Source organism: Pseudonaja textilis, chromosome 1, assembly GCF_049901715.1.
Source record: "Pseudonaja textilis isolate UNSWEBS1 chromosome 1, rPseTex1.2, whole genome shotgun sequence".
NCBI lineage: Eukaryota > Metazoa > Chordata > Lepidosauria > Squamata > Elapidae > Pseudonaja > Pseudonaja textilis.
Window position 1 is genome coordinate 24,034,201 of NC_141990.1, and position 121,896 is coordinate 24,156,096.

Genomic DNA, 121,896 nt, shown 5'->3' on the forward strand with positions numbered 1-121,896 from the left:
CATCAGAAGTACCGTTGTATATATGTACAAATAGATACTCACCATGGGATTATACTTGTCTGACATAGTGAGCTCATACTTGTACTAAGCCAATCTGTGATTTGGTGGTCTTAGTATGCCACATTATGCAAACCCACCCCTTGTGCTTTATAAACCATCGTTTATACTCAGTGGTTAAGGCACTAGGCTAGAAACTGGGACATTGTGAGTTATAGTCTTGTCTTTGGCACAATGCCAGCTGGGTGACTTTGCTGACTTTGGGTTAATCACTTTCACTCAATCTTACAAAAGGGGAAATGGGAAACCACTTCCAAAATCTTGCCAAAACTGCATGGCCTTGTCCAGGAAGTTGCCAGAATTCAACACTGACTTGAAGGCTCAATCAACCAATCAATCAATTTCAAACTCATCTAATTGCAGTTTAGTCAACATACCATGCAAATCATAATGTGGTGTGTGAATCATGTAACAAAGTTTTCACCTGCTTTGTTTTTAGTTGACTAGCTTTCTGTCAGGAAGTTATCTGTGCTCACACTCATCAACTTAAAAACTTAGACCTATAAAATCTAGTCATGAACTCAAGATCTGTATTTGAAAAGCTGTATCTTATATGAGAACTATTTGAACTTTCGCATATTTTGTTTGGGCCTTAGGCATATACAAAGTGCAAGAATTTTCATATTGTTCTTTGGAACAATAGCATCTAAGATACTGAAAAGTAATAAGAACAAACAGAGTATAAATTACAAATGGGATGCCAGATATCATGGAAAGATTCAAGGAAGAAAAGTAGCTTTATCAGAATTATGTGTAATACTGTAGGTCATGAAGCTGAAGTGAAAAGCAAAGGAGTAAGTCCTTAGGGGATCTATAAGGGATAGGACATTGGGAAAGGAGTTGTTCAGCTGGGTCCTTGCCAGCTTTTGAGGAGGCTGCAGTCTGTCTTCCCACTAGACACTCAAATGCCTTCCATATTTCATATTTATTAACTACTGGTCAAAATAGAAAAATCCTGCAGAGTTGCCACTGCCCATGTATTTTCCTGTTCCTTGGCATCATACAAAGCAGCCATATTGCAAAGGGAGTTTGGGGTTCATTTGTTTTTTCTTAGGCAATTCCAGGTGATGTATGAAGGTTCTGGAGGAATATAAATACCCACAAAGAAGCAGGGAGTATTCCTTGCACTGATACCCACTTTCCTAGCTCTGGGACCAACCTGCACCTTGGTAAGGGAATACAAACAAAGCCAGCAACTGGATTAGGCCAAAGACCCATCTTGCCCGATAACTTGCTTCCCATTACAATTTCCAGCTAGGAAACCACAAGCCTTTGAAACAAACAGACAGATGATAAAGCGGTGGCCTTTTACTTTTTGCATCAAATTAAATGGATGTTTGGGGTCATAGAATTCTGCCTAAATCAGGCAGGCAAGGAAGAACCATCATAACCATGTTCAGGTTAAGGATGATGCCTTTTGACAATCTCCGGTTCCACTATAGATACAAAATAGGGTCATCTCCTCAAGCTACTGGATCTGCTCGGGTTGTTCTATGATTTCTGTCTCTTTATGTTTATTCCCACAATTTTTCAGGAAGTCATGTGTAATTGTACATAAGAGGTGGGAAAAGTCCTTTGCCAGCCAGACCTGTTCAGCCCTTACTACCTCGTCTCAGCAGACATTAGCCAGAGGTATTGCACTGGAGCAGCAGGACTTATTGCCTTCATATCCTGCAGGTGTGTTTCTGACCAGACTTGAGTTCTGCCCTGCAGGAAACTTCCATTGTTCTCTCCCCTAGAAAAAGAAGGACTTTGATGAGGGCAGATGGGATTATGCAGGGGGTGAAAAAAGGAGGTAGAAGGAAGATGGTTATGCCCCTCAGACAACAGAAGCCAGATAAAATTGATGATCAGAGAATTCAGGATAGCAAACCAAACAAGGCATAAATTTGCCCAAATAATTAATTCAGTGATGGAGCTCACTAACTTTGGAAAGGATGATGACAACTAGCTTGGATAACTAGTCATTAGAGGCAAGGGTTTTTTGTTGTTGTTGTTGTTTACAGGCAATGGACCTTTGAATTACCAATAGCTGGATAGTAACAACAGAAGAGGGCATTTCTCAAGCTGTGAAAGGTGTGTGTGTAGGATCACAAGGGAGAAGGAGACTGTATCATGTGGATCTTTGATACAATGCAGCTCTCATGTTAACATGATATGATAGGGAGGAGGGAGCTAGAATAACAGCAGATAGATTGAGAAAGTGCAAATTGCCTGCCATTGAAGCCAGATAAGGTTTTTTTTAAAAGAATATCTCTTCATGATTTAGGACAGTTTATACCCAGCCTAGTACAGTACCTGAGTTGGTAGTTCACAAAGCCTGTCAGCCTTCCAGATAGACCGGATAAGAACCATGACCAGATGAGCTAATTCTACTTTATCATAAGTCTACATTAACAGTATCTTGCAAGTCTGAGAGTATAAGCCTCCCACACTCCCTCCCTTTTACTGAAAAGTTAGGACAATTCTTTTCTGAACCTCTTTCGCTGCCCATTATGCAGCTATGGGCCGTGCCCTCTCTTATCTGATGGTTACCTAGGCAGCATCTTCCCCCGTTCCTGCTCCCAAGGTCAGTCCCACATATCATTACATCACCTTAGATACCAGCTTCTTTAACAAGTTAGCAGTCCAGAAATAATGCAACCACCTCAGACACCTTTTTTTTTAAATTTAAAAGTCAACTTTACAAAAACAGCCTGTTTATATCAAAAGCCCACCCATCCAATTTCCATTGAGCCCTAATATACTTTTCAGGCCGTTTCTTGTCTGTCAGCCTCTTCACCAAGTCCAGGGAATGGTGCAGGCAGGGCATCCTTTCTGGAAGGCAGGCTACTGCTCCAGTGAACCTTTGGGGTTCACCTTGTGGCTATAGCAGCACAAGCAGGGTGGGGTGCACCATTTGGACCACCTGATACAGGTAGTCCTCCACTTACAATCATAATTGAGCCCATGTTGCTAAGTGAGAAATTTGTTAAGGGAGTTTTGCCCCATTTTACAGCTTTTCTTGCCATGTTTGTTAAGCGAATCACTGCAGTTGTTCAATTAGGAACACGGTTGTAAAGGGAATCTGATTTCCCCATTGACTTAGCTTGTCAGAAGGTCGCAAAAGGCAATCACATGCAACCGTCATAAATATGAACCAATTGCCAAAGCATCCGAATGTAAATCACGTGACCGTGGGGGATGCTGCAATGGTCATAAGTGTGAAAAACTTTTTTCAGTGGCGTAACTTTGAACGGTCACTAAATGAACTTTGGTAAATTGAAGACTGCCTGTAGTCCTCAAGGAGGCGACAAGGACATGATCAAATGCAAAGTACGGAGTAGAGTCTATCATGTTGTAACTTATTTTTTAGCTGCTCAAACTTTCCCCCAAATGGTAGGAATATGGACTAAAAGCTGGCTCAGCATTGCTTCTTTTACCTGTGTGGCTGACACCCTGCAGAGCAACTTCGGCAGCACTTTGACCCCAAAGCAGTAGCAAAATCTTCTCAGATTAGCACCACACTCCCCTTTGACCTCTTATTTGCTGATGTACAGAATGTCTACTGGCTTCTAGCCCCACCATCTAGGCAGACATAGGAATGTAACCTGTTTCCCAGGGTTGCTAGTGGCAATTAAACAGCCTTTGAGGCCTCACTCATTAGCAAAGCTGCACTGGCAGGACTCCTTAGCCCAGACAGACTTTGCAGAATGAAGGTAATCCACAACCTCCTTATCTGCATCGACAGAGGTACTTTTGACTGACCCAAAGGTGTTTTTTCAAGAGGCAATTGGACCTTCTGGTTTTTTTTTCTTTGAAGACGTTTCGCTTCTCATTCAAGAAGCTCATCCAAGAGTTGAAGAAGCTTCTTGGATGAGAAGTGAAATGTCTTCAAAGAAAAAAACCAGAAAGTCCAGTTGCCTTTTGAAAAAAGCACCCTTGGGACAACCATGACCTGGATGACTGAGAATCTCCATAGACATGACTTCTGACTGCTTTCCCAGGGCAAATTGTTAAGTCCTCGCTTACTGATTGTTTCATTTAGTGACTAGTTGAACTTACAACAGTGTAAAAATAGCTTTGTAACCAATCGTCACCATCAAAGCATCTGCAGTTACATGATCGTCATTTGAATGCTTTGTAACATGCAAAGTCACAAAGTAATGCAATGGAGAAGACAGAAATAAAATCCTAAATTGCAGTCATGTGATATTTCCCTTAACAATCATGTGCTTAGTGATGAAGTTGCTGCTGCTAATTGTGGTTGTTAATTAAGGACTACCTGTAGCGGGGAATGGACTGAAACCCTCAGACCAACTCAGCTTTTACGGGGATAGCACCAACATCCCCAATGCAGGGCGCCTGTTCTAAAATGGGTCCAACACAGAGGTGGTATTCAGCAGGTTCTGACCAGTTCTGAAGAACTGGTAGCGGAAATTTTGAGTAGTTCGGAGAACCGGCAAATACCACCTCTGACTGGCCCCGCCCCCATCTGCCTCCCAAATCCCAACTGATTAGCTGGGTCTTCTTCTGCACAGGAGAATGGAGCTGGAAATCAGGTTAGTGGAGTGGGGAGGGAAAGGGATTTTGCAGTAATCTTCCCTCAGAAGTGGGGAGGGAATGGGGTTTTGTAGTGTCCTTCCCCTGCCACACCTGCCACGCCACCAAGCCACGCCCATAGAACTAGTAGTAAAAATTGTTGAATCCCACCACTGGTCCAACAGCAAACGGAGATTCTGATTTGCACAATGTGTTAACTATCATGTGGTTTTCTTGCCTCTGATTTGGGAAGTTGTATGAAATCAAACATTATAGGTTGTCACCACCATCTGTAGTTTACTGTGTTGTGTGAACCAGGCCTCCATAGTTTGTTCCAAGAACCCCAAAGATTACACAAATTATGGCATAAGGCAATGTGTCAGATCTAGTCACTACTAGGCCCGTAGTCTGGTTGACTCAGCTTCTTTGGGGCTTACATCTGAGACACTTGAACTTGGGGATGCAAATTTTTCAAAGATGCAGAGAATGCCCATAGAATGCTAAGGCAAAGTACACCTTTATACTTTAGGCCACATTTGCATCCTGGTTAATAAAAGAACCTTATTTTCCTACTTTGAATGCTTCAGAATCCACTGGCTGCATTCAGAATTGCAACTTCAAATGCAAAACTCTGTGCTCATGCCACTCAACTGTCTGTGCCACAGGTGAGCTGAATGACATGTCTTGTGGGTATCAGGTTATTTCCACCAGCACCCCCCACATACCCCCTCCACTGTCCTCATCCCCCGCGTGACTAAGCCATTTCCAAGGAGAATCAAATTATCTTCCCTTGCAAAGGCAAAGACTGGTGAGTTGTGTGAAAGTGGGGTGGGCAGCGGAAAAGAGCCCCACGGTGCCCTCTAGTAGGTAAGAGACTATTTACAAAGACCTAGGTCTCTGCCCTACCTGACATCAGTGTTCTTCTGTTAAGGGAACTTGATGAGGGAAGAGAGAGCAGAAAAGGCTTGGAATGGCCTCTGCAGTCACACACCCTGCCAATCCTGGGAAGTAGACAAAACATTTTTGGCTTCAGCCTGCTGCTGCTGCTAAAGCCAATGCAAACACACAGCAAGAGGAAAAGACAGCCTGACTTTCTCTCTTTGTTCCTGTCCCTCCCAAACAGGGCTCCAGGAATTAACTGCACCCCACTACACACACACACACACACACACAGGACTTGAGCAGCAGCAGCAGCAGCAGCATGACCCTTCACCTCTCCTGGCCACCACTGACCTCCCCACTGTCCAGACTGGTTGGTGCTTCCTGGCTGCTCTGTGCCTGTCTCTCATTAGGCAGGGACACACGCTCAATGACACTGCAGGAGCCCTTTGTGGAGTTCCCTAATTATCCAGCAAGGACAATAAAGGCTCAGGAGCTGAGCCAGGCAATACTTCCTGCAACCAGAGAGGAACAGAGCAGTCAGGTCTCCAGCCAGCAAAGCTCCACAGGTTGCCCTGGAGAAACAACAAGAGCATGTAACACCCATAACTCGGGCAATCCCCCAGATAGTTTTGCGTGGCATATGAGCCTGGTCTCCGTCCCAAGGCCTTGTTACCAATCATCTCCTCCCCTGTTTGCTGCTACTAAAGAGTCACAACTGCCTACAGAGGACCAAGGGGAGCAGGAAAAAAAAATTTCTTGCCTATTTTAAGTGGTTTCTTAGAAGTCTGGAAAAGTAGGTTGGTTTGTGCTTAGAGTTAGTTTGGCATTTGGGGATAATACTCCGCTTGTGTAGCTCTTGCTCCATCATAAAGATTTCTGCTTGAGTGGGCAAACTTGAGAAAGAAAAAGAAATATTGGTTTTTCAAACAGACGCATCTGAGCTCTCCTTAGACAGGACAGAAATTCTGGGCTCCCAGCACCCTATGCTTTTCCTCCTCTTGCAGTCAGCAGCCAGAGAGAGAAAGGAACAAACATCATTTTTATGCTCTGGTTGCAGCTGTTTCTGATAATTATTTAAGAGCATAATGTAAAAGAATTCACCTTTTGTTTGCAAATTTAATTAACCTGGGACATATAACATTTTCATCACTGTCCATGGGGGGCAATTTAGTATTACATAGCACTAGGGTCCTGTCAATTATTAACTCAGCTGTTGGAGCCTGCAAAGTAAGAAGCTGGCAATGTAATCCACTTCCAGCTTCAATTCTCCTTTCTCTATCTAAAATGGAGGAAATGGTGCCCCTACCCTTCAGGCAAAAGGTAACAGCAAAATTCTGCTCAGAGTCACTTTTGCGTGAGATGGCTGGCTATACAAATAGGATGAAGAATGCCAGATATTTCTTAATCAAAATTCATCATTAAACCAATGGCCAACACAGGAAATCCCACATCAGTTCTCTATTTAGCTGTGGACAAAATAAGTGTGCATTTTCCTCCTACTACTTCTCATTCAATTTAATGAAAGAGATTTTGTTCAAAGAGAAATATGTCAACATTCTTGTTGGTGGACTATGGCTTCCTTGCCCATTGAGGTACAAAATGGTCAAATAATATGTAAATAGTCTGTTTTCCATTAGATATTAATCTTTTTGTCGGTCTGCAGCCTCCCTGCATCCCCAAGGGAATACATAAGAGAAATAAGAAAAACCATCTACTCAACATCTTTCTCATGAATTTGATGGAGAATTTTGAAAAGCATTTTGTACTTGGCAAGTCTGGTCTTATCTCTGATTCTTTTCCTTTGAAAACTGCCAGCTGTTGTCATGTCTGGTATACTCATATTTAGGCTGTAGAGTCATGTCAGAGAAGACACCTCTTTTCCATTCCAAACGATCTCCTCCATCACCTCCAGACAGTCCTTCACACATGGAAATTCCCACACATTCCAGAGGGAACTCTATGGGGATGGGACAGCTGATTTATGGCTATGTTGCCCCAAACAGCTGCTCTACCTCCAGGACATTTCACACACCTGCCATTTGAAGGGCTGTTTGTACTCTTCTTCTTCTGTCCCAGCCTCTTTGTGTTCTTCCCCAACCCATAGGGAAGCTGTGGAGTTTGACCTTTAGATGATGCAATCTTGAGCCATGGTGAGTGCATATACTGGACATGTAGAGATTCTGCTCTTCTATTTATTCGTCCAGTGCTGAAGGCAGTTTTATTTTCTTGCCTTTTGTTGTGCAAGACAAAGGGATTGTTTATTGTACTGGCAGAGGAAATATAAGCAAGGGAGCACATTCTTTAGTCTTTAAGATTATACAGACATCATGGCAGCATGATGCCACATGAATTGAAGAAAACAGGGTAATCTTGCTGCTAATGCTTCTCTGTACAATATATTTGTGAGTTTCAGCAGAATCCACTCCACAGTATGGATTATTCCAGACTTTTGGCAAATTATTGCAATATGTTCTGTGCATGACTACCTTCGAGACTGATCCTGAAGCTAAAAGTGGTGCAGAATGCCACAATTTCGTTTCTGACAAATGTGCAGTATCATCACACACATGCATTACGACTATGCTGAAGAATCTGTATTGGTTGCCAGTCTACCTACACAGAGCCAACCTGTTGATGTAGCATTTAAAAGTCTAAACCACGGGTGTCAAACTGGCCACATCACATATCGTGACTTTTCCCTTCGCAGAGCTAGGGTGGGCGTGGCCGGTGTGTGATGCATCTGGTCCATAGGCCACCAGTTTGACACCCATGGTCTAAACCATAGGGACAAAGTTACCTGCAACTTTAGTTGGCTCACTTTCCCAGAGCCTCTGTTACTTGAGGAGGTTGTGTTCTCTGCTCTGCTCAGTTTGCTCCTTGATGGCAATACAGCAGTAACTTTCCTGCAATGTCACCTATATTACTGAATAACCTCTACTCTGCAGTATGCCAGGCTGCCACAGCAATGGGTTTTAAATAATTGAAAAGCAGGGGGTTTTTTTTAGTTTGGCCTTCTTCAGCTATTAGCTCTCTTTTATTTGACTAGAAAGGTTGTTCTTTAATTTTCATCTTAGTTTTCATTGTAAAATATTATTAGGATGGGGGCAGGGAGAAAGGAGATTCTTTGCAATTAAAAGAAGTTTGGAAATACTGTTAGAAAATCAAATTAGGAAAGCTTTACCTGTCCTAGGCTAATCTTGACACTCTGCAGCTCTTGTCCTCACTCTTCAGATTACAATTGCCTTCTCAGGTTTTACACACACACACACACACACACACACACACATGTAAGTACCCACAAAAACTTAACACACACACACGCACACACACACACACATACACACATATGTGTGTGTGTGTGTGTGTGTTTTCTTAAGTTTTCGCGGGTACTTACATGTGTGGCATTCAGCTTTGCTCGGGTATTTTCCCACATCATTGTAGTTGTGCTTTTAAAGTTGTAGCAACGTTTCGGCATATCTATACAGAAGCCTGATGATGGCAGATGAGATTCTGCCGAAACGTTGCTACAACTTTAAAAGCACAACTACAATGACGTGGGAAAATACTTAAGTTTACGCAGGTATCTATATGTATGGTATTCAGCTTTGTTCAGGTATTTTCCCACGTCATTATAGTTGTGCTTTTAAAGTTGTAGCAACGTTTGGCAGAATCTCACAAACACAATGCAGAAGTCTGATGATGGCAGATGAGATTCTGCCGAAACATTGCTACAACTTTAAAAGCACAACTATAATGACATGAGAAAATGCCCGAACAAAGCTGAATACCATACACACACACACACACACACACACACACACAAAAACAGAGCCAGCACACCACATCTCCCCACCAGTATTTATAGAGAGACGGCAGCTCCGATCATGCTTTGCTCGCATAAGCATGAAGCCAAAAGCACCAGCCTGAAGATGGCGAGTGGGACCTCGTCGAAACATCACCAAGATACTCTCAATCTTACATGGGAAAAGACCTGAATACGCCAAAACCTGCATACCTGTACCCATGAAAATCTACGAAAACATATATACCAAAAATAGATATTAAAAGTAAATGGTAAAAATCATGTCTTAAATAAATGTCAGTCTCTTGTCGAAGAGTAATATTTCTGAAAATAGTATCAATTTAATTTTGGAACACATCCTCTTTTTAGATTTTGTTTCTTGGTACTTGAGTTGAGCTTATGTCTATAGCCACCCTGAATTTCATCAGATATTCAAGTGCATACAAGAAGAGATTAATAGGACTCATTTATTAAATATTTGGCAGATGAGAAAACATGGCTTCTGGTTTACAGCTTTCTATTAGACTTGTTCCCAACATGTACAGAATCTCCCATATATTTTTAACAAACTTTAGTGAAAACATTTGCATTCACATATTCAGGAATTCTCTCACACATATACACATTCACCCATGCACGAGTGGTAAAACAGTTGTAAACTGGAATTATTACATTCATCCTCACATTGGTTCTCATTGTACCTAGCTTAGCTTTTGGCGGGCTGCGTAGTAGACAAGAAAGTATTAATTGACAGTTGTAGAGCTAGTATGGTTAGAGATCCAGGTTGTATCAAAAAGAAAATGCATTCTTACATTCACACATACACAGTGCATAATTTCCTTGCTCTCCACATAATTTCTAGATAAATTCTGCTTCCTCTTTTCTCTCTCTCAACAGGAAAACACAATCCTCCACTGCATCTTGGTAACAATCAGCATATTTGCCTTGCCTTCCATATCTTTGTACAGTATCATACCTACCCCAGTGATAACGTGGTCACACTGTAGCATTGGCAAGCCATAAATCAGCACAGGCCAAACCAATTGAAAGCATCCAGAAATAATGAGGGGAGGGAAACTTTGCTCCATTACCTTCTTTGCTTCTCAGGGAGAATATTGGCTGACTTGCCTTTGGTTTCCATGCGGAAGAATGGATCTGTTTTGCCTCCTGTTTGGTCTAGCTGCTAGCATGTCTGATCTCAATCACAGCTTCACTTAAGATGCCTAGACACATCATGGCTGTATTCACACACCAGATCAAAGACCCAGCAGCTGCATTTGTACATGTGAAGCCACATTATGTTAGTTTTGTTTATATGGTTTAGCATGGTGTTAGTCTAGGGTCAACATATTGAATGGAACTTAGAAAATGAGGCTGGGTGAACTATCAAAAATTCAGTAATCAAACTGAGTTGAAGGATCACAGCCAATCTTTAATCCCTGCCGGCTGATGCTGATTCCCAGACATGTGCCAACAGCTGATGGTTCTTCCCTATCCCTTCCAGAATGTCCTGAAGAAGAGAATTGGTCCTTTTGAAGAACACTAAAGAGTTGCTTTCCCAAACAAACTTCATTTCTGTATGCAGAGCAAAATCTGTCTGAACTATGAGTCTATGTGGCTGGCCAGAAGTCTGTTTCATTTTAATCTGGGTTGGCATATCCACTGCCCTCTCCCACTGCTGCAAGTCAAGTCATCCAGAAAATAGGAACAGCAAAGCCCTCAGTTGGACCCCCATGTTGTCCCAGAGCTCTATTAAAGCCAATGCCTCCAGAATCCTGCTGGGTCTGCTCCTCTTTTCTGGTCGCTCACATTTGTTCATACCTACCAAAGTGCCCTCTACTTACACACCAAATTACTTGGACATGGAGGAATGAGGATGATGGAGAGCTCATCAAGAATTCACACCTGCTGTTCTGTGATCCTGATAAACAAAACCAAATTCTCAGTTGCCTTCTCCAAGGAGCTGGTTTTGAGGGACTAACTGTGGACCAATCAAAGCAATAAAACTTTGCCATTTGTGTGTGTGTGTGTGTGTGTGTGTGTGTGTGTGTGAATGAGAGACAGAGAGGAGGGAGAGAGAAGGTGAATAAGAGCAGACACGCTGGCCCATTTTGTTACCAAAATATTTTAAATACACATCTATTTCGAGGAAGGTTCATTTAATCTATGTTAACAATCCTTTCCCATGTTTAACATCTTTATGCAAACTCTTGTTTGCATCTGTACCTTTACAATATCTTGGAATGCTCTAGTCCCTTACGTCAAAACTCCCTCTTTTTGGTTATCTTTTGCTTCATTCAGTGCTCTGTTTTCCCTTTCCCCCAATACTGTAATACCCCATACTAACACCAATTAACATGACAAAAACAGAAGGCATCCTGGAAAGCAGGGACTCCTGAAAACCTCATGTCCTCTGCTCCTGCTCTGTCCTTTCTCTATTGGGATCAAATTAACTTCTGTTCCAAATGCTAGCCATCCAAATGCTAGCTGAAACTAGAGAGAAGCTTTACTGTAGAGATGGTATTCAGCAGGTTCTGACCAGTTCTGGAGAACCGGTAGCAGAAATTTTGAGTAGTTTGGAGAACTGGCAAATACCAACTCTGATGGGCGATTTTACGGTATCCTTCCCCTGCCACACCCACCAAGCCACGCTTGCAGAACCGGTAGTAAAAAAATTTGAATGCCACCACTGCTTTACTGCTCCCTTTTTGGAGGCAATTTATTTTACCACACGGATGCCACCATATGTGAAGAAGCTACTGCCTCAGCATTGTGAGCCAGATGTGCACAATGGATCTGAAATGTTGGTCTTCCCCAATAGCAGAAGCACCACTGTAACTTCTGAAGGAGGCTCACCTTAATTACATTTACATGCCACTCACCTTCCTGTCATGTGACTCAGTGCCTGCATTGTTCCTGCTTCCGGTGCCATACTGCACCGAGTAGACAAAAGATGGATGCCTCCCTGTTCCTTCCCATTCACAAGCCATCTTTGGATCTGACTCCAGCCCCACAATCCTGCCTGACTCTACTCATAAACCAATAGCCATATATTGTAGGTTTTTCTTGGCCACATATTTCGAACCCATAAGGTAGATTCAAAGGATATGTCTTTGGATACAGTGAAAAAGTTCCACCCTTACATTAACACACTTTGGCTACAGAATGTTAGCTGAAACATAGTTTACTCAATTACCCATTTTTCCGGGCTCACACAATACCCTGAAATATAAATTAATCACAAAGCCTGGATTAGCTTCTTTGTGATTAGTATGTCATGCGAACATAGTCTAAATATAGCTAAGTTCTCAACTTAATTGGATCTCTCCGAAAACAGCAACTGAATGCATTTTGAAAAACAGATGACTGGGTTTCGTCTTCCAGCCAAAAATATGAGACGGCACTAAGCCCTGCACATCAGCCCTGGGAGCAGCTCTTTTTCAACTGCAGTTGGGAGATCTTTCTGTCTCCTGGCTTTCAAAGGCACATTCACCATATTGAAAAGCATATTTGCAAAATGCTTTGGAACAGGTTCCTCTCCTTGCCAAATCCCAGCAGCCAAAAATGTTTTGCCTGAATTGCAAGACTTCACACCTAGAGAAGAGGGTGAGCCAGAAGGTTCGGCAGGCAAATATTCATGGGGCAGCTGGAGCAGCAAAGCCAAATTCTCTGGGGACCAGCTAGGTAAACCAGTAGTCTTGGGCACATCTTCAGCTTCAGTAATATAATTGCCAAGGTGTTCCTTAGCAATGGATGGCAGAGAAAGAGCTTGACCCCTTATTTTGTCTCTTCCTTGCCAAATAACCCCCCCCCCACACACACACACAACACACACACTATTTCTCTTTTCAACTAGGTCGGAGATGCAATTCAAAGCCATGCAGGATCCTCAGATGAACTTTATGTGTTCGGGGGACATTCTTCATTGTACAAGAGAGGAAACTCCATTCCAGTGGACGCTGCTTCCCTCAGGACTTTGTGGCTGTTGAACTTTGGCCAACAGCTTAGTGATATACCTGTCTCTCAAGCCCAAGTGTTACAGTGAAGGGCAGTTTGGAGAAAGGAAGTACTTCCTTAGCTCTTGGGGAATACAGATGGAAGGATGAGTTATTAGCTCCTCTCTGTACCTCAGCCTCTCAGGAAAGCTTAGAAGCTGCCTTAAAGTATACCCAAAAGCCCTTCCATTCCAGTAATATGAAGCATATGTTAATTACTTTGTAGGCTAAAAAATATATTGTGTTGCAGATGAAGTGATCCAGGCACATGGCATGGACACAAGCACAGGGTAGGAACCTCTCATTTGTCTTATCATGGCCTGAACCGCCAATCCTGGAATTTCATGCAGAAATTAGCTTTTGTGTTATAATCTCCTCCTAGATTGGATTGCAAGAAAGAGCAGAGATACAACTGCATGAGCGTTGGTCTCTGGAGGTCTTTTCAGCTGCAAAAGACATGCAGGGCAATTTGAAGCTGGCTGAAAGCTGCTGTTCCTATTCCTGAAGTCGGCACATCTGTGCATAGAGGATCTACTATGAAATCAAGCAAACCATCTCATCCAGCATATCTCATGGTTCTAGAATGGCAGGAGAGGGAAATAATGTTTTAAGAAAGATTATATGCCTCAGGGTTGGGCAGAAGACAGAACAAGATCTAAACGGCAGATTTTTGATTCTGACAAGTAGACCAAATACATTGATTATGGTGATGATTTTGTACTTTCAACAAGGTAAACAGCCTTTGGAATTGACTCCATTCTTGGTGACTATGTAGACTTCTAGTTTTCTTGCAACTCTATGTAAATGGCATTTACTAGGCATCTACTAGGTTTAGCTAAGTTTTTCTGCTCATCTACTATACATGATGGAGGCAAGTCATGAGAGAGGAACCTAAATATGATCGCTGAATTGGAGAACTTCTGTTCCAATCAGGTATGCCTTGCATTGGTAAAATGGTTAAACAAAATGGTTAAAGGTCCTCCAATTTCTGATTGTAGGTTTTGCCGTGGCCACAATAATCCAAGCTTTGGATATTTGTCTGTGTGTATTTTTATAGCTACAGCCAACTATTACAAAAGCTAAGGAGCACTTCATTTACCTAATCTGAACCAACAAAATAGGACAGATGTAGAACATCCTATATAACTGTACAAATTGGGTTTTTAGAAAAGTGAAGCTCTTGGTCCTACAACTGGCGTTTCAGATCTTCAAAAACAATCAGCTGAATATTTGTGCATGACTTTCTCTTACCCCTAAAAGGCAATATGGAAATTGTAAGCCTACTCCCTGGAGAACCAGTACACCTAACCAGCTCAGTCAGAGTTCACTCCAAGACTACTCCACATTTCCCTCAGAACGAGCTTCTGAAAGAAAAAGGGAATCACTTATGGATAGAAAGGAAGGAAGGGTTTCTCAGCCACCAGAGCAGCAGACTGGCTGGCATTTGATGTTGGAAAGGGCATTAGGTGATAGCAGTACTTGCTTAAAACAGCTTTCTTCCATCAAGCCAAGGGTGTCAAACTCACGGCCCACGGTCCAGGTGCGTCATGCGCTGGCCACCCCCACCCCCAGTTTAGCAAAAGTCATGATATGTCACATGACAATGTGATACCTGTTTGACCTGCAAGTTTGACACCTGTGCACTAAGCCATCATGTAAGGCAACAACCACCAAGCCACCTGTTCTGAGAATTTCTAAAGATAGCTGCCAGATGCTGGACCTCAGGACTGGTGTAAGACCCACTAGATTGCTCACGGTGAAAATTCTCATTTTAATGCCCATTTCATAAATTGAAATTGAGCGCACAATCTACCAACTCTATACCATTCTCACTGAAACAAGCCAGCTGCACAGGGCATGGTGGTGATAATGCTCTAGTGGTGCTCTCGTTCATTTTGATAGAGCTGACAGAGAGAAACCTCCAGCTGGATTGACCTTGTGGGTCAGACATATCCATTTACCACTAAACTATCTTTAATGGAACCCACGTCAGTTGCCTCCTGGAAGCACCACCATCTGTCTCACCGGCACTGTGTGACATGCATTCACAAACAACCCAAGCAACCTGCCATTCACAGACAAAGACAGCATTCCGAAAAGGCAAGAGGGGCTGCCTCCACATCAGAATCCACAGCCAGCATTCATCTCCGTTACTTGGTGAAGAAATTCAGCTGGTTGCAGGTCTGCTCCTGGGGGACTTGAAGATCACAAATGTAACTGCCAGAGCATGATAAGGTGTGAACAATGAAGCCCAGGTAGAGAATGGGGACAATTCACAGGAAGGCGGCTTGCATTTTCAGAAGCCATTATTCAGAAAGCTTTCTCATTGAAACAGAGATGAGGCTCTGTCCAGTTAGCACTGAACACCTACAGAAATAGGACATGCAAATTTAAGGAGATGCCCCTGCCCTGCCCTGCCCTCCCCCCCCCCAGAAAAGCCACTGTGTCTGTTGGAAGAAGACTGCTCCCCTGCAATTGTTGTGTTAGTCACAGCTTCACAATGGTGGATGTGTCAGTTGGATCATGCCTCTTCTGAAGGATGTGGAGACGTCTTTAGAATAGGAGCTCACACCTTGTTACCTGTATCAAGACATAGAGAACCTCATAGGACGCCTGTCCTATAAGAGATACACACAGAGCATTTTAAATCTGACTAAAAATTAATTTAGCCAACAGTCAATCAACTCGCTCTTTTTTGGGTCTCTCTGCTACTGCCAATGTTCTTTTATAGAGAGCCAAAAACACTAAATGAGGCTTCAAACAATTTTCTGTTTGCTGCATACACATGTCACGTGCATCTCCTTAAAAAGCTACAGGCATTTCAAATTGTTTCCAGATCATGGTCCCAGTAGGTGATTCCTTGAGGGCTCCAGGACCCACATGAAAGAAAAATTCCTTTTGAATCAGCACTTCACTGGAAGCGCAGTGGGATCTCTTAGCTGACTGCAAGAGTAGAGCACAAAGCATTTTAAGCAAGATGGGCATAATTCTACTAAGTGCTAGTAGACCTGTAATAGTGAGAGTATAGAACTCATCACAGTGAGGCCTCCAAAATTAGGATTTGTTACATTCCCAATCCCTCTCCCATCCCATCCCCTTTGAGGTAGCTGCCAAACAGGATTTCTATCTGACTATAAAAAAGAAATGCTGAAAGAGGCGTCTGATTCTTCTGAATGAATTCTGTCAGGCTACGCCTAAACCACACTAGCTTTCTTGGCAGCAGAAAAAAACTTCTGGGTTCTGTGAAATCCAAAGCTTGCTACAAAAGGTAACAATTTGAACTATGTGTCACCTGTACTATGTGGGACAGTTATCACTAAGATTGTCCACATTCATTACATAGCTCTGGCGCAGAACATATGTTTAATGTCCACATGAGTTTGCTATTGTTAGTGGAGTACACAGCCTCCAAATCTGCCCCTGCATTGACAGTATTCTATCTTCCTAAACAATATTTAAAATATGAAACCTAGTAAGCAGTACTCACTGGAAACAAATATTGTTGACTTTTAGATCATCGGCCAGGACCAAAGATCGTAAGTTATGAACATTGCTGGATTCTTAGCTAGACTGAGAACAGTGTTAAACCTGGGATGGTATGGGTAATTTATGTCTACAGTTCATTCTGCAATGAAGAAAAGTGACTCAACTTTCTTTTTAGCCTAAATGGGGCTAAAAAGGCTCAGAAGTGACCTCCAGTTAGAATGTCCACATGAAGTGGGCAATAAACATTGCAAGATCCAATCTGAGTTGATCACCGGGAACAGTGGTTTATTCTTCCGAGCTTTTGGACTTGTGCTGGAGCCCATCTTCAGGGAACTTCTCTCTACTGGAATATGTGCTTTGGGCTATTCTGTGAGTCATATTTATGAGGAGCCTTCCTATTGGGTGATTGGTGTATTGATGGCTGGTGATTGGTTGCTGTTTCCTTGTGCTGCCAAGCCCTTGGGCTGATTTACCACCAACTTATCAGGTACGTAGGAGCCGAGGGCTTGGCAGCATAAGGAAACAGCAACCAATCACCAGCCATCAATACACCAATCAACCAATAGGAAGGCACATAAATACTCTATGGCAGGATATTTGCCCCACCCCACCTACATTAACTATTCTGCTATTATCTTATTCTCTGTCTATCTATGAAGAAAAAATGGTGGCCAATGTAAGAATTCCTACATAGCTGTAAGAATTAAAATGGCTTCTGCTTGTTTGGAACAAAATAGCCATACACTTACCTAAACCTCTGGCTGGTCCAGATTTTTTTTAATTTAACCTGCAAGAAACAAAAGAAAATTTGGTAAAGCCAAATATCATTTGTAGAGTTGTAATTGCAGGAATGTTCCAATCTTGGATGGCAAACCTCAGATAAAGAATGTTTCCAAGCAAATACAACTCAGGTAAACAAAGTCACTAATCTAAAGGAGGATTAGAGAGAGGAAGTAAACATATGTTAGACTTTAACTAGTGATAATTAATTGTATGGATTACTGTGCAAAACAGTAACAAAAGTTAAGCAGTAACCAAAGTTAATCCAATGATGGAGGATAACTAAAAATGTGCATAAATGCAAGACTAGACTCCAATAAAGATCATCATGATTCAGTTGTTCATGATCAAACAACTCGACTGCCTCGTCATTACAACTAGTGGTGCATGAACAGGGACCCTCTCACTTCGTCTGGCAAGGATTTGGTGCACCTTCAACCCTTTGTGGTTTCTTCAACGTTTTGGTTTCTGTAAGTATGGGGTCTTCGCTTTCTGAGGAACAAAGGAAGCATGTAGATGAATTAGGCTATTTGTTGAAGAAAAATAATACCAAGGTACCACAGAGAAATCTCTTAAGGCTGGTCCAGGAGATTGCAGCTCAGTGTCTATGGTACCCAGAAAAGAGGTCTTTAAAATTAACTGATCGGGAACGTATTGGGAAAACATTGCATACTGAACCACAAGCAAAAATAGAAGTTTTGCATGTGTGGCATTTATGTAGGCATGCAATTGAAACATTTGGTCACAATGAACTTTCTCTTTTAACATCTCCACCTTCACGTGGAGAATACTAATGCTGTCATTTGTCCCCCTTCTTCACCTGAATATATGTCTTCAATTCCCTCAGCTCCTGCAGATACAAGGCAAAGGCCTCCTGACTCTATTGTTCAGTCTTCTTTTCAGAAAATGGTAGAGACTTGTAAAAGGGATGCCTCTGTCTCAGGAACAGAACTTGCAGAATTAGTGTCTGTTTGTCCAGTACAATATCGTCCTGGACAGGGGCCACAGCTTGGACTGCAAGTAGCAGAATGGGAGGGTCTGCCTTATCAGATCTTAAGAGAGTTTAAAAAAGGCAGTTACAGACTATGGGATTAGTGGTAATTTTACAAGAGGACTTGTAGAAGGAATAAAAAATGGTTATACAATGATCCCTGAAGATTGGAAGCAAATATTTCGCATGATTTTAACATCCATGCAATATATGGTTTGGGAGAGTGAATATATGAGACATGCTCAAGCTGCTGCTTTAGGAGTGGGAGGAGCATATACAGTTGAGCAGCTATTTGGTTCTGGACCATTTGGTACAATTCCTACTCAAGTTGTTCTTCCTCCAGCTACGTTAACTATTGTTTCTGAATGTGCCTTTTGTGCTTTTCTTAAGGTACCCCAAGCTGGAGAACCTGGAGCAAATTTTTCAAACATTCGACAGAATGCCAATGAGCCTTATGCTGACAGCAGTTTGATCATCAGGAAGCTGCTGGTGAACTTCTTCGCCAGTTAGCTATTGAAAATGCTAATGCGGATTGTAAAAGAGCTTTACAGCCGTTAAAGGCTACTGCTCATTACACTCTGGCAGATATGCTGCGAATCTGCCAAGATATTGGATCACAAACTTATAAAATGCATATGTTAGCAGCTGCTATTCAGAAAGGACAGCAACCAATTGGTAATTGTTTTAAGTGTAAGAAGCCTGGCTACTTTCAGGACTGTCGTTCTACACCTTCTATGCTTCAGAATCGTCCTTCTAAGAAGTGCCCTATTTGCAAAAAGGATTACATTGGGCCAATCAATGTCGGTTTCGGTTGGGAAACTTGCCAATGGGTGTGGCACCCACCCAGAATCCAAAGTGTGCCTTTCCCATCACTCTGACTCCTCCAGCAGTCTCTCTCACTCCTCCCCAGCCACAGCCGGTAGCGCTGGGATCAATTTAATCACTCAAGAGGAAATTGAGTTTAAATTTCCCATGGAAGTTAAAATAGTTCCATCTCAATTTAGAGGTCCTCTTCCTTCGGGATTAGTTGGCTTAATTTTGCCTTGTTCTTCTGCACACAAAAAGGGCTGTTTTGTTGTGCCTGGGGTAATAGATTCAGATTACACTGGTATCCTCATGATTCAGATTTGGGTGAATCTTCCTCAAGTTCTTCCTTGTAATTCTTCTGTTGCTCAATTGCTTCTTCTTCCATATGAAAATCCATCTCCTGGTATAGGTAGTCGTGGGGATGCAAGATTTGGATCAACTTCTTTATCTGTAGGCTTACTTCATCAGCTGAACTCCTCTCGTTCTTTGTTAACACTCTTCCTTAATAAACAACCATTTCAAGGGTTATTGGATACTGGAGCCGATGTTACTGTCATCTCCTCTTTACAGTGGCCAGTACAGTGGCAAAAAATGGCAGTTTCTTCATTGTGGGGAACAGGAGGTTCTACAGCTACTTGGCAGAGTGTTCAAGAAATTAATGTTACAACATCTGCTGGTAAGTCCTTTTTCCTACAACCATACATTCTAGATATTCATACTAATATTTGGGGCCGTGATATCCTTTTTCTTCTTAATGCCCATTCGATTCTTGATGATGGCTCTTCCTCTTAAATGGCTCTGTTCTATGCTGGTTTGGGTGGAACAATGGCCATTATCAAGGGAAAAACTCGCTGCTTTACAACAATTGGTTCAAGAACAATTGGCTGCTGGTCATACAGAACCTTCTATTAGTCCTTGGAATACTCCTGTTTTTGTTATAAAAAAGAAAAATGGGAAACATAGAATGTTGCACAATTCCTCCATTCCAATTCTTCCTGAATTACAAGTACAGAAATCATATACATTAGTACAATGGCAAAAATTACTTGGCATTATTAATTGGGCACGCCCATTCTTCTACATTAAAACTGGTGATACGTTGCTCTTATTTCAGTCTTTGAAGGGAGCACAATCATCAGGAGATCTAGTTGTATTAACTGATCTTCAAAGAACATGCCTTCAAGAAATATTGAATAAGTTTAAGCATCGATATGTGGACAGGATAACATCCTTAACAATAGGACTTTGCTTAGCTATTCTTCCCACTACACCCTTACCCACGGGATGTCTTTATTCTAATGCGTCCCCACAAGCGGTCAACATTCATGAATGGATTAATTTGTCAGCTACTCCGCCTAGAAACATTTATCCTTATCAATCAGCATTAGAGGATTTGATTATTAAAGGTCGTAAACGAGCCTTACATCTTACAGGACAGGATCTCATTAGCATAGTTTTCACTCGTACAAAAGTTGAACATGAGCATTTGATGATGATTTCAGAATCATATCAGATAGCCTTTTCTCAATATGTGGGAAACTTGTATTCTTTACCCAAGGATCCTAGAATAGTGGTTACTACTACTTTAAATCCGGCCTTTTCTTCCATTTTTGTGCGAAATCCTATTTCTAAAGCTCTTACAGTCTTTACATTTATTGTCTCACAACTACAATCTATTTCACACTCCTGGCTATTTTCTATACCCGCTATGCAATTGAATTCTGTCTGTTGGCATTACTTGAAAGTTAGTCAATTTACAAGGGGTCTGTGTTTCTGTTGTCACGCTAAACACACTTGGCTTCATAATTGGTCTGATTATGATGCTGCTCAGCACATATTAAAAAGGCTAGGGAATTATAGTTATTGTTCTGACTACTATTGGTTGTCAGGTACCTTTAATTCTTCTTTGCATGAAATTAATATAGCTCCTGATATGTATCCTGACAATTTTCCTATTTTTAATGCCTCTGATCAATCTAATATAGGATCGATATGCGCTGATTGGCAGCTTAAGGATGTGGTTCTTTTTTGATACATATGCTACTAATGTTCATCCTCAGAATTATCAATGTGCAACTATAGGTTATTTTACTCTACCTGTTCAAATAGGTACGCTCCCATCAACTCGACAGCGGCATTCCTCTCTTGGGCCTACATGTAATGATGAAGTCATTATTGACACACAATTGTTTTCTGGTTCTACATTTGGCCGTGCATTGGCAGGGGCCGTTACAGGAGGCTCTTATCCTGGCACAATTGCTCAAGAAAACAGATGATCTATTCTTGGTCTCACCTGCAGACTTGAAAAATCCATCAGTGCTACCGCTGCTATTATTTGTGATTTGCAGCATGAAATAGAAGACTTAAATCAAGATGTCTTACAGCAGCGTTTTGCCACAGACTATCTTTTAGCCCGTCAGGGAGGGTTCTGTACATTAGTTGGACACCGTGGATATGCTGTGCATTTTCATTCTTTGAATAAAACTACTGAGGATGAGCTTGCCAATTTACAATCATACATTCAAAATAATATCTATGCTCATTACTCACCTTTTGAGTGGCTAACCAATTGGCTCCCTGATTGGTCTTGGCTCAGACAGTTTTTCTTTTATGCTATAATTATTATTATTGTACTAATTGCAACCTGTTGTTTTATTCAATGTATTCCAAATTTATTCGCATTGTTTCATCCTGCTTCCCCCTCTCTTAATCCTCTACAATTGCGATACATTTATAAATCTTTGAATCCTCCATTTAAAATAAAAAACGATATGTAGAGTTGTAATTGCAGGAATGTTCCAATCTTGGATGGCAAACCTCAGATAAAGAATGTTTCCAAGCAAATACAACTCAGGTAAACAAAGTCACTAATCTAAAGGAGGATTAGAGGGAGGAAGTAAACATATGTTAGACTTTAACTAGAGATAATTAATTGTATGGATTACTGTGCAAAACAGTAACGAAAGTTAAGCAGTAACCAAAGTTAACCAATGATGGAGGATAATTAAAAATGTGTATAAATGCAAGACTAGACTCCAATAAAGATCATCATGATTCAGTTGTTCATGATCAAACAACTCGACTGCCTCGTCATTACGACAATCATTTTTATTTTCATGTTTTTATTTTCATGTTTAAAATGTGAACATTATATGTCTCTGGAAGAAGCATATGTATTAAGTAATACAAACTTAAAAATAATTAGTAATCCAAAGACAAATCAGGCAAGCTAAATTAGTAGTGCACTGTTCAGTAAATTCCACTAATAATGTGTAGTGAAAGAATTGTGCCAATAGGTGAGCAAAATGGTGGGCACAAACATATGAAAGTCAACCACATCTGTGACATCCTTGGTGTCCCAGATACTTTTGTTGGTCCAGATTCATCACAGATGAAAAGAGTTTGAACTAACATTGTAAATGCTTCCTTTTCCATGCCATGTGGTCTCCATCCATATTGGGCTTTGTGAAGCTATTTTTGTACCTTACATCTATTAAGGTTGATTAAACCAAAATGTAAGGAGTTAAAATGGCAATCCATCTAGCTGATCAATACAAACTAGATGCTAAAAGAGTCGTTTGTGGGGCCCTCTGCTGCAGCTGGCAAATATACATCCCCTAGCAACAGGACCAACTCATACCTATGGCAATGTTGGGAACAAGGCAAAGTGTGTCATGTGCTCTTAAATTCAGTTTTCTGATTAATCATTGACATGTTTTAAATTTGAAGTGTGTTAGGATTTTTTTAGCACATTTCAAAACTTGCTGTATACTTGTTTAAAGGAGTCATGACAGCTTTGCTTTTACCTCGGTCCTTCCCATTCTGCATCTTGTCCTCCTCTTCCTCCTCCTCACCTCCTTCCTCTCCCCCTACGACACAAAAAAGCCAGCGGCAATGAGAAAAAGTGAGGGGCCAGCAAGGGAGCAGGGAGCTGTAATGGCAGGAGACTTAAGAAACTCTGCTACTCTTTCCATGGGTGACTCAAGGTGCAATGCCTTCTTCAAGATGGCATGACCAACAGACAGAGAGGGTCTGGATCTCAGGTTCTATCTGGGGCCCAGAAGCAAAGAACTTTCAACCAGATTGGGAGAATCAAACATCATTTTAACAGAAAACAGAATCCTGAAATTAAAAGAACTGAATGGTACATTCTACAAAGGATACATTACAGACCTCTTAAGCGTCCTGAGCAAAGGTTGCATCAAATAAATTAAACAAGATTCTGAAGATTGAGTGGATTCATCCGATAGGGAATGCCCCTCCCTCTGTATATACCATGTATGCTGGTTCAAGTTATATTGTAAAATTTATTTCTTAAAATGTGCACTATGTAGACACTTTCTTAAGTACAGGGCAGAAAGGAGTTGGGTGATGAGCTGGAATATACGTAGAATTTGGTGGACATAAAGTTGGAAAGAACAAGAAAGAGGAAATATCTCACAAAAGGGGAACAAGACTGTTATAAAGAAAAGAGAGGCTGTTTTTTCAGAGTAATAAGAGGAATGTACAAGTGCAACTTTATTGCCTTAAATTGTGGACTATATTCCAAAAATGAGTATGGCTATTTTAGGCTTCAGGATTTTAAGAGGTTCCTTAAACCTGTATAAGTTTTAAACAGCTGACTTTGTAACTTGAATTGTCTGTAACTTTTAAAAATGAAAAAAAGGGGGCTAGATTTTAGTTCCACCTATTCTTGGGGGCTCTGGGGGCATTATAAAAAGAGGGCTACCTTTATTTGCACTGCTGCTGTACATCCAGCATAGGGCATGGAATTGACACTTATCTGGCTTTCTGAAGTGGGCAGAGGTGTAGATTACTTGCTTTCAAGGCTAATCAACTATGTTTGCTTAGGAGCATGGAAGATGTCATTTAGAATGACCTATTAAAATAAAAAGACCTATGGCTTTTATGCAAAATCCTTGAGGCAAAATTGTAACTAATCTGCTTTTTATTTTGTAGTGATAGAAGGGCTGGATTTAAATCGTATCTCCTATTGGCTTCCTTGGCTGAGTCTAATGAATCTACTTTTTGATTCTCATATGGGCTTGACTTCTTTCAACAGTCACTCAGGATGCTATAGATCAGGAAAAAAAATCAGATTATACAGATGGAAGGTTTCGAAACCAGGCTCAACAAAGTTACAGAGAGTTGGGAAGCATGCTGTTGTATCACGGCTACTTTAGTCATAAAATGCCCAGCTCAACATTAGCTGTTGGGGAGTCTTAACTCCAACTGTTTCTCTTGATTTACACAAATGAGAAGGGGTTAGATACTTTCCAGGATATCCTTGTCTGCCTCTCATCAAAGTGGGTGCCTGCAGTTTGTTTCATCTGTCATTTGCCTGAACTGAAAAGAACTCAGCACAACACACAAAACTTGGATGCCGGTGGAAGAACAAATTCCACTTTTTACAATTCATATGCATCTTTTCATTTCCAAAATAGAGAAAAACAGTCTGGCCAATTCAGTTCAGAGCCTCGGGATTCTATACTGTTGGAACCAATGGCTGCAGTTCTGGAGTCCACAGAGAGTAAATGTGCCTGGATTGGTTCTGCAAAAACATTCAGCAATTTTCCAACTAAACAAAAAGACCTGAAGGATATCATGAAAATATTAGCATATGATCTACAAAGACCATGTAGTTGCAAGTGTGAGGAGCAGTTATTGGTTTGCTGCAATCCTTGTTTTAGTTATCATACAAAACTGCTTTTTATGAATAAATCAAAATATTGGAAGATCCTATAGGCTGCTGCAGTTGTGTCACATTCTACCTATACACAAGACCATGGATATATCACTAGCATGATATCTTAGAGCGCCTTTGGACCCTTCTGAGACTGATATCACAGAAAAAAATTAGTCAAAAGCAAGCATCCAATTGACAGCAAACCTAGTTTCTTCTTCAGGAACCCTCCCTAGTTGTATTCATCACATGTAAGTCACGTGGCCATTTTGGCTAGGAGGACAGGGTGTCACCAGTACTAAATTATTTGGGGGCCTGCTATTATTACCCACTGGAATTCTATTATGGAATCTGAGCCTTTTGTACAGAGTTGACAGCACTCTCTATGTCTTTCCTGGCCTCCCTATGGAGTTTGCATGCTGATCAGGTTCTAGCATCTGGTTTCTCCAGTGCATTTTTGTGACCTTTTTGTGACCTGTTTAGCCTGACTTATTCCCTTGCTTGGCTATGACTCAAGGAGAACTAGATCAAAATCTACATGCACAAGTACCCCAGATGATTTCTTGTATGACTCAAGCTACAGAGCTATAGCTACAGAAGGAACTGCCTAGTGGCCAGGTCATCCAGGGAACAAATTATTTCCCTCTTTAGAAGTTACTCCAAAAAAGTAAAATAAATACAATTATTTTGTTTTCAACCAGCTGGTAAATGAAAATGTCTTGATTTTGTAAAGCTCCAGGAATCTCTCCTGTAACATGAGTTTGTAAAGTAAAAATTCAGATTCTTCCTAAACTTACTTAACAAATCTAAGTATGGCTTGATTTTAAAATGGAATTTAGCATTTCTGATTCTAGCCTGTTTAATTTTTAAATATTCTAGTGGAAATTGATGATTAGCCTTTTGGTCTTCCACTTGTTCGATTGTTTGGGTAGTTAAAGAGGAACCAAGGAATAGGGCTTCAATCTTGTCTAAGTTGCAATTGTTAGGCCTATATAACAATGTTTTTCAAATGCCGGAAACATGCTGGCTAGGGAATCCTGGGAGTTGAAGTCTTGACACCGTCAAGTTTGAAAAACACTGGTCTAGATTCTCACTTATTTAGCTGTAGAATATGAATGATTAGTCATTAAAAAAAGGACAGCTGCAAAACTGTCTCTAAAATATATTACACTGAAGCATCCAGTCCTTTTCTCCTTATGCTGGAGGATACATTTCAATTTGTCAATGAATTATGTCTATGTTGTCCTTTAAAGCTAACCTCTCTTGATATATGCATGTACCTTTTGGGCCTCTGTTCTCCAAACTACGGCTGCCTTCCAGATTTGTTTGACTACCGTTCCAAGAACCCCAAACATGGAGTGGGCCTTGTGCCTTTGGAAATTATAGGCAACTCATCTGGAGGAAAATCAAGAATCTAAATATTTAGCGACCTGCATATCATCACCTACAACTATCTAAATTTCTGCAGGAAAAATGTATTTCACATCCTCCATTAGCCCATTTGGGCAATTACTATATTTTCACCTCTATCTTTAAAACTGATTAATTCCTCTGGCTGGCCTTCCATTCTGCCAAAAATTGTTCTATGTTTTGATAGGAAGTGTTGGATTATGGAATATATATGCCTTGAACCAAACCATAGAGTTTATCTTATTTATAAAATAAATGCTCAGATAAGCAGGAAACAAAATTATTGTTATTAGCACAAAGATAAAATATAAATAAAATAAATATAAATTTTAATTTATTTCCTAAATTTTCCTGCTTTATTATTTACTTTATTTAAGTTTATTTTCTCTAAAGTAGGGAATACTGTATTAAATAAATAAAAGTAAATAAATTACTTACTTAATTTACCACTTATATCAAAAAGAACATCCTAGACTAGCATTTCTCAATCTTAGTGCCTTTTAGATGTGTGGGTTTCAGTTGGAGTTGAACAGTTGAAGTCCAACATCTTAAAGGTTCTGAGATTGAGAAACACTGCCCTAGAACGACATATTTCTTTCAATGTATTTTGTTGAGGAAAATCGTATTAACATTTGGACTAACTTCTCAGTTGAAAACCTCACTACAGGAAACATCACTGGCACTCAAAATGTGCCTGGCAGATTCCTTGAGTCTTTTTTTTAGATTAATATAGAAACTTCTTGCATACCTGAATGAAGCTCCTTCACCAAATATGACATTGTATTGGTAATTGAATCAGCTGCTACCAGCAAATCGTTACGGAGATTCCGCCGAGTTCCTGAGAAAGGGTAATGAAGTAATATGCAAATTCATTGTTCTAGGAAAATTAGTGGTTGTAACACTACTATAATACTTTTATATTGTAGACTTCAATAACTAAAGTTGAAATTATTTTTATTCCCCAATCCAAAGATAAGTTCCAGGAAATATTGGTGAGAATCTGCATCTATCGTAGATGTAAAGACTGATCCTAAGGGTATTTTCCTGCTTATGCATTCATTGACTATGCAGATCAGTCAACAAGTGATTTGACTCCTGGCTCATTATTTCAAAGTGACCAAGCTGAGCAAGAGAAGAGGTATGATTGCTGTGGCAGTTCCTTGGAAGGTGGTGATGATGCAGCAGCAACAATAGCCTCTGTGCCTTCCATAAGTAAACAGTTGGCCTTCCAGGAGGCTACAGGCAGCTGTGACTTGAGTTGGTGGTGGTAGTTACCATAGTAACAGGGAGGGCAGTACTGTGTTTCCCCCAAAATATGACCTAACCCAGAAGTAAGTCCTAGACTGATTTTTACATGTGAGCCCAATATAAGCCCTACCCCCAAAATAAACCCTAAGACCCTGCCCACTCCAGGGTGCACGGGTAAAAATTAAGCTAGGATGGGGATGGGGGTGAGTCTTCGGACAGTTGCAGCCAAACCTCGTACACCCCGACATCTGCCTTTTTGGCCCATTTCTTCTGCAGCTGGCAAGGCAAGGCTTTCCTGAAGGCCTCTGCACCCGATAACAGAGCTCCGGATCAATCCAGACCTCTGTTATCAGCTGCAGAGGCCTTCAGGAAAGCCTTGCCAGCCACAGAAGAAATTCCTGAAGCCTCTGACAGCAAAAAGGAGGCTGAGGGCAATGCGTGCAAGTGAGAGGAGTCAGTGGATGACATCCCCCCTCCCCCAAAATAAGACCTGGTGTGTTTTTTGATGGAAAAAAAATATATGACAGGGTCTTATTTTTGGGGAAACATGGTATTAGAAAAAAGATGTGATAGCAAGAGATCATCAGCTACAGCTACTTCTGTTGCCTGCTGCAGAAGAGCTCTTGCCAACTCTCCCAACTGCAGTTGCTGGAGAAGTCACACAAAGAAGAAATGAGGTAGTCAGCAGCAGAAACGACTGCCATAGCAGCAGTCCCAGTGGGGACTTTGTGTACATCCCAGGCAATGTCAACACTTGCTGTTTTCAACAGGCTATGGGGTTGACCTCCCAGAAGTACTTGGGCAATCAGATGCTGGCAGTGCAGTGGATCTGAGCATGTTCCATCTCTCACTGCTTAAGAGAAAATTAACAAGCAGTTTGCATGAATCATACAAAATTGGCTAGATAATAACCCTGCATATATGAAACACAGAGAAACCAGTGGAATAATAGCAGAGCACTTATAGGACACAGTGGATGCTTTTGGTGTTCTTCTGCAGAAGTGTATTTTAAAATACTTTCTAAAAATAAATTGTGCACTTTAGAGCTTTTATCTTCTCCTCTCCCCACTCCTTCCCTCATACTTTTATGTATATATGCACAAAAGGGTATGTGTATTATGGCTCACCTTGTGCAAATGCTTCCTGGACATCTCCTCCAACACCAGTAAGTGAATCTTGGGGTACATGAGTTGGGGTAGAACCGGCAGATGTGGACCTGACTGGCATTGGCATAGAGCGGCCAGCCCCATGGGTGGGGGAAATATGTGGAGAACCAGCTGCCTGAGCCTAAAATAAATGGGAATCCCAGTTACTACATTTCCTTCTTAAATAGCTCTTCCAAAATAAAACTCCAGCAGCATATGTTGCAAAGATGAGTGACAAATCCTCGGAAAACATTCTCTGTCTCATACAGCATGCAAACTCTACTACTGGTACATGCAGTTTGTAAGGGTTTCTTTCTAATCTGGTGTACTATCAACTCCAGACAACATGGTCCATTTGGAACTCATAGTTTGGAGAAGGCTGCATTAAGACAATCCTGGATTTATTGGGAGTGAAGGCAACTGTCTCATGTCTAGTTGGGCAATTTGATCTATTTCAGCTTTCCCCAGAATGGGGAGTTTTCCAAATATGGGAAATAGTTTCCAGGCTTCTTAGAATTGACCATGCTGGCTGAGGAATTCTGTGATATGAAGTCTACAAAGTTATGGAAGGTTTATTTAATCTAGTAGCCACAGCTCACTATGATACCAGGAAAAAAAGAAATAATTTTACTTCCTAAAAGCCATTCCACTTGGGCTTGGACACGAAATCTGAATCTTTTTGCCCACAAGTAAATAAGCAATCACTAAGGAAAGGATCCTTCCTAATTATAAATAAACATCATGCTGTGTTAGATGGTCAATGTATATTATTCTCTGTTCTAAGGCAGGGATCATCCAGCCTACTAAAGCCAAATTAGCTAAACACAATTGCAATCACATTAAATGCTATGCCACATTAATATGGTTTAAGGGGTGGTCTGGTTCACACTATATGCAAAGACAATAGCTGTGTTTCTACAATACACTCAACTGCAAAGAACTCAATTCCATTTAGCCAACGCTTGCGTGTCGTGCGAACGCAGCTGGTAAGAGATGCTTATCTGACATTCCAGAGGCAGCAGTACTATACCACAACTGACCTAGCCAATACTAAGATTGAAATGCCCAGAATCATGGATCTCATCAATCTCTGCCTCACTACTTACATTTAGTTTGATGGACAAATATACCAGCAGATCAGAGAAACTCATAGCAGAGACTGTAATGCAGGATTTAGAAACTACAGTACTCCATGCAGTATACAGCCAAAAGTATGGATGTAGATATAACTTTCATCATAACACAAAGGGCACAATTAGAGAGAAGACGCATGAAACAATCAAGAGCTTCAGTGGAATAAAATTCACAAAAGAAGAAAACAACATTATCCTTCCTCAATATCCTCATCAACAGAAGATACAATGGCAATTAGAAATGCAAGGGTTGAAAACAACCCACATTAACTAAGGGCTTCATTAGCAAAGTAACAACTTGTAGCCTCCCACAAAAGGAGCTTCATAAGTACGCTATTCAGATGAGTATAAATGCACTACAACAACCCAGAACACAGGAAAAAGGAAACAGACTGCTAATACCACATCTTCCAAAAATCTGAATACCTATACACTTATCAAAAAGTGTTTGACTACTCAACCCACTACAACTAACACAAACTATGAAAAGTATAATACTGCCATACATCAAAAACATCTCAGAAACAACCAACAGACAATTAAAATGCCTTGACATCACCATAGCAAACAAACTAACTAAAGCCCTCTGAAACACTCCAAAGATCTAGTAGCCAAAAAAGGAAAACTAATCACTTACGACATACAGTACTGTAATAGCTACTATGTAGGATAGACATGGAGAAAACTAGCAGAGTGCATCCAACTAGAAGCCAGAAGACACAATGAAAACTTCTTAATATCACAATTCATGGTCAGATTCAATCATAGATGCAACTGGAAAATTGTGAACATCCTCGACCAAGTTAAATCCAAAATGCTAGGGAATTTCTAGAAATTTGGCATTCAGACCAATCAGCCATCAATAGACACATAGAGACAAACCACGTTTACAGACCTTTCAAGAGAGACAATAAAAAAGCTAAGAAGGAAAAAGAAAGACCGGAACACATCCTTGCCAGCAACAAACAGTGAGATAAGCAGGGATTAATAACAGACAAACGAGCAATCAGAAAACAATATCCTAAGGAGAAAACCACATCCCCACCAACGCTGGCAGGAGAAGCTGGTATACAAAGAGAGAGCAAATCCCATACCCACTAGCACTCATTATGCATCTGCAAGCAAACAACTAAGCTCAGAGATGATCAAGGACATGACAATGGGAAAGAATGACAGAAAGCTGACAATATATATTACAATCAATTTACTCAGATTACTAGCATTACAGATTGAGGTCCTACAACTGACTTCTACCTGGACTAGTAAATAAAGATGGAAAACTGGAAACTAGCACTGCTAGGATTAACATTTATATGTTCCAAAAGCACCTAGAAGTAAATTTTCTATGTGTCACTATACCTATTTTTAATTTTTAAATCCAGAATGCTTTAATTGTTTTATTGTAACATTTTGTACTTAATTTTATTTCAAATTACGAACGTATCAAATATTTTTCATTTGTTATAAGGTAACATATTGAATATACAGTAAATTACTCCAGTTGTATAAACTGAATTCTACTTTGACGTATTATCTAAATATCAAGCGAAGAATAAATTTGAGTTCCTCAGCTGAAGTTCGTATTCTGTCCCAAAGGCATAAACATTCAGTGTACACACAACTAGTATTAAATGATGCATAAACAAAGCTGGTAATGTGTTCTCAAGGGGGCTGTATGTGTTGTATTCACTGTCCACATATGAATGGGTTCTGGAGAATTAGCTCTTCAGTTACGTTGGTATAATACTGAAAAACCACAGGGGAGAAAGATTGGAGATTAATTGAATCATTGGCCTGGCAGGGGGATGTAAGGGACTGTTGAGACCTGATTTGCATTACAGAGTCTGTGTTGCTCTATGAATATATACTATTTTGGTCAGAAATAATTTGAATAACATAGCATTGATGCCATGATTGGACAGAATCCACAGTTGTACTCACCATGAAAATTAAATTGGTGCTATTTGTATTTTGTTACGAATCACTTCTTGTGAATGAGAATGAAAATATTTCTGATTTTCCAGATGGGGAAAAGATCAAGTTATGCAATGAATGCATGCTGGGACATTATAGCTGACCAAATGGATATGAAGGAATATAGACCAAAACACTTCAACTCTTGGGAGGCTGCCATCTCTAAGTCCCAACTAGAAGCAAGCACTGACCTTTCTTGCTGCTTTGTCTAGCTACGTAATAATTTAAGACAGGGGTGTCAAACTCACGGTGTCACATTGTCATCACGCGACTTATCGTGACTTTTCTCCGTTTGCTAAAATGGGGGTGGGCGTGGCCAGCACATGGTGCATCTGATGCATGATGCAGGCCATGACACCCCTGATTTTAGGAGTGAGCCCTTTTTATACCAAACTCAGCTTTTGCTAGGTTTGAACTGAAAATTAATCATGTTTCTTTTGCTCATAAAGGTTTTTTTTTTTTTACCTGTTACTTCCTTTCCAACTGTGTTATTTTATTAACTGTGCAAAGTAAGCTTTGCAAGTCTTGTCTTTGATGCGCACACAAATGGTGAGACACACTCATAGCTGTTTCGGACTGAGCATTTGTGACTAATACTGTAATTACCTATTAACATGCATAACCTCTGCACAGCCTCCCATATTCAGTTTGTGTCATTTCATCTGGTTTTTATTCCTCTGTTTTCTTTACCAGAAGCAGCTCCCACCTTTGAATCACATTTGCTACTATGGAAACCTTACTGTCACAGAGTCTGGAAAGGAATCTGATGCCCTTAGAGGTGAAACAAAACCAGCTTTTACAAAGCTACGTTTGACGAGTGCCGTGGTGGTTGACCCCTGATGCAAGTCTTCACTAGAATAAACTCAGGTAGGCTTTGTACAAGTCCACCCCCACCCTCCCCCGACACTGCAGTTGCTGGACTTCTTTTGCAATTATTTCTACCAAAGTAAAAGCAGATGGCCGAGTGACATAATGGTGGAGTTTGCTACTTTTCTAAAGTTTAAGCTGACCTTCAAACAAGATGTATGTAACAGTTAGCTAATAATTGGATTTAATCCTTTCATGGGCTTTTTGGATTTTTTGGTTCAAATATTACAAAAGAAGATAAAAACTAACAAAAATTAATAAAGGAAAAAAAAGGAAGAAAGCAAAGAACTAAGATGCAAAAAGAAACAATAAAAATAAATAGAAAGAAGCTTCCAATTTCTTCTGCAGCAAATCATAGAAATATTATGGTATAATTATCTCTTATTGTTACAAGAAAGCTCTCCCTTCTATTATTTAATATTTTCTAATAATCAAAACTATGAATAAAAAGTTATCTGTTTCTGTTTGATGAAAAATTATATATGGTGTTTTTAGTCAGCAATAATAGTGTCAGTTTGGTCTGGTGGCTAAGGCACCAAACTAGAAATTAGGAAACTAGAAATTCTAGTCCTGTTTTAGGCACAAAAGCTGGCTTTGGGCCAGTCACTCTCTCTCTCAGAGTAACTTACCTCACAGGGTTATTGTTTTGGGAAAATAGGAGGCAGAAAGACTTTGGCAGTGGTGGGATTCAAATATTTTAACAACCGGTTCACCCAGGGTCAGGTTGGCTGTTGTGGGAGGCATGGCCCATCCCCATCCTCCAGCTTCGCCACACATGCAGGATGAGCTCCTGTGATGGCCAGCCTGACCCTGGGCGAATCAGTTATTAAATTAACACACACACCCCGGTTATCAAAGTGGATCCTGGGTGCTGCGCTGAAATGGAGAAATGGGAAACGGAGTGGCCAGCACAAGGGAAGGAGGAGCAGGGAGAAGAAAGAGGGAGAGAGGCCTCCTTTCCTCACACCAGCTGCCCAGTTGCCCATTTTTCCATTGTAGCACAGTGCCCAGGATCCACTTTGATAGTAGAGGGGTGTGTATGTGTGTGTGTGTGTGTGTGTGTGTGTGTGAATGTAACAACCGGTTCGTGTGAACCGGCTGAATCCCACCACTGGACTTAGGTATGTTTGCCACTTTGAGTTTTTATAAAAATAATAAAAATGGAATTTAAAAAAGTAAATGTTGTCTTCCTCTAATCAAAGAAGTCTTAATTTCGTCATCTCTGCAAATTCCATCATCTTTACCAACCTTTCCTTCATTGAGGATAGTGCTGAACCTTTCCACATTGAGCATATAAAAATCTTCCTATAGTTCTCAAGTACAGAAACAAAGTTCCATGATTTCCAACCCCCCAGCTGTTTATACATATACATATAATATGCAATAGAGGTAGTCCTCGGCTACCTGTAGCCTGTTTCTGTTATTCTGAGCCCAAAATTTCTGTTACTAAGCAAGACATTTGTAAAGTGAATTTCACCCCTTTTTACAAACTTTCTTGCCATACTTAAGTGAATCACTGCAGTTGCAGAGGTGGTATTCAGCAGGATCTGACCAGTTCTGGAGAACCGGTAGCAGAAATTTTGAGTAGTTCAGAGAACTGGCAAATACCACATCTGACTAGAGATTTTACAGTATCCTTCCCCTGCCACGCCCACCAAGCCACGCCCACAGAACCAGTAGTAAAAAAAAATTGAATCCCACCACTGCCGCAGTTGTTAAGTTAGTAACACAGTTGTGAAGTGAATCTGACTTTCCCATTGACTTTTCTTGACAGAAGGTAGCAGGGTTGCAGGTGGACACTACAGCTATCATAAATACATACTAATTGCCAAGTATCTGAATGTTGACTATGTGACTGTGGGGATGCTGCAACAGTTGTGTGAAAAACAGTTATAAGTCACTTTTTTCAGTGCCACTATAATGTTGAACCATCACTAAATGAACTGTTGTAAATTGAGGATTACTTATATATACATTATTACATTTCTCTTCAGAACATCCTTTCAGGTGTTTTCTACTGTAGGCCTTTCCTGATAGCAACACAGGACATACAGTGGTTATAGAAAACCTACATACCCGTTAAAATGCCAGCTTTTAACATATAAAAAAAAATCAGACACAGATGAATCACTTCGAAAAAAATTCCACCTTTAATATAACGTGTAAGCTATACGATTCAATTGAAAAGCAAACTGAAACTTTTAGGAGGGAAAAATACAAAAAAATCCTAGAATAATATGGTTGCATAAGTGTTCACACCCTCTTATAAGGAGGGGCTGTGTTCAGAATTAATCAATCACATTCAAACTGAGGTACATAGTGGTCGTTACACACTATCAACTAAAGTGATTGTTATAAAGTTCAGTTGATCTAGTAAGATTTTTCTGATATCTATTCAGTTGTCTCTGACAGCAAAAGCCTGGCCACAGTTTGAGGAAACCCACATCAAGCTGACAAAAGCATGTGGGAATAAGCATTATATGCATGAGACCAAGGTTGAGTTTTTTGGCCATAATTCCCAAAAATTTGTTTGGCACAAAAACCACGCTGCACATCACCAAAAGTATACCATAGCCACAGTGAAGCATGGTGGCGGCAGCATTTTGCTTTGGGGCTGCTTTTCTTCAGCTGGAACTGGGACTTTAATCATGGTGGAAGGAATTATAAACAATTCCAAATGTCAGTCAATTCTGGCAAAAAAAAAAAAAAGATTCAGGCCTTTGCTAAAACGTTGAAGATGAAGAGGAATTTCGCCTTTCCACACGACAACCCAAAGTATACCCACAAAAGAATGGTTTCACCAGAAGATGATCAATGTTTTGCAACGGACCAGCTTGCACCTGAATCCAACTGGAAATCTGTGGGGTGAACTGAAGAGGGTCATGTACAGGACCTGCTCTCACAATCTGATAGATCTGGAACATCTTTGCAAGGAAAAGTGGGCAAAGATTCCAAAGCAAGATGTGCCATGCTGGTAGGCTCCTACCCCAAAAGACTGAACGTTGTCATAAAATCAAAAGATGGTTCAGCAAAGTGTTAATTTCAGGATGTCCATCTTTATGCAACCACTTTATTCTCAGTTTTTGATTCTTCTTTTTCCTCCTAAGAAATTTCAATTTGTTTTAATTGAACTGTACAGCTTATGTGTTTTATTAAAGGTGGGGAAAAATGAAGTGATTTAGCTTGGTCTGATTTTTTTTTACATTTCAAAAAATGTAAATATTTTTAAAAGGGTGTGTAAATTGTCTATATCAACTGCATTTTAATGGGTTTGAAATTTTCTTTATTCTGCTCTTGCTCTACTCATATTATGTTGGTCATGCTTTTGTTCTTGGGCCAATCCAATAATGTCAAAAATTTCAAACCAGGTGGAAAGATTTCTATTCCATTTTACAGCTCTTTCCCATCCAAAGTATGGCTACAACAGACAGAAACCTGCTGTCTTGCTGAAGACTGTTGTGTAGATGGGAAAAGTCAAGTCACAGCATGTTCTCGCCTTCAAAAGAAGGGCAGTTTAGCTGTCATGCCCCAATCAGATCCTCCAGTAATTTTCTCATAGTCTTCAGCTGCTTGATAAAGGACTTTGTTGTTCCTGTATGTTGGTGACACAGTCTTAGAGCCAAAGAAAAGGAGAGGCAAAACCATAGATAAAATTAAATATTTTAGGATTCATCCCACAGAACCGGTTGTTAAGAAATTTGAATCCCACCCCTGACTCCATCCCATTTGTGCCTTGCTCCCTTCCTTGCCATCTTTGTGGTGAGCTGGGTGATGCAGAAGTTAGAATGCAGCATTGCAGGCTAATTCTCCCCACAGCCAGGAGTTTGATCGTGACCAGATCAAGGTTGACTCAGCCTTCCATCTTCCAAAATCGGTAAAACGAGGACCCAGATTGTTGAGAGCAATATGCTGACTCTGTAAACTGCTTAAAGAGGGCTGTACAGCTCTATAAAGCAGTATAATAAGTCTTATTGCTATTTGTTAAAGTTAATATGTATGATCATAATATTTTACCTTGTTTTTACCCTGTTTGCAAGCTGCCTAGAGTCACCTCTAGGTGGACAGGAAGCATATAAATTTAATAAATAAAAAATACCAGCCTATTTATCAAAGTATCTATAATGTAGCTCCCCCAATTTTGAAAAAAATAAGGCTATATTATATGTAAGGCTATATAATAAATATATAGGAACAAACAGGAATTATGGCTTTGTGTTGTCAGAGTTAAGAGAAAGTATCATATTTTTGTTCTCAAATGCCAGGTGAAATACCACATTTACCAGCAACAAATGCTCTCAATTTACAAGCCTCATATTGATACCAGGTGTAAACTTTAGACTTTATATCTGTCATCCCTGGGCTGACTTTTTTTTTTACAAATATTCTAATGACATATGCTGGAAAACGCAAAATGTTCCTACTTTTTTTCCTAGTTTTGAGCTCTGTTTAATCACAGTCATTCATTTAAAAAAGTGTTCCAAATCGAAAAGAAACTAGGCTGGTTTTCCTTTGTGCCTATCGCATTTGCTACAGATAACTGGCAGGCTCAAAGGCAAAGGACGTGGCAGAAGGGTCACCCTCACAAATCAAAAGGCAAAAGCCGGTTGCAGAAAAATATCTTTTGTGATATTTGCTGATCAGCTGGATTTGCTTAGTTCTGATGAACCAACACTGGTTTGATGGTGGCACCATAAAAGTACAGGGATATCTTTGGAGGCAGATGCAGAGTTTTCCTGATGCATAGGTGAACCAATTGGCACTACCTAATGTTTTTTTATTTGTTCATGATAAAACAATATGGCTGTGCTTGATTTTTAGGAAGAACACTAAACTATCTGGAAGTCTACTTTTCAGAAGGATGTGATTTGCACTGAAAATTTTAAAATGAAATGCTACCAGCAGTTGTTTTGCCAAAATTTTCTATAAGTTCCAACCCCATCTGGAGAAAAAATTAAGAAGAAAATGTTTGGAGCTTTTCTCGAAAATGGAGTAACACGATGGTTAGAAATTGAAAATCAGTAATGGAGTTTTCTTGATCCTTGTCAGAAAGAATGATTTTTCCAGCCACAAAACTTTTTAACACTCTGTAGGAAAAGCAATCAAGCAATTTAAAAGTAATTTTAAATCATAGCAAGTGATTCACTTAAGAACTCATGACTTTGAATGCTGGGATTGTTCTTGGTTTTAAAAAGAGTCTAAGGTAATTGAACACAATACAAAAGCAAAGAAAGACCTGTTATATTCATATACACAAAATATAATACAGCGGTTGTCTTGTATATTTTAAGAGATTTACTTCTAAGCATATGAGCACCAGGTTAATCTACCTGTCTAACACTCTGCCACCTTTGTTTCTACTGTTTATTTTGATTTTAAGCAGGATGACCTTCTGAGGAACAATGTTCCATCAAGTCTGAATTAGAATTTAATAGAGCCCTTAAAGAGCAACCATCTTTATTTCAGATGTTAGAAAAAGGTGAACAATGAACAGTGTATCAGAGAGAGCCTAAGGCTAAGCATTTTTTCCCTTCTCTTTCTCTCTCTGAAGGTACTTCAAACTTCTTCTCCGCTAACACCTGCAATAAGTTCATATGGAATTTCTCCTTAAGAAAAAAGAGATCATAATTTTAGGGCACACTGAATGTCCTTTCCCATAGCTGGAATACTTTCCAATCATTGCTGAGATGGCAGAAAAGTACACTGGCATGAAATGAGCTTTCTCCATTGCCCATTCTATGCTACAATTCCTACTCACCGTTGGTCCCCGACTTGCCTCCAGAAGTAACAAAACCTTTAAGACTGGCTTTGGATAGGGTTCAAGCAAGGAGAAAAACACTTTCAACACTACTATAGGTAAGGAGAACTAAGTTCTCAGTCATAGGCTGGGAATGAACTAAAACTAGTGTCATAGGGACAAGAAGGAATATCAGTACTGTACGGCCAGGGTAATATTTTACAATAGTTAGTTGCAGGCTTAGTGTAAGTGATTAAGGCATCAGTGGTTAAAGCAGAGTTTTATGTAGTGGTTATGGAATCAGGTTAGAAATCAGGAGACCTAGTTCTGCCTTAGGCACAAAGCCAGCTGTGTGATTTTGGGTCAACCACTTTATCTCAGCCCTAGGAAGCAGACAATGGCAAACCACTTCTGAAATACTTTGCCAAGAAAACTCCAGGGACTTGTCTGTCAGGGACTGACTTCAAGGCACCTTTTCCCTGCCCTGTAAGTGTCATTGAGACAATGCAAGATCCTAATTCATTTTCCATTCTGAAAAATAAATACCGCACTAGGTATCCATGTTAAATCCGTTTTTGTTTGCAGAGGGAGGTTCAGACAAATAATCGCAAAGAATGAATCCCTCTATAAAACTGCTCAAGCATTTATTACCATTACATTGCAGATTACAACAGGTAGGATCCTCCTGGGATGCTGGATTTTTATGCTGCTTTACAGGAATCAAAACAATGTTTTTGTATAATATAGGAATGCTCTGGTTTTATATCTGCTTTTATGACTTTCATAAACCTTTAAATGTTTTTCTACACCTGGATTGTGACGTTTCCTCAGAATGATAAACAATGGCTAAAACTCCTGGCATGCACATTCATGAGAAGAATAGAACCATGTTTTCACTCCAGAATTAGCTAAGCTACAGTTGCCTGCCATTTGACTAGTGACTGGTTTTACAACCAGGACATCTCAAAACTGACTTCTTACTTCTCAAATTAAAACAGATGAAGCCTCTCTTTGTAGGCCCAAGAACAAATTTACTCCTTTAAAACAAATAAACAATTTAATCCTATCTGTTTCTATATTCAAGGGAGCTAAGCAAAAAATAAAAACTGTGTCAAAATACAGTATATTCAAGAATATAGAAAATATACTGGCTCTGAAACCATCACTACTTCTGGAGGGCCCCAGCAAGATAAGTGAGGAGTACTTAACATATAAAAACACTGCAGGAATTGTAGTTACTCTGAATCCGTTGTGAAAGGCAAAAGCTAAGAATCCAAGCCAGTGCTTTTCAATCTCAGTAGCTTTAAGAAGGCCAACTCCCAGAATCTGAAGACCACTCGTCTTAAAGTTGCTGAGGTTGAGAAACACTGACCTAGGCGGTGCTCTGCTGGATCAGACCCCTGTCTATCTAGTCCAGCAGTCTGTTGTCAGAGTGGCTAATCAACTGCACAAGGAAGCCAACTAGTCTCCCAGTGTATGGTTTTCAGTCACTCTATCTTCAAGGCTAATAGTCATTGATTGATAGATGTTGATTCTGATACAGCTGCAGCAGAGAACTGGCTGAAGAAATAAAACCAGATGATACTGTAATTCTACAGGCATTCTCCCTAGTAAGATTCAAATCAATCCTTCTATTTAAAGGCAGGCAAGGGGGCTGAATGATCAAGAACTCAAATGTGTTTGGAAGATAGATTGGCTCTTGCTCATCACATTCAAAGCCATTCATGAACAAGTGTACCCTAGGACTATTAAGTGTTGTACCTTATGATTCTTGACTCTTGACGAATGTATCTTTTCTTTTATGTACACTGAGAGCATATGCACCAAGACAAATTCCTTGTGTGTCCATTCACACTTGGCCAATAAAGAATTCTATTCTATTCTATTCTATTCTATTCTATTCTATTCTATTCTATTCTATTCTATTCTATTCTATTCTATCCACAACAAAAAAAACATATTTGGACATGAAACTAAAAGTAGAATCAATCTACTACAACAGGGGTGTCAAATTCAAGACCCATGGGCCGAATCCAGCCTGCGGGGTGCTTAGATTTGGCTTGCAGAACCACCTAGGAAACAACGAAGGACCAGCCTGCCATGCCTCTGCCAGCGAAACTGGAGCTCAGGAGGGCCATGTGTGGCCCTCCCAAGCTTCCTTTTCTCTGGCAGAGGGTTGCAGGAGGTCATCACAGCCGGAAACAGAGCTCAGGAGCCCGTTTTCACTGGCAGAGCACTCAGGCCACCACAGGCACTCCCAAAACAAGTGACATCTGGCCACGCTCACGCTGGCCACTCCCTTTTCAGCTCTCCAAGGTCAAACACAACTCTGATGTGGCCCTCAATGAAATCGAGTTTGACACCCCTGTACTACAATATTTGACAAAAACCTGACAATATGTCAAAGCCCACTCAAATCAAATGGGTCCTATGAAAGAGCCCTGGTGTGATCATGGATACAAAAAATCTCCACAAGAATCCAAATTGCTTCTTAGGATAAGCTTAAGAGAAATATGTTTATCTCCAGGTGAGCAGCTAAGTGAAGTTTCACCTGGAAGAGCTCAGGTTCCAAGAGGAAGCCTCTTTCGGTTGTATGCCTGAAAATTTAATGGAGACCCAACATGAAATTTTCCAGGCACTGAATTATGATCCCTTTCCCACTGCATTCCCCCATCCCCAGAAAGTTTAAAGTCAGCCCACTTCCTGCATTAGGGCAACATCAATAGGTTCTTAAGCTTAGGTGGAATAATATTTTTTTATGCAAGCCCATTTTTCAAAGGGCTAAGCATAACCAGCAAAATGTTTCACAGTAGCAATGAAGAGTCTTCACTGCAAATTTGCTGCTGGCCAGTGGCACATAAGTTAGCTAATTGTACTCTTTCCCTGGTTCTCTTCTGCAAAGCTTTTCTGAACACACAGAGAGCTCTATGATGTTCACCAGCCATGGCTTTGATCTGTAAATATGTACACGTGGATGTAAAACTTTACACCTGGATTAGATCAGCCTGAAACCTGTCTTAATTGGCCGGGCCTTCTTTATTCTCATGTGGAAACTGGTCACTGTTCCTGCCTTGAAACGTTGCTCTTCCTTGTCCCTTTGTACATCCCCCCCAAAAAACTTCTAAGAATGATCTCCATAAAGGGGCCCATAAAAAGCTCGTTACTTGAGTAGCTTAATAACCTTTTCAAAGCTTCCCTGCCTTACCCCCCCAGCTAAAATCTGAAGGACTGTTATCATGGCAACAGAATGAAAGAGGCACTTCATTGGGCGCACTGCTGTCTTCCAAGCACATGGAAGGCAGCCAGGTAGCAGATGGCTGGTGTGGACTATTCCCTGCTTTCTACTGCCGCTGCTGCATGTTTAAACAAAACAAACGTCATCCTCCTCTTGGTTACTGGCTTCAGAAGAGCTGCACAGAAACACAGCAGGCAAAGGTGCCTGTGTGCAGCCAGGAGAGGGGGCCGCAGCATGCACTCCTGGCATTCTGACAGCAATGTACAGTAGAGGGAGAGAGAGAGAGAGAGACGTGCACCGTCCATTTCATATGTTCTATTTTGGGCCTCTGTTGGCACCGGCTTCTCCCCACCCCCTAAAAAAAGCACAGCTGTCTAATCAAAGGCTGGAGGAAAAAGAGCAGGCAGGATCGACAAGATTACAAGGCAGAAGACTGTGTTTAATTGTTGAGAATTGCATAATTTAATTAAGTGCACCGACACACATTCAGGTCCTTGTGGCAGCTGTGGTCGGGGAGCCTAGAGTTGGGGCTGCTGATGCAGCAGCCTCCCCTGAATGCAGAATGAGGGAGCCAGAAATAGCTAAGATGGCGGAGCGTGTCGAAGACATAGCAGAAGGGCTTGCACGCACATGCCTGACACAGTCCCAGCATTAATTCAAAGCAGCTATTTGGGCTGTTTAAAAAGCAAAAAAAAATAAATGTCTCAAGACCCCTCCTCAGCCTTGCTCCCCCTCCTTGAGGCTGCACGCTAAGTTCCAGAATAAATGACTGAGGCAGCGTTCCTCTAGCACAACTCCTCCCTTGTAGAGAGGGAGTGGGACTCTGCGGCAAAGCTAACATGAACTCTACTACAATGATTAACTTCTGTGAAGGGGGAACTGCTGACTGGCTAGGAACAGAAAGTGGGGGGGATCCTCTGAGAAAAAGCAACCAGCATCCCCCAATCCACAGAGCTCATTTTGCAACAGTATGGAAGACACAGCTCTTTATCCTGAAGAGCCAAAAGAGTCACTTCATCCAGCCTGGGAAGAACCACAGAGATCTATGCAAGCCTGGTCCATATTCCACTCATCAATACTACCCAGAATTATCCAGAGCCGGGCTGCATACCTTTCCCAATAAATAAGGCAGCACCCTTTCAGGCGAACAGAAGACACCTGTTCAAGCCAATAGTTCTACTTTTATCTAGCAGGAAAGGCAACACTCTACCTAAGTCTACTTACTAGTAATTCACTTGAAACTGTAAAAAAAATTTTTTTTAAACGTCATCTTCCTGAATAAAAATATGGATATCAGTTCAAGAAGATGGTCATCTTATTCAAAGGAAAGATTTGGAACCACCAAATCTATGTAAGCCAATACCCAGAGCCTGGATATAATTGTCTATAATGCCTTTGAAAAAATAGCAAAGGTATTTCCCCCCTAAATGCAAATGAGTGGCTTGTATGTGTGTGGGGCAGGATGTAGAACCAACTACAGCCTCCAGTGACTAGCTACCTCACTGAAGCAGCTCCTAACCTGCCTCCATGACATATTTGACACCTGGAAAATCAAATGATTCCAGGCACAGACATCTCTCACATTGGGGGCAGGGATGGAGGGGGAATCCAGCACCCTTGTCTGATTCATAGTGCAATGTTCCATGAGAATGTGCAAAGCAGCTTAAAAAAAAAAAAGCTTAAACGGAGCTCCCCCCCCCCCAAGTGTAGCACTATACGCAGAGAAAAGAACTAGCAATCAAAAGCAAGCATCCCAGGAATTTTACAGAATCAGAGAATAAGAGTTGGAAGGGATCTTAGAGATCTTCTATTCTAATCCCCTGTTCAAGCAGGAGATCTTACACTATTCTGGACAAATGTCTGTCCAATCTCCTTTTAAAAGAATAATAAAATAATTCTTGTTATGTGACTTGAAGTTTTCCCTGCAGAACTAGCACAAACTGAGGGGAAAAAAGCATAGGGCGAAAACAGTACTCTTCTAGCGCCTTACAGACTAACACATTTATGAAAAGCTTCTGTGAAGTATCTTTAAAGGGTTTAAAACTGCAAGACTGTACTTTCCAGGAATCAAGAAGGACTCTTTAGATCTCACAAAGATTCAGTTCTAGATGAAACCTCCACGGACTTTGATTGCTGTAGTCTAAACACACCTTTTTAAGATGTCAACAAATGTTTTATCATGATGTTTTTAGTAATATCATTGCAGATTAATTTCATTGTCTAAGTAAAAAATACAGTTATCCTTTCTCTGTTCCAGCAATGGGACAATAATCCTCAGTTGAAGCGGCTTATGCCTGATTTGTTTAGCTGATTCCCAGGACCAATTCTCTGCAGCCAAGTTAACCTGGAAGGTAATCTTTCTGCAGATTGTACTGTGATGAACCAGCCTTCATTGTGTTTTACCATTTAGCACTGGGTTCAAAGCATACTTTCAGGTTTTAAAAACATGACAAATAATAATCTACGTAAGATATACTAGCAGACATAAGAATTAAAATAGTGAAGTCTTGAAAACCCACTCCTTCCAACCCCAACTGATTTGGGTGAGCCCTTTTTTCCTAATCCAGTTTGGAAATATATGACATATTATATCCCATACATTTCTCTCATAATCCAATCAAGTATCCCTGCCCTTTTGTCATTGGGACTTCTATTTTAGGAGGTGTAACCAAGATGTCTTGTATTTCACTGGGCATAGAATTCAAAACTTAAAAGCCTGCTGGTGAATGGATGAGTTGGGAATCAAGGGGGGGAAAAGGCAAGCTGGGGAAGATAGCAATTCAGAACAACAGTCCTGTCTTTCATGTTCTGGAAAGAAATTATGTCAAAACGTCTCCAATATGCTCTAAAAGATGGGTCTTTTCATAAGGTTTAATGAGCATTGGTAACATTGGAACCAAATTAATTCTTATTGTTAATATCGTATGTAGTATAACCAATCCACATGTGTGACTGCCTGAACAGCAGATCTTCAATTTTTATGCATATTTTCTCTTCCACGGAGATACATAGTATAATATTCAGCGATTTTAAGAAGACAGGCAAACAGTAGTCCTGATTAGGATGATTTGATATGTTCTACTTAAGGAGGGACCAAAGGAAACTTTGCAAAGCCACTGCGAGGTCTATATTCAACATCTGTAGAATAAAGTTACTTGGATTGATTTATATAATTGGGTAAGAGCTAGTCTTGCCTCATTATCTCGGAAAAGTTTTAGACTATTTGTCCTGTGAAGTGAACAAGGCCATCAAGGTCATATTTTGTTCAGTCACATTTGCTTTAAATCAATGTCCCTTCTCTGGTTGGTTACCACCACCTTGGGAAGTGATATATATGGTTGGGCCTATGTAATGGTGAAGGCGTCCCTGAGGGAAGGAGATAGGGGTTCCTCTGGCTATAGGCCTTGAAGCCTTCTGCATCTGGAGATTTTTCATCTGCTCCTTTCCAACTCTGAATGAGGATGCACTCTCCCAACCAGAATTGGTATGCAACTTTGGGAGGGGGGGTCCTCCTGGACTTGTAGCTCCTATTCAAAGAGGAGGTGATAACTGTAGCCAAGAGGGCCCTTGCACAAATCTACCCGTGTTTCCCTGAAAATAAGACAGGGTCTTATTTTCTTTTGGGTCCCAAAATAACCACTAGGGCTTATTTTCAGGGGCATCTTAATTCCCCGCCATGTACAGGAGGCTCAATTCTGCTGCTTGCTCACGGTGGGGCAGGCTGCGTAGCATGCTAGTGCCGCCACTACAAGGCGGGGGTGGGGTGGTGGAGCCGCTTCACGCTAGTTTACCTCAGGGCCCCCGCAGCCAGGCCATCCATGCCCCTGGTTCACAGCACCAACACATCACTCAGACTCCTACTCTGTTGCAGCTGCAAGCAAGCAAGCAGAAGTGGGTTGGCACGTGGCTACTGGTGCTACCATTGTGAAGCAGGTGTTAGGATGTGGATGGCCTGGCTGTGGGGCCCCTGAGGTAAGCTGGTGCAGGGTGTGTGTGGCAGCTCCACCAGTACTCCTGCCTTGCCTCGTGGCTACGGCACTACGAGCAACCAGACAGAATGGGTGGCCAGCGAGCTATGTAGGCTCTTAAGTAGGGCTTATTTGGGGGATAAGGCTTATTCATGTAAAAACATGCTAGGGCTTATCTTCAGGATAGGTCTTATTTTTCTGGGAAACAGGATATCTTGTGCGTCAATTCCACACATTTCTAGCCTGGGAAATTGACTTCCGGTTACTCATTCTTTAATCACCTCGTCTCTGGACTACTACAATATACATCACATGGGCTGCCCTTGTAGAATATTTGGAAGCATCTGGTCAGGAAAAAAATGGTAAATGATGAAATCCAGGATATATGCCTTCTCTTTGAGTGACTTATGGAACCCCATTCCACATAATACAAATAGTCTGGACTCTGTTGGCCTTCCATAAGCCTTAAAGACCTGACATTTTTACCAAGCTTTGAGCTAGTATGTTAAATGAACCTAGTTCATATCATTTGCATGTTTGTGCTTTTATTTTACTGAGACTTTGATATCATTGTAATGTATTGATAGTTAGAATTGTTTCTTTGTTTTATTGTTAATATATTAAATTGTTGTTCGCCGCTTGAAGTCATACATAACATGGATGGCCATATACATATTTTACATTAATTAAATCAATAAAAATAAACATTCAAAGGCCATTTTCTTTTCCTGGTTGATAGGTGTTTACCTTGTCCAAAGAACAGGAATGAGCAAATGGGCTAATAGTATTGTGGGGGCAGAGGAAATTAAGAAGACAATTGTAGCAAACAAGTCTCTTTGATCTTCACCTTCATATACATTTGGCAGACTAAAAGTACCATCTTCCATTTGGCTCTATGTTGACAGACCATAAGAACAAATGGGCAGAATGAGAAACTATCAGACATTAGAATGCATTAGATTTGCACCAATAGTACAGATGGAAGTTATCTTAGCTTCATGTCAGCAAAGTAAACTTTTAATGTGGGGTTTCTAGAAGTATATTTGCTTCAGTGATGGATCTATCCTAAGATTTATTTCCAGATATAACAAATATGTCTAATTTTCCCAGACTTAGTTTCTTGTATACCTTGAAGCTTAAATCAATTCTGCCACAAAAAGAGCTGCTGCAGTAATGGGTGCTTGCTAAGGAAAGAAAAAGGGCTCCCTCTGGAGTGTAATCAGAGTTAATACTGAGCTGATTTATAGGACATCTTGAAGAAGGAAGGCACTTGCTCCTCCTTCTGAGCCATTGAAACTTGGAGCTTTGCTGAGCTCTTGTCACGCTTGCAAGGCTCGGAGCCTCCAAAGCCCAGAACAGTCGTTTTTATGCACTTATTCATGGCCATCAGGCAAATGCAAGATTCATGAAGGGAAAAAGTTGCTATCAGAGATCTCAGGTCAAAGAAAGCAACCAGAATATAGAATAGGGACTGAACCTCTAAATCTTGTTAGATATATACATTTAAAAACCTGGAAGAAGGTCTTGTTAGTTATACTGTCAGGCAACAAATTTCATTCGAAATGAGAAGTAGTTGTGTCAAGGGTTAATAAGTTTATGCTTCATAGGTTGGTAGGAATAAATGATATAAAAATGTGACTCTATGTTGCTAAATTTATTTGCATCTAACCCTATGACCAATGTAACACCCAAACGTTTCATGCATAATCAAAGAAAAATGAGGGTTAAGGCTGTTAACTTACTGCCTGTTTTTGTTCTTCTTCCTATAGAGAATTGTAATTGGAACATGAGAGAGAAAAAGAAAAAAGAAAGGACAATTGTTATCTTGAAAACACAAACACAGTTGAGTATTAGAGGGGACACCAATGTGACTTAACACATAAGGAACAAGGGATAAGAATATAAAACACTGCCAGACCTTAGGTTTTTTTTCTTGTCAGTGTCTCACGCCTAGAGGATTTATGGTCACATGAAAACACAAGAATTTGCTAGATAAGACATGTCCATTTTGTTCCCCCAATGATCAAACATGCTTATAAGTCCACAAAACAAATCACAAACACAGTTGGTTTGTTTTATACCTTCTCCCTAACAATTGTTATTCAAAGCAACTTGGTGTGATATCAGAGATAATATACAGTATAATATATAACAAGTTCACATTGACCACTTATCACTTTCAAATTTATTATTCTTATGAAGCAACCTGTTTTAAAATTCTTTTCCAATCCTAATTCTAATGGCCCTAAACCATGATCTGATTGAATGAATATGAGAAAATCTTGTTGGTTCATCTCCAAATTCTGTGAAAACATTTGTTATTAATTCATTGGACAAATGCTCAAATAATTAAACACTCTCAGTCTATTTTCATATGGTGAAAAGAAGCATAAAAAGGAAGTGCTCCAAGACCCACATAGAAAAATATCTATATTCCAATCCACAGGAGGGTTAATTTAAGTACTAAATTAAATAAGTATTTTATAGATAACAATGGATCAGATTCAGATGTTAGGAACTAAAATGTTCAGGAATATGGAAGACAAAACCCGTGAGGAAATGATGACAGAACATGGGGAAAAAATTGAGTAGGGTCAGGACAGGAGTCTTCAAAGATTTGATAGAAAAAGATGAATTACTGCCTGCTGACCCAGAGGGCATGGCTGTATTTAAGGACTTAAATTATAAGAGGAGATTTCAGATTTCAATAGGTTTTTCTATCAGTATCAGCAAACCATCAGTGAAATCAATTATGTAGAGTAGAGTAGAAAAGCTCTGTCCCTAAAGTTCCATGCAGCTCTCGACCTAATTTCAAAAGCCCTCTGCAAGCAATTAGTTCAGGTCTCTTGCAAAATAAGAGTGCCAATGGAAGAGGCATGGAGAGAAAAGATTGTCCCACCCACATTTGGCCCTGATTGCAGCCACTCCTAGCATGTAGCCCTCAATAGAATACACCAAGAGACCGTAGCCTTGGAGACAAAAAAAAATCTTCCTTAAGTTAGAGATATAGGGTGAGTCCTTCCTCATAAGAGCCTTTTAGCGGATGCTGGGCAATCCTCTGTTGAGATAATCTAGCTTTAGAGTTCCTGCATCAAGTAGAAACCTGGACTGTTTTTTGGTCAGAAAGAAGCAAGAATGGTGCGAGGAGGGAAACACAGCAAGTGCTAAACGCTGGAACAAGCAATTTCACTCCTATGAACCAAAGACAAAATGTAGCACAAGAGCCACTTCAGATCTATGCTATTCCTATATGCTTCAGCAACTAAACTGGTTCATCTCAGAACATTGGCCAACACCTTTGGTGAAAGAACACAAGGTTTTGTATGCAGAAAATCCCAAATCCAATCCCTTAAAATGTCAGATAAAAAGAGATCAGTTGAAAAAGCACGCTCCAAGGACTGAAATAGAAGTTCACAACACAGATGGCCAAGTAGCACCGCAGGTACATTGGCCATAGGATGAGTGCAGGCATGATATACCTTTAGCAGCTTCATGAGTCCTTCCAGTTGTACCATCAGTTCCCTTCGACTTTCTTGAAGAGCAGACATTCGTTGTTCCAATTCATCTTTCCTTTGCCTGTTCAAGATTAATAAATGGATAATTTCATTAGTTTGTTATCTTGTCCTTTCTGTTCTGATTATCATCGCTTCTGTAATCACTATCCTAAATTAATGTGGGAGAGATTGGTTGATTACCGCAATAGCCTTAATTCGGCCAGTAAAGTTGGATTCTGCTGGGCTTTTTCAGGTGTTGGCTGGGAAGCCTGTTCATGTTCCAGTCTGAGGCGTTGGATTTCTTGAAGTATTTCTCTAGAAAAATAAATCTGAAATTAGTTAAACACGATTCTTCTTTTTTACTCAAATACCCTGGATGTGCTTTTCAGAGTTTGAAAGGGCCGGTTGATACTCCAAATATATTCTCCTATACATTAATAAAGTCTAAACTGGTAGGGGCTGACAAGGAAAAGGGTGTTGGAATCATGATTGATAGCTTAATGAAAAAAATCACTCTTATGTGCAGCTGCTATAAAACAAGACAAATTCCATGGTTGAAACCATTAGGAAGGGAACTGGAAACAGAAATGTCTATATAATAATGTTGTTATAGAAATCTATGGGCTGAGTTCACATTTGCTGTATTGTGCTCAGTTCTGATCACTGCACCTTACAAAGAGTATTATAGCATTATAAAATGTGCAAAATGGGGCAACTAATGATTAGGGGAATGGTTCCCTACAGGGGGAGATTACAACACCTGGGGCTCTTTAGATTGGAAAAGAGAATAAAGGGAAGTATAATACAGATACATATAATCTTGCATGGTTTAGCTAACATGGAAGAGCTTTTCTTCTGTAACAGTGTTAAAACTCAAGGTCATGTATCTGCAAGACAAAAAGAAGGTAATATTTTCTCACATAGTGCACAATTAAATTGCGAAAACCAAGGGCAGCCATTGGAGGTAGTAACAACCCCAAACTGAATAACTTTTAAAAGGGAACTGAATATTAGTTTATCAGAAACCATTAATATTGATCACTGTTTACTGCTCTCTGAAGAGGCAGCAGACATTATTATATTTTATTATTTTTTAATTTTTAATGCTCCTTATCTCTCCCATATAAGATGCCATTATATACTGGTTGTTCTCAAACAACCAGTATGAGAGGTCCCTTTGATTCATGCCAGACTTGTGACTCCGCAAATACATCTAGTAGATCTTTGGGAGTAGGGAGTTGAAAATACTAGGTGAGGCAGTCATGCCATCGTGCAAATAGGATGACCTAGGTTTCCCCCCACCCAAGCCTTGGAGACATAGTTTTGTTATTATTTTAATATGCTTAGTACATTATAAGGCCAGGATGGCAAACCTATGGCACACGCATGCCACAGGTGGCACGCAGAGCCCTCTCTGCAGGCAAGCGAACTGTCGCCAAGGTCAGCTCCACCACACATGTGCGCGTGCCTCCCACTGGCCAGCTGATTTTCAGGTCTCTGCAGAGTATGCACGGGGCCTGGGGCGCATGGGGTAGACACATGCGCATGCACAGGGGACGTGCTGCATGCGGGAGACATACACACATGTGCGGGATCATGCACGCATGCACGGGGTGGCATGTCCCCTCCCGCAGCCCGCTTTTGTTCCCAGGAGGTTGCAGGATGGTCTACTAGGCCCAAAACAGGGCGCAGAAGGGTTGCTCGTGCATCCGCGTGGGGGCACATGCGCGTGCACATGGGCGGGTGGAGTGTGCATGCATGCGCAGGGGGTGGGGCATGTGGGGGGTCGCACGCACATTGCATTATGGGTGTGGGCGCACACACTTTTGGCACACGATGACAAAAAGGTTAGCCATCACTGTTATAAGGCATATTTAAAATATAAAACATATATTTGTTTTACACTTTCCATCTAACAAATGGCAATGCCCAGAGTTGTGCTCTAAGATGGGTGGCCAGACAAAACTTTTAAAGAAACAAATATAAATGGCTGAAATCATATCATCAAAGGGATGGATTTTACATATGGCTTATTAGGAAACATGTGAAATTTGCCTCACTGATTACAATCAGTATCAGTATCCAGCAAACTCAGTTTGCGGCTTGGACCCCCCAAAAACCACCAAACCAGCTCTATCTCCCTAAAATATAGTCACCTTGAACCTGAGATGAGCAGGGAAGGGGGGAAAGAAGGAAAAGCGAGAAAGAAAGAGATAGACAGATAGATAGATAGACAGACAGATTTATGGAAGGAGGAAAATCAGGACTATAGCAGTAATTAAACACCTCAGCCAATTAGGTCAGGATGAAGAAAGTTTGCTTCCTTAAGAGCCCATAAAAGCTGACATTCTCTCTCCTTCCCTCCTAATATCTTACCGGTTCTTGTTTTCCAGTTCTGCTATCAGTTGCCTTTGCTGTTTGTTAGCATCAAAATTGAATCCCAGATCTATTGGTGGCCGTGTCTGGTAAAAAAAAACAGGCAACATTTAAATAGACTGACTGAATTCTGCCTAGAATATGCAGAGAAACACAAGAGCTATGCTTCTATGGAAAACTCATGAAAAAGCTAATAAAAGAATTCAGAAAAAAGTTGCATGGTTCCATGCTCACATTGCTTTGGTGGGCAGTTTCTCAACATCTGGCAAGAATGGCAGGGGGAAATGTACAAAGAGAGAAACTCAATGAAGTACCTTGTTAGAAGAAACTGACATGGTGGAAGAACATGGGATAGTTGGCCTTCTGGATCCTAAAATCTTATCCTATAGAGAACACCCCATGATCCCTAATTCAATAAACCTTCAATGCACTCTTTAATTGTTTTGCTTTTACTAATTGGGAAGAAGTTTTTTTCCTACAGGATGTTTCCTAAGGCAACATCAGTCCAGAGGTGGTATTCAGCAGGTTCTGACCAGTTCTGGAGAACCAGTAGTGGAAATTTTGAGTAGTTCGGAGAACCAGCAAATACTACCTCTGAGTGGAGATTTTACAGTATCCTTCCTCTGCCACGCCCACCAAGCTACACCCACAGAACCTGTAGTTAAAAAAAATGAATCCTACCACTGCATCAGTCCCAATTAAATCAATCATAAATGTGAGCGTTAGTAGGGGAATGGATTTTTTTTATTACTATTTATTACAGTCATGTTTGAAGAATGGTCTAACTGTATTATCCCTCAAAGTCTATATGGGAAAAGAAGGGAGGATAAATTGTGCTCCGCACAAGTAAAAAAGAACTAGAAATTAAAGATTCTTTTAATCCACAAAATATTTTACCATCTTTTGAAAAGGTTTTTTTTTCTTGGCTGTGATTAGAGAATCTTTTGAAAAAAAGACTTTGAATACACATTGACTAAATATTCCAGCATGGTTTTCAACTATATGAATGCCAGTTCCATAAAGGGTGAACAGGGCTGTATCTGATGCAATCTGATGGTTTTAACCAGAGGCACTCCCAGCATTAAATATTCTGATACACTGTAAAAACCTCAAAACAGCGAAGTGTTATCACATCTGCCCAGCCATATTCTAAGTCCCAACATTTAGCCAGCTAACTATAGATAGCCAAGTATTAAACAAGATTGGCTCAATGGCTAAGACATGGAGTTTGTCGGTCAGAAAGGTCGGCAGTTCGAATCCCTAGCACTGCATAATAGACTGAGCTCCTGTTACTTGTCCCAGCTTCTGCCAACCTAGCAGTTTGAAAGCATGTAAAAAATGCAAGTAGAAAAATAGGGACCACTTTGGTGGGAAAGTAACAGCGTTCCATGTGCCTTTGGCTTTTAGTCATGCCAGCCACATGACCACAGAGATGTCTTCAGACAGCGTAGCTCTTCGGCTTTGTAACTGAGATGAGCACCGCCTCCTAGAGTCAGAAACGACTAGCACGTATGTGCAAGGGGAACCTTTACCTATTGTTGCTCTTCCTCATTTAATAAAACATTTTTACAGCATTCTCCTCCAGATCACCTCAAACAATAACTATCATCGTCCTTAATGGCATCTCTATTGATCCATTGGTATTAAGTTTCAAGCTTGTCTTCTTACACAGTGCCAATGTACACCCTTCAGTAACTGTTGCCTATGCTGCACATATGAAAGAAACATATGAAAACATGGAACTGTTGTTGAAGTACATACAGTACACCAAATGCAACTGTGGAAATCTGTGGAAATCTAAAAGTAGTGGTTCTGCTCCTTGGAATGCAACTGGGATATACAAAGTACTACTATTAATACGTATGTGAATAGAACAGCCATACAAGAGAGTAACATTACATTAAAAAGAAATGGCCACTCCAAAAGATAGAACAGAAAAATGTGGCACATGAATGTGGCACTTTGCCCAACAAAGATATGAGACAGATGTTTCTAAAAAATAATGGATGTCAAGATTAAGAAAGGCATTTTTGTTGGTCCATAGATCAGATACATCATCAATGACAAACAGTTCAAAGATATGTTAATAGGATCAGGGAAAATTGGTTGGAAAGCATTCAAGGATGTTGTTGAGAATTTTCTTGGCAACTACAGAGCACTAAAGTACATTCAGCTGGTTGACAAACTTCTTTCAGCATACAAGACCATGAAGCACAACGTATCACCAAGGATTCATTTTCTGCATTTACACTTGAAATTCTTTTCCAAAGATCTACATGCAGTCAGTAACAAACAAGGGAAAGGTTTCACCAAAACATTGTCAGAATAGAAAAATGGTATGAGGACAACTGGAATCCATCAATGCTGGCTGATTATTGTTGAACAATGCAGTAAGATGCATCAGACATTGAGTACAATAAAAAAAATCAGCAATCAGCATTTAAGCCTGTTGAACTCATGCAGTGTGTTGGAAACATAGAGTTTCCATTACATTATAATCATTAAAGGGTAATATTTCTCAAGATTCCTGTGATACAGTCATTCTGAAATTATATTTTGTTCAGTTTGAATTGATTTATCCTAATTGCCAAAGGTTTTTCAGGAAATAAAGCTTTTGGAAAAAAAATGTCTGGCATTGTTACCAATTAAAAATTTACTAATACTCAATTAAAATGTGATTTTGTGGAAACACCTGTCATAATATAAAACATATGACCTACAAGGTCCCTTCCAACTCTGATTATCTGTTATTCTCTTACATCTTAATTTAGAGATATGGGACATGGCATATTTCATTTATACCTCTAGTTTACACAGACAGTTGTTGCAATCTGCTCAGGAAGAATTGAGGAGCTGATAAATATAGAAAGCATTCATCTTGCTGACTCACTGAAGGACAGCGATCCTCAAGAGGTGAGAAGTGGCACTCATATTCGAGAGCATATAGACTCCCATTTCAGGGCACACATTGCTCAGTGACACTCAAGGCAACGAAAAACATAAATCAGTTGGAAAATTATTTTGGATGGTACTATTTCTAAACTTGCCAGCAAAAGAATATAAGAGAATATTAATAACAAAATAACAGAGTTGAAAGTGACATTGGAGGTCTTCTAGTCCAACCACCTGCTTAAGCAGGAAACCCTATACTTTTACACATATCGTTGGTCAATCTCTCCTTAAAAACCTCTAGTGTTGCAGCACACACAACTTCTGGAGTCAAGTCGTTCCACTGACTAATTGTTCTAACTGTCAGGAAATTTCTCCTTAGTTTTAGGTTGCTTCTCTCCTTGATTAGTTTCCATCCTTTGCTTCTTGTCCTGCCTTCAGGTGCTTTGGAGAATTGGCTGATCCTCTCTTCTTTCCTCTCTTCTCTCTTCCTTCTTTTCATTAAACTAGACATACCCGGTTCCTAAAACCATTCTTCGCGTTTTAGCATTCAATCCTCTAATTATCTCATTGCCCCTCTCTGCACTTTAGAGTCTCAACATCTTTTTTATATTAGGACTCTGAAATATTATGGTTTTTAATTGTAACAATCCTGCTTTCATTCGTTAAATTATGTGGACATTTCCCTTTTTGAAAGTGTATGCTTGTGTGTGTGTGTATGTGTGTGTGTGTGCACATGTCTGTACACTTTATCCATGGAGCATTCTGCATGCTCAATACCTGGCATCGGATTGTGATCAGGAGACCCCCAAAAATGGTCTTCATGATCTGACAGAGCAATGGAAGCACCATGCTAGAAAGCTATGCTACATATCTCAGCCTGATATTTCAGCTTGATCTGGTTCCATCCCCACCCACCCCGGACTAACAGTGTATCACAGCATTGTCCATTGGAATTCATAGAATCATAGGGTTGAAAGGGACCTTGGACTTGGAGGTTTTCTAGTTCAATTCCCTGCTCAAGGCAGGAGTCCTTATACCATCCCGGACAAATAGTTCTCCATTTTTTTTCTTGAAAACCTTCAACAATGGAACACCCACAAATCCGCAGAGCAAGCTGTTCTATTGATTAATCATTCTCACTATCAGAAAATCCATTCTTATTTCCAGGTTGAATTTCCTTCTGATAAGCTTCCACCTTTGTTTCCTGTCCTGCCCTCAGATACTATGTAGAACAAATCGACCCCTTCGTTCCTGTGTCAACTCTTCAAGTACTGGAAGACTGCTATTATGTCTTCCCTAGTTTAAACATACTTAGTTTGCTTAGTAGTTCATTGTACAGTAATAGCATTTAGACTTGTATACCATTTCATAGTGCTTTACAACCCTGTCTAAGCAGTTTACGGTGTCAGCATGTTGTCCCCAACAATCTGGGCCCTCATTTTACTGACCTCCGAAGGATGGAAGGCTGAGTCAGCCATTAAGAATCGAACTGCTGGCAGTTGGCAGACTTAACCTGCATTCTAACCACTGCACCACCATGGCTCTTATGATGAAGGCCCCTCACCATCTTTGTTGCTCTTCTTTGCACTTTTTTTAGGACCTCAGATCTTTTTGTATTGGAGTGACCAGACCTGGATGCAGCATTCCAAATGTGGTCTCACTATTGTAGTATAGAGTAGTACTATTACTTCCTGTGATCTTGATGCTATTCTTCTGTAGATACAGCCTAGTATCATGTTTGCTTTTTTGGGAGCTGCAGCACACTACTCACTTATACTTAAGTGGCGATCATAAATTCTTCTTTGGGATCTATCTTATGCATTTGCTCTGTGGTACATTATCACAAAAAGACTGCAAGGATCCTACCGCATGAATGTTACACACACACACACACACGCACACACACACACACACACACACACACACACACACACACATATATATATATATATATATATATATATATATATATGTTTTCACGGGTATTTATATGTATGGTATTTAGGTTTCTTCGGATGTTTTCCCATGTCTTAATATTTGTGCTTAAAATATTTTAATATTTTAAAATAAAAGCACAAATATTAAGACATGGGAAAATACCTGAAGAAACCTAAATACTATACATACATACACACACACACACACACACACACACACACACACACACACATAAATTCATTTTAACAAACACTATACAATATTAGCATGAGCCACTGCTTTGTTCATGGAACCCTACACAAGAAAGGTGATTTCAGGATTTCCTAGTTTAGTGCCCTTCTGCAAATTTAGTTTTCTAAGGATTTGGGAACTTAGGTAGTCATCTCACATTTGTATCTTGATTATCAAAGAAAAGAAGATAAAAGCTCAGGTGCCAAGAAACAAATTCAATTGCTCACCACGTTTCCAGCTTCAGCAGCTAATCTGGCAGCATATCGAGCAATTAACCGATGTTCTTCATCCAGTCTGCTAGGACTGTCCAGGACACTGCTAAACAAAAGAGATCTCACATTTACCAATTGGTATTTGCAACTCCAGAATATAAAATCACACCAGGCAAATAAGTGATTGTCCAACATGTCACAGAATTTAAGCAATGTATCTTGGGAATGAATTCTCAAGCTTAACTCATCATGCCCAATTTCATTTCTGCATAAAAGGTAATAAATCTACAATCATGGCTTCGAACTGCATTTTGTTGAAATGCAATATATTTTCCATATAGTATTTCTGGGGGACACTGCATTTATGTAGGCAAGCTCATAACATTTGTCATTTACCAGCATTACTATTTCCAGTATCAATTTTTGAAATGTAAATGTATTTTTTTTAAAAAAATGGGTAAAATATGTTTTAGTATAAATAGTATAAAAAATAACCTTGCACTGACTTTGTGTCACAGCATAAAGACTGGGTTAGTGGCTCATATGTTCAAAACACGAATGCAGATATCAAAACCATATTTCTTCAAAAATGTAGTAGAATAACATTAGCATAAATTTTTATGTGCAGAATTTCTGCCGTAAACCCATTATGTCCCCTAAAAAGGAAATATGGGGGGGAGGGGAAATAAAAGAATAATATATAATGACGAAGTCATACGAATGGCTTGCAAAAACAAAATAAGAAAAATCCAAAGTGAAACACTTGTATTTTAATAGGCAGAAACATCTTGTACTTTGCTTTTCAATGACAAATGTAGTAAACAGTGTCAAATACTTTGGAATCCTAAAATCCAGTCAATGTGAATGGGATTTTTATGGCTGGAGAACATTAAAAACAACTTGTGCTTCCAGTTAAGTTTTCATTGTGCAATTCTTTATTGCATCCTTCAAGCCATTAAGACAAGAAAGACAGAATAACTACAGGTTGCTACTGGATTGGTAGCAAGAGGGCAACTATTTATCACACCAGGTGCCAAAGCAAGAAATTTCCAGCAGTATTTTTCTTCAGATGGGTCCCAAAACAAGACAATTATTTTCTCTACTGAAGGTTTGCTAATTGCCAGGACTGCTGAGAAAACACTAACTTTTAAGAAGAATTAAATCAGAAATCTGATTAAAGGCTGCAATATGAACAGGCTCCCGCCCCCCTTCATAGCATTTCCCCCCAGGTGCAGAATCTGGGGGTATTTTGGGGGGGGGGGGGATAAACCAAATATTGATCCATTGGTTGTGACAGGAATTGATCAACCAGCTTGGTTGACTAGCCTAACATTGTGGGTTGAGAGAGACTAACTCCCCAAAGTCACCCAGGTGGCTTTCATGTCTAATGTGGGACTAGAATTCACAGTCTCCTGGTTTCTAGCCTGGTGCTATCAACTCATATCCATCAGAACCCTGGCAGGTGCCTTCGCTAGACCTAACTAGTTCTTGTAATATGAACAGGCTGTACCGTGACAAACCTGATCACATAACAGTTGACTGATAGAGTTACTTATATCAGAACAATGCCACGTATCAAAAAAGTTCTGTCATTAAAATGAAAACATTTTAATTTCTCAATGAGCTAAAAGTAAACCCAGATTTTTTAAAGCTGAAGTCACAACAAGTTATTTATTTGATTAATGTTGTTTTATACGGGTTTTTTTTCTTTTGAAGGAAACCTGTTTATGGTGCTTCCACATTTTATGGCAGATACATGCAATGCCTGGGACCTGTGGGTACATTTGAAGTGTTGGATGTATCAACTGGAAGCTATCAGGAAAGTACAAGTTACAAGACATTCATTCACCAAAAGTCAAATATTGGAATTGCCCACCACAATCTCTCCATTACCCTCCTGTATACTCTACTTTTAAGAATGACTAAGGAGGCCTGACATATATTTGTAAATATGTTGGAAATTGGCCTACTGATTTCCAGAATGGCAACTGCCCATTCTTTAAGTATTTTTTCTAATATAATATAAACAACTTCCTTCCATTTTGGAAGGAAAATTGAATACCACTTTAAGAAGCATGGCTTTTATAGCACAATGCCCCTTCTAGAAATGATCCCACTCAGAGGATCAAAGGTGCTGAGAGATATTGCATTGCCTATTTTGGCAAGGACCTACTGGCTTTGTCTGTGGGAAGGAATTCTTTTCCTTACACTATTCTTTTTAAAAAGCTGCTTGGCAGCATAAGGCAACCCAACTCTATTTTGCATATCAAAGTAGGCATCTAGCAGGAATGGGCAAAATCAATGTGGCACAATATAGATGTGCACCATTGTAGTTTATCACTAGTATATTCATCCCAGGACTCTCTTTAAAGAAATCAAAATTAATTTCTGAAATTCAGGAATTTGGAAAAGAACTGCAATTACTTCTAGACAAAACTGCTAGAGCTATCCATTAAAACATATTCTCATCAATGACTCAGCTTAAACCATAGAAATCTTGATTCTCCCTATAACAATTCAGTAGTTCATCATTTGAAGTGTATAGGAAAACATTATTCACGTTTCCCCAAATTTAGGAGTTTTTAAGAAATTAAAATATTTCATAATTGTTACATTTCATGCCCAACACTATTTATTTGCCTTGAACCATAGCAAGAAATCGAGTTAAAACTCATTTTGATATTGGTTCCAAATTTCCATCAGATTGTTATAAAACAGAATCTCCTTTAAAGCAATCTTGTTTGAAATCCAATGAGTGTATCCATAAACCTCTCATTTTTAGATTGCCTCTTTTTTCTTCATAACATTTAGTCACAGACCTCCCTTTTGTTAAAAAAAAAATCAGTAATCCATTTTCAAGCAAACATTGATAAAATAAAAATGAATAACCACAGACCTTCCTAACACTTGTTTTAGTGGATGGGCTGGGCCAGCCCGCCCAGCTGCCTATAGAGGGTATCCAACAAAGTTTTGAAAGGGAAAAGAATAATCAACCTGCGTATCCCGTACCCCTTTCCACACACAATCGGCTTGCCTAGCACTAACCGTGTGCTGCTTTGTAGCTGGCTCACATAGGCTGCTATCAGCACATGCTCATCACTGAGCCCATCGGAGGGGGCGAGGCTTTGCTGCAACCTGGGGATACTGAAAGCAAAGGAAGCAAAACTCAACAGAAATGAAGATGAGGTAATGAAATAATGTAAATTATTTGAGGAATATAACATGATTAAAAAATAATAGTTAACATATGTGAATGTTAGAAGGCAGCAGTGACTTAAATAGGCAGGACTCTCCTGTTAGAAGCAAGGGATCAACAAGACATGAAGAATGAGGTAGCCCGTCATTATATTCCTTTTCTCTCCACTTGGGAAACTGCACTATTAATTTGAGCCTGCAATTCTGACAGGCAACTAGCAGCATCATTTCTAGAAAACAAAATACAACAGGTTTCTAATTCATGGAAGAGCAAGGATGTTTATTACTTGGCAAACCCCAACTATAACCACTCTCCTGTGCTTTGTTTGTATGCATTAGCACAGGGGTGTCAAACTCATGCTGTCAGGCGACTCTCCCCCCTTTGCTAAACTGGGTGTGGGCATGGCCAGTGTGTGACACATCCAGCCTGTGGACTGGGAGTTTGACACTCCTGTATTAGCAGATGCATTGTTCTAACAGACATTCAATTTTGATACCCAGTCAAAACAGTCTTCTTTTGATAATCCTACATATTCAAATCCATATCCATATTTTGGGGTCAGCAGAGGACTATGACATTAGGCTGGAGCCTAATGGAAAAAAGATCCCATTTCAACTGTAAGATAGAAAATAAACTCTATTCACTATCTCTCTCTGACCTCCAAAATAGGACATAACATAACCAAAAAATGGAAGAGGCAGGATGTTCATTAATGGAAGTAGGGCCTAGTTAGATAAAGGATGCCTTTGATAGAAGGGGCCTGCTTCCCATATATTTCCTTTCGTACAATATAAAAGAAGACTTAACATAAGGAGAAAAAGGAGGAACAGAGAGATACCTCATTTGTGGTCTCAGAAAGAACAGAGGAAAACAGTTCAGTTGAGTCCTTGGAAAACTGATTAGACATGGGGTATAAACACTTTTTTGGATATCCCAAAACCAAAGCACAAAAACAAACACACACACAAACACAGAGGTAAAAGAAACAAGAAATGCAAGGTGGAGGAAATTATTTTGGACATTTTACATTTCATTAGTTTGTAAATGTAAAATGATTAATGCATATTATGGATATTCTACTTTGCTGTGCCATCTTTTCAAGGGTTGATGTAGGGGTTTCAGGGGTATCAAACTCACGGCCCGTGGGCAGACGCGTCATATGCTGGCACGCCCACCCCTCATTTTAGCAAAGGGTGGGAAAGTCACAGTAAGTCACGTGATGATGTGACGAGGTAAATTTGACACCCCTGATGTATATGAATGTAATGTCATCTTGGATATTCAAGCTAAAAATCTTAAAAACTGCATAAAATTGATTTTTTTCTTAGGGAGATTTTGAACTTAAGAAATCTAATACTTCATATTACCAAAAAACAACAATAACTAGGAGTCTGCTTTACTTTCCTGAAGACTTATGAATTATATTTATATAGGTATTTGTTTTTGAGCTGATTTCATCTTACTGTGCCTAGGAACCGGCTTGCTCAGAGCTGAATAAATTGTCCTGAAGGAGTCAGAACTCATTCTATGCACCAAGATTAGGCAGTTCCTACAGAAATAATGTTTAGTGGTTAATTGCGGACCCTTAATAATGTTACTGAACAATTCAGTAATGTATTGCCCTATTCAGTAACAAATTGCCCTATTTCATTAATTTGAAAAGGGCTGATTGGGTTCATGACATTTTGCTGGATTACTTTATAGTGCTCCACACTGTTGTTCAATAAATCTTTTTCTTAACTGATTTCTTTTTGTCCAGATTGTAAAAAAGTATTCATTGTCACAAATTCATTCTTTGGTAAGTAAAGTGCTGCTAGCAACAGCAGAAGGGATTTATATCATCTGCAGTACACAGAGGCAATTAACTGGAACTGGAACATTCAGAGCAACTTCCATATTCAGGAAAGCTTATGAAACGCTGGATTTTTCTCTTAAAACAGGTAGACAGGAATCTGCAGTAGCTGCTTACTTGGCTATTATCTATTAATCTCCTAGTTTTACAGCTGTTCTCCTTCTCCTAATAATCTGTGATGTAATATAATTGTCTGAAGAAAATATTAATTGCTGTGCATTCACCATCACAAGGCAGCATGGACTGCGCAGCTCATGGCCTCTGCTGAAAATCAGATCTTTTTTTTTCCAATTTGGAGCAACTGACCTTTTGGAATAACATTTATGGCCTAAGAATATTTACAATGCTCCCCTTTGACCCCACAGCTTGCTTTAATGTCATTACACTTTCCAGCTGGCTCGCTTGTGCAGTTTTATGAGCTCACCATAAAGTTGACCTTAGTGGCAACTAAAGCCACTCTGTGCAATAAACTATGGGGCCCTCCACAAGATCCTGATAGCACCGTATCAGAAAGCAAGGAATTAAGCTTCCTTCGTGCAAAAGAGGCAGACACCCTGAATGGCAATGCAATATTTCAAAGTAATATGGCTCTTTGTCTCTTTGGAGGTGAAGAGAAGATTCTCCTCTTCGGTGAAAGTAGTTACTTAAGGTGGGAAGCTCAGGCAAGGGTCCTTCTGCATAGAAATCCAACTGTCTTCAAGGAGTTTTCCATTGGGTAAAATCTGAGAATTTTTTTACTGGTAAAGGATGATTTCCCTATTTGCTAACATAATTTTGGTATTGCTGTTTTTAATTCTTAAAACATTTTATGCTATTGTTATCTGCTCTAACAGACACTAGGCTGGAAAACAGAACATAAATGTTTATAAAACTATTGGAAGTGTGTATGTTAGCATGATTTACACTAATAAACTTCTGCACACATGAGCCATTTCACATCAGTGCCTCAAACTGGAACATCATTTGCCTCACCTTTTAAACAGAAGTCCCACATCTTTGAATTAAAGATCATAGTCCATAATAATACAAATAGGCCAGTCATCTTGAGGGTAAAAGAAATCTGTAGCCCTGATCTACTGAAGTTGCCATTTATATTAGTGTTTCATTTTCTGTATTTCTTCTGAAGTGTTTTTAAATGTGAGATGGACTACAGACATTGCTAAAGTAATAAAAAATGTTAGTTACTTAATCATATTCACATTCTAATTTTCCTTCAAGGAGTTCAAAGATGTTCTTAGGTTCAGTTATTTTCATACCAATCCTGTGAGGTATATTAAGCTGACAATGTATATTATTTGGACAAGAAACACAAAATAAAGTTTTGTGGCTGCTTTTTCAAGGTTGACAATTTATTCTGACAGAACATTTCACAGATGACAATAGGTTTTAGCAGACACAAATCACATTTTCTGAAGACAGATTAACCTTGCAGATGATTTGCAAAACAAGAATGAATTTAAATATTCTATCTTTCTATTCAGAAACTTTTTCTGCTGAAAAATATGCAATAAGAATAAAACTAAGATTACAGTGAGGGAGAATGAGAATATAGGCAAAAAAAAAAACCCCAGTGTAGATACACAGTGTACCTTTCTTGTTCACTGAAAATTAAATTCTGGTTCAGTGAACAACTGGACAGATAAAAGCACTTAATATTCAATTAAACTGGTTCAGACAGGCCTCTCTAAGAAAGGTATTCCTTAACTATTGTCTTTGTTCACATCAGTGTTGAAAGCAATAAAAGGAGTCTTGATAGTAGAACTTAAAAGACTAGCAATTTCATATGGAAGCATACTGTTTTTAGATACTCTTATTTAAATGGTTAAAAACTGAGTGATTCTGTGATGACTAAACTAGGCCTCTCGTATCTAATTCCAATTTGCTTGATGGAAAATCATGACAATACCATATGGAGTTTAAATAGTTTCAGCATTTAAGTATAAGTAGGAAAGTTTGAAAAAATATGGATCCACTGGAAGTTTTCAGCTAAAGGAAATGTTAAGAGACACGTATACAAAATGAAAGATGGGTTTAATCCCAAAGGAGAAGTACTAGTAAGAAGCTGATATCTATAGAAAGTAAGTTGCAAAGATTAAAGCACAAAGGGAAGTGAGCTTGTAAAGAAAATGAGAAGTAACAGAAAAAAACCCTGTTTTGACTATGTTAATAATATTTTTTTAAAAATCAAGAGGTGAGCTTGTTGTCAGGAGATATTGACAGGAGCAAGAGGTAGAAAAAGAACTGAATTCTTCAAAGTAGAACTGTGTCCAAATGGACTTCAGTAGAACAATTGACAAAACAAGGAAAATAAGTTCAAGTAAAGTTGTCCTTTTATGAAGAATACTGACAACTAGAAGTCTCCAAAGTAGAGCAACTAAGATATAAGGAGTCTGGAAGGAAAAACCTAAGAGGTATGGTTGGCATTGTTGGGTATGCTTAGCCTGGAAAATATTTGGGGGGGCAGTTATCTTCACATATATGTGGTTTCTATTAACAATTCAAATATTCTCAATATACTTTTCTTTAAAAAATATTTTTTTGAAATCAAGAGTTAACGGGTAATTGATGGTTTTGATAGCGCCCAAAATGGAATGGGGCACCTAAACTATAAAACTAATTTTAGATTTCTTGTAGAAGTCCAGTAAAAAACTATTGGAACAAGAAGCTAGAATGGATAAACCTTTTGTTACAGTCCAGTACAGAATTTACATGGGGTGGGGGGGGGGAGACAAGGGGGACTTGACATTTTTAGTTCATTGGATATATTTCTCTGATGCACATTGGCATTAAAGATCCTAAAAAGTTTTCTGTAGAACAAATGTGCTATTTTTTTTGCATATTTAAATCAAATGGTGCATTACGTATTTTAAATCTCTGTAACTCCATTGTCTTTCTCAGTATGAAATACAGATCTGTGTCGATACAACACACTGTAGAATGAATTCCTTGTGCAGTATATCATATGAAAGGTGGACATATTGTCCATTGTTCTGTTTCTTCTTCTTTTTTCACAAATCATACGATTACTATCAAATGGTCCCTACTTCCTTATGCAGTAACAAATCCAGAGGCAGCAATATAAAGTTTTGGTTCCTTCGGAGAAGAGCTTGCTCAAGACTGTAATTTCTGCTTTATTTACACTTTCTTATTTATTTACACTTTATTTACACTGCAGGTCATATTGCAAGAGTTAATCAACAAAATCACTGAAACTACATTAATTCCTACAAAAACTGAAAGTCCTCCAAATCTCCTATTCCAGCTAGAATTATCAGAAATTTTTTTTTGCCACTGAATTAAAAAAAAAAAAAGGAAGATTGCTTTTCTTTTCTTCTTACTAGTAAAAGGGCTGGAAAGAGATTCTCAATCATTAAGAAACATTTGTCATTCTAAATGACAAACATTTTCATAAGTCAGCTAAACTCACAATATCTTCATATCACACAGGACTTAGCTGCATTCTTGATTCACAACCAAGTACAGGCATATTAGGCTAAGAGAGAAAATATGACAAATTCAAGAAGATTCATATTAGAAATCATGGGAGGCTTTGATTGATTCAGCTATTGGAAGCACTGCTAATGGGGGTGGGATGCTACCGGTTCTGCTTGGCTCTATAGAACCAGTAGCTCTGAAGAGCAGCAGACACTGAACAAGTTCTGTGTCTGCTGCTGTTTGGCCCACCCTCCCACCTGGGTTCTTACCTGTCCTTTATTTCCTGCTTTTTCAACCTCAGCTACTTTGCGCGGCACAGCTGAGGTTGAAAAAGCAGGGGAAAAGAGGTTTTTCGAATGCTGTACACCTGCGCGCAGCACTTTTCAACTGTCCGGGCAGCACAGCCTAAGGTTAGTTTACACACATGCGCAGTGCATGTCAGGTGTGCATATGTGCAAAGCGCGCATCTGTATGCAAAATGTAATCACCGAATCGGTAGTAACGCCGGTTGAATCCCACCCCTGACTGCTAAAGCTTCAGGTTATCAACTGTATTTCAACTTTAACACAGTAGAGAGATTTGAAAGCTATTAGAGGGAAAAGTAAGAGAAAAATACATACTTGTATGCAGGAATTTTGCAGCTGACTTTTCTATTTATGCAGGATTTTTTAAACCTCAAATTTTTATTTTTACAGTTACAAGTCTCTAACAAATTAACTCAACAGGCTCTCAAGCCTTAACACTTTCCTGCCATTGGCTTTGTATACGTACCACACAGTAATATAATTGGTTTGTATTTTGCTTAGTATGGCCACATTACATTATGGTATAGCACTAAGTACAAGACAGTTCACTATGGCTTACTTTAAAAAAAAATGAAAAAACCCTCCGGTTTAGAATTGTATGTAAAAAAAAGACAGAGATTTATTTCTTTAGCATGGAAATTTACATTCTGAATCCATACTAACCACATGATTCCTCATGAAAACACTTATCAAATTCTTCCTAGCTAAACGTCTGAAACAAAACTCATCACAAGCTTTCAGCCTAAGGTAAGCAAGTCCAACTCTCCAGTAGTGCTAGATATGCTAACACCATAGCTACTTTTTGGTAAAGTAATAGTTCTTACAAGTCAGATTTGACCCTGGCAAATAGTCTTTTTTTAAAACAAAATTTTTATTGAATAAATTGTTAAAAACGTTGGACATGGTGTGATCGTCCTGACAATCCTGTTTGTCATACATATTATGGCACAAGGTACATGTTTTATATATATTTATACAACATTTTCTATTTCTATTCATCCGTTCTGCCAATCCTCCTATCGTTTGATTCTAGATCCTTCCTTTTTATCCACCATTGATAGAATTCATCCCAAACTTTGTAGAATTCTGTTTCGTCTTTATCTTTTATTTCCAAAGTTAATTTATCCATCTCAGCGCAAGTCCAAATCTTTTTTAATACTTCATCTTCATCGGGGATTTCTTTATCTTTCCACTTTTGAGCAAAAGTTAATCTTGCTGCAGTGATCACGTGTATTATTAAATAGATCACCTCTTTTTTGTATTTTTCTGTTATGATTCCGAGTAAGAAAAATTCCAGTTTATATTATGTAGAAAAAGTTCTATGCCCAAGAGTTTTGGCATAGAATTCAGAGGTGGTTTGAGATGACAGGGCAAAAAGTGTAAATAGTCTTCTTGGCAACAGTTCAGAAATACTTTGTCATTGCATTTATTCCTGATTTTTTTCAACTTCCTAGTCTAGTAGAAAACCTAGGATTTCTTGATATTTTTTGTTCAAACACCAATCTGGTTGGTCTCTTAGCAGCTCTCTTAGTTTCGGTTTTAGTACAGCTTTTAATAATATTTTAATCTGTGTAATTTTAATGTTTTAATATTTTAATTATATTTTACTGTTTTATAACTTGTAAGCTGCCCAGAGTCACCTTGTAGGAGAGATGGGTAGCATAATAAATAAATAAATAAATCTCGTCCAACCCTGCTTAACCTTTTCAAGATCAGTCCAGGTTGATTTAATTGCTCCAGTCTTCTGTATGTGTTTTGGTGCTTAGATCAAATCATGTATCTTCAGTAAATGCAGTTTTTTCCACAATGGGCTCTCTACGTATAAGAGCACCCAAGTGCTGAGTATCATAATTAATGCTAAGATACAATTCTGAAATGTTCAGTACTGTGTGTGCCAAACAAACCCGGATGCAGTCTTCAGAAGTCCACCTGGGAACATTGTGCATATGATTTCTGGTTGCAATTAAAAAAAAAAAAGCCGGTGATCTCTGACTGGTCCTGGTTACCTTTGAAATAGCTTATGCCAAACAAGATCTGCTTGCCCGTGGCATGCCTGTGGAATTGCTGATAGTTTCACTCTTTGGGTGATGTGTGGAGAGGGGACTTAGAGAGGAGTATTTTTTATGGAAGGGCTCCTCCTATTGAATGCCCTTCCAGCAGATAGAAGAACCATGTTCTCACTCTCACATTCCGGAAGCTTTAAAAATCATGCCTTTTGGAGACTAAACTGAGGGCGGTCAAAGACACTAGAGTATGATGACTTTTTGATTTTGATTATATATGGCACTATTGTTTTATGATTAGAGAATTATGTTTGCCGGATATTTTGATAATTTTTATCACTGTATTGTTTGTGTGTTCTTGCCTGTCGGCCACAGAATCAAATAACTGAAGTGACCTGAAAATTCACCAAAATCCTGTTCTACCTTCCTTGAGATGAAGCTGTATAGCATTTCTCTCAGCCCCTTTACTTTCCTCCTAAAATTCTGCCCACTTATTTTATCCTAAAAATCAAATCAATCAATCAATCAAACAAATCTAACTACCTGAAACCAGCTGGATTCTATTAGGAACAGGGCATTCTGTATATCAGAATAAACTAAGAATGAACTAAGAATACTAAGCTAAGAATACTAAGCTCAGAAATTATAAAGTTGTAAATAGTGATGGTGCTAACATTACTAATCTCTCAAGGCCTTCTGAAGGGAGAATCCTTGGGAGATTAATGTGTTTTCAAGGAGCATTTTCAGAGGTGGGGGGTTGCTTCAGGAAGCTTCCACTATGAGGTCTTCTTATCCTGGTTGGTGGAGCTTCTTAGCAGGCACTCTTTAAGCAGGACAGAATTGAAAATGGCAGTGTTTGTCCCTTCAACTCCTAGGAAGTGGCAGAAATTAATGCAGTTCATGCCATCTAACTATAATATATAGGAATTGCTATAGTCCTTTATGTCTAATTTACAGTAGCCACTCTACCCAGGCAAGTTAAGAAACAAGTGATATTTACCCTATACAGGTTAAACTTTAAAAATTAAATTTATATAAGAGAAAATAAAAAAGAAATATATTATTTACACAAACAGGAAAACAAGAAACTCTTCATAGTAGAATAGAATAGAATTCTTTATTGGCCAAGTGTGATTGGACATGCGTGAAATTTGTCTTAGTGCAATTATTAAATAATTATTAAATAATTAAATAATATTAAATTATTAAATAATATTAGATAATAATATTTAATTATTAAATATAAATAAAAAGTTGCTCACAGTTGCCCTGTGGCAGCCAATAAATTTTAACAGTAAATAATAAATGGAATTTAAAAAGAAGGTACAACTGAACTTTCCTCACACACAAGAAGGAAAGGTCTCTAATACACAATAGATGCATTACACAATAGATGCATTACACAATTTCTGTCAGAGACAGAAATTGTCAAAAATGTTTTTCTCCTCTTCAGTTGGAAGCCCTTTCAGTCAGCAGCAGGCGAACATTCACTTTCAATGGTTTTCTTAAATCTAACAGATAAAAATGTGATTTTCCAATGATGAGAGCATGCATAGCTGGCAAGTAGGTAACATCTTTTCAGCATAGGCGAGAAAAAGTCCCCCCCAACCCCATACACACACACACTCTTGCTAAACAGACTCAAGGTTTGTTGTGCCTTCGGTTCTTTTTGTAAACTGAACATGTTTTAGGTTCAGTTTGAGAACTCTAAAGGCAATGCGATAATATTAATAAAAGCCTTGCAAATAGAGTCAGGGAGCAGTAAAGAGAACTTTCTGCTTGCAGGAAGCTCTACTTTTTCTTCCATCAAATCCTAATTGATTCATGTTAAAAAAAATCTTACTTATATACATTTGGGGGAGCGGGGAACCCATCAAAGTGTCAAAACAAAGATTTATTCCACAGTCAGCATTTCCACATGCAGTAGTAAATCCAAAGGAAGAGTCTTAGTGTTTCAAAACTGGCTTTAGAATATACCCAAAACCTCAAATACATTTTTGTTTTCTAGAAACAAATACCTGAGTTCAGTGCAGCAATTCCTCAAAATGCAGATACCTCAAAGAGAATAGCAATAGCACTTAGACTTATATACCTCTTTATAGTACTTTACAGCCCTCTCTAAGCGGTTTACAGAGTCAGCACATTGCCCCCAACAATTTGGCTCCTCATTTTACCCACCTCAGAAGGATGGAAGGCTAAGTCAACCTTGAGCCTGGTGAGATTCGAATTGCCAAATGGTAGGCAGCTGGCTGCAGCAGAAGTAGCTTGCAGTACTGCACTCTAACCACTGCGCCACTGAGGCTCCTAAGAAGACCTACAGCACCCACCCATCCCCAAGTACTCCTACCTTTTTGTTGGCGTGGGGGCTCCCGAGGACACATGTGTAACCATAGCATCATTCATGTTAACGAGAGGCCGAGAAGGGCTGAAATAGAAAATGTTTGTTGGATGTTAGGCTCCAGGAAGACAGAACAAGGGGGAAATGCTTACTAGTGGTTACTGAAATGCTATTTCCCTTATCTCCTACACGGCTTCTTTACCTATTCTGCTGCAAAAACAAGAACTCCTGATATAGGAATCCTGCCTGGTTGTTGCAATGCTTTTTCATCAGTTTCATCAGGACCATTTCCAGACAAAGAAAGGAGTTAATGTCACAGGCATTATAGAACTCCCTGTAAGTGACATAGAACGCTTGGCAGAAGGTGAAATGTAAATAATTTAAAATATACAAAACATCTCATCTTTGCACCTTAGATGCAGGCAAACTAGAAAACCTACCAGAAAAGGCTCTGTTTCCTTATGGAATTTTCCAGGCCCTAACAGGCTATCATAAGGAACTTCTACTCTCAGAAATCAAGGCCATGAAAGTATGGAAGGAATTCATGCTGGTGTGGGCTCAGAATAGTTATGCAATTGCAAAAATGTTCATGACCAAAAAAATAACAACAACCCAACAACAACGATTTTCCAATGCTCGCTTCTATATTTTTTGACATACCAAGTTCTGCAGAAAAAAATGAGCCCTTTAGTCTTTCCAATATTATTCACAAGACTAATTGACAGATACACCACTCTCCTTTTCAATAAAGTACTTGGAACGTGTCTGAAGTCAGTGATGTGGGGTTTGGAGGAGTCTTCCAATTATAGAACCAAAGAATGTGTTTTCTTTGCAGTAGGTCAACGATTAATCTCTCTTCCCTCCACATTTCAATCAAGAATGCAAGGAATGCATGAAGAAGTGAAGTTCAAGCATTAGGCTGCTCTTTTAAAAAGTAATTATTTCTCAAATCTATTCTATCTATTAAAGGCTCATGTCAAATTGTTCGCAGTAAGGCAAAGGGCACCCAAAATTAGAGGTCAGATTTAGAAGCCTCAGTTGCCTCTAAGACAAGCATGGTTTCCCAGAAGCCTAAGATGTAAAATACAATATTACTGCCTCTTCACCAATCTAAAAACATCTATCAAGCTACAATCAGTTCAACAACCACTTATAAACTGTATGCCATCTACCTTCACTATAATGGATACTGATTAAGAAACAAGAACAATTTCATTGTAAATGTGAGCATTAGAAATTATTGAGGAAATATTTTCTGCCTTGTGGAAATGTACTTCGTTTTCTGCTAGAATTAAAAATTCCAAAATGAATTTTTTTTAAAAAAACCAGATGTTTGTTGCAAAACCATCAGCTGTCCTGAGTTCTCAGGACTTCCACATAAATATTTCCTGCTGATTAGATAGACTTGGAAAGGCCATTAAGGCAACTGAGTTCAACCTTCTGCTCAGCACAGAAATTAAAATATTCCTGATAGATAGTTCAGCCTAAAATAAGGGAAGGCAAAGGCTACTAGGTTGAATAGATCCCGCCATACATTGAAGCATGCAGGTTATACTTTTAATTCTTGTTTCAAATAATTCTTCTGTTTCAATGAATGGTAGGATCTATTCAACTTGGTAGTCTTTGCCTTCCCTTGCAGTATAGCCTGCATGCTTCTATTAATTTTTTTTTGCCTAAAATATAATCTATCCCTTAGATCATGTGTCTTCTAACTGCTTTATGTGTTATTGTACTACAGAATTAAGGGCTTTTCATGTAGAAAGCTTGATTTCCTGTAGGCATGAAAGAACAATAGTGAGAATAACCAATACTGCTTTTTTTGTTTCCTTCAAATGCTAATTTGTATTGCTCTTGTTATCTTAGGCGTCTGATTTATAATATTGTACAGTGAATTATCACCAAGCCATTCCTGATCCGCACATCTCCATGGCTTTCAGACTTTTGATCCCTGCTAAGTCTTGATAAGCAGGGAAGTACATTTAAAAATGAACATCTGGCAAAAAGAAAGGGATTTCATTGCCAATGCATACTAGACAATTAGCTTCTTACTGCCTCACTAAGCTTTTGCTTTCTTAGTTAATTCAGTTGATTAATTAATTGATTCCTTTTATGCATTCTGTTGTAAAAGTGTGGCCAATCACTGCTTTCTAACAAAAAAACTAAAAACAATGGTATTTGCACAATCAGCATCTAGTTATAGCACTATTCAGCACTATTGAGAGGGGTAAATGAATTTATCGTTTGAAGACAAAAGGTCAGCAACACAAGCAATCTTCTGGAAGTCTCCTGTTAACCCACCTATGGTGAGTCTCCACTTAATAGCAATAAAAACCCCATTCAGAAACCCCAAGCAGATAAAGCAGAATTGCCATCCTACAAGATTTTAATTCTAACTCATAAATAATGCCAACCTACCGGTAGTACAAAACTTGATATTGCTCTAAAATTGCCCAAAAGAACAAAGCGTCTGGAAACATGTACGTTATCATAAAGCGAATGATTCATAAACTTGTGGTTGCTCTTGCATACACAAACTCATACATTTTTATCTATAGAATACTATCTCTGTAGGAATACACACACACACAGAGCCTACTTCCTAGAGTTGAGACTGGCTGGCCCAAGGTCAACCAAGGTAGTATTGTGTCTACAGCAAGAACTCAGAGTTTCCTGGATTTTAACAGGTGGACCTCTACACTAAAATCGCTCAATATGGGTGTAAAGCAGAACCCCCAAATGCCATCATCTTCATCCAGCCTCATGCATTCTGAGATGTTCAGCAGAGGCCCCATTCAAATTGCCTGTCACCAAGATCATTTTAGATCACTGAGTTGGAAAGTTCTACATCTATGAAATTCTGCTAGCAGTTAATCAGGCCCATTTTTGTAGGCTTCAGAAAAAAAATGAGTGATGATTTTATAGGCTTCTTCTTGAATTACATTTTGGATGCTGTTATTCATGATTGTTGACCTTGCTGGTTGTTCTACTGCTTTATGTACTGTTTTTTTATATTAGGTTTGCCACCTCAGGAAGATTCCATCCCAAAAATACATTTACATGTGTAGACTTGCAGGAAAAGTTTTGAAATAGTTTTGTTTAAAAAATAATGCAAGAGTCAAAGATATTCAATTTCTTATTAAAGAAGCTTGAAAAGAAAAGTATTAATATAGTAAAAAAGAGTTAATACACACAGAAAGAGATGTTTAAGATTATGTTGCCTTTTAGCTGTTTTACAGCAAGAGAAATTGAATTTCTCCTTTAGCTCAAGCTATTTTCATCAATAATGTTGGAATGAAAGTGAAAAGATGACCCAAATGCTGAAAGTTTGCTGATTGTGTGTGAGCTGAAATGGACTCTATCATGCAAGTCTGCAGAGAGTCCTAAGAGCTTTCCAGAACCAGCAGAAGAAAAGTCACTTTGTACTACATCTGGCATCAAAAGATTTAGGTTGGAATATAGAGGCACTGTTTTTACACAATCATTCTCTGTGTAAAAATCACAACCTTAAAACATAACACGAGATCACTAGGAGTTGAATTCAACTTGAGGAAAGCTATATAGCAGGGCTGTCAAGACCCGGGGGCTGAATCCAGCCAAAGTTCCTGAAAAAGAAAACCACTCCTAACTTCCAAATTTCAATTTTTGTTAACTCAGCTTTTGGATAGAGCACTTTCACTTATCTCAGAATTTAATTAAAATGACCCCTAAAACTGAAAGCAAGCACTTTGCATTTTACACCATTTATATGATTCTTCATGAAACTGAGACTTACAAATGGGCTGTCTTATCTTAAGCCAAGCCAGAACAGGCCCTGGCTTCCCTTTATGCCTCTAGAAAGTGAAGAGAGGATAATGAGGCTTTGTGTTTGCAAGTGTTGTGGTCTTAATATTTTTGTGCCTTCAAGTCAAGTTAAACCCTACTGTCAATTAGTTATGTACTATCAATTAGTCATGACAAGTCCATGCAGTTTTCTTGGCAAGATTGTTAAGAATAGTTTGAAATCACTTTCTTCCTAAGGCTGAGAGAGAGAAAATGACTGGCCCAAGGTCACCCAGCTGGCTTTGTGCCTAAGGCAGGCACAAAACTCACAGTGTTCTGGTTTCTACCCCAGTTCCATTAATCACTCCACCAAACTCAAACTTGGTCTCATTATAGGTTATTACATTTGCTTTTGACATTGGTCAAGATATGAATTATTCTGGGCCATGCAGTATTTTTTACCAGCTGCAGAAAGCGCAGGGATTGTCAAAGCAAAAACTGTATTTTAGACATATAGAATATAAGGGAAGTACAATAGATCCTGAGGTATTACTGAAAATTAGGCATATGGAGGGACATCTAAAAGTGAACAGAGATGTCCATTTCATAACAATTGTTACGCAAAGCCTTATTTGGAGATAGTTGGGAAAGATGTTACAAAAAAAGTCAAGAAGGTGGGTTTCACAGCATGATTAAAATCCTAACCTTTTAGCGTACTTACAGCATGTGACAATAGCTTAGTGTCTATCTTCTGGAATCCTTCACATCAAAACTTTTGTTATCACAGTTGGTGAATTGTCCAGAAAAGGGAACTAAGCAATATAAAAAAGGAAAGATGTATGGCTGAGAAAGTTACCCATTAAACAAGAAAATCTGACATTACTCTAATATGAGCTTATCAGAGTGGTCTATGAACAGAGCAGTTTTTTTATTCACTGAAATAGACAGATAACAGCTTTCTGCACTTAGATTAGCTCGATGACAGTCCTACTCCTATCTATCATTGGATGGCATAGCTAAAAGGTTTTAACAACCACACATGTCAGTAACTCAACTAAATACAGCAAACTCAATTCCACTGAAGAAAAGAGCATCCACATTTCCAAGATTTCAACAAGATAATGAATATCTATATATCTATATCTATATATCTATGTGTTTGTGTATTCAAGTAAGACAGATATAAATATAAATCACTGAATGCATTTTTAGATTACTGTTTATATATTAATAATAAAAATAATCAGATACGATTATAGTTACAGCTAACAGACAAGGTAACCTAATTATGTTAGTTTACCCCAAAGACAAGGACTAAGTGTGAGCTAAAATTTTCATCAACTTTATAAAATGCCCCAAAAGTTCTTTTTTAAAAAAGGTGTGGGTAGGAGAGAGTGGAAAGAAAACTATTGGTGTCCAATAGATACAGGGGGGAAACCAGAGATCACTACATTGCCATTTGTATTTAATATTTTGAGTTATTTTTCCTTAACCCATGTCAAATATTAATATCAATCTTCATTCCTTTCTCTCTTCCAAGAATTAGTTTTCACTTTTGCTGACAGGAAACGTAAACAATTGACCTTGCATTTTGCTGATTGTTTTCCCACCTGCTCTAAGTCTGCTTAAGAGACTATGAACTGCTACTTCACAAAGATTTCATTCCTGAAGCACTTCAAACCTGGCTCCAAAATTAGAGTAACTTAGATATGCAGGAAGTTACTGCTTTGTGCAGCTGTTCCATAAACTACCCTTGAGTGAATCCCCATATCTCCAGCCATTGTTGTAATCTATGTATAGCTAGAGGGGAAGGAAGCCCCGGCAACTTTTACTACAGCTTCATCCTTCACATCCATCTCTATAACCATGAGCTACTAAGAATTACTGGAAAAGGTAAGAATTTATCAATAGCATTCAAAGATTATTTGCTTGGCTCTTGAGGAAGTGCATGCAAAAACCTTCCTGCCTTAAAGCGGCACAACAAAAGACAGAAGCAAGTAAATACAGCAAACCTTCTGTGCTCAATGCAAAAGCCTCTGCTTTCCCTTTGCCGAAGAGGCATCCAAAGACACTCCTCCACTGTTGTCTCCAAGGAAACAGAACTGGCACGTGACGAAGGAACTTATACATGCAAAAGGCTGGCTTTCAGGGGAGAGAGAGAGCAGGTACCATCACAATAGTTCAGTGGCAAAGTAATTTCCCTCTTCATTCTCTAGCTAGCGTCCCTTTGCATAGTCAAGGTGAGTGGAGGGGAAGAGAAGCCCTCAACAACAACAACACACTCACACACACAGTGAGAGACAGCTTCTACTTTAATTTTTCATGAAATAATTCATTTCTGCAGTTTCCCTTTAAATAACCTAAACAGCTTTGTAGATAAACCCAATTTAAAAAAACAACAAGGACAGTTCCTTGTTAGTGTTTATTTCCACTGATTCTTAGGAAAGCAACTGTGGAATAGAATAACCCATAGTTATGATCCTTTTGAATAATTACAGGTTTTCACTGAGCCTTGTAACCACAGATTACCACAGAATTTAAGTCCCTCCCAGGCAATAAAACAATAAAGAGTTCTGACATGAGACCACAACAATCTTGGCCAGAAGTTCATCTACATTAATTTAAAATTGAATTTCTTTTTGGAAAGCAAAATAGAGAAGATTGAGGATGAAAAGTAGGGACAGAAATAAAAAGGAAGAAAGTCACCTTACATTTACCAGAACAAATTCAAATTTGGGCTTCACAAATTATTACCAGGCTAGTCCCAGAGAAAGTGCCAAAGCCAGCATACCATTAAGAACCAGAAGTGAGAATGTGAACAAAATTTTGGCAGAAAAGAAAACTGGTTGTCACTTATTTATGTGTGCAGCCCAGTTCTTGCTTCTATGAAGAAGGAGCCTAATCCTAAAGTCTCACTTCTAGCCAAATATTTGTATTTTCACTTCAGTTGTAGTCTCATGCATCTGCAAAGCATTAATTATTCTGCCTATGCAACCGCCATACACCTACTCTGGCTCTAAAAATCATTGGGGCCAAAGGATGGCACTGTGCCAGGGGTTGCCTTTCCAAAAACAAAAATGAGGTGACGTAGGACAAAAACTGCATTTGATTTAATTTAAGCCTTATGATCAAATAAGGCTTAAAATAATTACTGTCATATTGAAAAAAGTTAATATAATTTTTCCAAAGGACTATGAGAGTCATATCCAAATGATTGAAAGCAGCATATGGCCCAGGGGCCACCTTTTGCCTCTCATGCAAGATTACAGGAAAAACCCCAACTCAATGAGAGATCACCTGTTTTTCATGCAGGCTGGATTCATACCACAAACCTGACCAGTCTGAAAAGGAGTTGGGTAGTTTTGTTATCTGGCATGGCAACTCAAATATTGATTTATCATATTGCGTTAACTGGGCCATTACATCATACTATAGTATACTATTGCTTGTGCATAGTAATTGTGTTTTATTAACATTAATGCACAACATCTGTGTTTTATTAACCTAAGTTTAGATGTTCGGTGCAAATCTTAGATTGTCAGTTGTTTAATTCCTGGGAGCAAAAAATAAGTATCAGTTCAAAAACAGCTTTGGAGAGCTGCTGCCAGACAAAGTAGGCAGTGCTGATGGATTTGGTACCATAGGGTGAGCCTATTTATTCAAGAAATTTAAACTGGAGTTGTTACATAGCCACAGAACAATGATAACTCCACCAACCTGGCTGGCAGTTACCAGATGAAAATGAGGCCTTCTTCTCCAGCTCAATGATATTGTTTTACAGCCATCTGAGATTTCAGCATGTTCTGGAAAGTGCTCACATTAACTGGCATTTACAAGACCCATTAAGCTCCTGCGATGAAAATATGCTATCGACAGGGTGGGAATGGGGCATCAGTACTTTATTAAGCTACAAATAAATATCTAAATATTTTAAAGGATTTAAAGATCTTTTCTGGCTTTCTTTCATATAGTTTTATCAAAATAACACATTGCCATCAAAGATTCACTGAGATTCAGATCGGATCTATCTTTCATCTACGAACCTATTATTCCACCTCATCCTTGGGGAACAAGGGATGATTTCAAAATGTTGCTATCCATCATAAATTTGCCATTTAACAGAAATTATACTATCATATACATTTTAAGGTTTTTACCCAATGTCAACAGAAAGAAGGAATCTTGTAACAATTGAGGATTAGCATGATCTAAGATTATTAAATTAGGGAGTGTTCATCAATAAAATGAAGATATCACATCATGAAAACATTACCCTCAGATGTGGCTGCTTGTTTCATTTAACAAATTACATGATCAGTTTGTTAAAGGTAGTGATACACAACAGACCAATTCAGGAAGAACACTGAAAATTAGTTTGGCATTACGACTACAGTTTTTTAACCTTGAATCTTCCTTCCCCTTTATCGCATTCAGTTACTACAAAATTCCTTCCTAATCTTTACAGAAAGCACATGTGTCCATAGACAAAGACTAGGAAGTCTTTTTATTTAAACTATAGCTGTTCAAACACAATTTGCTAGATTTGCACAAAATAGAAAAATATAAATAGGGAAAAGTTTCGCTCCACTTCACTGGACTTTTTTGAAGCAAAGCTTAAATATTTGTTGAGGATGCTTTAAATTCAAATTCCTTCCATTGGTATGATCCTTTTTTAATTACTTCCAAAACCAGGTAAAGAAATGCAGTTATGTTTGAGAAATGAAAGAAAAAATAAGTCAATTAATAGCCCAAGGCTTGAATTCTAAAATCAAAGAGTGGGTTAGCATTATGTCTGGGTGTTATCAGTATCATCCATCAAAAAAAAATCTTTAAAAGTTAACGAGGGAGAAATCTAGTTTTTCACAGTACGTTCTTTTTCTAAGCCAAACACTTAAATCATATCACACAAATCAGAAACATACAAGACAATGATGGGATGGAGCAAGGGAAATTCAGAATCATCCTCTGAAAGAACTTGGAATCATAGGAAAAAAAATAGCCTGGAAAACAGCATAGCGCAAGAGATAGGCAAATAGACTTTTGTGAAGATAGTTATTTTTATTGCTATCTCCCACTTCAAGAAACATAAACCAATTACTAAACTTCAAAGCAGCATGAAACAAAGAAATGAAAGTGTCAGGTGAAAGCAACCACACGTGAAAGGTCAAGCTGACAACTTTCTTGTGTCCTACCTATAGTACAAGAATGTCTCCAGACTCCTTGCCTTTCTTGTGAACAAACAGATCAGATACCATGGAACCTAGGGGGTCAGTCCTAGGTCTCTTGCAGCTGCAGAACGCCTCAAAGCTAACTCCCTGCTTGAATTCTCCTCCGTGCCTGGCTGGGAATTTCCCAACAGAAAGTGTCATCAGTTCTGTGTCAATCAATTTGGAACAAGACTATGTAGACCACAAAACTGAAAAAAAAATTATCTGTGCCTAATAAGGTAGATTCAAGGGAAATTACTGATTCACTGCATGAAAGCAAACAAAGTTTTGTATAGGATCCTGAGAAGAATGGTTAAATCAAAATTAGAGGCCAAACACAAATATTTTGAGATATTTATTTGTAATCTACCTTATTATTTTTTACAAATAACTCAAGGCAGTGAACCTTCCTCCTCCTATTTTCCCCACAACAACTCTGTGAGATAGGTTGGGCTGAAAGAGAGTGACTGTCCCAAAATGACCCAGCTGGCTTTCATAGCTAAGGTAGGACTTGAACTCAGTCTCCCACAAGTTATGAAAATAACAATGCAATGTAATATCAATTTGCATGCTTAAGTATCTTTTAATATGGGCCATTGCCTCTAAGTATTTTCAACTTTTTCACAGTAAAATGGGGAGGGAGGGGAGGAAGTTCTGACCCCATCAAATCATTCAGGGAATGAAAAGCAAAATAGTGAAAACCTCCTTTGTGGCAGTTAAGAGAATTTAAATAGTGTGCTGCAGATGCAGAGGTAAGTTGGTTATCCAAGGAGGAAATGTCTTGATTACTCATACAATAACACCGTTATCTCTTCATCAGTCTCTTTGAATAGCAGCAAGAATCACCCAGGAATACTTTTAAGGTTCATATTCTAACCCTTTCTTTTATAAAAGTAATACTTCTATGATGTCCCTCCCCAAAAAACAACCCTACATTGTATGGATGCCACCTTTGATATTAGAAATCAGGATTTTATCGATTCATTTTATAATTAAGTGTGAACATTAGAATCACTTTGGAGTTTTCTGAGGTGGGATGTACAAGCTTGCAGCAGACTTTGTCAGCAGTTTCCTATAGCACTAGCACTAGGACCTAGATTTATATACCGCTTCACAGTGCTTTACAACCCTCTCTAAGCTGTTTACAGAATCAGCATATTGTCCCCAACAATCTCATTTTACCGACCTCGGAAGGATGCAAGGCTGAGTCAATCTTGAGCCGGTAAGATTCGGACTGCTGAACTGCTGGCAGCAGAATTAGCCTGCAATACTGAGAGACCTGAATTGCCGAACTGCTGGCAGCCAGCAGTCAGCCTAAGTAGCCTGCAGTACTGTATTCTAACCACTGCGCCACCACGGCTCTTCTATAGGCTCCCATAACAGCTGATATTTTGAAGGCAGTCTTTGGTTAATAATAACTCATTCAGTGACTGTTTGGTGCTAAACAAGAAGTTATGGCCAGCCCTTGAAGGTCTAGCCATCCTAGCAATTCAAGTCACATGACTACAATCTAGACATTTTGTAGCTGGCTCATACGATGGCTGCAGTGTCCTGCAGTCACATAATCATGATTTGCAATTATCCCTACTGGTTTACAACAAGTATAATCAACGGAGAAGCCAGTAGAGAAGGTTGCACTTTACTCAAGTTTGTACCTTCAGACTTTCAAATTCTGTTCATTTAGCCTTTCAATAAATCTAGAATTATCTCATCTAGTTGTGTTTCCTCTCTGGTTTACCCAGGACGGTTCACATCAATCTTGAACCTCCCCTGCCTTATTTTAGACTGATCAATTAGGGCAGGTCCTTCCTCAGTTTCTTCCTAGGACCATTAATCCATCAGGAACTCCTCTCCCTCTTGTCTGATTGTTTCCTAGGCAGCATGTCTTCTCCTCATTCCCCAGGGACATTCGCACATTCCATTACACTCCTATATCCTCTCCTACCTTGCAGCAGCTATCCGAAGCCCCACTGTGCTCATGCCATAGCTCCCACACCATTCACACACTATCTGGCAGCAGACACCCAAACAACTGCATTTCCCCACCACTTGTGCACCCATACGTATCCTCTCTCACTCAGCAGCAACTATTTACCTGCCTGCATGCCTACTTACAAGCTATCTGGGATTTGCAACTTCCTGCCGGCTTCCCCACTGATTTTGCTTGTTGTAAGCTGGCAGGAAGTTGTAGAGAGATGCTCACACAATGAATCATGATCATCACTTAATAACAGCAATGGGAACTGCAGAGATTGCTTGTCACTAAGCAATGTGGTCACCTGATATTGCACTTTATGACTGTACTGCTTAGCAAGAGAAATTCTCGTCCCATCACAACTTGAGGACTGTCTTGAGGTTGCCATCACAACTTGAAGACTATCTATCTGTAGTAGAATGTCAAGCACTCTCTACTGCCTTGCCACTGCTCTGCCTGTTGAATATCTATTTATTTATTGGACTCTGATGTTCAAGCAACTCCAAAAAGACTGGGTTGCTTCCAATATTTACAAGGATATTTAATTTTTAAAAGAAACATGGTTATCTGGACAAAACAACATAAATAATATCCAGGAAAAAACTGCTGTGGGCAACTGCAATTGCCAGGGCAATCCCAAACCCCAGTTCCGGGAGCAGAGCCTGAGAGACTGCCACAACATTTAAAGGGTGGGAGTAGAATGTATGTCTGAGTGGCTGCTGTGCTAGAAGACAGGTGCTACAACAGAGAATGCACATTTCCAATCTCTCTTACTCATTGTTTTGAATAATTTGGGTGTTTATTTTCTGCATATTGTGCTGGGCATGCTTCAGTGCTAAAAATAATATGCATGTTTTTATGTTTTGTAGGAGCTAGTGGGTTGGATTTATTAGTTGCCTTGGTATCTTATAAATAAAGTAGAAATGACAAAAAAAATGAATGAATGAATCAGCCAATTAACCAATGCATGCATACATATATTATACTATATAGCAATCGCAATAGCACTTAGACTTATATACTGCTTCACAGTGCTTTACAGCCCTCTCTAAGCGGTTTTTAGAGTCGGCATATTGCCCCCAACAATCAGGGTCCCCAGAAGGGTGGAAGGCTGAGTCAACCTTGAACTGGTAAGACTCAAACTGTTGAACTGCTGGCAGTCGGCAGTCAGCAAAATTAGCCTGCAATACTGCATTCTAACCACTGTGCCACCATGGCTCTTATATAGCGTTCTTGACTGCACACATGATCTACAGTGCTTGGCAAGGCAGACAGCAGAACCTCTAATTTCCAATTCAAAGTTCCTCCAGTATTTTTAATTTCTCCAGCCAGTCACAACTGTTGGACTTCCTTTTTTGCTTGTGATGTATCAAGGTGCCATTTTATTTCCTGGTAGGAATAGACTGGCATATTTAAGCGATGCTTAAATGGGAGACTCTGAGTTTACCTATAGCCATCTATCCATTTTTTTTGTTTTATTATCATTATGGATTCCCCTCTTTAGCAATTATGCATGCGCCTGCCCCTCCCACAATACCATCCCCTCCCCCCCTGCCCCCTCTGGGCCGCCAACCAGAAAGGTTGGGGAACTCTAAAATAAGGTCATCTTAGGGAACTAGGAAACAGGCCTTTTCTGTCACAGCACTTGCCCTTGGGAACAACATCCCGCTAAGATTTGTCTGGCCTCAAAGTGCGATATGTTCGAAACAAATCTTAAAAGTGGCACTTCCTGAGGCCTTGGGTTAAGAATTGAGCTGCAAGTCTTGCAGGTGCTATTATTATTTTTAGAGTGATTGATTAGGATTTTTTCTTTATGCCTGTGGTTTTATTTGTATTTGTATTTATGATTTTATTATTGTGTGCTGCCCAGAGTCACGATGGAGTTGGGCAGCCTTATTAAATAAATAAACATTAAACATTAATACAGATTCTGCTAACCTTCAAGGCCATTCCCCCTATGCCCTCTACAACTACAGAGATCTATAATAATTGCTAAGTGACCTCAGTGCAACTTGTCTCTGCTCATTTTTCCACAGAATCACAAGCAGTACAGATAATAGCACATCTCTACAATAAAACCACCCGTCCTATTTGAAGACCTTTGCTTGCTACATTAGATATCAACATAGTCCTCAATTTACAACAGCTCACTGAGTGACCATTCAAAGTTACAACAGCACTGAAAAAAGTGACTTATCACCATTTTTCACACTTATGACCATTGCAGCATCCCCATGGTCACCTGAATCCTTCCATTCCCCACTATCCTGTCAGAGCTGAAGAGGCTTCTTGGATGAAAAGCGAAACATCTTCAAATAAAAAAAAAAGTCCAGTTGCCTCCAGGAAAAACACCTTTGGGACAACCATGACCTGGATGACTGAGAAGCTCTACAGACTTTTAGCTACACAATTTGGGATGAACACCCTTTGAATCGTGTGAGAGTAGGAATGGATTTCCAAGGAAAAAAATTGCAGACTACAGGAACCAGGAGTGCTACTCAGGTGACCCTGAGGACACAGATAAACCTCCAGGTGCTTCCCTCTAAAAGGATGCAAATGTCCAGCTGTCTGCAAGGAATATAAATCCTCCCATTCCCCACTATCCTGTCAGAGCTGAAGAAGCTTCTTGGATGAGAAGTGAAACGTCTTCAAAAGAAAAAACAAGGAAGTCCAGTTGCCTCTAGAAAAAGCACTTTTGGGACAACTGAGAATAATTCCAATCGTTCCCCTGGGTAACAGCATTTCAGGTATCTGAAGATTGCTATCTCCCCTCAGTCATCTTTTTCTGGAGGCTAAACATGCCAATACCCTTTAATGCTTCCCCACAGATTTTATCCATATCCATCAACAACTTGGTAACCTCTTCTGAATTTGCTCCAATTTTTCATTGTCCTTTTTGGACAGGGGTGGCCAAAGCCGGACACTTAACTCCAAATGGGATTGGTCAGAACAACATTGGTGGAACAATTCTTTTAATGTACTTCCAAGAGTGGTTTTAAAAGTTTCATTGTATTGCTGGCTCATGATTAACTTGTATCCAAGAAGGACACTCAGATACTGTCTACATGTACTGCTGCCAAGCCTTCCCATTCTAGGTTTGTGACTTTCTTTTCTGCTACCCAGATGCAGAACTTTTACATTTATTTGTATTCAATTCCACTATATTAATTTCAGCCTACTGTTCAAGATTGTCTGGATCTTTTTTTTTTTTCCAATCCCCCTTTCATCTGCAGCAGGAGTCTTCAAACTTGACAGCTTTAAGACTTGTGGACTTCAACTCCCAGAATTCCCCCTCCAGCCATGTTAGCTGAGGAATTCTGGGAATTGAAGTCCACAAGTCTTAAACTTGCCAAGTTTGAAAATCCTTGATCTGCAGTATTAGCTATCCCTTCTAGTTTTATGTCATCTGCAAATTTGAAACTGTCTTCTCAATTCCTTCATTGAAGTCACTGATAAAAATGTTAAACAGCATAGGGCTCAGGAAAGAGCCCCACAGCATCACATTGGATAGTTCCCTTCAGGCTGAAGTAAAGCTATTAATGGACCTTGCTTTGGACACATTTATTCAATCAAGTATGAGTCCATTTAATGAACATATTATTTAGCTCATATTTTACCATTTTACTGAAATTTTCATAAGCCACTGATATACTGGTATTCCCCTAATCTATTAAGCTACTGTTAAAGAAAGAAGCACAGTTAATCTGGCATGATTTGCTTGTGCCAAGCCCCTGTTGAGTTTGTTAATTGGATAATTATCCAAGTGCTCACAAACATGCTGTATATTGATATACTGTATATTTTATGCTTCCCTTTAGAGAGCAAATCTAAGTAAGAAACTTCAGCAGAGAGTTCATCTATCGTGTCATCAAGTTTAGCCTGAGAAAACAGTAATGCTGTTTAGTTTCTACCATAATACATAGTTTCTCTTCCAAACATCTCTACTTCTGTACAAGTCATGAGTGATTCCCTTGTGTTAAACAATATAGTTTTAGACACTTAAGATATTTTATCTAATGAAGGTTGCAAACTCATTCATTATCAAATCGAAAAGATTAGTAAAAAAAAATTAGCGAGTTGAATGGCAAAAACATTATAAATGAGTATATTGCAAGTCAGAAAATGTTCTATCAATTCCAAGAATCATCAAAGTAGTTAATCGGTGAAAGGGAAACCACTGCAGAAAACTTTCATTTTGGAACTGGATTTTTTTCCTAATTAGAACAAAATGCACCACAGATCAAAAGACAACAAATTTAAACTATTCATAGAAGACAATGAGAAATTATTAGTGTCTGCCTTTGCTGTACAGATAACTTGGGGCAAATGCCCGTGTTCTTTAGAAACATACAAACTGAGGCAAACAGTGACAATAGATGATCTAGATATTACTGATAAATAAAAGAGAAATAATTTCCATGGAGATATTGTTCAGTGTTCTTGAAAACTGAAAGAGGAAAAAGCTGAATTTCTGGATATAAAAGTTCCTTAACTCTATCAACTGGAAAGTAGATATGATTTCTTTCCTTGTTTATAGAATTTATATAGTGCCTCATCTCAATCTGGTCACTGAGTGGCTCAAAATATAAATATAAAACAAGAAATAATATAACAATATTATGCCAACTGTGTAACAGTAGAATATTTAACACAGGAGAGCCTAAGGAAAAGCCAGTTTTTCTGGAAAGCTAGCATGGTTAGGACTGTCCAGATCCCAGAGAAATCCATAGGCCAGGTGCTACAACACAGAAGACATGTTTCCTGCATTCCACTAGATGGCACTGTTTAAGAGAAGTGACCTAGAGTAGCCCATTCTGGTGGTCTTAAAACAGACTGGCCCTGAGCCATATAAGGTTTTATAGGTTACCACAGTATCTTAAATCACACCAGAATTTACTCATCCAGACCCAAGATTAGGAAATACAATTTTTTTAAATATAGAAGTGATTTAGAAAGCTGCAGAGTGATTAGCTTAACTTTTATTCCAGTTAAAATTAATAAAATGGTATAAAATATTAGAAACAAAACTACCAGGCAACCAAGGGATCATGTTGAAAAAAATAACCTGGGTTCTACAAGGCAAGTCACATCTTAGCCATATTTTGTAGTTCTTTGTAAATGCCAATATAGATAGAGGGTTTATCTGGCTTTTATTGTTTATTTAGATTTTTAAAAGACTTATGGTTGAGAAAAAGACTGCACAACAGCTTCACAGAATCCTAGATGACATGGATTATCTAGAGCAGGGGTGTCAAAACTCGCGTTGTCATGTCGTCACATGATGTATCACAACTTTTCCCCCCTTCGCTAAATCAGGAGTAGGCCTGGCCAGCGCCTGATGCATCTGGCCCGTGGCCTGCAAGTTTGACACCCCTGATCTAGAGACTTTTTAATCTGGTTTCAGGCCTGAGTGTGGGACAAAAACATTGGCTGCTTTTTTAACATGATCTTTAGTGACAGTGAGATAGGGTGGCTCACCTATCCTCACTCTGTTTGACCTCTCAGCAGCCTCCAACATCACTGACCGTGGTATCCTTCTGAACCAATTCAGTGAATAGGGAGCGGGTGGCACTGAGCTGTGCTTGTTTTCTTCCTTTCCCTAGGGTTGATTCCAGTCAGGGGAGATGGGGGATAGAAAGATTCCGTCCTCAGCACCTGCTATTGGGGGGGGGGGGTGTCCCAGAGTTTGGTACTCTCTCCTCTCCTGTTTAACATCTACATGAAGTTGCTAGGTGAGCTCATCTGTTGCCATGGAATGAGGTATCATCAGTACGCTTGATGATACTCAGTTATACATCTATTCTCCTGAAGAGTTAAGCAATGCTGTGGATGACTTATCCTGGTGGCTGGAGACTATGAGGGTCTGGATGGGGAATAACAAGCTTTAGCTGAACCCTGTCAGGACTGAATGCCTATGGATTTTTGGAGCCTGCTGATTTGTGGACAATTCCATCATTGGTATATGATCGAAACTTTTAAATATATTATGGGTGTGAATCAGGCAGGCAGTATTTTCAATATTAAGCAAAAATCAAGAATACAGGAGCATAACCTCAAACTGAGAGGAGGGAAATTCAAACTAATATTAGGAAGTATTACTTCACAGAAAGAGTAGAGGAAGCTTAGAACCAACTTCCAACGGAGGTAGTGCGTCAATCATCAGTAAATGAGTTTAGACATGCTTGGGATAAACACATGTCCATCATCCAGCAAAAATTTAAAAAAATAAACAACAATCAAAAGAGTAATTAATTAATAAAAAACAACAAAAAACTCAAAGGGAAGACTTGCTGGACCACTAGGTCTTTTTCTACTGTCAGTTCTGTTTCTATGTTGCGATGGTACTGGATGGGGTTGCGCTGCCCTAGATAGACCCAGTGCACATCTTAGGGGTCCTCCTAGACTTCTGCTTGTGCAGGTGGTCATCTTAGCATCTTTTGACAGGTTTGTGTTGTGTGCCAATTAGTCCCCTTCCTCAATTTTATGGCTCATGACCTGATCAGCTTTTGGCTGCACTGCTGTAATACACTCTACATGGAGCTTCCCTTCAAAAGTACTTGGGATCTTCAACTGGTGCAGAATGAGGCAGCACCTGAAAGTAGCACACCTTATACGCTTCTGCTCCTCAACTTGCATTGGCTGTCACTTTGCTTCCTTGTCCAACTCATGGTGATGGTTTTGACTTTTGACCCTTCGTGGCATGGGAACAGGTTATTTGAGGGACCACCTCTTCCAAGTTACAAATACCCATCCCATCAGATCTGGCAGAAGAAGTATGCTGTGGGTACCATCTATGAAGCAGCTATATCAGGCAGAACCCAGAAAAGGGGCATTTTCTGTTGTGGCATTCACTCTATAGATCATCTTCTCCCCCAAAGTGGCCCCTTTCCTGCTGTCTTTTTGGAAATCCCTCAAAAAGTGGCTGTGTTAACACCAGCTTCTGACAAGCAAAGTAAATGAGGGAAGCCAGGTTCACTTAATGACCATATGATTCACTAAACAACTGCAGTGATTTGCTTAACAGCCATGGCAAAAAGGTCATAAATTGGGGCATGACTCACTTAACAACTGCCTTGCTTAGCAACAGAAATTTTTGGCCCAATTGTGGTTGAGGACTACCTATAATAAATTAGTCAGGTCCTAAGATAATATGAATATTTGAAACAGAACGTACTGTTTGAAGGATTACTAAACCAACTGTTGACGTTTCAATATTCCCAAATCTTAATCATACTTTTTTTTCCTAAAATGCCTGAAGTTTATTTCATTTTTAGACCTCTCCTTAACAATAAGCACCATGTATATCAAAGGGGGGAAAGGACTTAGAGACCACCACCTGACCAACAAGAAATCAAACTGAACAGAACAAATCATATTTAAATGAAGATATATACTCACACTATATGGGCAAGGTCAAGGGGCTTCTCTGGCTGTTCCGGATATACAGGGTGAGGAGGATCTCTAGTGGGTACACAACCAAGAGATTTACTAATGGCATGGCTCAGCTTCTTGGCAGGCGATTTCTGTTGTTTTTTTTAGAAAGAATTAAACATAGAGACTAGTATTAACACAGCAGATCAATCTATGCAGCACACTAGATAAGAGTGCAATTGAACCTCAAAAGAAACAACTCTCAGTGCTCAAACCATAGCCATAGCCTTGGAGACATACCTGGGTTTCCTAGAAGAGGCCCATGGCTCATGCTCTCTCCTCAACTCACTGCCTTGTGAATACTGTACTGCATATAGTAGGAGAATTTGTATTGATGAACAGAAGATTACACTCCCCCACCCTCCTTTCTTATTTCTCATGTCCAAACTTGCTTACTAATACCTTGCTCTAGAGTAGAAGTGTAAAACATGCAGTCCGTGGGCCAAATCTGGCCCACAATAAGCCCAGAGTTGTCCCGTGTTGCTGTACTGGAGACAGTGAGGGACCAGCCCATGCCACCCTGGCTCACCCTGGCCATGGCCACCCCGTCAGCCACAATGCCCAGGCCACGACTACTCTGTCCCCCAAAGGGCAAATAAAATCCTGATATGGCCCACAATGGGATTGAATTTGACACCTCTACTCTAGAGTCTTTCTTGAGAAATGGAACATTGGAACATGGCTGGAAGGGATTTACTTATTATTTATTTTAATTGGTTTGCATGGCTGCCCACCTCACAACTTTAGCAACTCTGGGCGGCAAACATACTTAAAAAATTAGAAAAACATATAGAATATAGAATATACATATAGTGGAAGCTGAGGATAACAGTAGTCACAACAGCACTTGTGTCACAGGGCTCATTAACCTCCTGACACCCACATCTCCCCCCAAAAAGACATATTTTTAAAGGTTTCCAGTTCTCAGGGGTATGGTGTTCCAGAAGTCAGGAAAGGGGATGGTTATTTTGAACAGCAGGTGGTAGTATAGTATTTACATCAAGGTTAATACCACTGGCAGATTCTCTTCTGCTAATGGACAGAAACCACTCTGACTTTCTGTCTGATCTTCTGCCATGCAAAACTCTCTGTTTTGCAAACAAGGTAAATTATTTTCAAGGACTAACATGGAGGAGGAGTGAGCTCTTAACTCAGAAGAGTGGAACATAATCAGGAAAGCCAATATTTTGTTTCCATAGATTTTTTTTTAGCAACGTAATTAAGAAGTCAATTTTTCCCCCCTGACTGAAGAAGTACTTTCTGGGGGAAAAGGAAAAACCACAAATGCATGCAGTGACATATGAACTCATTGTACAAGATGTGTTAAACCATCTTTCTTTTTAAAAAAAATAGAGCTACTCTTGTCACAGTGTGAAAGATAATTGAGTTCAGCGAGTATAAATCTACAGTACTGTACTCAATTCTGAGACAATGTTTAGGATTTAAGAATATGTGAATATTTGGCAAGGATAAGACAGGAAGATGGAACTTAAATACATCACAGTGAGATATGCTATAATGTAAACGATGCCTTTAAACAGATTTGTATACATTCTTTCTTCACCGAAGCAAATTGGTGGATTTCCACTCATTTGTTAAAAAAAGAGAGAAGCAGACACTTTAAGCATTTATATAGTTTCTGCTGCAATATTTCTTCAAACTGTTGGCATAAATACAACACACAAAATGGCTTTAATATTAGTGGAAGGGATGCAGAGTAAATCGTTTCAAAGTGCTGTATAAAATATGACAACATGAACTGCTGATACTATGCCATTGCTATCAATTCTGTTTCCAGGTTCACTGGATTTGCCAGTTTCTAGACTACTTTCAAAAACAACATTGTGTAATACCCTGCAACAATTAAAACAGAAAGGAGATATACTTGAATGAATATAACCCAGCTGGAGGTGGTATATCAGCATAAATTCTTTTTATAAGTGCGGAAATGGGGAGATGCCAGTTGGGGAATTCCAGCAGTTGAAGTCCACATATCTTAAACTTGTCAATTTTTTAAAAGCTGGTTTAAAACCACTAACAGAATACAGAAATCTTATTACTTGTAGTAGAAATAAACCAACATAGATGAAATCAAGAGGCGCTAGATGTTTTACCCTGGATAACCAACAGAGATCTGTAATTAATCTATGTATAGTTTGAGTCTGAAAAGCACTTTGATTAAAAAATACACACAATCATATTCTGGTCAATTTCTTTTTAAAGCCAATTTGAAAGTCCTTGCGATAGACAATGTTAACAATATTGACATGTTTGTTCAAGATTTTTAATAAATCAGTTCTATTATGGATATCACAATGTGTTAATTTTGCTGACATTGTTTTAAAAAGAAATCTGCATTTTTTTCTACTCAAAATCTTGTTTAAAAAAATTAAGACTTTGAGATCCTAATGTTATAACAATAACTGATGGTGGTTTGTGCCACTCATTAAAATAGGATTTCCTATGTGAACTACAGAAATCAAGTTAACCTCCTTATTTGTTTTTTTTTTGTTTGAAAAGGTATTTGTCACTTAATGCCATTTATACTTGTCATATTTCACATTAGTTGTATTTACACTTGTCATCAGAATTTTCATGTAATGTTCATTTTGAAGTTATATTCAACTTGTTTTACATTTGAACTAGGGAACTACACAATCAGATTCTTACTATTTATTTACTTATTTATGGAAAGTATTTTATTCCACTATTTAGTGCTCTTAGGATCTCCAACAGAATGGAAAGAAAGAAAAAAGCATGTTCTTAAAGTTACTTTCATATCATAACCTGTTAAAATAAAGATATTCAAGTCACCTAACAGAATGGCTTACAGTGGCTTAAGTATGCCACATTACATTTGTAACTAAGGTGAAAACAATTTATCATATGTGAGTAGTGCACTCCTCTTTTTAATATCTATTTTTATTTAAAATAATATGACAGGTATAACGGCCATATTATTTTAAATACAAATCGATATTAAAAGGAGGAGTACACAATCAATATGATAAATCAGATATATCTGAAGTGTACCATAAGCCTTCGTTGGAATATTCCAACTTTGCATCACCTATCAACAAAATTTAAACTATAAATGGCCATAGAAATAATGCTGAAAACACTTGGCTTTTTTCTTGGATACATAAATACAGTCACGTCTAAAACATTTCATATGAAGCACAAGAGAGCTTAAAATATTAATGACCAGAGTTCTGCTACTGTGTGAGCATAGAAGGCTTTGTCTCACCTAATCACAAAGGGAAGTGGACATTCTGGATCATAGCCCAAGTAATTTATTATGTGGTGAAATGTTTAGAACATACAGGGAAAACAAGTGACTGCTGGACAGGCATTATGTTGAAATTCTACTTATACCAGTAAGTGCACTGAAATGAAATAGTCCACTGTAACTTTAAAGAAAACAATATGTAATTGCCAGGCCAACCTATATACAAGAAGTTATTATAAGAAGGAAATTGCTTTTCATATCCAATAACCTGAGTTGCTTATGCAATACAGTAACCATTGCTCATGGCTATAATTATGAAGGTACATCATCCATACTATGGATAAATCCACATATACACATGCGAACACAGGTGTGTATAACAGTATCTATCAAAGCTGACAAACTCCAGTAACAAGAACTGCTTAGATTTCTGACAAGTGCATTACTGGATTGCTAGCGGGGTAATACAACAGAATATAGTAATGCTATTAAAGTAATTCTTTTATATAAGCTAATGTAATTAAGGCAGAGTCACTTTGAGTCTTTTTATTATTAATGCATTCTCCTTCTCCGGAGTTCAAGAACTTTTTCTTCTGTGCTGGCCATGTTTTCTCCCTTCCCTGTCTTGTCTTGCTGCCCTCCCTATTAGGTATTCCATCACATCTTACAGAATCTCTTCCATATAACTCAGTTAATCCTACAAGGGAAAATGTTCCCTAAATATTAAGATTCTGATAATATAATCAGGATGGTTAATAAAACAGAATTAGCAAAGTCATCAATTAATGTTTCCAGACATGATTCAAACAGTTTAGCCAGAAAACAATTTTATGTTTAGTAGCAAAAGCCATTGAGCAATCTAAAAAAAAATAGGAATAGATTTCTTGGTTATCTGCCATCTCTCTGCAAAAATCATATAACAGTTTCTATAATTAAATACAGATCTGAAACCTAAATGAAATGGATCACAAAACGCAGCTTTTACTATGAATAACTGAATTCATCACCTGGCATTCTCTCAAATCCTTTGCCAAGAAAAGGAATACTGACCATCAGCATGTTGTTGAACTATTTTTTTTAGCTCCAGGCTAAGCTATTTTTACTAATAGTTTTATGAGCAAGGTATCTCACCTGCCAGTAAGTAGTTTTATTAAATAAACAGATAATTCAGTCTCGTTTACAGCCTCCCAAGCATTCCCTGCCAGCTTCAAGTCATTGATGCCAAAGAAAACCTTTTCTCTTTTAAAATACTACTTAATTCTACTAGGCAAATCCATGGAACATGCATTGGAGTGAGAAGGCTGTCATTAAAGTGTAATAAATCATCAGTCATCTCTTCAAACACAACCTCTGCACAACTGGGCAAACTTTAGAAAGAATTTAGGATGGAAACAGTGAAAGGATAGATTGGGATTTGGAGAAAGAGGCTGAGCATCTCATTGCATACCCATGGCCACACAGAATGTGCTATTTAAAATAGATAATCCTAAAAATATAGTATTTATAAAAATATACCAGTGGTATTTTATAAATTTCCTAAAGTAACTATTGAACCTGAGTTCTGCTATTGTTATATTTACAAAAGGCAGCCTTTATTCCCTAAATTACATGTTTATAAATTCCCTAAATTAGCTTTTTTTTTTCCCTTTCATGATCCTGTAGTCCCTTTTTCAGGGTGGAGTTGGGGCAACTGCAAGGGGCTAGGTGGGAAGTGAGCGTCTTCACCTCTAGGCCACGGTGCCGCTCCATAAATTCCCTAAATTAACTATTGGGCACAAAAATGATCCTGCTCCATTTATTATGCCAAAATTATTGATAATAATGCTCAAAAAGTTAAATTACCTTCCTATTATAACACTTTTTTGAGATATTTCCTTCCTTAACTTCCTTAATGCAGGAATACTCTTTATATTAGGATTATAATTTAATTGCTCCAAGGCAAACACAAGGTCTCATGTATGACAACAGAGTGTGATAGGTTACAGATTGCATGTGCTAAGACTATACTTGCTATGACAGCCATGAATTCTTAAGCTTTCCCTGACCAGGTGCCAAGGCATGGAGACTGAAATCACCCAGTACCATAAGGCAAGGAGATTCCAACACCAGCCCAGAGACCAGATGTAGGAACCAGAGAGGGATCCAGCTGAGTAACAAAGCAACCAAAAGATAACCAGCTTGTTCCTACAGCCAAAACTAACAAAGGTACTATAGTATACTAATTAAAAATCCCCATCCTTATCTATGTTATAGAAACAACTCATAACAAGCGGCCTCTAAACATACCATAAAGAAAACTTGTTCAGAGTGCATCTGAATTGTAACTCCTGACATATTTTTATTGCATTGTTCAAGCCCTCGGGGTGCTGTGGGGCTTTCAATTTTAACCAAAGGATCAATAGGACTAAAAAGTATGTTGTCTGGTCTGTCCATCATTCTCCCCATTATGGCTGCAGACTGTGGAATGTTCCTTGCTTATGACTCACATACTAGAAAGGCACCAGACCTGCCTCTAGAGAAAAGAGTACATTAGAGAGTGATTACCCAAGAGGAATGCTCTTTCATTTGATGCTGGTTGCTGTGAGGGCCATTTGCATGGCCACGCCAAAAGCAGTTTTGACAGAGTTGATAGTTGTGGCACTGCTGGCATCGGTATCGGAAGCCCATCATGCTCTCACATCGGCAGTAAGAACATTCCACAGGATGGAAGACTTGAAGGAGATAAAAGGGGGGAAAAGAAATAGTAAGAACTGCATCTGGAAAAACAGGCCTCTTCGTCCTAAGCTGCATAAACAGTCCTCAGTGAGTCTAGTGCTGTGAGAATTCTACATATTGTACTTTAAATAGGAGTCATAAATTGTCTATAAACTTCTAGTTCTATCCTTCTTTTTTGTAGTTTTAGATAATAAGTCAAACCATAACACACACTACCCCAAATACTAGCAAGTGAAGAGTTTAATAGCTATGAAATATTAGACAGAGACTCAGGTAAACTGATTAGTCTCTAAGTTTAGCAGATATTTTGTAGAAGTACAAGACCAATCCAAGCTTGGAATGGAGGGAGGGGATCTTCCAGCTCATATTTCCTGTCTATAATTGCTACACTATGCAATATTCCTAAATTAAGATTTAGGAAGCTGAAGTTGAGATTATGATTCTCTTAGAGACAGTCAATGGGAATTATTAGAGATTCCTCCCCCAAAACTGGGTATGAGGTGTAACTGTTAATGAGCCTCTCGGAAATAACAACCTCACTGCTATTAAGTTCAACATAGATGTAATCAGCCCTCCTAGAAAAAAAATTCATAACCAAATTTGACTAAGAAAATAAAGAGGAGAATCATGAAAATTAATGTTATTGCAGATCAAGAAAGGTGTACTTAAATGAACTTGTCCATGCCACTGCTACTAAAGAAGGCATCAGATACAAGAATGGTTCATTTAAAACAGTTTATGAAGGGACCCAATAGAAAACTTAAAAAGAAATTAGACAAATTCATGGAATGTAAGGTTATAATTAGCTAACACCAGGGGTGGGATTCAACCAATGTTACTACCGGTTTGGTGATTACGTTTTGCGTAAGGGCAGAACCGATAGCATTCCACCCCGGCTAACACCAATGGAACTGTACAAGACCATAAACAGTATGCTGTTGTCTACCAGTTGTCGAGAAGTATAGGTCAACTCATAGTCTACATTTCAGAAGTAATGATTAGATATTGAGAAGTAGAATGTTGGATTAGATTGGGCCTAGACTTGATTCAACAACACTTTTAAAAATTTCTTACTAAAGTGAAACTCAATAATGAATGCTAAAGGATAGACTTAAATATTAAGGTTCTATGAAACAAGTTCACAGAATGTTCAGACACTCATATCATTCCATTGCACATTAAGTCACACAAGTTTGACTTAAAGAGCACCCAGGTTGCAATAGATAATTCAATGAACTTGGAAGCACAAAGCTCATACTGTATATGTAAAGAATGATTCAGGAATATATGCCACATACCATTTTCAACATGGGCAAGTCTATGCATCAGAGGTAGCCACACAAGGCACTGGGGTGGAGGGTCAGCCATTAAGGTGTCTAAGAACACATTTAATGTTACCTTTTTCTGCAAAACAAAGAAATAAAAGTTCAGAGGAAAGCCAAGCAGAATTGGACTAATAAGTGAGTAAAAAAAAAAAAACTACCCAATGTTGTAAGAAACCAACGCATCCTTCTCTCTCCAAAATCCACTAATCTTAAAAATAAAGAAATTCTGATTCAATTGTGTTTTTTAACTAGATAGAATTTTAGTCTCAATATACTCACATTTATTTTCCTGTTACGGTCACAATAAATTTATAAAATAGGTTGTTTAATTAGAAGGCAAAGCAGCATTGCTATCTTCTACTATACTTTTCTTTAAAATACATTTTAGAAACGTGTGTTTATTTTAGGATGATGAACGAATGAATATATTCACCCTACACATCAGGGAGCTTTCTAGAAAACTAGAAAGGGAACTAGTCTTTCATAGACTCATCTTTTATGATTAATTTGGAGGACACTGAATATAAGTCAGCACTTAAAGCCCTGTGTATCATCTCACATAAAGCTTACCTGCTGAGGAAAACATGTTCGCACAGAATTTTCTGTGTAGCCAAAAGAAGGCCCTTCAAAAACAGCTGTAGGAAGTTTCAGAACTTCTCTTAGAAACTGGTCAAATTTTGAAAATATCATCAGCCCATTGGAATCTGACATTTGAGAGAAACTATCTAAAATACAAATCAAAGGCAGATATGAAAATGTGGCTCGCAATATGTTATATTTAATATTTTAAACCTAGCATTGAGCAGACATTTCATTTGTTGTAAAGTCTTACTATTTTGCAAATAAATATATTCCCTGAATAAAAGAAAAAAAAATAAAGGATAATAATAAGAACCTTGGTGGCGCAGTGGTTAGAATGCAGTATTGCAGGCTAATTCTGCCAACTGCCAACTGTTTGATTCTCATCGGCTCAAGGTTAACTCAGCCATCCTTCCAAAAATGAGATTGTTGGGGGCAATATGCTGACTCTGTAAACTTCTTAGATAGGGCTGTAAAGGCACCATGAAGCGGTATATAACTCTAAGTTCTATAGGTATTGCTATAATGTTATATTATATCATTCTATCCCATGGCAAAAAAGCAATGATGAAAGTAAGTGTTTTAAATGCCACAAACTTGGTGTTTGACCATAAAATTTTAATAATACATTATTGACTCAAAATAGTCAAAATACTCACATCTTAACTTGTCCAGAATTTTTCCACCACACATAGTTGCCAACATTGCCTTTATGGAAAACACTGTCAATTTTCCATGACCTTCACTGTAAAAGATAAGCCATACTCACTACATAAGAAATTTTAAATTACTGCTGGAGTAAGAAAGCATCCGATTTATGGACACCTACCATTTTATTCAACAGGACAATATGTAACAATATTTGTCCAAAAACCTACTTTTCTGCTAGGAAAAAAATATTATAGAGAAAGAGAGCTAAGTGAACTGAAGAGGAATCCACCTCATCTATTATACAACACAAGCAATTTCTGAGATTGTTAAAATCAAGTTCAGATACCTAAAATGCACATATCTTCTATTTGAAAAAAGAATTCTGCTTATACAATAATTGTTATGGAATGTTAACTCTACAGAGTTATTTGTGTTAATTCTATGGTAGATTCTGTTTGTAGTTCTTGATTGCCTCAGTGTTCCGAGCTATATACAAAGACAGTTTCACTTAGCTGGCTGTGTGTAGATTTGAGAAGATATCAGTTGCCTCACCAATATTGTCATTTTCTATATTAGTATCTCTATCAAGAGACACTGATACAATCAGTGACAATTTAAATATTATATGCATGGTACTTCTTATATCTTTTCCAAACCAAGAGACTATAGATGAGATCTTAGTAACTAAGAGTCGTAAGAGTATGTTCAGGTTGCTATACATCACAGTAACAAAAAAGCTTGTAAGAAGTTTTTGGATAAGTCTGTTTTTATATTCTGATGGGCTTATTCAGCAGTTTATTTATTTATATTTATAATTTGTCAAACAAAAACAAAAACACGAATAATATAAAAATAAAATGACAGGGACAATAGGCACGTTAGCGCACTTATGCATGCCCCCTTATAGACCTCTTAAATATGAAGTGAGGTCCACAGAAGTCAATTTGTGACTAAAACTGTGAAAATTTGTAGCTGAGACAACTGAATCAGGTAGAGCAAACTCTATTACAAAAATCATATTTTTATTTATGGCTAAAACGAAATGACCAAACATGATGACTCGATCCCACCAATCTCTTTTGCTTCTCCCCATTTTCTTAAATTAAATATAGCTGCTAAATAAATGTTGAAGTCTTAGCCTCTATTCCTCATCTTGCAAATGAATCCTTCCAAATAATTCCCAGTCAATAAAATTCCTATTCTGCTTCCAACTAACTACAAATTTATTTTAAGCAAGTTTGCTTTGTCAATAGACTGCTTTTTACTTCCTTCAGTTGTTCACAGCCTGCTTCCTTCCCTTTGCAGGAACTGAAAATTTTTCTTTCTTTCAACTTCCACCTCCACAACAAAATAAAAAAAATTCCAAAGACCCAAATGAAAGCTTGGCACAGATCTGTTCTCTTTTATCATCTGGAAGCTAGAGCAGCAAGTAAAAAGTCAAAAGTCTGTCTGCAAACTGGCATTTGCAGACTAGGAACAAAGATCAAGAAAAAAGTATAATTCCCAGGCATTTTTAACCCAGGTTTCAAAACAGATGCTCACAATAATGTTTCTTAGGGAAGTGAGGATGTTTAATTTTCCTTTTTTAAAAAACCCATATAAAGGACTTAAACTTCTACAGAAAAATGCCATTTGATCTACTTAGTCTTCTCCCTTATGTGGGAGGAAAGATTGCCAGTTGCCCAGTGAAAAAGGAAAAGCACTCTCATCAGGCAATGACTAATAAGAAAAAATGTATTGGCTACCAAGTACATATACAATTTCATATTTTAAATGGAAAGCTTCTGAGTAAAAAAAAGCATAGTATTTACTATAGTAGTTTACAGTCAAGAAAAAGTAAAGGCGTTTCCACTCCCAGTATTACAACCTAAAACACACAAAAGGGAAAAGAAGAAAGAAAAATAGAGTTGATCAGTGCTTAATGACCACCTGTTCAGTAACCATACTTATACTGGGGTTGACTGAGTAGTACTTATGACCAGTTCTTGGAGTTCTGCAGCATCTCTGAGTTACTTGGTCAGCATCTGCATCCTTCTTTGCCAGCTTCATACAAGCAAAGTCAATGGGGAAGCCAGAAGTTCACAAATAGTGACCACATGATGTCCTCACTTAATGATGGCCTTAGAGTCTGCTTAATGACAGCAACTAGGAAGTGCTGCAACTGCCATCATTAAGAAACACAGTTATGTATCACTTAGCAGCAGAACTTCTGTCCCAACTACTGTTTTGTTAACCGAGGACTACCTGTAAGAAAAATCTTGTCTTAGAAGCTTTGGTTTTGACTACTGACTATTGTCAATTCAACAAACCATAGTTAGAAAAGCTGAGATTGCCCCTACTGACCCAGTTGGTTCTATAGATCTCAGGCTTACTCCAGTCCAACTAGTTTTTGGTCAGAAGAAACACAGATTGCTTCAAGAACAAAATCACTTGCCTATCATATGCTGCTATCATGAAGTTGAGGAGAAGGCTGATGGATTGCTCCACACTGATCTGGTGAGTAGATGGAAGGCGTTTATTCAACTGATAATAAATGGAGGAAATGATAGTTTCTAGTCGAGATACATTGATCTCTGTATTATGGTCCAATGTGTTAAGGCCATTATCTCTGAAGGCTTCAATCATATTCCAGATATCCACAAGATGTACTGGAAAAAACAAAAATATTATAAATATTACACAAAAATAATTGTAAGGTTTCTATATTGCTTCAATCTATGGACTCTAAGCAGTAAGTAATTAAGGGATTATACAATATATAGAACAATCAAAAATAAAAATGACAACATTGAACAATGAAAAAAATTTCTAGTGCCATGTCTGGCTCAGACCAAAATCAAACCCCAAAAGTCATTTAGAAAAGCTAGATCTTAAAAGTTTCTGAATAGCCATGAGCATGGGGGGTTACTTTCACCTGAGGGGGAACTCACTGAAAATGTTCAGCTCCATGTAATTTTGCCGCCACACCTTACAATAAGTGGAACATTTCCTGTTTACTTGTACTAGGCAAGCAAGGAAGGAAGGAAGGTAGATACAGGGTGGGGAATACCTGCTTTGGTAATAAAATGTGTGAAAAGTACCTCAGAATTATAGCTGAAAGAGTTACCAGTGTGACTTAACTACTGTATTAAAAACAAATTGAGGCTTATTGATGCCTCAATAGAAATATAGTTCCTAAATCACAGAAAGTAATATTACTACTATATTCTGCATTGGTTTGAGGCTACTTGATGTACTGTATTTATCTACATCTGAGGACCACTATTTCAGGAAGATGCAAAGAAACTGGATAGGAGAATAGGAGAATCATAGTGTGGAAACTTACAAGAAATGGAAAGAAATGGAAATGTCTAGCCTTGGGGGGGCGGAGACTACAGGAAGGTCATACATATAGTCAAGGTCGGTCCTCTGTCATCCCAAACATTATTTCATGGAATAATAAATAATAAATTAACTAGGGACAGTAAGCTGTTTGAGATTGGAGCAACCTATATCTGTCAAACTTAAAGTCTGATAATGTCAACCCTGACATTATCCCCTAGTAAATTAAATAAACTGATTTATTTAAAATAAAACACCCAACTACAGAACATTCTGTTCCTGTTCTGGTCTACTGTACTAAATAATTTATTGATTTCCAGAAGCAAATCCAACAAATCTGAAGCAATTTGAAGTGTCCCAGACATGATGTTCCAAAATGGCATGGTCCAGAAGAAAATTCTCCAGAATATTCCACTATCAAATCAGTAAATTTTGCACATTCCTTGGTTTAAATTACAAGAAGACAGTTTCTGGCTGAATGTTAGGAAAAAGCATGCTAACTATGAAAACAGCTTGACAGCGGTGCCAATTATCCAGGGCGGTGATGGGTTCCTCTTCACATGTTCAAGCAGAGGCCAGACAACCATCTGTTAAAAATGCCTTAATAATTAACTCCTGCAGTAAGCCAGAACTTGGACTCCAGGGCTAAACAGTCTCTTTCATTTCTATGATTTTATTGCTACTATAAAATTTGTTACAATTCTAACTATATATGTTTAAAAAAGGAAAATCTTCTATAAGACAATTTTGTAATAATACAAATTGCAGATATTTCCTTCATAAAAATAACTTACATTTACCTAGGAACTTCTTAAAATAAGCATTCTAAAATTCGCAGTGCCACGACCCTTAGAATTTTGTGATTCCATGAATGAAACTGTCAGGCTTTGCTCTAAAAGTTAATAATTAACTGAAGGGAACAGTTTCTTTTGTTCCAGTGAACACACTCATGTTGGTAATGCCAACATGAGCTCTCCATCATCTTCAATTTCTTTATGCTATATTATTATGTATTCGTTAAACACCCTCTTCTTGCAACATTATTTTTAACAACAGGAATTTGCTCTGCACCACATACTGCAATCATAATTTACACATACTTCCTCCTAACACATTTTTCCTGCCCTGCCTTTTGGCATATCTTCAAAATTGTACATTATACTCTCAGCTTTGGGTCTTTTAAGAACTACTAGAGTATACAATCCACATTGAATACTATCTCCTATTTCATGAAAGGCAATTTTTTCTCTGCTGCCACAGCATTTGCCTTTATTCAGGCACATTTGTTTTCAAGAACATAAACACAGTATGTATTGAGGATTTTCTCTAACTTCTACATCACCATCATTTGATAGAGATCAGTGTGGAAGATGTAAAAAGTCCTCTGGATTGCATATAAAAGACCCACATTATCTACATTGACCAAGATGGAAGTACCTTTTCCACTTTTTGTTACACTTGCATTTTTCAATGTTTGATAATCAAGTCAAGGTAAAGCAAACAGAGGCAAGTAATAAGTTAGGACAAATATTTCTAAATTCTGATTGCTGTGAACAGCGTGTAAAAGAAATGAGCACCAGATCTTTTGTCAAATTCTATAAATAGCATAGATGAAGTTTAAATCTACTCCTCATATCTTTTCTTTTCACTTTCAGCTGTCTAGATCCAGCAGCTAGAGTAAACACTTCACCTCTTTTTCTTTTTCTTTTTGAAAAAAAAGAAAATTGTAAAGGTATGAGCCATGATGGCACAATAGTTAGAATGCAGTATTGCAAGCTAATTCTGCTAACTGCCGATTGCTGGCAGTTCAATCCTGACCAGCTCAAAATTGACTCAGCCTTCCATCCTTCTGAGGTCAGTAAAATGATGATCCAGATTGTTGGGGGCAATAGGCTGACTCTGTAAACTGCTTAAAGAGGCCTGTGAAGCACTGTGAAGTGATATATAAGTCTAAGTGCTATTACTATTCTTTGGGTTATAATGGCATTGGCATAAGTGCTATGGTCATAAAGTGCAATGTCACATGATCATATTGTTTAGGGATGGCCATCCCAGCAATCCTGGTTGTCATCAAAATCACGAGATGCAAGTGCAAGTGCATAAGTGTTACGGAAGGAGAGTGCAGGGTGTGCGCAAAAGCAGTGAGGCCCAGGAAGAAGGATGTGGGGTGCTTACAACTTTAGAGAAGCTTGAGAAGGAGGGTGCAGGATGCATGTGAGCACAGGAAAGTCAGGGGAAGGAAGGTGATGGGTACAACATGTACAACATAGGAAGATCTAGGAAGGAGGGAGCGGGATGCATGTGAGCACAGAGAGGCTGGGAAGAAGATCGCTGGTAGGTACGTGTGAGTACAGGAAGGCTCAAGGTGGGAGGGTGTAATTAGCTATGCAGGAAGGGTGGGGAACTTACCGAAGCAACTTGCAACCTTCCTCCGCCATCTTCCCCATTAATTTTGCTTGCAGGAAGCTAGCAGGAAAGGTGCTGCAACTGCTGAAAGTATAATCACCTGAACAGTGATCAGGTGACTGCAGGAGCACTGCAATGGCCAGAACGTCAAGGGCTGGTCATAAGTACACTTGTTCAATGCCATCACAACTTCTAACAGTCATTAAACAAGTGGTGGGTAAGTATGGACTACCTGTATATAGGTAATATAGGTATACCTGTACATAGGTAAATAAACAAATAAAAAGTATACCTTATATTTTGAACATAACATGCTACATAAACACATTTATATAAAATATTGTGTTTGTTAACTCAGGCTTAATATTTATTATATTGTACAAAACCAATAATGACCAACAAAATGTTTAGAATAATATTAGTTTTTATGGAAATCCTATACAAACTTAAAAAGCATCATAACAGTAATTCTTCCACTAAACAGAAAGAGAAGGATTTTTTTTTTCATTTTCTATTATCATTTCAAAACATTCACATTTTCCATCATAACTGAAAAATTAGTTTGAGCTGTTAATTTGAAACATGTCTTTATCAAGTTCTACCCTCCCTCCAAAGTAATTTCTACTTACAATTACATCTTTTTTGCACAAATCTCAGCTTGCAGGCAGTCCGATATGTTGACAGTCGGATGACATCAAAATTCTGAGCTCCTACAAATTAAAAGCAAAGAGCTTTCCCCACATGTATTTCAATTTTAAAATGAAAAGAGGACTTTTATTACATAATTAACTGCAACTACATTAGAAACTTAATCCTTAAGGAGTTGTAATCTTTCATCTGGATTGTACTAATTCTGTATCATACTCCACCCTCTCTCTTGTGTGTTCAATTATTCCACCACACAAAAAGTAACCAATGCATGGTTAACTATCATATTAAAAAGAATATTTATCTGTGGCATTTTTGTATTTTTCTTACATTTTGAATTTATGTGGCAAAATTTAGCTTAAGGAGTGAAATAGTACATTCTAGAATCAAAATTTACCATCACAGTGAGAAATAAGTGTGGAATGGGAAAAGGTAATATAAGGTCACCACTAAATCTTATTAAAGACTGAAACTAAGGCACAAACTCTCAAGAAACAACACCCTGTTATCTCAATGTAATAATTTTAGAAGAAACAGGATCTGATTACATTCTTTGAAGAGGCTGCAACACATTTTTAAATTAAGTTTCAAACTTTTAAGACGTCTACTTACTCATTTCCATGAAGAGCTGTCTTTTCTCTGCCATCGTCCTCCTCCTCTTTCCACTTTCTTCAATCATCCTAAAAACAAATTTAGAATTTTAGCAGGCTGTTTGGAGAGAATTTAGACACCAAGAAGAAATTCACAAACTCTTTCATTATTCATCTGTTATGGCAGAAAATAGCCAAATAAACAACCAAAAGAAGCCACTGGGAAATATAGACTGCTATATATATTCACTGAGTTTATGCAGAGCAGGAAACAAATACCAGAAGTTCAAAGACACTTCCACACCTCTGTTTTAATAAAGATCCATAATAATTAACTTTCCAACGCAACCACCAGCAAATAAGCTTGAAGAACAGTTAATTTACTGTTGGGTTGGGAGATTCAAAAGGGGAAATATGTGCTTCTTCCTACACTGCACTAGAGCACAAGCTCTTTTTTCTATTAGGAACTATTCTGTTAAATATAGCCCCTAATTGTGCAATTATAATTTTCATGGTGAGGGTATTCTTGGAAAAAAAAACATCTTGCAGCAATGAACAGATGGTTGGTCCTTTCCTGTTGGCTTCATTATTAAATCAGTTTAAGAAATGAGAGCATCAAGATTGAGTTATATGAGATTCCTTAAGTATAGTTAAGAACTAACTTTTATTTTTACTATCACATTGATTTTTATTTTGAAAAAATCTCCAGGAATTCAAGATCATTAGTAACAGTATGTATGTATGTATGCTTGTATGTATGTATGTATTTATTTATTTTATTTATTTATACATAATGCAAGTAGTCCTCAACTTACAACCACAATTGGGAACAGAATTTCTGTTGCTAAGCAAGGCAGTTAAATGAATCATGCCCTGCTTTATGACCTATTTTGCCAGTTAAGTGAATTATGCAGTCGTTAAGAGGATCCAAGTTCCTCCTTGATTTTGCTTGTTAGAAGCCGGCTGGAAAAGTCACAAATGGCAATCACATGATCACAAGAGGCTGCAACAGTCGTAAATGCATGTTGGTTGCCAAGCACCCAAATTTTGATCACAGATGCCGCAACGATTTTAGGTGAAAGGACTTTAGATTTAGAATAACTTTATTGTCACTTTGAATGTACACTAATAGGCATACATTAAAATGAAATTTCATTGCATACAGTTTGCAAAGGTCTCCACCTCCAATATACTGTACACTACATAAATATACAATATAAAAGTTTGCAAGTCACTTTTTTTCAATGCTGTTGTAACTTTGAACGCTATAGTCCAAATTTATGGCTGCAACTTAAGGACTACCTGAACAATTATTCCAAACCAGCAATATCTCTTCAGGTTCTTCACAGATATGCCAATTATGTTTTTGGAGTGTTAAATTTTAAAAATACCATTTGGCTTTCTTTGTCTCATTTCTCTTGTGAGATTAAATCAGGAAAATATGTTGTACATTAAAACAGGAAAGCACGGTGCAGAAAAGTAGATGCTATGATGAAGAAAAATAGAAAAATGCTCAGAACAGCCAGATTATTATTACTTTCAATTTCATTGTACACATGTTGTGCATTGACAAACATTTGATTGATTTATCAACAGGAATACCAGGTAAAGTCCTAATAAACTCCAGCACTGAGTAGTAATTGATTCCAGGCTGCGTTTAGAATTTATCTGGTTTGCTCATTTGTAAAGAATTTAAAAGGGCAGGTGTAGATATGACCATGCAAAGAACTACTTATTAAGGCCAATACTACAGGACCTATTTTAACAGGTTTCGCTCTTCTTGGAGCTCATCAGCTGTAGGTAACGGCCTATTTTGCAATATTTTTGAAAAGAAATTCAAAAGCACTAATTTAATCCCTAAATCTAAATCCACCATGTATTCCAACACCAAATCATATTGCAATGTGAGACAAGCATGCTTTTCAGGATTTAAGCTAACAATTGTCTAACACTTCCCAAGAAAAAATTCCATGTGAGCCTGAAAAAATTGTGTCTGCTTTAAAATTCACTTTAATTTTAATTGGTTCCCTAAAACAGCACCTTCCTATTCACACAGAAGCTTTAAAAAAAGGAATTTCTGTATTTTTAATAAATTCAGGTAGTCCTCAAATTATTGCCATAATTGGGACTGGAAAGTGTGTTGCTAAGTGATATGGTCATTAAGTGAGTCATCATATAAATGTGCCTCATTTTACTACCTTTTTTGCTGCAGTCATTAAGCAAGTCCAGCTTCCCCAATTGACTTTACTTGTTGGAAATCAGCTGAGAAGGTCACAAATGGTGATCACAAATTGCAATTATGTGACTGTGGGGATAGACTGTGATGGTTGTAAGTATGAGGACCCGTCATAAATATCTTTTTTCAGTACTGTTGTAACTTTGAATGGATACTAAATGAATGGTCATAAAATATCTTTAATAGTGAGTCATTGCAGTCACTATCAATTATAAAGCAATGCCTATTCTGGACACAATTTGTAATCTACAAAACTAAACCAGTTTCTATCCAATATAGCTAAAATCTACCTCCTCATATGCACAGATAGAAATAATTTCCCACATCTTATTTTCTTAAATTTCTATTAGAGGAACTGAATTACGTATTGAGAAGAAATATTAGAAATGGTGGAAGATTCAAGAGAAGTAATTGAAGTGCTTTTTTTCACACAGTATATAGTACAGGAACAATTGAGAATACATAGGCAAATTCATGAAATGAATAGTTACAAAAATAGCTACTAGACATGATTCCGTTTGTGATTAGATGTGCTATAACTTCAAGGATCAGCTGATGAGGTACCTAAATGAAAGGCTACCATTGTCTGTATGTCCTAAGAGTATTCTAAGTCTATTCTTTCAGTGAATATAACCTCCTACCAAATATATTGAATAGTATGCAGTATAAATAAGACAGAGAATTATTTTGAAGTCCAGTGATGGATGTTTCCCTTTTCTTTACTATAAACTTTTCTATGTCCGGCTCTTACGTATTTCTTCCTATTTCCCAAGCAGCAAAAAATGAAATATATGTAGTTGAATTTACCTTTAACAGCTTGCAACTTTATCTGCAAATCACTCTGTAAATTTTGGGAATAGCAGAATATGCATTTTGTAAGCTAACATTTATACTAATAATTCAATCTCATCATTATAAACCATGATTTTGATTTGCAATTAGAAAAAGAAGCAACAGATCCTGGTTTGGACAAACCTCGGAGCTTTGATACTATTAAGACTGTACTTCTGTTGTCTTGTTCCAGACAATTACAAATGCATTTGATTCTTTTTGAGGTTGTTTGTTTTAGAACAGCAAAAGATTTAGTTTGTGTAGGATGTATAATCTTAATTATACCTTCTGAGTTTATAGAATGCCAGCTACTGCATGATTAAATTGCTTTTTTAAAATATATTTTACAGTATCTAAGTACAGTTTGCCATTTATTCTCCTACACAACCTGTAGGTTGAGAATTACACATTAGTTGACTTCATAACTATTCACTGTTATAAAACTACTACTGTTCAATTTTCTTCCCACAAGTATATTAAAAAGACCAAATTACTCCTATTTCAAACTAATTAACAGTGATGGAAGTATAGTTTACTTTTAGATGATATTCACCCATGTATCTGCTCTTGAGAGCTAGTTTGGTATAACGGTTAAGGCTAGAAACCAGGAGACTGTGGGTTCTATTCTTGCCTTGGGCATGAAACCAACAGGGTGACTTTAGGCCAGTTACTTTCCCTCAGCCCTCAGAAGGAGGCAATGGAAAGCCACTTCTGAAAAATGTTGCCAAGCAAATTGCAGGGATTTGCCCAGGCAGTTTCTGAGAATCAGGCATGATTGAACAGAAGGGGGAAAATGCAGTTGCTTTAGAGATCTTATTAGACCTTAGACAAGTACAGTAACTGAATGTAGAGCTGGAATACAACCACTGCTTTGTTTTCAGTTCTTGTATAAGAATATGAGCCAATTGTTCTTTGCTTATTCTACAGTGGGATTTTTCCAAATAAAGTCTTTCCACTACCATTGTCTAACCAAACTAATTTCTGACATTGCTCTGGTCTGCAACAATAAAAGAGGTAGACATTTTTTTTTTCAAAGAAAAAATTGTCCTTTTTTTAGTGTTGTAAAAGCATGGCTACTATCTTCTTCAAATTCCAAAAATACAGCAACCAAACACATCACGTTGTTTGGATGTGGCAAGCCATATCAAATTAACAAATCACACGATCAGCAGTTAGATTTTCAGTGCCTTGGCAGGGGAATTTGCTGGAAATAACTGGATTCAAGTGCGCATAGTACATGTATTTAATTCTAAAACTATTCATGCAGAAATTAATCCTGCCTTTTATCACATCAGTCCACAGCCAAAGTTATGTCAATGCTGTATATGTATATGTTCATGTGATCATGCACTTTGCCAAAGTAACACCCAAAACAGTTGAAAAATATTCAAGAGCTACAGAGTCCCCACCCCAATTCCCAAAGTGTTCATTTTGAAAGAAATCAGAAAGAAACAACTTTAGAGCTTATTCACACAGCCTGCTGAAAATATTATTGTAAAACTGACCAGGCCAAAACTATCTGTCAGATTATAATGCAGGGGTGTCAAACACACAGGCTGGATTCTTCGTGGACTGGATGCATCACACACACTGGCCACACCCAGCCCCGTTTTAGCGAAGGGGGAAAAGTTGCAATACATCACGTGATGACGTGATGACGCAAGTTTGACACCCTTGTAATAGTATTTCCTCTTTGCTATAGAAAATTGGAAAGGAACTAGAGTAAAATCTTCAGAATTGAAGAATACTTTAAAATAATGTTTCCATTTATGTCAAAGTATGATTCTGAATTGTTCAGGAGTCAAAAGCAATAAAATGCCCTTAATGATCTTAAATCAAACACATTTATCTTATTTTCTCTGACTGACTGAAACCAGAATATGACATCCAAAATCTGAAGGCAATTATCTTCCTTCAGAAAAGTATGCATGAGTTTTAGTGCAAGAGGAAATGGAAATAAACTGCAGTTCAAATAATCAAATTTCCAATATCTGTCTGACATTCAAAAACTCAATAAAAATCATCTTTCATTTGGACATGCAAGGAATAATCTTGTCATTTGCAATTGTTTGAATTTTTATTGTCTTTATTTAAATCAGTTACTTAAGTTATTGGCCTGGAGATGATATTCTACCTTACAATAGAAATGGAACACTACTGTTCCTTAAGAATCATGTTCTTAGATATCCCTCCTACATGTTCTTGTTCCATTTTCAACTGCATCATATTTAAAAAGTAAATGTCAGCGGCAAGAATCTTAATTGAGCAATGTGACTTGTTACTAAGAAAGATCCTTCAAAGTACCAATAGCATTTATGACACAACTATATTAAAGAAATCTAGTTGCTGATGCTGCAATGCAGGAAAATAAAATCTGAAGCTACAAAACTGAAGTAGGGTGGCAACAGAAGACATAAGAAACATAAACATAGGAAAACTCTACACAATTAAAGAAAAACATCTTAAACATTAATGAATGAAATAAACTAGAATTGGACATTTTTCCTGGTTATTAATTAGGAACATGAAAACAAAAACGGTTTTCTAATCAGTGTTAGGAAGATGGCAGAGACAGGCCTTGGTCATACTTCTGTCAATAACTGAGTATCAATAAGACGTTGTAAGCAATCATTTACAGACAGTCCTCAACTTATGACCAATTACTTAGCAAAGAAAGTTATAAGGGATCTCTCAAAGCTACTTAAAATCTGGATTTGAAGTTCTAATGGCCAGCCCCCTGCAGACATATAACCACATTTGGACAGTCAGCAACCAGCCCCTTTTACAGCCATTTGCAGCATCCCATGGTCACAACCACAATTTACATTATTTTGCTAGAAAGTGGCATTTATAGAATAACAAAGTCAGAAGGAAACTTGGACGTCTTCTAATCCAGTGGTCACCCACCAATGGGCCAGGAACCACTGGTGGTCCATAAGAAAATTTTGGTGGTCCACAGAGAAATGTCACCCCCAAAGCAGCCCCCAAGGCAATCAACCCAGGCTGCACAGGAACACAAGGCTTGCGCTACTTGCATTGTGAACAACATGAGGTAGTGGGGGGAAGGGCAGAGGAAGGGAATTTACCCCACACACCTCACGCGCCTGGCCTGGCCACTAGGCTGCTTCTTTCTTCTGCTTTTGGCTGCACACAAAGAAAGCAGCATAAGTCTTTCTACCTCTCTCCCAAACTCCACCAGAAATGAGTCTTTGGGACCCTGCAAGGCATCCTGCTCCAAGAGGCTGAGCTGGCATATCAAGTCTCACAAAGACTCATTTCTGGCAGAGTTTGGGGGAGAGAAAGAAGGATTTCTGCTGCTTCTGCTGCTTTCCTTGCATGAAGCCAAAAGTCTCTCCCCCCCGCCCCTGAGAACAGAGCTGGAGACAGTATCCTGCGATCCCAAATAAAGAGTGATCGATCGATAGGAAAACAGGGTGCGGGAATTTTCCTGCAGACTTTTTTCGGATTTTCCCAGGATCTCTGGGCTGCGGGATTTAAAATTATGAGTTTGGTGGTCCCTGGGGTCCAAAAGATGGTGACCCCTGTTTTAGTCCAACCACTCTCAAACAGGAAACCCTCTACCATTTCAGACCAATGGTTGTCCAGTCTCTTCTTAAAAACCTCCAGTGTTGGAGCACTCATAATTTCTGGAGGCAAGTCATTCCACTGATTAATTGTTCTAGCTGTCAGGAAATTTCTCCTTAGTTCTAGGTTAGTTTTCTCCTTGATTAGTCTGCATCCATTGCATCTTGTCCTGCCTTCAGATGCTTTGGAGAATAGGTTGACCACCATCTTCTTTGTGGCAGCCCCTGAGATATTGGAACAGTGCTATCATGTCATCCCGGTCCTTCTTTTCATTAAACTAGACATACCCAATACCTGCAATAGTTCTTTGTATGTTTTAGCCTCCAGTCCCCTAATCATCTTTGTTGCTCTTTGTGCTCCTTCTAGAGACTCAACCTCTTTTTTATATTGTGATGAGCAAAACTGGATGCAATATTCCAAAAGTGGTCTTACCAAGGCATTACTTCTGGGTTCCAAAAATTATGCTCATTGCAGAGTATGGATTTGCTTAACAACTGTGATGATTCACTTAGTGACTGATGCAAAAAGGTCATAAAATCAGGTGTGGTCATGTGGCGATCCACTTAAAAACTGGCATGATTTAGTTCCATAATTCTAGATTACCAATTCACATTGTAAGTCAAGGACTACCTGTAATGTAATGGTTACCCACTGTGCCGACCATTGATGCAGAAAAAGACGAAGCTGGTGACCTGAAATCACAAAATATGCAAGCAAGGTATTATGTTTGTGGTTGGAACCACCTTTAGAGCAAACAATAGAGATAAATAAAGTGGTGAATAGCTTCTACTACTTTTAGTACACAGCAAAGGAACTAAGAAATATGCCACATACTACTATTTGGCATGGTAGCAGTGAAGGCTTTGAAAAAGATATTACGATTCCATGACGTGTCTGTTTATTAAATAACGCTCAGAATTGTGTAAGTTGTGTTTTTTTCCCTAGACATGCCATGGAAGTGAAAGCTGGACTTCAAACAAGGAGGATAGAAGAGTATTGATGCTTTGGAACATTTGTGTTAAAAGACTCCTGAAAATACCACAGATAGTTAAGACAAAAAATTAATCATAGAACAAATCAATTCATATTCAAAGTATAAAAGATCAGACTCCAAATTATTTTGGACACATTATGCAGATAACCAGCTCCCTTAAGAAGTCTATAATCCTGAGAAGGATGGAAAGAGAAGAGGATAACAAGCAGCAAGGTGGATGGAGTCAACTACAGTAGTAATGGATACATTCGATGACCTGAAGGGCCAGAAAGAGTCTGGAGAAAGTCTATGTAATCATTAAGACTCAACATCAACTTGATGGTATCTAATTAAGCAATCAGTCAAGTTTGCTTTGTAATAAACCTTTTCAGGATTCCCTGGATTCAAATGTGCATATTAATTTCTTTGTAATTCTGAAGAATATTATCAGTTGTTAACAGGGTCATAGTACACCATGGAGCATGCATTCCACAAATCCCAGTTATCAGGACTGTATCTCTCTGGAAATATGTTAGGGAAACATGAAACTCTGTTCCTAAGATATATAAGTAAATGGAAAACCTACTGGGGAAGGCTACCCGATTTTAAAAAACCCTCTTGACTATTGTTTTTCAGAACAAGTGAAATTATTTAAGAGTTCATCCCTTCAGAGATTAGGTTTATATTTCACCAAAGTTATGGTTTAATTAAGCAAGATTTGTTGAATAAGGTATATTTGGCTTATTGCAAGGCATAAATCATGCTTTATAAGCGCAACAGTCGCATTCACACATTATATTGACTCTAGGGCAAACAAACTGCTTTATGGCTTCATGTAATATATGAACATAAAAAGGCTGAGGATTATTTTGTATAGTGAAGATTCAACAATATTGTTGAATGAGGACAGGCAAATATCACTGGCAGTCAGCACGCTACATGCTTATCTCCAGTATTGTTCTTCCTATGAGATGCACAGCCCAAGATCTACTATATTCTTTACAAATTTCATGGCTGTTGTTCAAAGAGAAGATTTTACATTCCACTGAGAACTCTAAAACAAGGGCATCAAAAATCTATGCCACAGAAAAATCTGGTACTGGGTCAGATTCTTTCATTTTATAATAGACTACTTCAGCACACTTTTTTAATGAACAGTTGTGAGAGACACTAGAGGCTAGCAGAATTCAGCACAGGTTTTCTGCATTTTTTTGAAGATACGTAAATTGTCCTTTTTTAGGAAGCAGGAGTCTCTTCTTCCCAATTTCAACCAATTAATAATTTTGGGATAGTGATATCTGTTTATTATAAATACTGTAATGCCAAATATGTGTAGAGTGTTGTCTATTTTATACTCCAAACTTACAAAATCTACGTCCTTTAAATATCCTAATCTAATAACATATCCCAGCTTTTTGCAAAACTCCTTTTGCATGGAAAAATTGGATAAACTTGATATAGACCACATTTTGGGGACTGGAGGCTAAAACATATAAAGAACGATTGCTAGAACCGGGTATGTCTAGTTTAATGAAAAGATGGAATAGGGGTGACATGATAGCAGTGATCCAATATCTCAGGGGCTGCCACAAAGAAGAGGGAGTCAAGTTATTCTCCAAAGCACCTGAAGGCAGGACAGAAACTAATCAAGGAGAGAAGCAACCTAGAACCAAGGAGAAATTTCCTGACAGTTAGAACAATTAATCAGTGGAACAACTTGCCTCCAGAGGTTGTGGGTGCTCCAACACTGGGGTTTTTAAAAAAGACGTTGGATAACCATTTGTCTGAAGTGGCACAGGGTTTCCTGCCTAAGTAGGGAGTTGGACTAGAAAACCTCCAAGGTCCCTTCCAACTGTATTATTCTATTCTATTTTTAGAATAGGTACTGAACAAAATTTGTTGGAATAGTTACAAATAACTTATAGTCTGGATCCCATGGTGAGGGGGATTTAGTTTGTGTGTTGTGACCAACAAAGAGTCACAAAGGACCTAACTAAAGGTCTCCTTCACTTCTTAGGCACTGCAATTTGAACTGCCTTTCAACTACAGTCACTGTTACACTTAAATTTGTTGCCTGAGTAATGATAAAGAGGCATTTACTGACTAAAAATCATAATGACATTCTTTCATAATAAAAGTGATAGGTGATATCAATTTATAGATACCTATAAACTATTATATAACTATTATAAACTGATATTAGCAATGAATAAATTATACTTGGAACTTTGATTGTCTAGTACCATTACTATTTTATATCCATCAGGCCCTGAAGTCTGTTTTCATTCTCTTTAGGTTCTATCAAGAGTAGTCACATTGCCTAAAAATTCTCTTCTTTACTCTTGGGAAGACCCCACATTTGTAAATTATGTACTAAGCAGTTTATTTTTTCCTACCCTTGAGGTAAGCCATTATTGTGTAGTTTAGAATAAAATGTCTGAAAAAAATGAACGACGGGTCTTTGTGTCTTTTAAAATATCCCTTAGGATTCCTGACTCTTGCAACGATCTATTTTTCCTTTACACTAACAGGCTAGTAATTCTTCTGATGTCTCTCTCTCTCTTGATTCCTAATAGGGTTATAGTGCAAGTGAGCAAAAAAATCAATCAGCTTTACATGCAAAATGTTGACGTGATATTGAAGTTTTTGCCAAGCTGAAAGCTACGGTTGCACAATGATATTCAGCTGCTATTAAGTTATCATTCAATATTTTGTATTTGCCAACCCTGCTAGAAAAAGTACATGAGATTACAGGTTGTCCTCAATTTACAACCACAACTGAGCCCAAATTTTTTGTTGATAAGTGAGACATTTGTTTTGTGAGTTCTGCCCTATTTTACGACCTTTCTTGGCACAGTTGTTAATTGCAATAATTATTGCAATTTTAGTTTAGTAACACATGTGTTAAATGAAACTGGCTTTGACATTGATTTTGTTTGTCAGGTTCGCAAAAGTTGATCACATGACCCTGGGACACTGCAACCATCATAAATATGAATCAGTTGCCAAGCATCTGAATACTGATCACATGACCATGGGGGTATTTTAATAGTGGTAAGTATGAAAAACAATCATAAAATCACTTTTTGATGCCGTTGTAGCTTTCAAATGGTCACTAAACAAACTGTTGTTAAGTCGAGGACTACTTGTGTTTGTCCTTAAATGTACATTTCCACAAAGCCTTATCTAGTCTTTCCTGGGCAAAAGCTGCCAGTCTGGGGAGATTCCTGTGGAATAGGCATAAAAAAATAAAGTAGCAAATTTGAACTCTACATGCGTGGATCTAGTTGGTTGCCCCTGACATAGTCTCGGTCCACCATCTTAATCACTATATTAAGCTGGCTCACTTAGATTAGTAGATTACTATTTATTATGATTATTACAGTAGTACATTAAAGATATATTAGGTTAAAGTAATATTAGTTAATAATTAATGTGGAAGCTGGCAAGATCAACCACTGAAGAAAATTATAGACATATAATGAAAAAATCTCCAGACAGCTTGTAGTACCAAATGTATTGTGTGTATATGTACACACACACACACTCACTCATGTGTAGTCACACAGAGAGAAAGAGTGAAACAACATAGTAACAATAAAGCAACCTTTATTTCTGAGTAATGAGATCAATAAAATTACATGTTTAGTCTGCATTCAACTTTTTAATTATCTACTGTTTGGAGTATTTGTCAGCATGATGTCCACTGACAAAACTTTGTACAAACAGCCTTCAGTAAACAAAGCTTCCTCAAAGTAGGTTTAAAGCTTCACTGGTTTTTAAGAATTCATGACTCTTGTATCTCCTCAACAGTTATAATGCAGTGGATGAAAGATATTGCTCCCATATTTAATTTGGGGGAATCTTAACAGTAACTGGCTAGCCACTAAGGAAATAAAGGACTCTGCAGTAGATAAACATTGCTTCAGTTATTTTTATGATTGAATTGCGGTGTGATGCTCAGAGTAGGCTTTGCAAATTTAAATCAGGAGTAGTAGTTAGTTCTTTGCTTTTCTTCCTTGTTTTGTTCCAAACGAATTTGCTACTGCAATAAATTGAATCTGACTGCTTCTGCAGTAAATTGCAGAAAGTATACACAGAATATCTAACATTTCTGCATGATGTAAGAACCTAAGCAATTAGTTTTCATTCGACATTTCATAGGTTTAAGACTCTGAATCTAAATTAAGCTAATTACAGCCTTCTCTAAGAGTTCTGTTCATTTATAACTTCAGATCTCAGTTGCTCTTATTCTGTGAGAATTTGTGGTAAGCAGACACTGCTGAACCACAACTCATGGCTACAACCTGCAATGATGAAAAGATGATGAACAGTCATTGTGACATCGTAAGGCAAACTCTGGTCAATATTGTTTGCATTGTGGGATTAGCCATAAGTACAAAATCATGGGGTTTGCACCATGAGATTGTGATGCACGTTTTGACACTTGCCCATTTTGCTCCCAATGGATGCCTATGTTTCTATCAAGCAAATGGTCAATCATATCAATATCAAATCAATAGTGAAGGATGCAAAATTCAGTAAATCTTGGAAAGTCATGTTTCCTACTCTTTTATAAGCCTTCTTGATTGTGGGTGGGGGCTGGACTAAAAAGTATAAAACATAGGGCAAAGTAAACACAGTGATATATTCAAATGTCTAAAATTGTGATACTTGTACTTAGAAAATAAAAGTAGTGGGAATTTACAGGGGTCCGAAGATATGCTGCAAACAAATAACTTAAAGTTCCTTCGTATGGGATGCTACTAAGTGGGAGACAGCCATGGGCAAACCTACTCTTGACCTTTCAACATAAAATGCACCATTCATCCCACTCTTTGTAATTCAAACCAGTGTACAGCTCCAAACAATACTCCTCATTTAACTTGCTAAACTTATTCTCCATAGAATTAAAGCATTTCTTTAGAAGTGGGTGTCCTGTCTTAGATATCCACATCTGCCCCACTTCTGCAGTACTGTAGTTGCAGTCAGTATCGTCTTTAGAAGCTTCAGTGCTTCTAAAGTTTATACTGCAAACAGGAGGGTCAGCATATTAAGGAGAATAACAAAACCAACTGTTAAAGTTACCAGTTCCAACACTGTTTCTGAACTCAGGGGATAGAAAGTACCATACATTTCCTCTAGATTAAAAAAAACCTCCCACAATACCTTATATTAAAAAAAAAATCAGCCTATTTATGTAACTATCAATGGTGACTGAAGTGGGCAACTCAGTCCAGGTCAATTTTTTATTCTCTAAAGTAGGAAAGCAGCTAATTCATGGGTGTTCAATGTTTTGCTTACCTGGGCTGTAAAGAAGAATAGTCTTGGGCTGCATATGAATATATAATATAGTTAATGCATATAAATAACAAACTTCTAAGATATGTATAGTACAATACATTGCATTGTATTATATTGGGGCCGCATGCAGCCCATGGCTCACAGGCTGCACATGCCCGAGTTAAATTGGAATCCTAATGGACATGTATTTGAATCTAATGTTAGTCGAAGTTGGAACTACATTTACTTTTTTTATTCAATAACTGTATTTAATATTGTATACTATATATCTGTGATGGTGAACCTATGGCATGCGTGCCACAGGTGGCACGCAGAGCCATTTGTGCGGGCATACGAGCCCCAGGCAAACTTACCTCACTGAGCAAGCTGACACCTCCTGGCTGATTTTCAGCCCATTTGAGGCCTTTTTCAACCTGCCAGCCTTTGCAGGCTGAAAAATAGGCCCCTTTTGTCACTTCCGGTATTTCTGGAAATACAGGAAGTGATTAAACGGGCCCACTTTTCAGCATGCAAAGGCTATAGAGGCTTCCCTCAAGCCTCAGGCAGGCCGAAAAAGGCCTCAAACAGGGCAAAAATCAGCTGGGAGGTGCAGTGCAGGTAAGAGGGCGGGGGAATCGCACGCTCATGCGCAGGGGATATGGGAGGGCCGCGTGCATTGCCTTCTGGGTGTTTGCATGCAAGCATGCACACAATTTTTGGCACAGGAGCCCCAAAAAGTTAGCCACCACTGCTATATATGCACTTATGCATGTCTGCAGTGGTGTAAAAAATAATTAAAACAAAATGATCTTAACAATGAAAATATTAACAGAACCTATAAATTATATTCAACACTTCCCAATATCCCATCTTTTCCTCTGCGTTCTAAATAACTTTTAGAATCGTTCATCACTTTTCAAGGACATGAACAAAGGCAACCAAAAGTTCACAAGATATATTTCATACAACTTTCAACACTTTCTTTCAAAGAAATTTTCCCTAATTAGTATAGATGTGGACTCATTTTTTAAAAATAGTCAAATAAAAAATACTGTAAAGATATAAAATATTTCAGTTTCAACAATGTTCAAACTTCCAAGAGTCTGATCAATACTAACTTAAAAGCAAATCTTGCCTATCACTGACAGGCGAGCCATGCTCATTCTCATACCATGTAATTTACAAACACAATATCTGAGCCTTTTTGTACTATTGAACTACAATTTCTCCTCTAGATTACAAAATGAGCTATATCTGTGAAATAATAAGTTCAAATATTTGTAAAGTATTTGTGGTAATGTAAACACTTAAGAAAAATCATATAAATTATTCAGAACTAATGAAACACAAGGACTATTTCAAACATTACAAATCCCTATTAAAGATTATTCTTTTGTGTATAAAATAAAACATCTCACACAAGCTTCCCTATGAATGGCAGTTATTTGTCTGTGTGTGTATGTGTATAAATATAGGTTACAAGCATTTCTTAAAACTTTCTAGCAAATAGTGAATAATACAATTTATCCAAAAGGAAGATGTGTCAGGACACAAGTGCATAAAAGTGGGATTTGCATCGTGATGTTACGATGCAGATCTAATTTTGGTTTGGTGTGGATGCCTGTGCTGGATGTTAAAACCCCCACTCATTCACAAAGTTTGTTGCTTGACTTTGAGGAAATTACTCTTTAGATTAATCTACTTTTTAGACTTTTATGATGTCAATATTTAAGGAGCTCCTCGTTGTAAGCTGCCTTGAGCTTTCACAAAAAGAGTGCAAAAGGTGGGATATTAATACAAACAAAAATAACAATAAAATATCCCAAAACAGCTTTGAACATTGGTAAAACAAAAGCCTTTCTTCTAGCCAAGAAAATGACCCTCAAGTAAGTAGTTATTTAGAATTATAACCTCTACATGATATTAGATAAATGCATTGACCACCTAATTCCAACAAGTAGAACCTTAACCAATAAAACTCTATAAATCTTATGCCATTTTGGGTTTTTGACTCAGCACTACCAGCCTTCTTTTCCCGCTTATCAAGCAGGGCAGCATCAAAAATGGTTTTTGATAAAAATATATTCTCTATATATTTAATCATTACACCATCACTTTCTTTGTTCCTTTTTTTTAAAAAAAATAAACATCTTCTTGTCTGTCCTTCCTAGCATAGCATCTTTTCTGGTTCCTAAATTCCTCCCACTCTTGCTCTTTTCTGGCCTTCACCTTAATTCCCCTTCAATTCTTCTCTTTCAGTCCACTGCTGACTCCATACCTTTTCTTTATTCTCCTTGTTATTAGATCTCCTTGTTTTAATGTCTCAGTCTCACCTCAATCAACTGGTCTTTCCTTGTCCAGAGATGATTAAGTCTTTTCTTTTTTTAAAAAAAAGTCTTGGCTATAAACTATCCTGCCCCCTGAGCAATTCAATATTCCAGACAATTGTAGTATCTGTATTAAAAGCTTCAATGGCATAACACAACACATAGCTATTGTGTTTTCAGTATAGATAGCTTTAATAACTGCTTAGTTCAGTGAATCTAGATCCTATTTTTCACAATTAAGAAGTAGTAAAATGAGTTATCTTTTGATTCTATTTCTTAATTTTTCTATCAATATTTTAGTTTTTAGAGCAATTCAAATATTATACAGCTATCTTACAATTTGGTTTTTAAAATTATTTAAAAATTGAAAATAGAACAACACATTCAAATATATACTCAAATAAGAACTAAATTCATTAACCCCAAACAAACTATTAATAGTAGGAACTATTTAAAATAAAAAATAATAAGAAAACTGGTCACATACAATATTACATGTGGCCATTTCTATTTTGTAGCTACTATATTAGCAAAATGGTGGTCTTAATTGTTCTTGCCAACTTCATTGCTCTATTTAGCAGATATATGAGCAAGATCTTCATTAGTGGCCCTTAGGCCTAGGCCATTTAGTACACATATAAGCAGTCTTTCAGTAATTGTGTTTCAAGTTATGCCTTTCAAGACCATGCTCCAATTACAAAAAGATGAAAATAAAAACTCCCTTATTTACAGGTACTGTCCACTTAATTCCTAAATGGAAAGCTTTTCCTAAAGGCAAAAGTAAGAAGCCATCTATTGTGCTGTCCATCAGCAACTGGTGCTGATTTACCCAAGTAATAACCAAGGAGTATGGCTCAGGCACAGTTTTGCCCCACAGTTGACTTCCATTTTGCAGCTCAAACTGGAGTTCCTGCCAACACCAACCAAAAAACAATCATGCAAGATGGATGTCTTTTAGATAATATAATTCCCAGCAGAGAATCTTCATGTGATAAATTCCTTCTCAGAAAAGGTCTAATGATCAGCCTTCTTTTTTCATCACAGACGGGGCCATGGCAGTTTGGCTGTCCCAAATGAAACCCAGACCTTTTAATATCTTACGCACTTGCCTTGCGCCTCTTGAGATTTGCTGTTTTTCTAATAGCCATCTAATTAAAAGTCACTTTATTAGTTACCTTGTCATAAAGAAACATGTTGCCTTTCTTGGACTGTCACACCAGAGAATGAACAGATGTACTGTTTACATTATTTCTGTTTCAATCTAGTCATTATTCCTCAGGATTTAGGAATAATAAAAAGCAGCATTAGAGACATTTTTAGTTTGACAAGTTTTAACTGTCATTCACAGGCTAAGCTACGCATTACAGGAAGTTAAACTATAGGTTGGTTTCTTTTGTTCTAATTTTGTGTGTTCTATGAAATGCATCCCCGTGATTTCTAAATCATGATTTATCATTTAACAAGTTAGATGAGCCCCTCATAATATGGTTTAATCAGTAAACCATTATTAAAGAAACTACAACTTAACAAAATGTGTTAACCCATACAGGCCTATAACCTCAGCACTACAATTCCATAGAAGCTTCCCTTTCCCACTGGCACATTACAGCTGCCATTAGGGTCATACTACTAGTATGGCCAAGAGAGGCCAAACACATCTCTAGCGGATCTAACAATGATGTGAGATCGGTCACAAAAAGTTATTAAAGTAAACCAAGGCTAAAAACGCTGAACTCAGCTACACTACTTTTTTTTTTTTAAAGAAGTGCTATCGGTCACTTGACGACGGACCTCAAATGGCTGTTGCAAATTTGAATAAGATCACCACCGTAAAATATACAGCACCAGAGTCAACATATATTCTAGAAATTAATTTCTCCAGGGGAAAGAAACTCCAGCCTAAGGAATTATTCCTGATCCTTTTCTTTTGCAGACCGGGTTGGAGAGGTGGTGGTGGTAGTGGTGGTAGTGCTGCTGCTGCTAGCCGCTGCAGCGAGAATACCTGCACTACGGCCAAACTGAGCCTATGCGCGCCCATAGAGCAAACCTACGCGAGGTTGACGCTCCAGGCGACCACCCGCTCTGGGGAATTCGCGAAAGCAACCCAGGGAGCAAGACCCCCATCGAGCCTTCTCCTTTCCGATCGAGCTTCAGGGGGGGGGTCCCTGCGAAGGGGCGAATCAACCGGCTAAGGAGGAGAGGCCCCTTCCCTCCCCGACCGGATCTCTCGGGAACCCTCCCGCGCCGATCCCGGGCACTTACTTTTCCACCGGGCCCTCTTCTCCACGGGAGGGAGGGAAGGAGGGCGGAGGGAACGGCTGATCGAGCCAACCAACCAACCTATCCTGCCTACCTTCCTCCGCCTCCGCGCGCGCGCGCGCCTCAGCCCCGCTGCCGCTTCTCCGTTCCCACAGGCGCTCCGCTCGCAGCCGCCGACAATCTAACCAACCCGGTTCAGCACCCGATGCGAGGACCTGCCTCTTTTCAGCCTGTCCAATCCCGACGGCGATTGCAATAGGGAGGGGGAACGACAAAGGGGCGGGTAAGTGAGCAACCAACCCGAGGGACAGCTCAGCCCTCTGGAACTTAGCCAAGAGTTTCACCAATAAGAAAAAAAAAGAAGCAGCCGCAAAAGTCCCGCCCTCCCAAGCATTTCACCGCACGATAGTTAAGCCAATCAAAAGTCAGAGAAGGAAAACGCGTTCAATTTTTTTTTCCTTTCAGCCGCACAATGTCCCACGGGCAGGAATTGCCGCATGCGTACGTGAATCTACCCAATAGCCTCGTTTATGTTTCCGCGCATCACGATTTTTCAGTCGCGCGCGTCAATAATTG

General features: G+C 38.6%; 1 protein-coding gene across 9 annotated transcripts; it reads right to left on the reverse strand.

Annotated features, from left to right (window-relative positions):
- Window positions 1-9,715: 9,715 nt before the first annotated feature.
- On the reverse strand, window positions 9,716-121,423 carry DTNB (dystrobrevin beta). 9 transcript variants are annotated; one of them, XM_087929159.1, is made up of 21 exons: window positions 121,324-121,423; window positions 103,849-103,916; window positions 103,218-103,298; window positions 99,296-99,509; window positions 96,870-96,955; window positions 96,202-96,356; window positions 95,605-95,710; window positions 94,136-94,302; window positions 88,330-88,454; window positions 70,000-70,077; window positions 59,907-59,996; window positions 56,877-56,964; window positions 51,589-51,674; window positions 49,414-49,527; window positions 49,198-49,294; window positions 47,461-47,481; window positions 28,790-28,949; window positions 27,163-27,252; window positions 23,128-23,190; window positions 17,493-17,530; window positions 9,716-15,837 (listed from the first exon to the last, which is right to left on the reverse strand). In XM_087929159.1, exons 2-20 carry the CDS (start codon window positions 103,913-103,915, stop codon window positions 17,526-17,528), a joined length of 1,893 nt encoding a protein of 630 aa, XP_087785285.1. In that variant the 5' UTR covers window position 103,916; window positions 121,324-121,423; the 3' UTR covers window positions 9,716-15,837; window positions 17,493-17,525. The 9 variants fall into 9 exon arrangements, with proteins under 9 accessions (XP_087785285.1, XP_026564393.1, XP_087785272.1 ...); XM_026708608.2 differs by having other exon boundaries at window positions 56,877-56,967; XM_087929146.1 differs by having other exon boundaries at window positions 59,907-60,005.
- Between the last annotated feature and the right edge of the window lie 473 nt (window positions 121,424-121,896).

Bases quoted from the DNA above. Each gene is read 5' to 3' on its own strand.
- DTNB (XM_087929146.1), bottom strand. From the start codon at position 103,915: ATGATTGAAGAAAGTGGAAAGAGGAGGAGGACGATGGCAGAGAAAAGA. The intron at 99,510-103,217 runs GTAAGTAGAAAT...TGTTTTTTCCAG, and splicing joins TGTGCAAAAAAGATGTAATT to TACATCTTGTGGATATCTGG. The intron at 27,253-28,789 runs GTGAGCCATAAT...ACCCTTTCTCAG, and splicing joins CCAGGAAGCATTTGCACAAG to GAACTCGGCGGAATCTCCGT.